The sequence below is a fragment of the Phaseolus vulgaris genome, chromosome 11 (genome assembly GCF_000499845.2).
Source record: "Phaseolus vulgaris cultivar G19833 chromosome 11, P. vulgaris v2.0, whole genome shotgun sequence".
NCBI classification, from domain to species: domain Eukaryota; kingdom Viridiplantae; phylum Streptophyta; class Magnoliopsida; order Fabales; family Fabaceae; genus Phaseolus; species Phaseolus vulgaris.
The window spans coordinates 6134854-6279032 of NC_023749.2; the positions used below are offsets into that span (position 1 = coordinate 6134854).

General features: G+C 30.0%; 10 protein-coding genes and 1 non-coding gene across 22 annotated transcripts; 6 read left to right on the plus strand and 5 right to left on the minus strand.

Annotated features, from left to right (window-relative positions):
• Positions 1–25908: 25908 nt before the first annotated feature.
• On the plus strand, positions 25909–27976 carry LOC137834106 (3-ketoacyl-CoA synthase 12). Its single transcript, XM_068642190.1, has one exon. It carries the CDS (start codon positions 26152–26154, stop codon positions 27559–27561), a length of 1410 nt encoding a protein of 469 aa, XP_068498291.1. The 5' UTR covers positions 25909–26151; the 3' UTR covers positions 27562–27976.
• A 13425-nt stretch (positions 27977–41401) lies between these two features.
• On the minus strand, positions 41402–44456 carry LOC137819910 (putative pentatricopeptide repeat-containing protein At1g02420). 2 transcript variants are annotated; one of them, XM_068623769.1, is made up of 4 exons: positions 42637–44456; positions 41876–42025; positions 41667–41780; positions 41402–41576 (listed from the first exon to the last, which is right to left on the minus strand). In XM_068623769.1, exon 1 carries the CDS (start codon positions 44454–44456, stop codon positions 42954–42956), a length of 1503 nt encoding a protein of 500 aa, XP_068479870.1. In that variant the 3' UTR covers positions 41402–41576; positions 41667–41780; positions 41876–42025; positions 42637–42953. The 2 variants fall into 2 exon arrangements, with proteins under 2 accessions (XP_068479870.1, XP_068479871.1); XM_068623770.1 differs by having other exon boundaries at positions 41667–41784.
• Positions 44457–44566: 110 nt separating this feature from the next.
• Positions 44567–50373, plus strand: LOC137819937 (nudix hydrolase 9). Its single transcript, XM_068623771.1, has 9 exons — positions 44567–44752; positions 44825–44899; positions 44977–45033; positions 45556–45638; positions 46157–46215; positions 48373–48521; positions 48828–48965; positions 49249–49407; positions 49841–50373. Exons 1-9 carry the CDS (start codon positions 44567–44569, stop codon positions 49934–49936), a joined length of 1002 nt encoding a protein of 333 aa, XP_068479872.1. The 3' UTR covers positions 49937–50373.
• A 13155-nt stretch (positions 50374–63528) lies between these two features.
• LOC137818394 (ankyrin repeat-containing protein At5g02620-like) lies at positions 63529–67474 on the plus strand. The gene is made up of 4 exons (XM_068621805.1): positions 63529–64061; positions 64275–64875; positions 65372–65781; positions 66562–67474. The coding sequence occupies exons 2-4, from the start codon at positions 64527–64529 to the stop codon at positions 67441–67443; spliced, it is 1641 nt and encodes a 546-aa protein (XP_068477906.1). The 5' UTR covers positions 63529–64061; positions 64275–64526; the 3' UTR covers positions 67444–67474.
• Positions 67475–69862: 2388 nt separating this feature from the next.
• Positions 69863–79230, plus strand: LOC137815721 (E3 UFM1-protein ligase 1 homolog). The gene is made up of 20 exons (XM_068618858.1): positions 69863–70216; positions 70389–70700; positions 70791–71057; positions 71731–71778; positions 72067–72132; positions 72270–72373; positions 72523–72616; positions 72693–72749; positions 73312–73750; positions 73836–73990; positions 74123–74188; positions 74266–74334; positions 74412–74504; positions 74667–74732; positions 75148–75194; positions 75300–75363; positions 77121–77198; positions 77270–77332; positions 78275–78367; positions 78900–79230. Exons 1-20 carry the CDS (start codon positions 70043–70045, stop codon positions 79002–79004), a joined length of 2460 nt encoding a protein of 819 aa, XP_068474959.1. The 5' UTR covers positions 69863–70042; the 3' UTR covers positions 79005–79230.
• Positions 79231–81208: 1978 nt separating this feature from the next.
• LOC137834164 (probable NOT transcription complex subunit VIP2) lies at positions 81209–91318 on the minus strand. 10 transcript variants are annotated; one of them, XM_068642440.1, is made up of 16 exons: positions 91082–91221; positions 90257–90357; positions 89376–89498; positions 88458–88566; positions 88205–88383; positions 88013–88061; positions 87689–87898; positions 83718–83927; positions 83532–83633; positions 82997–83085; positions 82689–82868; positions 82117–82533; positions 81993–82045; positions 81864–81905; positions 81499–81643; positions 81209–81367 (listed from the first exon to the last, which is right to left on the minus strand). In XM_068642440.1, the coding sequence occupies exons 3-16, from the start codon at positions 89391–89393 to the stop codon at positions 81308–81310; spliced, it is 1863 nt and encodes a 620-aa protein (XP_068498541.1). In that variant the 5' UTR covers positions 89394–89498; positions 90257–90357; positions 91082–91221; the 3' UTR covers positions 81209–81307. The 10 variants fall into 10 exon arrangements, with proteins under 10 accessions (XP_068498541.1, XP_068498629.1, XP_068498351.1 ...); XM_068642528.1 differs by having other exon boundaries at positions 88497–88566; positions 91082–91220; XM_068642250.1 differs by having other exon boundaries at positions 87689–88061; positions 91082–91318.
• On the plus strand, positions 88458–88538 carry LOC137811822 (small nucleolar RNA snoR35). Its single transcript, XR_011081163.1, has one exon. It is a non-coding gene; the product is annotated as a small nucleolar RNA snoR35 (small nucleolar RNA).
• A 5904-nt stretch (positions 91319–97222) lies between the features above and the next one.
• On the minus strand, positions 97223–98047 carry LOC137826703 (histone H4). The gene is made up of 2 exons (XM_068632795.1): positions 97911–98047; positions 97223–97824 (listed from the first exon to the last, which is right to left on the minus strand). Exon 2 carries the CDS (start codon positions 97784–97786, stop codon positions 97475–97477), a length of 312 nt encoding a protein of 103 aa, XP_068488896.1. The 5' UTR covers positions 97787–97824; positions 97911–98047; the 3' UTR covers positions 97223–97474.
• A 12730-nt stretch (positions 98048–110777) lies between these two features.
• On the plus strand, positions 110778–114318 carry LOC137838003 (receptor-like protein kinase HERK 1). 2 transcript variants are annotated; one of them, XM_068647314.1, is made up of 3 exons: positions 110778–110874; positions 111230–111378; positions 111497–114318. In XM_068647314.1, the coding sequence occupies exon 3, from the start codon at positions 111572–111574 to the stop codon at positions 114083–114085; it is 2514 nt and encodes an 837-aa protein (XP_068503415.1). In that variant the 5' UTR covers positions 110778–110874; positions 111230–111378; positions 111497–111571; the 3' UTR covers positions 114086–114318. The 2 variants fall into 2 exon arrangements, with proteins under 2 accessions (XP_068503415.1, XP_068503340.1); XM_068647239.1 differs by lacking the exon at positions 110778–110874 and adding an exon at positions 110895–111075.
• Positions 114319–114616: 298 nt separating this feature from the next.
• On the minus strand, positions 114617–115417 carry LOC137838145 (histone H4). The gene is made up of 2 exons (XM_068647425.1): positions 115289–115417; positions 114617–115205 (listed from the first exon to the last, which is right to left on the minus strand). Exon 2 carries the CDS (start codon positions 115165–115167, stop codon positions 114856–114858), a length of 312 nt encoding a protein of 103 aa, XP_068503526.1. The 5' UTR covers positions 115168–115205; positions 115289–115417; the 3' UTR covers positions 114617–114855.
• Positions 115418–121915: 6498 nt separating this feature from the next.
• On the minus strand, positions 121916–124465 carry LOC137831946 (uncharacterized). Its single transcript, XM_068639866.1, has 3 exons — positions 123966–124465; positions 123164–123337; positions 121916–122409 (listed from the first exon to the last, which is right to left on the minus strand). Exons 1-3 carry the CDS (start codon positions 124350–124352, stop codon positions 122182–122184), a joined length of 789 nt encoding a protein of 262 aa, XP_068495967.1. The 5' UTR covers positions 124353–124465; the 3' UTR covers positions 121916–122181.
• Positions 124466–144179: the final 19714 nt, after the last annotated feature.

The following is a 144179-nucleotide window of genomic DNA, read 5'->3' on the forward strand; positions in this document are numbered from 1 at the left end:
AAGTAAATTACAAATAAATTTGTATCATATTATGAAAGTCTTCGGTAGATCTTCTTACTCCTCCTGCTTCACATTTCATGCAGTTTAAATTACTAGATGCACTCACGTCTCTATTAATGTAATGAGATTTGGAGACATACGAATAAATGCATTTTTAAAGGTAAAGTAACTGATCATTATGAAATTTCTACTTGGTTGGTATAGTTAAATATTTGATTTTGGATTTCCTCAACAGTGTTTCGAGTGGGTTTTTCTTTCTGGGATAGGTGTCTAGAACCTCTGATTTGTATGTACTCAATTTTTTTTTTATTTATAGGTTGATCGGACTCGTTTTTAATATCTTTGATGGATGCTAACTTTTGTGATAGCTTTGAATGGTAGAAGGTTTTATTGGCTAATGTTGTTTGCACAGGTAATTGGTAGCAAAATTATTGTTTCTTATTTTGGTTTGGAGATTGAGGAATTTATCCTATTGTTGAAGGCTTAAAAACACTTAGCACGTATATAAATGCCAAAACCAAACACAAGTTGAGAGAAAGAGCGCAAAGATGCAGATTGATGTATACCTCTAACTAAACCACGCTTTCCACCATTGAAGACAGAAAAAGTCAATGAAAATTAAGTTGGGTCATGCATTTTGAAGTGTAAAGCCAAATATTTGCAACTTGTTCCTTATCCACTCGTGAACGATATATATATATATATATTAAAAAAAAATTCTATCTTCTTTAATGTGTTTTACTTTTATTACTTTATCACGTTTTTCACCTTTTGCCCCTTTTCATATCTGTCCCTTTTCGTTGTCTATATTTCTAATATTTTTTAATAAAAAAAAATTATCCCATCGAATTTGAAGAAATTCAAAAGAAATTTGAAAGGAGCACTTAGGTTGAGCAGGTAATATTAGATAAATAAAATTTTGTAAACTAAACAACAATAGTTAAATTCAGAAGGAGGATTACAATTTTGTAGGTATCCAATCTCACTAGAAAAGGATATTTTAATATTTATAAATTTAGAGATATATTTTAAATTTTATTTTGGTATAATATTTTTTTATATTAAAAGTTAGTAGTAAACTATATAAAGTTATAGTCCGTTATAAAAGTAATTATTAAAATTCCACACATGATTTTTTTTCCTAAAGATTAAGTATACTTATGTTATTTATTTAAAATTAGAGTATTTTTAAAAAAAATTAACTTGCAACTCAAATAACTTTTATATACATATATATATATATATAATTTAAATATTAAATTTAGGTTCTACTGAATTAGGTTAAATCAATTATAATCCAAGGGATCTTAGTCTAATCCTATGTTACATCGTGAATGCAATCAATTGAGTAGACATTTTGACATATTCATCGAATTCGATATAAGCTTATGAATACAGCCTTTGTAAATAATAATGCACTAATTTTGAAAACTACATACTAATATGTCACTATTGAGTATTGACAGATAGTTTGTAACCAAGTCTTCTAATATATTAATTTTAATATCATTCTTAACTATATATACACTAAAAAAAAGTGGAGCTCATATAGAGATAAAAGAAGATATATAGTAAGTTGTTTTAACAGTTTTTTTTTTTATATTTACACACAACAAAATCATCAAATTAAAACTAATTTTAAAAAATAAAATAATTAAATATTATTAAACTAAATTAGAGACTAAAATGTTATTATATATAAAATAGTTTCTATTATTAATAAAAATTTATAAATTAATTTTAAATTGATATCTAACTATTAGTTACTAAGTTTTTTATCTACTAATATTTTAGATTATAAATTTTTCAGATACTAATTTAGAATCTGGATAGTTAATGGTTAGATATCAATTTAAAACCTACTTTATAATTTTTTATTAATAATAGAAACTACTTTAAATACAAATAATTTTTAGTCTCTAAAATAATATCTAATTTAGTTAATATAATTATTTTTTTCATTAATTTTGATTGTTATATAATAAATTTCCTGTACTGATTCTTCACATTTTTTTAAAAAAAATTCAAATATATTTTAATGTGTTAAAATATTGAAGAAATAGTCGATTTAATATAATAAATATTAATATATTTTATTTTATTATAATAAAAAATAATCTTATTACAAAAATTATAATTTTCGTTAGTTCATCTGAACTCATTGAAATAATTGATTTTTTTTATCTTTAGTAGTTTTCACGTATATTTATTAAAAAAAATATTAACATTAAAAAGAGAATATTTTTTATTTTATAAATTTAAGATTCTTAATAATTTTTTAAGGTTAATCATATATTAACTTAGTTTTTATTTTGTCTTAAATTTTCAGTTATCTTGACCATTAAAAAAGTTCAACCAACCAAAAATAAATTTTTTTTTTATTTTTTTATTGAAACTATTTTTTTATTATACTAAAAATTAAATATGTTTTTCATACTAAAATGATTATTTATCTTAAAAATTTCTAGGTTGGTTAGAGCTTACTAGAAATAATATTTTAATAAATTAAAAACACAAATTGATTAATAAAGTAACTTACAAAGTCTTAGAATTTAAGATTGATGGATGCTAGAATCATGTTAACCAACCTTTTTTTATCAACAAAAATAAAATAAAATAATAAAAAAATAAATAAATAAAAAAATAAAAAAAAATAAAAAAATATATATATATATATATATATATATAAAAGAAAGTAGGGTATTTCAACCCTTATGCACAAAATAATTAGTATGTATTAGACACACGCACATGCACACACATAATTATATAAATTTACCCTTAGATAATTTATTATCTGGTTTTTTAGTTTATCATATGAATTATTCCCCTAACTCGAGACTTCTATATATATGCACGGTACTTAGTGAAGTGTTTCACATCTTAAGTTTCTTTCATTGTAGTCTTCTTTGTTTATAATTGTGAATTCCTTCATCCTCAGTTGGGTCAACATTGGAATGTTTTGCTCACTCCCCTATATTGATTATTATTTGATAAGTGCTAACTTTCAGTAATATTTCATATTAAAATATAGGAACTTATGAGTATTAATTGCTAAAATAACCCTTAATTTATGAATTTATATCTTTTTACATATTTTAGGATTTTAATTTGAATAAGAACGATTTATTCCCAAATTTGGTGTTAATTTCAACATTCTAGGAAAAAATGGAGATGATTGGGTAGAAGGACAATATACAAAACTTAAAAGGGAAAGTTGGAATGCATCAACACTCATCAAGCTGCCAAAATGCGCAAAAGAGTCATCTCACCACCATGGAAGCTCGCTTGAGCGAGATAGCACCAGTGAAGTTGGGTTGGACGTCATTATGCTAGCTCAAGAGAGCCATTCTCGCTTGAGTGAGAATCCACTTAATCCCTTGAAAATTAGGTTAAATTGGGGGCTTGAGACACAACCTAATGTGTAAGATTGAGAACCATTGAGTTACTTGTAACCCAATTGGGAGAATAAGAGGTGTGGGAAACATTAGAGGAGGCAACCGTCAAGGAAAAAACATCCTGGATCTTCTTTTCATGCCATACTTGTATGTAATAGTCATCATGAGTGGCTAATTCTACCCTTTGGGATTAAGAGTAATTTGTTTAGACTCTTATGTATTGAGGTGATATCTGAATATAATATTCTATTTTTGATTGATTATTGTTATTATTGTTTTGTTTCTAATTCTTGATCTAGAATCTTAAATTTGACTGCAAAGTATTTTTAGGGTTCTGACTTAATCAATAATACTTAACATATTTGAGTGCTAGGAATAGACTTTAAATGTTAATTGTTGTCAACGTCTGATATGAATACTAAGTTATTTTTATAAATATGCGAAGAATCGATATTTAAGAAGCATCTTAATAATTTTTATATGTGAGAAATCAATATAAATGAATTTTATACGGGCATCAATATCAATCAAAGGACATAATGTTACCATACTAATCAAAATACAAAATAGTGAGAAAGATGAAACCAAATCCCTATTTTTCTAACTCTAAGTAACAAATTTTTTGCCTTGTTTTCTAATTAATCATTGTCATCACAACAACTTTCAACACATTATTATTATTATGTTTTATATTTAGCGAATATTTTACTTAATTATTTAACTGTTCCTTATGAGTTTGATATTCGTCCTTAAGGACACATTATTACTTGTGACAAAACGATACACTTGTCGTAAAAAGTTATCACTATTGCAGATCCCTTGCTTCCACTTTCATTTAGCCAATAGAACAATGTTAAAAAAAACTTGAGGTCCTTAACCCCTAAACCCCATCTTCCTTAGATTTACATATGTCCTCCCATTTTAACTAAGCTATTTTTCTTCCCTATGCATCCTAACTTCACAAAAATTTCCTTTAAATTTTCCTAATTTCATTTCTTACTCATGTTTATATTTGTTAGAAGGATATGTAATAAAGGGGTAGTGGTATGATAACTTTTATCAAGCACACTTTACCTGCAAAAGATATAAATCTCCCTTTTCCACCTGCCTAATTTCTTCTTGATTTTGTTTAGTATTCTTTGCCACAAATATTGTTTTCTCTGGTTCCCACTTACCACCATTCCCAAATATGTAAATGGTACTTCCATATTGCTGCAATTTAGAAATTTTGAATATCTCTTCATGTTGCTTGTCTCACAATCCCTGTTAGTTCCTCTATAAGTATTAAAAACAAAAGGGGTGCAAGTGAATCCCATTGCCTGAGGTCTTTTGTAAGTTTGAACTCTAACATTGGACTCTAATTGACCAAAATCAATATTGTAGAGGATTGTAAGCACCCCTTCATCTACCTAATCCATTTATTATGAAATCCTAGTCTAACCAACATATATTCTATAAAATTTCATCTCATAAAGCCGCAGGTTTTCTCAAAGTCTACTTTCACTATAAGTACGTTTTATCTGACCCAACTTGCACTTTAGCTTTATCCCTAGGATCATGCATGTCTTCTCTTTCATCCTTATTCCTGTGTTTCATCTTATAATAAAGTCTTACGATATTTTTCCTACAATATTTAGAAACCCAATTAAATGGTAGTTAGACAAATACTTTCACAAAACTAGAAAGATTCACAAGAGACAAAATAGAAAATAGTACATATTTCAAAACCAAGGTGACTCCATTTTTTTAGCAGAGTATATATATACGATGTATCATTGTCAAGTGAAGGTACAGTGTTTAAATTTTCCCCTGAATTGGTTTTTCTTCTTCTGGCTGGGGCCTTTTTAAAGAGCAAGACCATAAAGTCTCACATGCAAACATACCTTGTATTAAAGCTTTTTCAGCACCAAGACATTATATATCTTCTTCACACCATCACCATGTATTTTTCGAATCAAACTAAGTGTCTGTCACCTTAACTAGGTCAATATGATCCATCATTTTCAGGTGCCTTCTCTCTTGTCTGACATCTCTGGGGTCTATTTCTCTGTTATGTGTTTTGTACATAAAAGTAAAAGAAGTTATCATGTTAATATTTTACAACCTTCATCATCATCATGCGTTCACAATTAAATATTGATGAGTGAATGCATGACTTTCTCCTTATATAACTCTTTCGTTAATATTAAACATTTCCATTAATTGAAAACTGAGAAACAAATTACATTTAATTTAAAACATTCGTGTTCATATATAGCATCTAAGTGCGTGAATGTTAGCACGTATCTTGTGAGTAATAAATGCTACTCATATAACTCTTTTTCTTTCTGTTATCGTGTAGCTAATCCATCGCTTACCCTAGTCTATTAATTATAAATTTTTAATCAAATTTATGTGGAACTATCTCCCTATATATCTAAATATACATTACACTATAATTATTAAATTAAAATTAATTTAAGAGATAAAGAATAACTAGTTTTTATATTAACTAAATTATATATTATTATGTAGATTAAAAAAATTATTAATATTTAAAGTAATTTTTATTATTAATAAAAATTTATAAACTAATTTTTAAATTGATATATAGTTAGTTATCAAAATTTTAGTAGTTAATTAAATATCAAAGTAGTTTATAAATTTATATTAATAATAAAAATTATTTTAGATATTAATAATTTTTTAATTTATAAAATATACCTAATTTAATTAATATATTAATTAATTTTTATACTGATAATTATGTATTAAAGTTGAACAATTAGGTATCAGCTAGTATAGTGAAATGGGTTAAATTGTTGATTAGTGCCCGATAAATTGTTATATGAGGTTTTGACAAATATAAATAAATAAATAAATATATATATATATATATAATGAGATGAATAGTTATGAATTTTAAAAAACAAAAAAAGCTGCCGATAAATTTTTGAGGGTCAAACTATTGATAATTTATGCAGTAGATTTTTAAGAGGAGACAGACTTTAGAAAATAAAGGGAAGTGACTATAAAAATAGTCAATAATATATGCAGTACATTTCATACCAATATATTTGTATATAGTTATATGTTCTAAAACTTAATTACATTAGTTATGTATCAAAATGTTGTCTCATTTATTTTATTTTATTTAAAAAAAAAATAATTAATATAAAATACGTTTAGACATAGCAAATCAAATATATTTTGTTCCAAAAAAAATATAAATATCAATCATTAATTTTTTATACAAAAATTTATGATGTATATATGATGAGATAGAGTCAATAGAAGGCACTCATACAAATGTTGATAATAGATAATGACTTTACAAGGTTAATATGTAAAATGTCTGTCTGAAACACCAACCAGATTTATGATTGGTGATCTGAGATGAGTGTTACTGTCTCTGTCAAACTAACTAAGTTCTGTGCAAAACCGAGGCTTTGATTGGATCATATTTACGTTGAATCTGAATCTCTAATTGTGGTTGTGAAGCTAATCTCAGAATTACGTCTTCGCTTTCATTGATTTATGCTTTTGCTTGCATTTCACTCTAACAGATATCTTACATTACTTAAAAATTTAGCTCAAGATATATTTATAAACATTTTATCGTAACGTTACAGACCGAGCGATCCTAGGTACCTAATACTTATAAACCTCGTAATGAATAATATATTAAAATAAAAATATATTAACATAAGTTGAATTTTAAAAAAAATTAGATAATACAATTTTGATTATAGTATGAATGTGAATCTCAATCTGGATTCAAAGTTTCATCAAAACTATATAATAAAAAAAAACAAATGTATGTTATTATTATATTATAATATTTATTGTATTCGTATATCGAACATTTATTGAAACGTTGAATAATATTTTATAAATATATTTTCAACTAAAAATCCCAAACACTAAGAAAAGAATTTGAAAAACACTAGAAAAAGAATTTGAATAACTTTTCACAGTTATACTTCCAACTAAAAACCGATATCCAAACACCGAACAGCAAGAGAAGAATTTAAATGAAAAAAAAATCACAACCAATAAAGATTTATTGTTTAACCAGTAGAAGTGATTCTCTCGGTCCCAAATAGTTATTGTGTATCTGAAATAGAAAGTTGAGCAGAAGATCGTTAACACATAGCATAGTACATGTTGTTTCTATGAATCAAAGTGAGTGGAGTGACCTTGAGTAAAGATGATCGATCATTTTCAGGTGACCGTGCAATGGACCTCTCTGTGGGGTCTTTTATAGAGAAAAACCGTGAAAACTGAGGAGGTAGTTGCGGATAAAACACTGATCACATTTACATAAATATTTTTACATAGATTACTCAACATTTTATGATTCTCTTATTTTCTAAATCTTATTATATACTATTCTCATATTTTCTGTAATCATATTATATTTCTTTCTATCAAAATGTAGCATTTTTCGTGAAATTGGTGTACTTTTTTTTCTGAATTTACAAAAATGGATAAACTTTAAAAAAATTATAAAAATAGATCAATCGTATTTAAGAAATATGACCAAAAAATAAGAAGTGGTGCTTTTAAAATGTGATTTTTGTATTAAAATAAAAGTCTATTTTTATCTTATTTATTTTTATAATGAACTCATGTGCAGAATGTATTTTTTTATTTTATTTTATTTTATTTTTTAAAAAATAATGGGCCCAATACATATATTTCATTTCACATGGTATGCTATGCTATATATACATGGAATCTGACATGGGATGACTTACAGGAGATTTTTAATATATTTTTTTTAGTCATACAATGAAATACTCAGCTTCAGCCAGTTTTATTATTATAATATGAAAAATGACAGTACCACAAACTTTAGAGTTAGTATATATTTTTTATATGATGAATATTGAAATAAATTTATATAATAAAAAATAAATTTAAAATTAAATAATATAAAAGATATTCAAATAATAATATTAAAAGTTGTAATGTGATTATATTAAAAATATAAGTTATCTATATATTATTATTCTTACTATTATAACTTTTCATTTTCCTTTATTCGCAAAAAAATACCTCAAATTGCTAAGTGAGTGTGGTTTGTTTTTGCAAGTAACTTTTTTGCAAATTAATATAGCTCGATACACATAACATGGACACACCCGTTCACTATAAATATTTGAACATATGTGCTTGGTAGGGGATAAAATATTCAACAAGTAACAATAAATAAAAAGAAAGAAACCATCATTTTAATGCACTACTTCTAAAAAACAATTAAAAAAAGTTGTATAGTACACATACGATTTTATTAAAAAAAATTGTGTAATTAAAATATATTTTTTATTCTAATGTAAAAATGGTGTTTTAAGAGTACGACTTTTTATTCTTAGTGTCTCTCAAACACATCTTTTCAAAATCTCTCCATTTGATAAATTAAAAAAAAAAAACTATATTAGTTTCATGACAAATTTTAAAATGTAAAATTTTAAAATAAAATAATAATATATTTGATTGTTAAATGAATGTGGATGTAGATATCAACCTATCATTGTTCTTTAATATCTCAAACGAGCACATACACTCGCAACTGCTCATGTTTGTTTTTGAAGTGATACACAAATTTATTTTATTGGTTCAACAAGAAACAATAAATAAATATGAATCACTTAATAGTGACTCAACTCTTATACAAAAACTAAGAAGAAAGATAAGATAGGACCTCATACCTCAACTTATTCCAAACTCCCAACAAAAGCTATCAGCTATTCCTTACCCCAAAACCAACCAAAGAAGTCTGCTCTTGACAACTGTCAGAAAATAACAACACATTAAACACGGAAATACATAAAAACATAAACAATCCACCAAACACTAACCTCCAAAAATATTAGAGTTTTTTTTTTTTTTTTTAAAAAAAACTCTTTTACAAAAAGTAAACACCTTAAAATACCACAAACACAACAAAAAGCCATACATAATCCTTTACACTACACTTTTGCTCCTTTTATAGAATCTTTTTCTTCTAATGTGAAAATCAGATACTTCTATTACATAATATCCCCTTACTCCAACCAGAAGTGATAATCAGAATATTCACTTGCACACCTATCAGACTAATATGGCACTGATATAAGAGTGTGATTGTGTTTTATTTATGACATTTCCTTAAATTGGGCAACTCTGTTTAACATGGTGTTAGACCCGAAGAAGTTGTAGAAGTGGAGGTTAGCAATGGTGTTAGACCCGACGACGACAATCTCGAGCCAGATGCGGTAGATGGAGTCAATGTCGTGCGAGGTTGGTGTAGACGATGCCGACGTGGGTGACGGTTGAGACATAGACGGTAGTGCACGTAGACATGGCAGAAGGACTAACGTTAATCAAATCGAGTTCGATGAAATTATAGATCTACTACGTAGTGTTTTATGTTTTGGCCATGAAGGGAAAGAAGATTAATGCATCGTTTGCTTCTATTGATTTCTTGTGCCTGCAAACAAATTGAAAGGCGATGATATAATACGTTTGTTTCTATAAATTTAAAGGGAAATGCGAGCGTGGATTCATGAAATTCACAAAAACAAATTTCTTTGCATATAAGAGTGTTGTGCGAAGAAATCCACATAATCACATACATATTTACATTAAAGTCCTTACTTAGTCATAATATTTAAAATAATATTATAAAACAATAATAAATTTATAAACAATATTTATAATAAGAAAATTAATAATTTTTTTAATTTTTTTTATCAACATTTAGTTAATTAATTTATAATTTTAATTTTATTTAACTAAAATCTACACAAAAATAACTCATATTTTAATATTACCTTTTATACTATTAAAAATAATTCAAAATACTTTCATAACCATCATATCACCCACAAACTTCAATAAACTTTCTTCACACATCTACTTTAGTATACCTCAATCCAAACACACTAACTTTCTTCTCAAATCTTCACACATACACTCCCTCAAATCTTCACACATACACTCCCTCAAATTTTCACACTTTCACTCCTCAATCTAAACAAACTATAAAAGAGAAAATTCTATTATAAATAAAAAAATTCATTTTTAATATATTTTATGAAAAATATATGATTATTATATATTAAAATTCACTCTTTCTATAATTTTTTAGAAGACAATTTAATGAAGTGTATTTTGATAATACAATTTTTTTATATATTATTATGTAATAATATCTTCTCAAGCGTGGCCTATACTTATTTTTTATTCATGATTTTTTAATTTATCCAATTATTTATTATAATATAATATTATTTATCCATTCCTATTTATATGTTCTTAACTTCGATTAAAACTTAAACATTTAATTACTTCTTAATCAAATTAGTTTATCTTAATATGGAGATGTGCTTTTATTTCTGAAATGGATATATGTACTAAATACTATACGCAGCACATGACATGTTGTTCACAATTAATGAAATTTCTAGCCCTATATTAATGATTCTAATAATTCATTCCAATTGTTAAAAAAAACATATTCTCATTTTTTTCAAAAAGCAAATGTTGTAACTTTTTATTAATGGCTTAAAAAGAAAATTAAGGTAAATTGAAGTTTGAAGTATTGTAATGTAAAATTATTTAAATATTATTATATATTGAATAAATTACTCTAATTTGTTGTTAGTATAATACTGTATATTTAAACAATTTTTTTTTAGTATAAATATATGTCTAAAAAGATAATCACTTAATCATATTATGGAAAATAATAATAAGGTAAATTGAATTTGCAAGCTCTGAAATATAAAATTACTTAAATACTAATATATACTAAATAAATCACTCTAATTTATATATTGCTAGTATACCACTATATATTTTTTTAGTAAAAATATTTATCATAAATATCCTTTATATTTAATTTCTTTAAAATTTTATATTTCAATAAATATTAACATATACTCGATGATACTTATAACATTCGTAACTACCTTATTAATGAGTAACCATTAGATGTGGACAAGTAACATGGGGAACTGTTTTATCATCCTTATTAAAACTAATGCTCCTTTTTTTATGATTGGTTTGTTTCTATTAATAATTTCTTTGAAGTAAAGCCTTATAGGTGAAATCTAAATATTTAAAGAGTTGTCCTTTTAAAAAGTTCAAGTTGGCTTGATTAGTCAATGTCTGATATAACTCTAACAAATTATAGGGTATAGGCAAAAAGAAAAATTAGACTTTGAAAACATAAAAAAAATAAAAAATCATTTAATTTCAATTTTATTTTTAATTCAAAATGTATATATTCGTCTCCACTATCCAATCTCTCTATAAATATAGGTTCAAAGATAAAATAATATTTATTATTTTTAACTATATACTGAGAATGACTTAGTCATTTGAAAAATCTTCTGTAAGTATTGTATTCTCTCCTTGACCGAATTCGAAGACTGAAACTTATCAAACAAACGACATCAAAGAGTATTTTCAATCAACAAGACAAGATCTTCCCCACCTATGCAAGAACACAAATTTCATCAATTTTAAAAATTTTGATTTAGAAATTTAGTCTTTCAAACAAGATAAGATTTGTAATAATATAATTAGGTTCTAAATAAGCGAATATATTTTTTAACTATTATTTTTACATTAAGTATAAAAAAAATACTTTTATTTTTATCTCTAATTTATAATTCTAATGTCTTAATTTTCAATTACTCACAATTTTTTCTCTCTAAATTTTTATGCAATTTTAACTTTTAATTTAAAAAATTTTAAGTCTGTAATTTTTTATTATCGATAACTTTTTATTATTTTAAACATACTATAATAAGATTGGAGAAAAAAGTATACTATTTTTTTATAGGATCTTAATTTAAATTTACTCTAACTACAATTTTGATAAGTCATAATTGATATCACTTTCTCATTGTATAGCACTCTTCGGTAGAGAGAAAGATGTGAATTAGCTCCGAAAAGTTAGAGACAAATCAGGTAAAAATTAGAAAAAAAATGGTTTAGTTAGATGATAAAAATTAAAAATGAATAACTAAATAATTAAAATATTAATTTATATGAGTTATTCTAACCTTTATTATTTTTTAAAACCATCTTTACTAAATAAAAAAGTTAATCTCATTATTTCCATTTTTTTATTATTTTTTTACAAGATTAAATATGTTTTTCGTTTAAGTACTTTTATGCGAAATTTATTTTTATTATTAGTCTAAATTTTAGATTTTATAGATACTTGTGTATTGTCTATGCCAAGAGGTTGACTCACAGGTGAATCGAAAAGTAAAAATCAAATAAATAAATAAAAAATGAATAAATAATTAGTGACTATAGCAAAATCCATTTAAAGGGTCCAAAATATGAAGGGTGTGTTAAAAAAATATTAGATACAAAGAGTAAAAGTCCAATTGGGTTTAAAGTCCATGCTATAAATAGGTGATCAATCTAAAAAGGTAGGTATAGTCAATTTATTTCATAATTAACTAATACCAATTCTGATTTTGGCATCGGAGACAGAGACAGAGACAAAGAATCGAGAGATCCAATTGACCTAGCATGTGAGAGTCTACAAGTCATATCCAAGTCCAAACCCAAAATAGAAGAGTAGGAAACCGAAAGCGAAAGACCAAATTGAGATAAAAGACCGAGAAATCAATCGCCTCAGAAGAAAAAAAATTGTTTCTAAATCCTTGCAAGAATAACTTGTAATAAGAAAACTATTGAAATTGGTCATTGATATGAATGTTAAAGTAATTCATATCAAGTCTTCATTGATTATAATATTATAATACAATATACAATTGAAAGTTTGTTTGTTAGTTAAAAAAAAACACTAATAAGCGTTAAAAAAGCACGCGAAATTAACCTCACGAACCATGTATTCATCTAGTCTTTAAGAGATCATATGAATCTCTATGTTTCATTTCAACTAATATGGAGCATATTAATAGTACTTATTTCATCCTTTATACTTTATACAAAATAAAAAGATTAGAAACCTTGATAATTAAAATAACATCCAACTGTAGTATTTATTAAATATATTTATTAAAAGATTTGTTACAATAGAGAATCATGTCCACATTTGTCATTCCAAATGGTCCTCAACCACTTCAATGGGAACACTACTTTATTCAAATCCATAACTCACTTCCACCAATAACTTTCACCATCCCAACTCAATCACCTAAACCAATTCAGTCTTTTGAACTTAGCAGGAAGACATTGATGAATATGAAGGACACACCTAAACCTAGAAGAAAAAAAATAAAAGACAAAATAAGATAACCTAATTATATAAAGGAAACAAAGATCACACGACCCCATTTATTATTATACACCTATTTTATATCAGCTTTTATGTATCTATATGCATCTCTCAAATTATCACCATTTTAATAATATCATCAACATCAATCTAACTAATTATGATAAATATTTAAATAAAAGAATTGGGTTAAACCAAGAGGCTATAGTTGAACTCAAATATTTTATTAACGTAATAAAATTTTTTCACTACATACACAATAAAGATGATCAAATATTTAAAATTTTAATAACTGCGAACTTTAAAAAAAAATCAAATTTCAATGCATCACTGATTTAAATTTTATGACAATACAATTTAAGCGTATAAATTACTCTCTAAATAAAATGAAATAGCAGTCTACCTCGTCCCAAAACGGAGGGCCATTTTGAAAGTGCAGATCAACCAAATTTATTCCAATTCCGTAATACTTTGTAAAAAAAACAAAATAATTCAGCACTTCTTATTACGGAAACCAATTATTAGATAACAACAACTCAAAAACCCGTCTCTTTACTTACGGATATGTATCTCTGGCTATATCCAAATCATGAGTATACTTGGAACTTAAATTTGCTAATCCAATTGCTCTATTCACGACAACCAAATTAATACCAATTTCGGAGTATGATTATGGTTGGACAGAATATTTTATAAATGAAAGCAATTTGTTAGTAACGGGACATGTAAAGTCAACATCTGAATCAAGTTGTAACATGCATGCGTAACTTCAAAAATAATAATATATTTTTAAAAGTGTATTGTAAATTTAACTTAATCTTATAAAATTGGTTTATAAAATGAGGTTTTGTACTATTTAGATATTCTAAATTTTTTATTTAACACACATATCTCACGTTGAGACCTTTAACTTGTGCGTGAGATTTTATATTATGCATTATCCGATAGCTCTACAACAGTAATTTGATAAGTCTAACAAACTATCGCTAAAATAGATTATATAGATGACTCTGATATTATATTAAGAAATCAATTTTAAACTTTGCATGAATAATCACCACATAAATCACACAATTGATTTTATTTATACTTCGAACTAATATTAGCTCCTTCAAAGACAATAATGTGCAACTGAAAACTAATTATTAAACTTTAACGCAGTATCAATATTAATATTTATTATTATTATTATTATTATTATTATTTTATAATTTACTATCTAAAGTTAAAATATCAAGTTTAAGAAGGTACTTTTTTTTTATCAGCAATAAAAAATCAATAAATGAGAACCACTTCAGGGGTGGTCCAACCCTTTTACAAGCATACATAAAATTCAACTCCTAACTCGACACCCAAAACCGTCGGTCAAATGACCAACCAAACCAAGCGCTAACTAGCTTTATCGAATCAGCCGTAGGCCAAAGGATCCAGAACCCAACAGGGGTAGGAAAAATAAACTTCGCGGGACTTTGCAGCAATCCAAGACCACACCTTTACTTGCGTCGAGGCAAAAACTTCTAACACATCTGCCACTCCTCCATTAAAGACGACCGAGTTCCTATGCTTCCAAATTTCACTCACAATTCCAACCTAAATTGCCCCCCAAACATCATTAACCAAAACTGATGTCTGACTCAACCTGAATTGGATAAAATTTTGCATAGGATCCAAATGGATTACGAACGACACTCCAAACCACTCAAAGCAAAGACACCAGACCCTCCAAGCAAAGTCACAAACGGCGAACAAGTGACTCGATGACTCGTCAACCTTCCCACACAAGCAGCATACATGGTTTTCAAAAGTTTATGCTAACATTGTGAAGAAATTATCATCATAAAAACGAGTTATGCAACCCACTTTTGTCATCCCCAACTTTAGAAGCCATACAGGTATTTAAAAATATTCTGCTATAATTTTTTTTCTATATATGTATATATAATAGTGTACAAATTTTATACACACGACTAATTAAAATTTGTTACTTTATCATCATACTTTTAATTAAAGGATATGACAATATGGTGATTTATTATTAAATATATGTAAAAAAAAATTATATGTGTGTATATCATTTTCAGTCTTATCCTTATTAAATTTTGCAAGTGGAATTCTTATCCATTATAGATTTGTGGGTATGCAAATGATCCACACGAAATTACTATCCTTATCAAAAGTGTTATTACTTTGATGAAATTATATCTTGAAGAATATGATTGGGTCACCACCTTTGAATACTAAACATACTCCAAAAATTAGGTAGATGAGAAAGATTGACCGAATCCAAGTCTTACTTATGGTTCTTATCAGTTTATGTCACATCTATTTTCAAGTTTAAAAGAAAATATCTTCATATAGTAAAATATGAAATTAGATAGCAGATGATATCAAATTGCACTTAATTTGTTTTTATATTAAAATGGTGTAATTTATTTATTTAATTTATTAAAATAGATCAATTTTAAAAAATGTAAAGAAGTATTTTGGAAACATGATTTTAGATAAAATAAGAAAAAAATGTATTTTTAAATAAAAAATTTATTAAATTATTTTTTTATCAGAGTTGTGTTTTAAGATATGATTTTTTTTAGAAATTCGAACTGGATGCTTGAAGTTGTTCCTTAATTTTATGAAATTGTATTCAATTAATATAATTATTTTAATTTATTAATCAAATTATATAAAAAGTAATATTTAAAAATAAAAATAAAACGTGGTTATCAAATAAGAAAATTTACAATACATAATAGCATATATAAAAATAATAATAAAAGGTAAGAAAAATATTATATATATTCAAATACAAACTAAAAAATATGCATGTTTTGAATCATTTCATTGGTATAATAGACTCCCAACTAGTCTGTTCTTAGAATTCTTTATGAATAGATATAATCTACCTATGTATCGTTTGTGTTAACATATGAGTTTTGGTCTAGTCCCCCCATATTTTTGTATTTTCTTTTTTTTTTAATAATATTTTTTTTTTCATGTGATGGCAGATGATTATTGTTACTTGAGGTGTCAGCTTAGCTGAGATGTCAAGTTGCATAATGATGTCTAACACGAAAACTTTAAAAAAAAACACGATTTTTACACAAATAGAAAATGGGAAAAAAAATCATGTTTTAAAACATGATAATCTCTTAACTTATCCAAAATCGTGCTTTAGTACAAAGCACAACTTTTTTATTTTTACTTTTAAGTTGCGAGTATGAATTACCCAATTTTCTTACAAGTTTTAAAACTTTTATATATATATATATATATATATATATTTTGATAAGTTTAGGAAAGAATTTGACAATTTTAGTAAAACAAAACTACTTATAACTTTTTAAGCCATAAAAGATCGAAGGGTATATAAAAAAAATTATTCAATCATAGCCGGTGAAAAATCTTAATGCAACATTCTTTTCGTGATTAAAACTATTTTTATTTTATTTTTATTGATAATTATTAAACACCTTATTTTTATTTTGTCACATTCTAAATATTGTATACTTATGATTTTAAAACATTATTCTTATATTTACTTGAAAATAAATGTAAGTACTCACAACAAAAGTACATTTTAAAAGCTAAGTCTAATATTTTTTACTTAAAAACACATTTTTAAAACATTCTCAACAAAAACTAGCTTTTTTATACTTATAAAGACTATTTAAAAGTGTCAAATTTACTCTTCATCCTAGAGCAACTCAGATTTATATATATTTATCCTCGACCTTTACTTTTTTTTTTCTTAACATAATAGTTATAAAGAGTTGCTTATTAGAATAATTATATTATTACGTAGAAAAATGAAAGGTGAAAAGTAAAAAAGTAATTTTCTCTGGATTATTTTAGAAAACGCTTTTTTCATTTATTTTTTAAATTTTACTCTACAAATTAATCTAATGGAGGATCATTAGCTAGGGTGCATATATAATTTAATCATTAATGTTTTTAAAAATTTAACAATAATAATAACATCTGATTTGATACTCTTTCTTATTTAATAGTATGTTCCTACCCTCTCCTTTCATTGTTGTTTACAGGTAACTGGATATATTAAAGGTATTAATTATGATCTGACCAGATTTGGTTAGGGATTTGATGGTCTTGACTTACAAGTCCTTTAGCATGTGGAAGTTGTATACTTGAAACAATAAACTTTCACAAGATTCAATTCATATTGTGTTATGTTTTGAAGGTTTCATGATAATTGAACTTGGCCCTCGATGTTTTGTTCTCATATATTTATTATTCTATTCGTAAGTGGCATTTTCTGGCAGTACTTGATACTCCATCTCCCACAAACCCTACACCGATGATGTTTTATAACCCTTCTTATTAGAGTTGCATCTCTTGTTTCTTCCATCCTCGGCTCTTGATGTTTGAGCCTGTCCATTATCATCCCAATAGTATTTACAGTCGTGCAGAAAAGCAAAACGAGTGCGATTATTTTACATTTATAAGAACGGTTATATAGCCGTATTTGATGAACACGTATTTGTAAATTGAAAAAATAAGAAGGCGGCTATATAGTCACATTCGTAAATTCTATTTATAAATGCAGTTATTTACATATATAATCACATTTATAAATTGCATTTACGAGAGACGTTTAGGGTTTCTTTTCTTTTTCGTTGTTGATTGGGTTTCTAATCATAGTTCGCAACTTTGATCTTTTTCGAAGAACAGAGTAATTATTTTAGCATTTCTTTTGATCTCTTGGTGCATCTATATCATACCTCTTCGTATTTCATCCCAATGGAAGTCCAAAAAATTTAAATAAAAATTCTCCAATGAAACACAAATATATGACAGAGCAAGGTGGCAACAACGACGAGGAAGGCACAACAGAAAGAAAACAAATACATTCCCAATGAAGCATGACCTTAGCAATAGCATAAGACAAAACATAAGAAAAACGCAAAACATACAAAAATCAATGGTAAGAAGAAGAGAGGAAGACAATGCTTACCAATGGTATGAAAACAATGCAAAGAAGAGAGGAACAAAAAAGGAAGCACAATTAATGGAGGAAGCACATAAGAGAAACGAAGCGCGAGAGAAAAAAAGGTATCAAAATGTAAGTGGCGTGTTTCTGAATTAAGGTTAAAAAGGTTTTAAGAAGGCGACTATTTGTAAAGCCGCATTCGTAAATCAAGCGTTTTGATTTACAAGGGCGGTTGTACAAATAGTCACCCTTGTAAATCCAAACGCTTGATTTACAAGTGCAACTTTACTAATAGCTGCACTTGTAAATGAACTTAATTACAAAAATGCCACTGTGTTTTTAACGAAAGCGTTTGAGCGCAAAGCCACACTAAATAAATCGTACTTGTTTATACATTTTGTACTAGTGTTATCGTCTCGATGGTAATCTAAACGTTGTTTGTCTCTGTCTTTTTCTTTTGGGAGAGATTAGGTTCTATTGTGTCGAACATTTTTAGGTGCCTGACCTATATTAGCTCCCCGATTTTATCTTTAAGTATCTGACATTCTCTGATTAAGTTACTAAAATTGTGATAATATCGACATTGCTTCCTTGTGTCAGTTTTTGAAGGGGTTGGTATTTTCCTCAATGTGGAAATGAGCTTAGCATTAAGGGTCTCTTTTAGGATACAACCCTGGTTTGCGATGAGGGACATGTATCTTGAAAATTTTAGTGGTTTGGAGTCCCTAATCTTTGGTATGCCCTATTGCTTCCCATACTTCTCAGTTTCTTTTTCTGTGTAGTCATCTTGGATCTTGCTTTGGTTTTTAAATTCTCACAACTTTTCGAGATGCATGAACTTTGTGGACCTTCGCCATAGTTCATCTAGGTCGGTCACTGGTTTCTTGCATAAGCTATCAGCAAACTGTCCTAGTCTCAGTGTCGTGACCATATGTTGCACTACCGCTTTTAGGCTTAAGTTGCAAATGTTGAGAGTCACCTTTCAAAATCTTTTCTATGAACACTAGAACCAACTCAACCTTTACATGAAGAATGTTGATCAGTGTGATGGATGTTAGGTGGTGAGGTCGGCTTGTTACAAACTAGATTCCTAAATTGGCTATCAGTGTGTTGACAGTGCTGGCAGGTGAGTGAACCAGTTAAGTGTCCTCCCTTTCAAAGATGTGGCAAAGGCTTTGCAAATGACGACATCGTCCATGGAGTATAAACTCATTTGTGTCGTTTAAACATCAATGTGCTCATTGTGGTCGGTCGGTCACTCGTATCTATCTATACTTAGTCCGTTCTAGGTTAGAGGTAATTGAGCTTCCATTATCCCATCAATGAAAGGGTGTCATCAAACTCCTCTCATTGTTCTAACTGGCGATTTCTAGGGGTCAGGTTATGGCATACGGGAAAGTTAGTGGGGTTCCCTTTGGGGAAAGATATTGGTCAAATTCGTTTTCGGGGGGTGCCTATGACCCCTCGGTGATCTTCCTTCTCATCTCCTCATTCTCTTACCAAAGAGCTTAGATTTCTTCCTCATTTTTTTTGCTTCATTTTGGTCATCTCTCTTTGAAGTGCTAAGAGTATGGCTACATAATCGTTCTCTATTGTTCTCTGCTCGCTAGTTTTGTTTATTGTAGTTACCATAAACTCTTTTGTGTCCTTCTTGACCCCACGTTGGATGCCAATTATTCTTGTATAGGTTGGGAATGTCTCGTCTCACTGGTTGTGCATACTCCTCAATGTCGATTTCTGGTATGTCTCCATCTTTGACTTCAGCTAGGAGTGGAGTACCTGCAAGAGGTCATTTGACGTTTAATTCATTACTCAATAGTGAATAATAATTGTTATGCATACCTTAGTTTGACATGATAAATTTTATAAAAATAAATTGGACCCTTGTGTTGGTGAACCTACAATAACATGAATTTTGTTATTAATCTCCATTTTAGTTTGACACAAAAATACAACTTATCTTCTTCTCTCCTACTTAAATCACTTTATCCTTGATATATTTGGCTAGATAATAGTTTAGTTATCTTCTTTAGGATGTTTATGGTCTTGTCTTGGAAGTCTAGACACTTATGTAATACACATAATATGAGAGAGAAAATGTGGAATTTTGAAAAAAGGAAAAAATATTTTTGAATTGTTATAAAAAAAAGTAATTAGACTGCCTAAACTTGGCTGTTTTATTAAAAACATTATACCTTCGCAAACAAGGGATGATTCATTGTGTTGAGAGTCTTCAGCTCACTCACATTATAACTTGGATTCAGTTTTTTTATAGACTTGTAAAAAAAATCACTTAAGATTGATAATTTTCTCTAATTTTATTAAAGCACGTGTAAGAAATTAACTCATATTTAATCTCTCAACACATGCATAAACACTAACATTTTTGTAATAATTATTCGCATAATTATATGAAAAAAAATAAAATTTACTGACACACGCTTCACTTTTATGGTTGCCGATTAAAAAAAACGCTTTACTTTTATGGCAGAAGAATTAGAGAGACTTATGATGTTGTTTGTGCGATTCAAAACCATAAATATCCCCAAAATATTAATACAAACTAAGAGTGTAAGTCAATTTATCAAATAAAGGTTTATAATTTTTTTCACAAGAGATTCAACCCTATTAAAAAGGGAAAAAAATAAAAAAAAATAAAAGATACAATTAATATATGTATATTGCAAATATCCTATTGATGTTTTTTTTATAATGTTAAAGGATGCATTTCCATATCAATTTCCATTTGTTTGTTGAAGTATACATGTTTAGAATAGTTTTGACAATTATTTTTGAAGAGATGAAAGAGAGATATACTTGAGTAAATTTATCAGAAAATAGAAAGAGGGTAATATAAATAATGTAAAAATGTCACGTCGTTCATTACCTCTTCCTTAAATGTCCATAACTATATTGGGTAAGGTACTTATTGTAGACTATACTTCTGGCTCTTCACTTTATTTTAAATTTTTTTTTATATAATTAAAAATCTTTTGAATTTACTACATTGCGGCTTCTTTTTTCGAATGTAAACCACCTTAAGATTTTTTGTTTTGTCTATTTCCAGAGACAACCACCTCTTAAAAATGATTATGATACTTCAACAAGTCTTTTCTATAATTGAGTAAAAGAAAAATATTTTCTGGAATCACATTTACAGGAAATAACTATGAAACACTATATATAAAATTTTACTTTAGCATCATAATTATTTTTTTATTAACTTTTTTATAATATACTATATCAACAGTTTTTGGAACATAATTATATAATAATATAAAATTAAATAACAGCATAAAAAACTGTGCAAATTTGGATTGAAATTTAAATCCTGTAATATTGAATATTTAGACCACATTGTTATCATAGTTAAGTGAGACGCTTGCTTTGCACGTCGGAGGACAAGTTTAATTTAGGTTTGTAATAATTTATATTGAATTGATGGTTGATTAAATAATCATTATTATTGTACTAATTTATTTTTGAAAAATACTTTTGTAACTCTATCATATCAAAAAATAATTGACAATTTCTAGTAAACCTTGTTACATTCTTCCTACGTCTCTATATTTTATTTTTAATTTTCACAATACTCTTCTGAATATGATGGAGAGTGTGTTATTTTCTTCTTCTTCATTCTCAAGTGGCTGATGATGAACATTAATGATTGATGTAAGTTTTGTTATATTTTAACGGGTGATACAAATCAGCAATGTATAAATTAAGTACAAAACTAAAAAAAAAACATTGAATACAAGTAATATTCTTGTCAACTCTCTCACACACCACTACACCAAAATCATGAAATAGAAACCAAGTTTTAGATACCAAAATAATTAGTTACAATAGGAACTAAAATAGAGACCATTTTAGAAACTAAAAAAAAATTGGTTTCTAAATTAGTTTCTATTATTTTCTATTATTGTTAAATAGTTTATAAATTGGTATTTAATTAGCAACTAAGGTTTTAACTACCAATTATTTAGTTTCTAAATTTGGTAGCAAAAACTTTGGTTGCTAATTAGATACCAATTTAGAAACTATTTAACAATAATAGAAACTAATTTAGAAACCAAATTTCTTTTAAGCTTCTAAAATGGTCTGTAATTTAGTTACTATTGCAACTAATTATTTTGGTTTCTACAAATTGATTTCTATTTCATGATTTTCTTGTAGTGCACACTCATCAAACGATGAAATTGTTCTATCAAACACTATATTTGAAAAAAAAAATGGAAGTGTTGCAATGGAATGATAGATATGGGATGCAGGATGTAATTGAAGTTATTTAAAAAGATGAAAGTATGCTGAGGATTTAGTATTTAGGATTTATTTAGGATTATTTAATTTTTTTTTAAAAGTTAACTTTTTACAATTAATATAAAAGTGTATGAAAATGTATGGAGGTGGAAAAAAAAATTACCAAATGATTTAATTTTTTAAAGTTAAAAATTGATTCATTTTCCTTAAAATCGGTCCACATGAAATCAAGTAAAAAGAAACTTAAGACTAATGAAATCAAGTCAAAAGAAACTTAAGACTAAAGAGTGTTTTTTCTACATAGTGAGATCACAAACTATCAATTTTATAAGATTTAGTCAAAAATCTATATTAAAAGCTATTTATAAAAAATCTATCATATATAAAGATTTTCTGCATACAATTAAACTCAACTTGACCAATCTTACTTTCATTTTACTAAATTATTTTGACTGGTTACGCGTTAGATTCAGTTTACTAAGACTTATACATTTGTGTTTAACTATATATGTATTTAATAAGGTAAAATATATAATAATATAATCATATATTTTTAAATAATTAGATTATACTATTTAGACACATAATTAATTTACAACTAAAACTGTAGATTCCAATATTCCTATTTTAGAGAGGTGGACTGGGAGTCGGGCCATTGGGTAACTCTTAAACAGCTAGACATTCCCAATGGGAAAGCACATGCTCTGACCCATTGTGACTAGGGTTGACATTGCAAAATCTGTTTTTGCCATTACTATTTTGAGTCATCCATAAATTATAAGTATGTCTTACCATCACTTTTATTTATCTTATTAAATACATATTCTCATGCCTGCTTATAGTAATTTTCTCAAATAAAATTGTATATAAAAAAAATTCTTCCATAGTATCCAAAGTTCCACATCATCCATACATGTTCTAGCATAATAATTTGGACAATTTAGACAATTTTAATAAATTTTGTAGTGTAATATTTAGACAATTTACACAACGACGCAAGTTCAGTTCATAAGATATTCTGAATGAATAAATCATTTATAAAGTGATTTTTTTATTAAAATGAATATTTGACTAAAATGAAAATTTGACCGAAATTAGACTTAAGAAGAATAAAAAGAAGTTTACAATTTGGATGTTAGGTAATTCAACCAAGGTCACATACCGTTAGACAATATGTGTTAGTACGAGTAACTACCAATAGAATTATATAAATATCTCTATAGACCATAAATTTTGGAAGTAACAAGTAAGGGAAGCAAGCGTTATCTCTTAATCTTCTAGCACCTTAGTCATTTTTTTCTACTAAAATCATAATATTGTAGTATATCTACTTTTATAATATTCACCACTAAAGGGACACTTGAATTCACTAGCTTAAAGTAACAACTTTGAACAAAAACAAATGGCTTCCACCGTGGCACGTAAATTTGTTCCTACATCCACAAGACAACACAATACAAAACAATGAGAAACAACATATAGACCATTCACCCCAAAGAAGATGGTCAAGCTTCAACCTTACATCAAACAAGACAACGTAGAGGTTAGAATAAGAGTAGAGGAGGCTCAAGCAGAACAAACTGATTATGCAAAGAAGTAGAGATGTCACACCATATGATGGAGGAGGCCTTGAGAGCACACAAAGAATTGCAAAACACCAACGAGGAATTGTAACAAGTCATGCATAGACAAATGACTTGCCAATAAAATGTTGACCCGTATCCGATCCACACTTGAGCAAACCCATTATGAAAAATTGTCGTCGTTTTGTCTCACACGATTCTAATGGAGCAAGCTCTTCAATTATTCATTCCCATTTGAGAAAATCTAGCTTAGTCACTGCAACAATTCTATATCCAAGACACCGTAAACTCATAGATCGAAGAAGAAAATGTTGAACATCCCCTTCCATAAACAAAAACCTTTAGTATAAGATTGTTGCTTAGCTAAAGGTAATTGATACGATAGGAGCCAACTAATAGCTAGCAGGCTGCACTTTCCTATAGTTAGTAAATAGTTATATGCATTAAAGTTTTTTTATAGTGATTTTTATACTTAAAAAAAGGTTATACCTCCTATTGACCCTCCTACAAATCGAAATAGAGAGAAAAAAGTTTTCATCATATATGTCTATAAGGCTAGAAGTTGACTATGATCAATATCGACCTCAACTTGGCTGAGGGTTTACCTTATTAGGAAGCATGAACCCTAACTGAGCTAGAGATTTTTAAATTAAATTTTCTTAAAATCTAACACTATGGAATAAGAACAACTTATATTGTAATTTATTTTCTAGGCAAGTAGGCAGTCATACAAGAGAATAACTACATTTTCATAACTTGGCAATCATCGAAAGGTAACTTAAAACTTGTTTTAATTAGTAAGAACAATCAAAAAAATGTTGAAAGCGAATGAGGCAAAGATGTGATGGTTGAAAAATCCCTTTCCAGATGAACTTTTTCTAGAAGTGTTTAGATATTTTTCTGGATAAACCTCTATGCCTACTCGACTCAAGACTGAGGGTTGTGTATCATTATAACATGTATGATGATCAATAACCAAGCTTGTTGGGTCATACTATAGTTTGAGGAAGTCGAATGCCTCAACTAAAATTATACTTCAGAAGAATATAAATAAGTTCAAGATTTAAACACCAGGTAACTCGTTCAAGATTTATTAAGCGATTAATATTAGTATGAGTAGTTACCTATTTGAATAACCCTAATCCTCGAAAATAACAACTAAGAGAGACGTAACCTTGTAGTCTTCCAACACTCAAGTCATTCATTTTCTTTATTTACCCGTATAAAAATCATTACTAACTTAACTAAAGAATAAGAGTCATTACTAACTTAACTAAATAAATATTTAAATGTACTTACTCATCACTACTTTAAACAAACCACTTAAACTATAATAGATGTTAAAAGATACTTTACAAATATCTTGTTTTATTCCTCTTAACTCATAAACATTTGCAAATTCACTAAATTTTAAAATAGGCAATTATTCAAATACTATAATTAAAAAAACATTTAGTTAGTTAATTAGTTAGCTAGTTAGCAGAATGGAAAAATGATGCTTGTAAATATTAGAGTGTGAGTTTGTTGGGCGTTGAGACACTGACATGACATGGTGTCTTAGGTCTCTCTTCACATGCCCATTGCCATTGCCCAACTCATTCACCCACTCCAACCCTTCGGACTTATAAAACATGCACAACCCTTCTAATTTTTAATCCACAATAATTCTCTAATCCAATCTTCACACTCTCTCGCTCTCTCCCTCTCCACAACACACACTACACAAACACTACCATGGAGTTCCTCTATCTACTCTACCTCGTCCCAACGTTGTACTCGTGTTTTCTCATCTGGAAAATGTTGGAGGAGAGACGCGACAGGGAGTGTTACATCCTGGACTACCAATGCTACAAGCCCCCCAACCACCGAATGTTGGGGACTGAGTTCTGTGGGAAACTCATCAAACGCACAGAAAATTTGGGTCCCAGCGAGTACCGTTTTCTGCTCAAGGCCATCGTCAGCTCCGGCATCGGCGAACAAACTTATGCGCCAAGAAACATCTTCGAGGGTCGCGAGGGAGCGCCCACATTGTTCGACGGAATCGAAGAGATGGAAGAGTTCTTCAACGACGCCATCGCCAAGCTCCTTGCGAAATCAAAAGTCTCCCCCTCCGAGATCGACATCCTCGTCGTCAACATCTCCATGCTCGCCGCCGTCCCCTCCCTCTCGTCTCGAATCATCAACCTCTACAAGCTCCGCCATGACGTCAAGGTCTACAACCTCACCGGCATGGGTTGCAGCGCCAGCCTGATCTCCATGGACATTGTCAAAAGCATCTTCAAGACGCAGAGGAACAAGCTGGCGTTGTTGATCACCTCCGAGTCCCTCAGCCCCAACTGGTACACCGGCAGCGACAGATCCATGATCCTCGCCAACTGCTTGTTCCGCACCGGCGGCTGCGCGATTCTCTTGACCAACAAACGGTCTATGAAGGACAGAGCCCTGCTGCGGTTGAAGTGCCTGGTGAGGACGCATCACGGCGCCAGAGAAGAGGCTTACGGTTGCTGTGTTCAGCGGGAAGACGAGCAGGGAAGGCTAGGATTTCACCTTGGGAAGACGCTTCCCAAGGCCGCAACCCGTGCCTTCGTTGATAATCTTCGAGTCATGGCACCCAAGATATTACCTGTCCGTGAGTTGCTGAGGTTTTTGTTCATGTCGCTGATTAAAAAAGTGAACAAAAACAACAGTCCTAAGTCTGCGATCACTGGAGCTACTAAATCTCCGTTGAACTTCAGAACAGGGGTGGATCATTTTTGCTTGCATACCGGAGGAAAAGCTGTGATCGACGGCATTGGATTGAGCTTGGATCTGAGCGAGTACGACCTGGAACCGGCTAGGATGACGCTGCACCGTTTCGGGAACACGTCAGCAAGTAGCTTGTGGTACGTGTTATCGTACATGGAAGCGAAGAAGAGGTTGAAGAAGGGTGACACGGTGTTCATGATAAGCTTTGGTGCAGGCTTTAAATGCAACAGCTGTTTGTGGGAGGTGATGAAGGACCTGGGAGACCCAAATGTGTGGGACGACTGCATTGATGACTACCCACCGGAGTCATTGGAGAACCCCTTCATGAAGACCTACGGTTGGATCAACGAGGTTGAGGACCCCTACACTTACGAAAATATCCCTGAATTTCTCAAGTGACCCTCTTCATTCTTTAGATCTCTCCTTACAGGTCAGTGATGTAATTGTGCATTCAATTTTTCTGTAAACTATACACTTATTATTGTTGAACCCAGGCCTCTCTTAGGGTTCATTACCCAATAATGTGTGCTGCTTCTAATACCACTCAAGAACTTAGGCCAAAAGGCTACTATGCTTTTCTTCCTTTTTACTTTCGTTTGCATTATTTCTTCCAAATCTGTCATAATAACCACTTTCTTTCTTTTTTACAACAAATGTAATAGCTTTTCTTAGCTTTTGTTTACTTAGATTATCATCAGTTTTATCTACTTTGCATTATTATGTATTGTTCACTTCTTCAAGTACATTATTTATTTTTTCTACCAAATAATGGTCAACTATGAATTCAATTCCAGTTATACCCTTTTGGGGTAAATTCCTAGTGTTTCTTGTTTCTTCCAAGGACTAATTCTTAGAATTGAAACTTCGTAACATATATAAGGGGGGAAAAACCCGTTTATATATCCATTATATCGCAAACATTCGTATGGCTTATAGTCTTTTCACAGACAATTAAATTGTACGAACAGAAGGTTTAATAGCAGTGGTTGCAAGTAAATGAAGGGCAAAAATGTAGGGTAGTCCTAGATTTTGCTTCTTTGTCTGTATACAGAAGATTTGCAGTGAACGCAGGAAAGGCATCGGTAATGGTTGATTAGGGTGTTTGAGGCTGGGGCGTTTAATACTGTGTGTTTTTTTTATCAGCAAAAACTGTGTTTAAGACTGTGTTGATGACGCTGTTTGGGTCTGAGGGGGTGTTAAGACTGTGTTTGGTTCTAAGTAAGTACTGTTGTTGACATGAATAAAAAATAAAAGTCACATTTTGGTTTTGATAAACTAATTTAAAGGGAATTAGGAAAATATGCACTGCTCCTTACAAGGATGTGAAGAAATAAAAATAAAAAAACAGTTGATAATGCTTCAGACAATGAAATTACCCTAATCTTCTAGTACCATTTGTAATGTGAAATTACCAGTATGGAAAAAAAACCTGTAATTTCGTAATAATACTTTCATTGTGATAATTTAATCGAAATTAATAAAAAAATCAAATACATTTTTTAAATATGTCAATAAAAATATTAAAATTATTATTATTGTTCTGTTTCAAGGTTTAAACTATATCATTTAAGTTAAGTTTACTTAGACATTTATTTTATAAACACTAATTACTTTTCAATCTTAACTCATAATATTTAATTTTAAAAACTTTAAGTACCAAAAATAGATGTGTTTGCTTGTGGATAGGGGTAGTAAAAGTGCAACTCTTGTTCGACTTGTCATTGACCTGTCAAAAATGGGATGAGACGGGATGACCCGCTAAGCTTATACGGACTGAAATTGGTAACACTTCCCGTTATATGATGAGTTGGTAGAGTGGCGAACTGACCGTTACTTTTAAACAAATATCATTTTTTCTCTTTTTGTAATTTTTTTTATTTTGGATCTATTTATTTTGTTGTAATCATTTATATCACTTTTTGAACAATAAAAATACAAGGAAGAACAATAAAATTGTATCAAACTTTAATATTCTAATCAAATAAAGGTTTAATACTTAACAAAATAAAGTAATTAAATATACAACATTTACCACCACCACTTTTAATTTCAAAAAATAAAGAACGGCAGGTCGACGGGCTAGCTCGCCTCATCTTGTTTGTGGCACGTTGTGTTGGCGAGTTCGGCAGGCCGGGGCAATACAGACTATTGGGTTCGAAAGGTTCATCCGTCCCGCTTAAATGATAGGTTTGGCGGGCTAGTCCATCATACTCAACTCACTTTGTCATCCTTACTTTTGGATAGTTCTATTGAATTTGTTTATTAATAATTAGTAGGTCAAATAACTTATTTTATATGAGTTACAGTCCCTCTTGATAGGAGAGTAGACTAATTACCAGTACTATTATAATTAAAAGTAATTATATATTATTATTAATATTAATAATAAAAATAAGAATATTTATAAAATAGTAATGAAAAATTTATAAAATACTAATAATATTAATGTTAAGAATATTAATAATTATAAAACTAAACTAATTTTTTTTATAAAATAAGTATTTATAAATAATTATATTAATAAAATTAAAAAATGATAATATATTTATAAAATAATAATAAATATAAATTAATATTTAATTAAAATTAATTCATAATATTAAAGATAATTTAGTCAAAAAGTTTATATTATAATTATTTTATTCAAATTTTAATTTATTGTTAATTTTATTTTATGATAATATTTTCTACATTTTTACCACCGTAAACAATGTAAGATAATTCATATTTTTTTTAGTAGAGTTCATATCTTATCAAGAATACTTTAATCGAATACAGGTAAAATTGTAAAATTTATTATCATTTATTTCAAATTATTTTAAACACAAAGATAAAATAGTAATCCTATAAATTTAATAAATAAAAAATATTTTTTATCTATCATATTAATAAAATTATTCACAAACTCTTTTTTCATATTTTATTTTAAATTAATTTAATCATAAGGACAAAGTTTTAATCTACAAATTTATAATTAATTTTTTTTATATATTTATCACATTACTTACTAATTTTCATAAAGAATCATTTCATTTCTCTTCACTCTTTTTTTAAATAAAAGTTTTTATGGTAAGCATCACTACGCAACTTAAGATCTTAGCTAAACTGACATCTCAAGTAACAACAATCATTTTTCATCACATGAAAAAAAATATTATTTTATTCATTTCTCTTCACTCTTTACTCTCTTTTTCTTAATCCAAACAATTTTACATCTTTCTACTCATTTCTATCATTTTTCTCTTTCCCAAATCCACTTTTTTGAATGGCAAACATACCCTAACACTATATTAGTATCCAAGAGAGTAGTGGAGACTGTTCACCCATACATATAAAAAAAAAAACAAAGATAACATACATTTAGATCCACATCTAAATAGAACAAATAAATGCATGAAGAATAGATGTAAACTTCCTCACATTGGTATTAAAAAAAGCAAGAAATACAACTTTATAACCACCCAAACAAGATAAAAATTTCTTGTTCCCTTATCAAGGCACACTATTCCTAAAAAAGCAAAAAGTTTTACAAGTTTGAGGGCTAGTGTATTGTCAGTATATATACCAATACTCCCATGTACTCTCAAATAATATGCTTAACATAATCAATGTACGAAATACATGTCTAATACTAAGATTAACTCGGTAAATCAAAACCAACTATAAAGGCTCATGTTGACATTGTAAATATACTCTCCAAGACAAGGTAAATGTATGCATTCTAATAACATTTATTACTTCAACCACCAATAATCAAGCATTGACTTGAGTGTTAAAGTACCTTTTGTAGGTACCTCACCCCACACTTTGACCAAGGACGTGACTAAGACTTAGAAGAAACCGAAGACCAAAACTTAGGAAAAAAAATTGAAGACTGAAGACCGAATTCATATAGAAGACACGTATTAGAGCATATTCACACCACAATCGACCTTCCCAACTCATATAAGAGCATATAATGTATAATTAATTAACATACATAATATATTATATTTTATACACTACAAAAAAATCATGAAATAGAAACCAATTTTTAGAGACCATAATAATTAATTGCAATAGTAACTAAATTAGAGACCATTTTAGAAACTAAAAAAAAAAATTGGTTTCTAAATTTGGTAGCAAAAACCTTGGTTGCTAATTAGATACCAATTTAGAAAATATTTGAATATAATAAAACATATTTTAGAAACCAATTTTCTTTTTAATTTCTAAAATGGTTTCTAATTTAGTTACTATTGTAACTAATTATTCTGGTCTCTAAAAATTGGTTTTTGGTCTCTAAAAATTGGTTTCTATTTCATGATTTTCTTGTAATGATAAATATAACATAATCATGATAATATGATAATGTTATAGATTATCACGATTATGTAATACAAAAATCAAATATTAATAAAAATATTAAAACAATTATATTATTATTAATAATTATAATAAAATTATAAAAATAATACTACTTAAAAATAATTAATTTATAAAAACTAATAATATTAATGTTAAAAACTAAATTAATAATATTTTAAAATAATAATACTTAAATTTACAAAAAATAATAATATGTATAAATAATAATAAAATCATAAGTAATAATTATAATAATAAAAATATAAAATATTAATAAAAGTACTAATAATTATGATAAAATGAAAACTAGAAATAATAATTAAATAGTATAAAATTAAATATCAATAAAAATATTTAAAAAATTATTGGAAATAAAAATAATTATATTATTATTAATATTTACAATAAAATTATAAGAATAATATAATTATTTTTATTTAATAAATTTATAAAATATATATTAATGTTAAAAACTAAAAATAATAATAAAATTTTAAATTAATAATAATAAAATTTATAAAATAATAATTATAATAAAAGTAATAATAAAAAAAATTATAAGATGCTAATATAATTTTAATTTTATTTTATAATTTTTTTAATATATTTTTAGATGTATTGGTAGTATTAAATAATTTGTAATTTTTTTCAGTCGAGTTCAAGAGTGTATTAGAATAATATTTTTACCAAATGTGGGTAGTGAGTATAAATAAATTTTAATTTTTATTCTATGTTTAATATTTATTTTTAACAATTTTGCATGTATATATATGCAATATCAAATCATTCATATTTATTTTATTGAGTTAATGAACCATAGTAGAAATAATTTTTAATCGAACGTGAGTTTTATGCATAATAGGTAATCATATTTTATTTTAAATTAATTTTAATCATAAGAACAAATTAAAATATTATAATTTCATTAATTAAAATTTGTTTTATCAATCATAACCATCATATCATTCATAAACTCTAATAATAAAAAAATAATTTCTTTTACTCTTTTTCCACTAAACAAAATATAAGTCTTTTATAAATGAAGTTTCCTTTTACTTTTACTTTTCTATACAATGGTTGATAGATAATATAAAATGTTACTAGATAATAAAAACTTATTACAAAAATTATAGTAACAACCCATATAATAAGCAACTAATATCCTATATTTTACTATTATATCTTCATAACTTGAATTCGCTTGCACACTCTAATTTATAATTCTTTATTATTTTAAATTATCGTTTCTCTCCTTTTTAGGTTTTGAGATTTAAGACATTATAGATATGAGAAGTTTATTATTGTGACAATTCTTTTAGGTCTAGAGAGTTTAATTATTATTAACATTTTTTCATATCTAGATATCAAGTTTATCAACATGATTCTTCATTTGATGGGGGAATTTCAAGAATACTATATTTATTTAAAAAGCCATCACATTTTATATCCATTAAATAACGTTACAATAGTTGTAAAAAGTGACTCATTCAACATTAGTTACCTTTACAAATAATTATAAACTTACATTTTACATTAGTTATATGTTGAAATTCTCCTACTTTCTACATTAAAAACATCTATTTCAATGTATTAACCGATATAAAATAGTTAAAATAACCGATATAAAAGTTATAGTTAATTTACAGTACATCATATATTGTAAATTTGTTCTTGGAGTTAATTCTATCGGGTTTAGGTACATTCTCTATCTTACTCGTTAAAATTTCAATTATTCAAAGTTTTAACAATGAGTAAGATATTTTAATAATTTTTATTTTATATATTACTATTTGAAAAATTTATTATAATAATATAAATATTTGATATTGTTATTATGTAATTATTAATTTGTTATAGAGGAGCTATCAAAATATTAGTTTATATCAAAAGAAGAGTTTAAATTAAAAGAGAGAGAAAATCAAAAGTCAAAACAATAATTATTCCATCTAAATTTTCGGCTATATAGCTTACCTAGAAGGATCTTGCATAATGCATGGAAACAATAATACGGTTGTTAGAGCTCAATGTAGCCAAATATCCAAGATATAAATGGTATAATGAAAACTTTAAATTCGTCCCATTAAAATTTTTAAAAACTTGTATTATATGAAAGAAAAAATTCATTTTGATAATTATACACTATTTTGACAACCAATTAAAGATATTATAAATAATGATTGTATGTGATTATATGTAATTAATTTAATAATGATAAAATTCTATGATTAAGTATTTTATAATTGGGAGAGAGAAAATCTCCATACACTTTTATATATTTTTTAAATTATATAAATAAATTAAAAAATATATTTTCATTCTTTTTATCATTTTCTTATATAGTTTTCTTATACTAAGAAGGTTTTTTATTCAGAAACACAATAAATTGGAATATAAAAAAACAGGAGCCCAGTCTGTGGGCTGTCACTGAAGCAAAAATTAACCTTAATAATAGACATTCAATAATTTTCTAGAAGCATCCATCCCATAATTTCATACTTGAAACTCACAACTACAAGTGTTAGGTTTTCAATTTTCCAAACACCATGGCTTCATCAAGTTCCAACCGTTTTAATTAACTTCATCAAACTACTATGTGCTTTGGAGAGTTATTATATATATATATATATATATATATATATATATATATATATACATTGCCTGTTATATCTGCATGCATTTTATATAATTTGACCTTCTCTAGTTCTTTGTTAAGCTGTGCCAAAAAAATTATCAAATTCATTATCTGTTAACAAAATAGTGTATAGACTTGAAATTTTTTTTCGTAATGAGATGAATATGGCCCTGCTGCATACAAGAATGTTTCTGTCGTTAAGGAAGAAATTGAAGTGTCATATTTAGGGTAGAAAGAAAAAGTGTTGTCGAAAGTTAGGTGCATGTTTTCTGTGGTCCTTCTTAAAAGAAAAAATAAATTACGATATGCATAGCAGAGGACAGCTAGCTATATAGTATATAAAATGGTAACTTTCAGTGTGGTCCATTTTTTTTTGGTTGAGTTCATGCTCTCTCGGTCTTCCTCTTAGGATATGCAGCAACAGTGACACAACAACCATAAATGCTGATTGAAAGTCATAGCATCATCATACTCTATGTTTGCATGACAAAAATAATATATTTTATTCTCAATTTGTAACTAAGATAACGATTGTATTTTTATCGGTCGGTTTATTTTTTTTTCTCTTTCTTGAAATGATGTTTGCATTTTTTTTAACTTTTTTGTTTCTTATCCTTGTGAACTTAAAAGACATTTTAACGTTTTTTTCAATTTTTTTTTAAATTTATATTTATTTATATGATTATCATGAAACTTTTATTATTAGATCGGATTAAAATTTAAATCATAATTAAAATGTTATTTTATCAATCACCTCTAATGGGATGCTGAAACTTCCAAAACTTCCAACTGTATATATTTAAAATCATAACAATCTCACACACATATACCAAAGAATAATATAGGCACATGATATTTTTTTAAAAATGGTTGTTTTTTACAATAAAACAACTGATGCAGGCACATTATAAGTTTTGCTGAGTTTGTTGGTGCAACAAGACAAAATGTTACATAAAGGGTTGAACAGTAGTAGGGTGTCCAATCAATAGGGGTTTGAAGAAGCCACCCAGAGTGACCCAACAAGACAATAAATGTTTGAGTAAATGTTCGCAAAAAGGAACACAAACGTGAAGCTAATTAAGAATAATGGGACACAGTGAGTTCTGGTAAAAGATTCAAAGTCCAGAAAAAATTACATATTTTGTTCTGAATCAGTGACTAATGACAATCATAATGCTACAAAGAAAATTAGTTTCTGATGTAATCTGTGTTGGATAAAAAAACTTGAACCCTAGAAAATGATTTTGTTAGTTATTGGTATAGAAGTAAAAGGTCTTTTTCATTGAAGCAAAAAGGGGAAACTCTAGAAATTAATACATCACATGATTTGTGTCAACTAAATGCCACTTGTTGATCTCATGAGGTCCAGAACACTACAGATGGCTGGTTCTTCTCTGTGCTTTCAGATTTTTCACTAGACAAGAGTGGATATATATGTCTCCAATGCTTCAAGTTAAAATGATGTATACTTAAATTAATGCACTGATGAGAACTAATCTTTTGTCCAAAAACAGAAATATTCTATCACTACAATACAATCATTAAATAAAAATAAATTAAACTTTTTAAAAGAATTAATTATTATATTAATTAAATTAAATATTATTTTAAAACTTAAAAAATTATTAATATCTAAATTAGTTTCTATTATTAGTAAATAATTTTTGAATTAATATCTAATTAAATATCATAATTTTAACTACCAATATATTTAAATAATTGATAATTAAAACATTGATAACTAATTATATATTAATTTATAAATTATTTATTAATAATAGAAACTAATATATTAATAATTTTTTTAATTTTAAAAATAATATTTAATTTTCAATATAATAATTATAAATTATTTTATATTTAGTTTTTATTTAATGATTTTGTCACTTATCAACTTTATTTACATCTATATATTCATAGTGTTGGAAGATTTTTTTTTTTATCAGTGTGTAATATATGTTTGTTAATTTTTATAATAGTTTTTAATCATTTAATTTCATTGGTGATGCATTATGTGGAAATTATTATTTTTTTATTTACATGTTTTTTTCTTTTTTACTTTGGAGATAAATGAAAGGAAAGGAACATGTTACTCAATAAGAGAGTTAACATGACGAAAATAAATTGAGTAATGAAAAATTGTAAGATTTTTTTCCTTGTATAAATCTTTGCATTTTTTGAACTCGAAGTCAAGTAAAATTAAAGGATGTTTATCACATAAAATTATAATTTAGATCCATGTGGGTTAGATTCATGACCCAATCCCACTAAAAATGTTTATGTCTATATAATTTAAACTTAAAAGCTTGGTGTGCAATAGCTTCACATTTTATTAGATAGACTCATGTTAACATAACTATAACTTCACTCATTATGTCACCTCTATAGTTAGTATAGGAACATAAGTGGGGAAACAATACATTTTAGGCAAAGCAAAGTAAAACCACTTATTTCATATTAAAAATAGTATCAAATGTAACTTAATTAGTCCAACAATATGAATAGGTCTATAAATCTTACTATATAAATATGAGAAACTTATGTTTTTTTCACATTTATTGTAATGTGTAAATGAATCATTCTTACTTTACAAGTAATCTAGTTTTGAAAAGTAAGGTGTGACAATATTGGTGTTTGGTTAACCAAGCTAAGTTAATAATTTGTTGCGTTGTAGAATTGTATGTAAGCTAGTTAAATTTTTTTTTATAAAGATTGAAGTACCTTAAAATATTTTTTTAATTGATTTAATTCTTTGTTGATAGAAAAAAATGAGAAATGTTTGTGTTTGGTAGAATTCAAACATAAAACTGCTGATTCAAAATAAATGAATAATTATAAAACATTTAGGTTAAATAGGTTGCGAGTGAGTTAGATTATGACCGAACTTCTTTTTATCATTAAAAAAACAAATATTTTAATAGTCAAAATATTTACACGATTGATAACACGATTTTTACAATTTCTAATTTCCTACACCCAATTACGTTCAACTATGTAAGTGGAGGTATAAGTAGTTTTCTTAGTACAAAATAATAAAAAACACAATAGGATTTTAAATAAATTTTCTTTACTATTTGGTGGATTTTGGATACCAATGGTTTATTTATTTTTCTAATATGAATACAAAATCTCAATTATCAACACTCAAAATTTACCCTATCAAACCCATCCACTCGTCCTTTTCTTCTCATTTTGTCGAGATAATAATTTTAGAAAAAAGAAACAAAATTGGAAACAAATGAAGCCTAATTAAAGACAACCTAAACCCTAATTAAAGACAACCTAGCCATAACAATATTAGAAATATTAAGGGAATGTGCCCCCATATCATATATCCGTAAATTAAATTCTCTATGATATAAGATCTTAAAATCTTCTTTATATTGTTGGTTCAAATTAGATTCATGGTATTGCTATTTGAATTTATCAACATAATCCGTTTAGATCAAACTTTCTTAATTTAGATCTTAAATCTGAACTCAACTAGTCTTATTAATTATGATGTGACTAGTTAGTATCAAATAATCAAATTCATTATTAAAATAATAAAAATAATTAATTAATTAGAAATTGGTTTATGAATTTTTACTTTAGATGATGAAAAAAAGGTTGAGTTAAAATATAATAACTAAATCCCTAAAATTTACAAGTTAATAAAGTAAATAAAATAAAACTTCAAGTCATCAAATTTATATATTTTTTATTTTTACTTGAACTAATATTATTTGTTTGTTTGAATTATTTCAGACTTTTTAACTACCATATTGATCTAAGTTCGTGGCAACCCAACTTAAAATAATGTCACGCGTTTAAAATTATAAAATTTAATGAATCCAAAAAATCCTTTAAGTTATAAAAATAATAATGTCCTATAAATTACATATGATATTTATTTTTTTAACCATTTGAATGAATAGAGAGAGAAAAATAGTGAGATAAATTTGTTAAAAAGATATACTATATAAACAACTTAAAAAACTTATTCGATAATGAATTTTGTTTTTTTGTCTTTATCAATTTTTTCTTGACTTATTTATTTATTTTTATCTTAGGAACATTATCTAAATTAATTACTTTATTTTATTTTTTAAAGTGTTATTTAAAATGTCTTCAGGACTAAAAATAAATAAAATTATTCGACACAAAATTCTTGATTTTCAAGAAAAAAGTTGTTAATTAAGAAATGCGTTTATTTCCAACGCTTTCTAAAATACTTTTTAAATAAAAATAGTTAATTTTTCAGCCAGTATCCTTGTGAAACTTATGGTAATAGAAGAAACATTTTATATAACATTAATCAATTATTGTGTAAAAAAAGTTTTAAAATAATCAGGATAAGAAGTTTTAAAATCATTATTGAAGGTTATATTTTATTGTATTTTTTGAATAGCTAAAAAATCATTTCTTCAATTCTTAAATATATAAAATATTCCTAAATATGTCTGTATTTCCTATCAAATTAGTAAGTTTAATTTTATTTTTTACAACTTTTTTATTTGTTTCCACTTGTATAAAATTTCGAATAAATATTTAATATAGATGAATTTTGATTTTAGTCTTTATAAAATATTTCACTTTAATTTTCATTAACCCAAAAATTCAAGTCCCTAATATTTATTTAAAAATAAATAAATAATATTTATTTTATTGATCATAATTTTCTTAGGAAAACACATAATCACTATATTGCAATACCGGTATGCATAAGTTCGAATGATCATTTAACTTTTTATCCTTAACAATAAAAAAGTGATAATTTTCAAATTTAGAGAAATAGAAAAGAAATAGTTTTTTTTATAAGAATCAAAACCAAATTTGATTTCTTTTAAAGAATACAATAATATCTAAGAGTATTAAATATTGATGATTGGGTTGTTACAAATTAGAGAAGAGGAAAGAGATTATTTAAATGCATATGCATGAAATTAAAAGTTCTTTAGCAAGTTGAAGTGTAAGGTATATATTAAGCAAAAATCCATATGTAAGGTCATTTACATCAATACACATCTTCATAACTCCGGAAAATGAAAGGGAACGTGATATTCAAACACATTCTTAGCTATTCAATACAAGGATGAAAATGACATTAAAATTATCTATCTTATTCATATTTTTCATCTCATTAAAATGAAGGTAAGTTTAGAAAAAAATTATAGTTAAAATAATTTCAAATGTTTCACTGTATAAAATATTTCTATTTATAAGTAAATTTTCAAAAAGTTAGTGATATCCACACCTAATGTTTCTCTGTATTTTATTTTTTATCTTTTTTTTATAATTTTTTTTATTTTATATATCATTATACTATTTGACATCTCAATTAGATTGACATTTCAAATATGGGATATTCTAAATTCAATTGAAAGAAAAATGAATGAGGAGTGTAAAAAATAAATAAACCATATGAAAAGAATATAATTAAATAATCGTTATTCAATTTTATATATTTTATGTTATATATGTATATATTTAAGAATTTTATCTTTAAAGGTGAATTCTGTCTTAAAATTATTTATTAAAAAGTGAATTTAAAGTAGTTTTCATTTATATCGATATAAATTAACCATTCTTTATACTACACGCAAATAAGTTTTGATTATGGTAGCGTTTCTGAAAGAGAGAAGAAAAAGAGATAGTGTTTTGGGAAAAAAATACTTAATTTGTACCTCATGAAGCGATTTCAAAGTTATGGTCTTTTTTAATTTTTTTTTATAAAATCTTTGATAGTGGTATTTTAAATTTCTGGTCTTTCTTTACTCTATTAAGTGAAAAAATATATTATTATTAAAAAAAAAATGGGACGATTTTTCTTTACTTTTAAAACAACAGTAACAATTTAATATCTCACGGCAAAATTTGTTAGGAAAAATTTCTTTTGAGACCAATATTTAAAAAAATACAACCATGTTAAATAATTTTTTATTTAATTTACATAAGTAATATAACGTCATTTTTTTCCAAATACATGAGTTTTACAATATAACATTATTATGCACAAAATAATAATAAAACTAAGATTCCTTATTCTATTTATAACAGTTAAACCGCACATGTAATAATTTATACTTTCATATAGGATCATAATACAAAATATAGAATAAGGCAGTTAATTCACAATTATATAAATATAAAATAATATTACATAACTATGAAAAAATAACTTTATTTTATTAGTCTCATTTATTCACAACCAATTGTCATATTTTATTTTTAAAGTCTATTTTTATATGATATAATAATTTATTATTTCTTCCAACCAAGAACAAAAGAATTTATAAATCCGGTCTAAAATATACATAAAAGTATACAAATAAATGACTTATCATAAATTGTATGATTCTATGTAGTTATCAAGACAGTCTATAACTTTGATAAACAACAAATAATAGTAAGTTTTGATTATCTAATCCCATCTTCCTTAAATTAAGTGTTTGTATAAAGAGCAAGATCATGAAGCTCTCAAGAGATCATAATACTATCCAAAATGTCCAAAGTGACTAAGCACATAGTGACTAGATGATATGCAAAACATACAAGACATACAATGTCTATATCACGTCAACGTTATAGCAGTAAACACTGAGACCACACATATAACACAATGAAAGATATTAATTAACTATGTAATTACGAGTTTCAAATTATTAATCATAAGAAACAACAAGTATATCAATGTGCAACAAATCAAAAGGCTTTAAGGCATGTGAATACTCAAGGTAAAAGTAAGTTTTCTCAGATTGGCTTGATGAAAGGTATCACAAATGTAGATTTTATTAGAAAAAATGTAAGGATAATATTTTTCAAAGTGTTCAATCTCTTGGTCAATGGTGACGCATTCGGAAATGCCAAAGATCAATATTTTTAAGGTTATAACTTGGTTTAACAACAACAAAATGAATAATAGAGTGACGTGCAGAAAGTTTATCAAGAATTTACAGTCCAAGCATGTTAATTAAACAAATATTCTCTTTTGTTTTTGTTTCAGTCCTATACATAAGGCAATAAGTTGAAGAAAAAATCAGTTCAAAATGAAGATAAGACGTGAGTTTAGATGCAGAAATAAGATTGAAAGAAAATAATGGGTATGTAAAAAACATCAGTGAGATAAAGTTTATTTATCATTGAAACAAACCTGATGAATCGTTAGTTCATGCAAGACGACATTATAGTAGATTTTGCACTAATTTGACATAAACAAAGAAAAATCCAATAAAGTTTTCCTCTAAATAAACTAAACTGTAGAAAGTAGTGCAAGAAAAGGAAAAGAAAAATATCAAACAATAGTGCAAGAAAATTGACCATTCTATTCGTTTACATACAACTTTAAGTAACAATAGTTAAAGATATTACACAATGTATAAACAAAAGCGGTTCTCTTGCTTTATGAATGGGGACCGTTGCCAACAAGATATTTTTAGTTCTGGGTCTTGCTCACCTGAAAATAAGAAGCCAGATATTAAACATAATTCAAAAGCCTATACATTTAGTAAAGGAAGAACTGATTAATATAAATGAAGGTACCAACCTAAACTGTCCAAGCTCTTGGAAACAAAGCATGATATGAGGTGGCGAAACTTAATAGGGGCAAGGAGAGCTTCTACCTCCCAACTCTGTGGTCAGATCATCACCTTCAACGTTTCTTCCTCCAAAAGCAGAAACAAGGTTATATTGAAACGTTTGAAAAATGAACTCTATTAACTTTATATGAAAATTACATATTAAAAGTACGTTTACTTTGAATATATTTTATTTTATTCCTTCCAGGTCAAGATTTGTTAATTATAAGTTGAGTGCTGCCCTTGTAATGCAGCAGTGCAATGCTGTGGTGTTGAATGGATGTCATTGATAACTCAGAATGAGCCTCCATTAGGATCTTCACCATATCTGCAAGAGGGAAAATTGTTATTCCAAACACGAAAATAATAATAAAAAACCAAGAAAAGATCAATATGACCAACATTCACAGACAGAAGAGAGATTAAAATTTCTTTTAGATAACAACAGATACAAAGAGTCTTAATCAAAATGATTCAATGAAATCCCGTTATTTTACCCCAAAGGCCTAAACTAAATTGCAGTCCAATAAACTGACTCACATTCCAAAAAGCAGTAAAAATAAAAAAGCGATTCTTCAGATTTTGAATCCATCTGAAGAATTATTAGTTACATCTAAGAATTATTAATTGGTTTGGCTATAGTCCCAGACTGTAGAACAAAAGGGTATCCAAAACCTAGTAACTACACTTATTTAGCATGGATTACAGGGCGGGTTACAATCCAGGGTTACCCGTTTACCAAAAATTCAAGGAATCTCAAAAGAAACACAATTGAGATTCCCTCTGAAGATCACACACCACAGAAGAACAAGTATAGAAAGTCATATTGAAGGCATAACTAAATCGCCTTGTTTGGCAGCAGTGTGGAGTGCATTAAAACCATTCCTTGCCTTAATTCCAACACCAGCAAGATCCATATTATTGAATCATCTCCCTTACCATATCAAAATAACCATATTCAGCAGCAACATAAAGCATCGTTTCTCCAGCATGGTTCTGCTTTGTCAACAACGCACGCAGTTCACTCCTTTCAGTGTCACTAAGCGTGCCTTTCAGAATGCTCCATGGAGCGAATTACCTCCCGGTACATAGAATGTGTAATCTTTGCTATACTGACTCCCACCTTAATAACTGTTAAACTCTCTTATCTTTGCACACGTCTCGAACTAATTCTAAAAGTCATATCCGGATGTTCCTACAGCTTCTGTAACAGATTTAAGACCCCCGATCTTCCTTTCATTTTGCCACAATCAGTTCTAACTATTAGTAAAGAGAGAATCCGGTGTCTCGGTTTGGCTCACTGAACTTTGATGCAATTGGAGTGGTCGCCCAAATATGGACATTTTCTGCGTCAAGCTCTCAAGGGCCTCATGTCTATTCGCTAGTTCCATTAGAACCTTAATTCTTCTAAACGACACATTACTCGGCTTCTGCCCCTTCTCGATCATCTCCAAGAAGCACTTCTCTGCTTCTTCCAACTTCCCCATATCACAAAGCAAGTCAAACAGCACGTCAGAAACCAAGGTATACGACCCAAAACCCTTTTCCACCATGTTCTCCCATAACTGCAGCGCCATCTCCACCTTCTCATGCTTCCTAAACAACCTTATCAAGAACATACAAGACTGCGTATTCGGAAGGCACCCCTCAACCATCATCCTCTTGTACATGATCCAAGAGCTATGCAAATCATTGGACCAGTAAAATACCCGAAAGAACAAATTGTAAGTAGTTGCATTCGGACACAAACCCATGCTCACCATCTCCTTCACCAAACCATGAGCATCACCAAGCCTCTTTGCAATGCAGAAATTCCTGATGGCAGCATTGTAGGCTGCAGCATCAGGGTAACACCCATACTCCTTCATCTCCTTCAAAACACCTCTAGCTTTATCAGGCTGCCCAATCAACCCCAATCCACCAATGATACATGTATACGTGATCACATCCGGCGACAAATCCCGGTCACGCATTTCATCAAGCACCTTATAAGCCTTCTCAATTTCCCTCCCCTTGCAGTATACATCCACCAAACTATTGTATGTAACAACATCAGGTGTCACTCCCATTTCCTTCATCTCCTTAAAGAACCCATCAGCATCCTCAGGGGTCTTCCACCCGGAAAGAAGAATGTTAAAAGTCTGTAAATTTGGGCGAAACCGATGCTTCAAACTATGGTAAACGTTTCTTGCATCCGTCATGCTCTTCTCCTGACACAGCGTTCTCAACAGAGCATTGAAACAATTAGTATCAAACTCAGCCACCAGCTTCCTGAACTTTCTAAACGAGTCCACCGTTTGTCGAACGGAACACACTTTGGCAACTCTGCCCAACACGACCATAACGGTGCGAGCCGTTATGGCCGTTTGGTCTTTTCGACGGCATTCGATTAAGAGGTCCCAAACGTGACCAAACATGCGGCTTCTACCGAGAATGTAGAGCATGGTATCGAGGGAAAACGCAGTGTGGTAAAACCCTTTCCTTCTTCCGGTGTAACGGAAAAACTCAAGGGTTTGGGAGGGGTTCCCGTGGCTGAAGCGAACCCTCTTGAGAACTTGATCGATCAATTCATTGGAGAGGAAAACACCGCTTGCTTTGAGGGATTGTTTCAGCTGCTCCGGCGTGGAGGTGCTGCTCAGTATGCCGAACACTTTCCGCACGTCATCGTTTTCATTGGAGCTTGAGAAACAGTGCCGGATTACGGTTGAGGAAAGAGCGCAATTCAACGGCGATTTACCTGAGAAACGCCTCACCAACATTTTTAAATTTGTGAAGGGAAATGGTTTTTCTGGAAAACAAGAACTGAATCACAGGTTCGGGTCGCTTCATGTAATAAGTTTAAGGCTTTGCAATTGGGCTTTACTCTTACATGGATTACAACCCAACAGTGGCCCAAATTAAAACCCAATGTTACCTCTCAGTAGGCCCTTTAGCTCTGGACCAAGCCCTTCGGCAAGGCATCGTCGACGTTGCGATGGAGAAAGATGCAACCACCGTGGACCCTTCTTCCTTCTCGCTGCTTGTGTCGACTCCTTCAGGCCTTTCACCTTCACAGGCTAGCTCCGCTCTCAATCCTCATCATTCCCCTCAAACGCCTCTCACTAACCAACATTTTCTGTTTTTGCAGGTTTCCGTGGCATTCAGCGACGCTTACGACCGCATCCCCCGCTCTGACGTCAGCTTGGAAGACACGATTTCCGAGGTGGATCGCATTTGTTTATGTTCGTTTTCTTCTGCTATCGTTTCCTCTTGCGCTTATCTTCTGTTTCCGTTGTGCAGATATGGGAACAGAGAAGTCTGAAGAATAATTCACTGTTCAATGGAAAGAAGTTCAGGGTAATGAGATACTCTTACCTTCTCTCAAATTAGTTCACCGAAATTGAAGTCATAACACTTGGCATTGGTAATTAATAACCTTACATGCAAGTGATACTAAGAATATTTTAGTTGGATTCCGGTTGCTGAAGTTCTGAAGATATTAACTAAGAATAATTTTTTTTTGTTCTTGTTCTTGTTCATGTGTGTTTGCCTGGTTGATGCCCCGTATTTGGTGTCTTGATACTGTTATGGTGTGAATCGGATGAACAATACAGGCTTTAATGTTTAATAATCGATAATGCTATATGAAGGAACATGTGGCTCTTGGGGTGATGGCATGTTTATCAATCCATGTTTATATTGCACGATTACTTCAATCTCTTTCACTTTAGTCCTTTATTGTTTTCACGTAATGTTATGTATCTGAGAGGTGATCTTGTAGCTAGAGTGAAGTTTGAGGCCCTGTCGATTGACTTTGTCAAGGACTGTCCCTTACAGAGCGTGTCTATCCTTTTTTTTTTTTTGTTGCAATTATTACAGTATGGAGGGTGTGTTCTGGACGCAGGAGATGGATCCGACCGAGAACCACGTTTATGCCTCCACCTAGGTTTGACGGATTATAGGTGTGACCTCAGCCTCTTTTAAATGTATGTTTTCTGTTTAGCATGGGTAGTGATATTGATAGGATGATAATTATTCTATAATCTTGAATTAAAAATTAATTAGTTTCAGTTTTCATTTGGATATTTTAATGATCTTTATTTGTATCTTTCTCATTGTTCATATTCATGACCTCTAATATGCCTTTATCCCTTTATAGCTGGTAGGTTGAGAATAGTTTATCATATTTGGTAAATTAGTCAGAAACTTGTGTATTTTCAAATTAAATTTCTATGTATTGGTGGTCTTGGCTGAGAAAACATACTGATGTATTAAACAATTTCATAGTGTATATTGTATCCGTTGACATGTTATTGCTTGGACAGTCAGTTATCTTTAGTGTTTGTTTGAAACCATTGGAGGATATCTCTGCAATGCATCCTTTAAGCACAGTTAATTCTTATTGCTGTTCTCTCCTGTATTTTTGCCTATCAGTTTTAGTTCCCTCTATTTATTAATTATTGGTTAAACTTGCTTCCAGGACTTTTGTGGGGACAAATTTAAGTCCTTTGTGGGAAAGGTTCTTGGTTCAATCGGAAGGTAAAATTATTACAATTTTCCACCTTGTTAACTCCCATACTATTATTTTTTCTTATCCTATGAGCTTACACTGTTAGCACCTGAACATAGGGCAATGTGTATGTGACACATGTCTTTCAAAATGAAGCTGCTCTGATGTCCCATAAAATTATCTGGATGGGAGCAAGGGGAAGTAGATCAATGCTGAGTTAATGAAAATCTAAGACAGCAGTAGGGGTGGTCATGGATTGGATTTTTCAAAATCCAATCTAGATCCAATAAATGGATTGGATTTAAAATTGATATCCATTTTAACTAGATCAATTTTTTTTAGATTTTTTCAAATCCATTTAAAATATATTAAATCTAGATTAAATTCACTTTGTCGATTAGATTAAATCCACTTTGTCAATTAGATTAAATTCATCTCGATCTGGATCCTGACCGACAAAGCTTGACATGGGCCTGGGCCCACTCGTCTCGACATGGACTTTGGCCCACTCGACTCGACATAGGTTCGGGTCGACTCGACTTGACATCGACAGGGCCAACTTTGCTCGACACGGCCCGAGCCGACTTAGCTCGAGATCGACTCGGGCTGACTCGGCTCAACATCGGCCTGTGTCGACTCGGCTACACATGGGCCCGAGCCGACTTGTCTTGACTTCGATCTTGACTGACTCAACTCGACATCGGCCTGGGCTGAATCGGATCGATATGGCCTGGGCTGAATCGGATCGATATGGCCTGGGCCGACTCGGATCAATATGGTCCCAGAGCGATTCGGATCGACATGGGCCCGGGCCAATTTGGCTCGACATGAACGCGGGTCGTCTTGGATCGACATGGGCCTGGGGCAACTCGACTCAACATTTGCTCGGACCGACTTGGCTCGACATGAACCCGGGTCAACTCGACTCGACATGGGCTTGGGTCGACTTGACCTTGTCCAAGTGCCGACTCGACTTGGGCTCTGGCCCACTCAGGTCGACTTGGGCTCGTGTTGACTCGGCTCGACTTGGGTCTTGACCATCTCGGCTCGACTTTGGCCCGAACCGACTCGGCTCGACTTGGGCCTGAGTTGACTCAACATGGGTTGGGGCAGTCTTAGCTCAATCTTAGCCTGGATTGTCTCAACTCAACCTGGGTCCGGGTTAAGTCAAAATCCAACCCAAAATCCATTTTGGATAATCCAAAAATGTATATAATCTATAATTAATCCATATCCAATTAAATAGATTAGACTTAAAATCCAAAAATGTGTATTTGGATTTGAAATAAATTCATTTAAATGAATTAAAAGTAATATGGATTTGGATAATTATGAATTGGATTTGGCAATTTGGATTTTTTGCCCACCTTAGGCAGCAGTTGGGCATCTCTCTTCTGTTTTTCAGTTTGGATACAGTGGAGTTTCCCTTTATGTCTGAAAATATGATTATCACCACTCTTCTATGTATTCCCAAGTAGGGGACATATAGCTAGATCCTTTAATCATTTCTCATTTGGAACTTGAGCATATCATCACCATATAGCTATCCCCAGAACATTGGACTCCTGTAGGAAGCACAATCTTCATCCAAATCATAACTGTTATAGGTCCTTCCTTCCTCCTTTGTGCCTTGTTTGCATTTGTTGTGTTCCATTTTTAATTGGAAAAGGGTAGAGGATGTAATATTTTTTTTTACCTCGATTGTCATGTCATTCCATAGATTTTGCGAACCATGAGAATAATAAAGAAGGGGCAATATCACGTATTACTTGTTTCATGAGTTCATTGTGTTCATTAAGAAATAACTTGCTAGTCACTGACGGAAGATAGAGAAGTTCATTTATGATTAGTTGTAGGAAGAAAATGTACTTATGTCAGAGGTCAGATGCTTTGTATATTTGTATTTTATCCATGGGTTTTCAGGGTCAAAGTCACAAAGTATACACAGCTTTTATCAAACACTGTTCAAACATGTTAATTCCATCCTAGGTTTGGATGCATTGATTGTTTGATTTTATCTCTTTGATTAAATATTATTAAACAATAATTGATGGAATTATATAGACCAAAATTGCTAAGCTTTTATGTTCCTTCTGGTTCTGCCTCCTCCTCTTCCATCATTTCTTTGCTGTTGAATTGGTATTGATTTATTTGTCATAATCTTTTACCTACATCCTTCTCCCCAGATGATTCCGTTCTTTGTCAGAACACCTCCAGCCCTCTAGGAAATGGTGCAGTGGTGGAAACAAAAGACAACAAAATACTTGTATTACAACGAAGTAATAATGTTGGTGAATTTCCTGGACATTTTGTTTTCCCTGGAGGCCATCCTGAGGTATTAAATGGTGAAACCTTTTTGTTGCAACAATCTAGTGTTGCAATAGTACATTTTTTTTCTACAATAAATCTGGAACGCACAGTTCTAAAATAAGTCTTTAATTTGGTTTTTCTGTGTGATGCATTTATTTGTCATGATATGTGTTCCTTATTTTCTACCATCTTGTTTTCTGCACTTTTTTACTTTACCGTATTATCTTCTATTCAATGATTAATTTATTACTGAATAAAAGCACGTAATTTTTTCCTGTTGATATGTGTAGACTTGGCTATACATTTATTTTTCTTTATTGATGATTGACAGCCTCAAGAAATTGGTATAACATCACATCAATATATCAAGGAGTTAGCAGAATCTATTAACATCAAGGTTTCGCAGGAGATGTTTGACAGCATAGTTCGCGAAGTAGTTGAAGAAATTGGAGTGCCAGCTTCATCCCTTGTAAGTTTAATAATTCCTACTTTAAGATGACTGAGAGGACACAATATACATGGCTTTTACCTTTATAAGTGACTGAACTAAAGAGACACCTAATATGCTAGCTTTAGTAGACTTTGTGATTTATATGTTTTGGTTTTTGTGATACACCTTTTCTGTGTGCATTGATTGCAGATAAAATTTCAGTATGCTTTGCTAATCTTAATCTCGTGCTTCCTTTTCCTTTTAAAATGGGATTGAATATGCTCAAAGATTCAGTATCTAATTTTGAGCGTTTGTCGTGTAGAGCATCCCTACTTTCATTGGTATATCTCGCAGGAATTTGAATGTGAGACCGGCTGCATTTTTCTTTATCAACTGTAGTCTTGATTCAAAGGAAGTTCAGCAGTTTTATTCTAGCGCACAAGATGGCTATGAATCGACTCAGCTATATGCCGTTCCAATGGTGAATCTAAAACTTGTTCTTATTTTGTTGGCATGAAATCCATTCTTAATAATAATTGTGATTATTTACACTTTATTTTTTGGATGTTTCCATTTAAGGACATTGCATTTTTTTGTTAGTGGCATTAGTAAGAGATATGAGCATGGTCATTTTTTTTTTCTTATGCGACAGAAGGCCCATTAAAATGATTGTGGGTTCAGATTTCAGAGGAAGCCCCCTGATAGGTGATATGATGATAATGACATATCTCTAATTATTTAGAACTAAACGCTTAGTGATATTTCTTCCTCTGGGTTATAATAGAATCTGTTGGAACATAAATACCTGATATTTTATCCATAGTAGCTAGTCTACGTTTCTAAATTTAATGCCTATATTGACATCGACCAACCTTTTAGTCTTTGAAGCATGACTCTGATTTTCTATCTTTCAGGATGAAGTAGAAAACATGACTTCTAGGATGCCTGGCTGCCATCGAGGGGGATTTGCTCTCTATAAACTGATGGTAGACACCAGAAAGATTACTTGATGGAAGTTTGTAGCGCTCACAGTTGACAAGCATGGTGTTGCACAGTTGTACTACATGTCTTGTAAGATTTTTCACTAGTGATGTAGTTTGATGCTGACATTGTCTTTCTGCTTCTCCACCCAATGAAAGAAATATGATTTAACCGAGCTCAAATCTTGCAACGGAATGATACACGGATGATATACGTAACTACTACTCCTATTCAATTCATACCCAAATAAAATAAACTGGCAAATCTGATGCTATTTATATTTCATAGCATATCAAGTATAATGAATGGCATTACTTCACTGACCACTTTGTAATATATTATTTATGAGTGGCCTCTTCCCAATGCCACCCTCCGCGAAAAGTCTCACTCTGCTTATTGATCTCCGTTGAACGTGTGTAATTTTCTGATTGGACGTATATGTGATACTTCATGGTGATTCTTTTTATCTGATACTTTGCTTTTATTTAGAAAATGCTGCAATTTTATTGTTGAATAATTTAATATATCTGTAAAGTCGAGCCCTTTTAAGATTGAGATTTTTTTACTCGATCAATTTTTTGCTTTTCTTAAAACCTGTTTCTTTTTCTCTGATTCTTCATCGTGAAGTGCCAACTCTGATTCTTCATGCCTATCCATCAGATGGCACCGTGACCTTAGCTGATCGTTAAAAATAGTTGTAGAACTGACGATTTATCTCTTTCTTCTAACTATTGCATATTCATGGTTAGGTCGAATTGTTCCAATTCGCACATACAATACAAAAAGTTCATTTGGCTTAAAGTTTCACTAGGTATGGTAGGTACTAATATAGGGAGAAAACTACCGTAACATCTCTACTTTTTACCCATATATCCATATATAATAAAATAAAAGTAAAACAAGTAATATCTAACTTATATATGAACATATATTATTATCTAATATTCTATCTCAAAATATATCATTTTTCTTGGAAATTTTAATATATACACAAAAGAATACAAACAAAACATTTAGAATAAGGACATTTGTTCTTTTGGCTGCTAATTGAGAAGCTCTATTACTTGCAATTTCATCGGTTCTAGTGTAAATTAACACGATCATCACAGATTAGAGAAAACAAATACAAAACAAAACAAAGGGTAAGTTAGCTATATAAAGATTTCTATATAATTTCAATTTCAAATTAATAAACATAATTCAAGTCTCATACAATTTCTCAAACCATAAGTGTCAATTAAAATTCATAATTCATCTTTTACATGTCAGACTTCTACTGACTCACAACACATAAACACTTTACTTCTGGAAGACTCGTGTATTGACTTAAACTCAGATATATGCACTTGTCATACTATATCACTGGGAAATTCAAACAGCTATGTGCATGAATAATCTCAATATCATTTCTCTCCTAGTATGACAAGGTTAACTCGTATAACAGGTCAAGTTAGTTATCTTTCAAACAACTTACTCATTCATATGATCTTTTTTCGACTCTCAACACCTAAATAACTTCATCTATATGATTTCATTATCTCAGGAGAGTCAGGATATCTCATTCTACATGAATCCATAGTCAATGCACATCCTAAAAATCTTAACACGGTATTTTCTTTCCTGAAAATACTATGTCTTGAATAAAATTCATATTCTGAATCTCACAATATCCAACATCAAACAATTAAAAAATACCAAAGTTTAGAATTTCGAAAACACACAACAATTCATTTACTAATCATATAAATATATAATTAAAAAAATCAATTAAATATACATAAAATAAAAGTTTTAGAAAATTTATAAGTAAAACTATACAGAAATAAATAAACCAACATTTTAAAAACAAATATAAAAAGTTTAGTTTTCTTTTACAGAGAGTCTAGCTTGAGCGAGAATTTGCTCGCTTGAGGTCTCTCTTAAGCAAATATTCTCTCACTTGAGCGAGATTCAACCTGAAAGCACCCAAAATTTTATCCTAGGTCTCGCTTGGGCGAGAATGGACCCGATAGCATCCTATCTTTCCATTTTATTCTCGTTTGAGCGAGATATGCAGAAAATTTCTGCATAAACCTGCTTAAATTCAAAACCAACATTTTATTCAATTCATAAATTTATAAACTTACACATTACATTGATAGTTCCTACTCATATTAGCTTTCTAAATCAAACATGACATCTTAATTACTTCAATAGACTATTCAAATACAATTCAACTCATTTATATTACCATTCAAACACTTTCAATTCTCAATCACAACATTTTCATTAACTTATTCACCTTAAAAATCACTATATTATATTCAAAATCAACCCTTTCGATCAATATATTACTTTACTCTTAAAATAAACAATCCTGCAAGAAAATTTGAAACTGGTGACAACGTCACCCCCATATTCAGATCTTTTAGCCTAAGGTTCTATTGGAAATTTAAAACTAGCTTCTCTTACCTAAACTTGAGCATATACTTAATAAGAGCTCCAAATCTACCACAAGCTTAAAGGTCACTTAACCTGAAGAGTCCTGATCATAAATCTAACTATACCACTAGGATCCTAAGCTAACATAGACTACTTCTGAAAATAAAAGCATCACATGCAAGATTAAACTAAAGACAAACCTAACTAGATCAAAACTAACTCAAGAAAAAGAGCCAAGAATGAACTTACTCTATCTAAGATTTTGATTGGACAATCTTGTAGAGTTCACTGATAGAAGTCCAATAGTGGATTCCGATCGTCAAACTAATGAGCGAGAAGGTCAAAATTATAAAAAAAAAGGCAAAAGAAATGAAAAATGACTTTTTAGAAAAATAATAGTTCTTTTAAAATGAAACTTAATAACTGAAATTCTATTTATATCCTCTTTTAACTTTAACAATAAAATATTTAAATATCATTTTAATAATATTAATTCTATTCTAAAACTATTTTTCTCATCTTTACAATGATCACTCAGCCAAAAGTTTCCTTTATATACTTAATGTAATTATTCTGGTAGATTTTCATAAAGTTAAAATTTGTCCAGCTTGAATGTGTATGTAATCTCACCTAATACTTTGTAATTATCCCTACCAATCTAGTAAATTTTCCTCGTGACATGGCACCACCACAGTTTCTGACTCATACAGCCAGAAGTTGTTATGCTGTCTGTATTAATGGTGAGTGCATGATGCTGATATGAACAGATTCTAAGCGTTATCTTCACTTTAAAACTCAGATAAAACCTAATCATCATCTTATATACCACGAAGAGTTCTATAATGGAACGATTTTACAGATGCTATACTTTAAAAAATACCCTATGGATTATTCTGGCATATTGGCAGAGTAGAATAAACTGGTATGTCAGGTCATGCTCAATATTTGTTTGAGTCAATGGTCAACGACCCCGAATATAAAATTGGGTCAACTTTCATTTCACGTCAAACCAAAACTTTAATGTGATCTTTAGACAATACTACAAGAAGGAAATACCAAAACCCACTATGTGAATAAAGTCATAAATTTTTACCCCTAAGAATTGATGATGATGGTTATAGTAACAGGGTCCTACTACCATTTAATATTCAAGAAATGAGAGAAACTGAACTCTTCACACACCCATCATACAGAAACCTATTATCAAAACACCTACTCTCCATATACTGTTTTCTAGAAGAGATTTACTACAATTCTAACAACCTAATTCAACACTGTTTTGAATATTGAATTAATGTAACTAAATAACAATCGTGTTTAATAATTTTGCTGTTCTGATGCACATCAAAGAGAACCATTAAATTAATACATCTCTCGGTTTTGTTTTCTTGCTATATTTGATGCAATTTCCAACTACCAAATGGAGTGGACTTGCAATTATAAAGTTCTTCATTCACGCGCCACTTTCACTTACCACCATTTTGTAATATTTGATCGTTTGTCTTGTTGAACATTTTAGATCGACCAAATTTATAATATATAAATAAAGTTAATTTATAATATATAAATAAGTGTAATTTAAATTAGATTCACGAATTAATTAGTTTTAATATGAAATTTTTTAAAGTTATTTAGGCTTAACTTTTTAATACATTTTATATTTATTTATTAAATGATATTTTTGAATCTGTAGAATGATGAGCCTGGATCCAACGTATGGTATATGAATAGTGATCCGATTTTTAATGACAGAGGACATTCGTACATTAAGTATCATGTGTTAATTAAACTTAATCACCTTTAATGGTTCAATAAAGATCAAATCGGACTATGTTACGTAGAATATGACCAATATATATTAGAGGAAATATCAATAAGGAGATCTATCTTTTACACAGTGTTACATGATACACTTATCTTATATCACTTGGAGAGGTTATAAGACTAGGTTACAACTCGGTCTATATATACCAGATTACACTCTACATACAGGATGATCTAATACACAATACAGGGAGTACTCTCAATTCATATTTTATCATATACTCATTATATTTTGTGTCTTACTAACTTGAGCGTCGGAGTATCATCACCACGGGAAGAGTCTCTCGTTTCCTAAAAGTTGAATCACTAAAATTTGAAGGGAGACCACTAGGAGTTCATTCAGATTTCAACAAACCTCGAACTAACAAGAACAGAAGTAAAGAAAAATAAATAAATTAAAAAAAAAAAATCTGGGAAAAATTAACTTATGAAACTAAAAATTCATAATTTTAATTTTATTTGTATGATTCAAAATTTAAACTTTTCTCTTTCTCGTTTTCCACCAACCCTTCTAAACAGAACATGCTTGTTTTGTCTTGGTGTTGTTATGTTCCCTCCTGATCCATTAGTGTTTTATACATTCATTTCATTCTTACTTAGATTCCACTTCCACCAAGAACATGAACACTAACATAGTCATAAAACAGATCCTTGGTTTTCTTTGGATTTTCCTGGGATGCTTTCTTGCGACACTGTGGATGCGAGGTTTTATCTTCTCTCATTTGTTTTTGGTTGTTGTTTTATTTAACCTTTAATTAAATGCATGTTAGTCTTTAAAAATGTCAACTCTTTTAGTTTTATGAAATTTTTTAATCCTTGTATTGAACAAAACTAACGTAGTTTTGTTTCATGCTAAAGATTGGACCGTGATTCACGTTTTTACGTACTCCGTGTGTGAAACTGAACGGTGTTGGCATAATATAAATGCACTTCCTGTAGAAATTTGCATTTCAAATGTCAACCTTAATAATTTTTACGTTGAAGTTTTTTAAAAGAGGACATCGATGATCAATATCAGCAAAAGTGCCCAACTTCTTCACTGAAAATGACACACTATTTTATTCATATAATTAATTATGTAATAAGAAAAAATATTAGTAAAAATATTTTTTTAGGATATTTAGAAACATTTAATCATATAATATACTTTTTTTTCCTTCAGTAGACTATTTTTTTATACTTTCATAGTACTTTTTTTCAAAAATTTATTAATTATGGGAAGACCAAAATAAATCTCAATTTTATAGTATTAGTTTATCAATACAACTACCAACAATCACGCGCACAATACAATACTTCAAAAATATGATTAATACGGTATCTTATTGGTGTACTAGTACGACTTTTTTTAAATTTGATAGATTATTTTTATTTTCAATAGATATTTTTAATTATATTTTTTTATTTGAAATCTTTAAATCCAAAACTTTGGTTGAGAAAATAAATGTATCACTACTCAAATTAATAATGTATTGTTGACAAACATTTATACTTTATAATAAGAAAATTTGAGATTTTTTTCATTTTAATGAGAAAAATAAAATAAAAAGTGATATATGATTAATGAATTAAAATCCACATTAAATCGTTCTAAAGTGCTTTTTTAATGAAAATAATTATTTGTTAAATTTTACTTTTCTTCCAAGACGAAATTTTTAGAATACTTTTGAATAATGTATAAAATAGTACTATAATATTGTGATCCACATATATAAAGATAATGCAGCAATCCATGTGCAATAGACATATGGGGCTGATAAATATAACATAATTTGGATTCTCCTTAGGCAACAAATAATAATGCTTTTGTTAAAAGTAAAGTGCTTGACATGACATAATTCGTCTCATAAAGTTTATTAGTGATTAAAAAAATTGAAACTCTTTATTTATTAATCCCTGCATATACTTGTAAAAAAAGGGGGGTTCTACAGAATTTTGAGGGTATTTTTCTAACAATTATAAAAGATATTTCTTCTATCATGATAATTATTTAGAATTACTAGCTATATTTTACTTTTAGTTATACACATTTACAAATAAAATAAGTAAATTGAAAAAGGAAGGGGTTTAAAGTAAAAAATATTGTAATTTAAAATTATTATTATTAATTTAGGTAAAAAAAAACTTTTTTTATCGATTTGGATTAACTCATTTGAACTCGTAAGCGAAATTGCTCATAAAGACGAAGTTGTGGTCGTGATACACGAATTTGTGTTGAAATCGTGTGACATTTGCACAATTGTGTTTAACTATGTTAATCAACTGCACTCTCGTGCACAACTTTAGTTTTGGTTATTTATTTATGTTTTTTTTTTAAAATTCAAGAATTAGGTTAAGTTTTTTATAAAAAAAAATCAAGAATTTGTTTTAAGTTATTGGTTTATAAAATTTTTGGTTGAATAATTTGATGACACAAAGCGATTAGGTTTTCTAAAATATATATTACTTGTGAAGTTTATTATTTGTGTAATTATGTCGTCTTTTTTTATTGTTTGAATTAGAGAAATTTGTATGATTAAATTTAATAAAACAAAAATAATGAAATAACATAAAATAATGAACATTCATGTAAATAGTGAGATTGTTTTGATTACATAAATTAAAATGGACTATCTATGGGAAGAGGTGTCATATGGTAGTCTTCTTCTCTATCTTTGTGGTTGTCGTGGAGGCATAAGTTTGGTTTGTTATTGACTATCGTTAGTAGGTTCCGGTTGGTTTTGATCCGGTGGTGGATTATCAAACCCTTATAAAGACATTGATGGTTGATAACAATGTGATGGTGAAAGTGGGCGATATGGTGATGGAGGTGTCATGGTGGAAGTAACAAATATGTTGGATGTCGCAAAAAATATGTTTTCATGTGATGCATAACAAAATGGATGACCCGGATGAAAACAAACAAAATAAGTGCTCTTACCATAAAAATATAGTCACAATATGAATAATTGCTCGTATTGACAATAGTGTGTCATCATTTATAAATAAAATTTTCTACTAAAAAAAATACATTTCGTTTTCTTATATTCTCATTTACCATACTTACATATCATTTAACTAACTCGTACAAATTTACATATAGTAATCTGCCAACAATTACAATTAACATATTATTATAAATATAAATTTTTTCACTCTCTTTAAAATAATATACACACAAAAATATTTTTTTTTAAATTTATAAATATGCAACAATATAAAAAATATTAAAATCTTTCATGCATTAAACTTATTTTCTTTCATTACCAAACTGAAGTTGTATAAATGTAAAATACTGCAAGTAAAATTATGTACAATTATATTATTTTACATTACAGAACTTCAATTCATTAACATAATTTCAATTAATTAACCTAATTAAACAAAAGTGTGTAAATATCACCATTTTGTCGTATACCCATAACTTGTCATTTAAAATTATAATGATTTTAAATTGCAACATTTTCCTACTTTATCCGATTTCCAACAAGTGTGAATAAAATAAATTATGTTGTTTGATTATATTGAGAAACACAAGATAAGACACATGTGAGTTGATAATAAGGGTTGAAAGATAGATTATTGAAGGAATTAATTTTTGGGGGACACAATAATTATGGGAGATTTTATGTATACATGTGATGCCTCCTTATCCTGTGTGCAAATCCTCTGAATAGATGTTATTTGCAAAAATTAAGGCAATATTCTCTCAGACGGAATCCAGACAACCGACGGTTATTTATTTATTTATTTTTTATTTTTTTTGTCTGTTGGGCAGGCAAGGATATACAGTTACAATCTCACATCAACACTGCATTTTTTCAGTCTTTGCCGGTTCAAATAATCTGTTATATATATATATATATATATATATATATATATATATTAAAGTATATGTTAAAGACAGATAAATTGGATTGGGTTTCCTATACACATATTTTAGTTTAGTGAGTGAACTTAATTATTGTGTCATCTATATAATTTCTATTTCAGAAATATTTATATTTATAATAAAATTATAATAAATAGAATGAAAACATAATTAGTTATTCGTGGGAGTAGGTTGTAATTTAGTGACCGAACCACGTTAAATTTTGTGTTGTTTATTTTTTACAGTTGATTTGTGTTGCTTTCGCGTGTTTTTTCCATCGGTACAGATATAAACCTAATACTTTTTTAAAGATTTTTTTAAGGTTGGGCCATGAATGTTAAGAAAATATGAATATCAGTTATGTTAAAATATGAAATTTCTACTGGATATTGTTATATATTTTTTTTAATAATTTTAAAAGGAATAATCTCTATTATATATTGTAATAGATGAATAGATGGAAAGGTTTATTAATGTTACAGTAAAGAGAATAAAAGAGATGAAAAATATTTGTTATTACATGTTTTTAATGTTACATGATAGTTATCGTGAATCAATAAGTTATTATTGATGTTGAATAACTTGAAAGTTACATTTATTCTGATATTATACCTCTAACCACTTGTTACTTCTTGATAGCATTAATTTACTTTATTAGGTTCAAAGAAATATAGTATATATTCTTTTCTTAACGAGTAACACTTAAAGGTTGTAATATTTTTTTTTTTATCATCACCACATTTACTTTTTTAATGAATCTTATGTTTAATAGTAGACTAATATACTTGGATATTTTCATCACAATGTTCTTAAAAAGAATAAAACACTCACAAGAAGGTCACACAAAAAAAAAACATCACTTATAAAAGGAAAATATAAGCAACTTATATCAATTTAATATTAACATTTATGTGTATATAAATCATATATCACAAAAAAATATCATCTAACTATCTCTTATACAACATAAAAACATTACTTAAGTGATAATCATCATCTTGTAGGTGATGATCACCATCGCTTGAGTGACAATATGATATTTAAGTGAAAACAACATCGAAAATCTCATTTTGATTTTGGATTTTTTGAGAACTCTTCATTTGAGCAATAATCTTTCAAATGAAATAGATTCATTTTGCTTTGATTTTTATTTGTGCAAAAATTCTCATAAAGAAAAGAGACTTACTCACTTTCACTTTTGATCTAGTGAAAACTTTTAACTTCAACAAAAATACTAAAAAATTCAAAATTCAACAACTAAAAACATTATTTATAACACAATAAAATAAGTTTACAAAATACTAACCAACTCAACTTCAAACAAATTTCTATATATACTTGTTTTCCATATCAAACTATTAAGAAATATTTCTAACTCATTTTGAATGCTCAAAACTCAATTTCAACACCTAACCAAAATAGTTCATACATAAACACCAAATTAATTTCATACTTAGAGATACTTATACACTCCATTTTCAAACACCAACATTCCAAATTAACTTGAAGTGAAGTAATTCAATTAACTTCCCTTATCTTCGATAATGTGTTCATAATAGAAAACAAAAGCCAAACAATTGAGAGAGCAAAATCCTAACTTGCTTCAAAAAACCTCCAATTCACAAACAAAACACATTATTATAAACCTAAACTCTCATAAATAATTCTAACAAGCCTCAAGTAGTAGAAGCTCATGCATACAAAAAAAATGAGAGAAACTAAATATACGAGAAAAATAAAAACTTACTCATATTATTCTAATTTGTGTTATCTTCTAAACTACATTTTTTATAGGAGAAAAAAAATGTGAAAATACATTACAATCCTAGAAATTAACTAAAGAGATAACTTAAGAACTTTTTGTAAAGAGATGTCGAAGTTTTCTAAATAAACTTGAATACTTGAAATTCTAATTAGTGTGTGTATATAATATTTAAAATTTAAATCCATATTACTTTTTAAAGAATCCCTATTAAATATTAAAAATAAGTTTTACAATTCGATTTATTTAATTTCTGGGATAGTATGCAATGTGGAGCCATATATCATAGTTAGATTAAAATTTTTAAAGCAAACTTCAAATTTGTTCTTTAAATAAAAAATATTAAAGAAAATAATTCACTAAAAAAATGAGTGGGATTTTAAAAATTAATCACCTGTGTTAGGGTGATTATAGTTTTGCCTGCATTGCACGCTGAACGAGTTCCACCATGTGCTTCAGTACCTGAAAATTTATAAAGGAATATTGCGATGCCCATTATTGACCTAATTTTTAAATGGCTGAATTATTATTAATTATATAATAAGAGTTAGCATGGGTCATAGCTCTCTCCCCACTTTCCACGTCCCTCCAAAAATACTTACTCCTGTGGACCCCCTCTTAAGTCAACTTAATCTAATCCTTGATCACTAATCACGGCTTATACAACAAATTAATAAGCTAATTAAATTTAAGCGAAAATCTCATTTCTTCATTTCTTATTTAGTATTGATTTATTATAAAACCGACTCTAGGATTAACATTAACTGAAAATAATTATGAAATAGAAATTAATTTTAGAAAAAAAATAATTAATTGTTATAGTGATTAAATTAGAGACTATTTTAAAAATTAAAAAAAATAGTTTCTAAATTAGTTTTTATTATTGTTAAATAGTTTCTAAATTGATATCTAATTAGGTTTTAACTATCAATTATTTAGATTCTAAATTTGATAGCAAAAATTTTGGTCGCTAATTGGATACCAATTTAAAAATCATTTAATAATAATGAAAACTAATTTAAAAAAATAAATTAGTATTTAAAATGATATCTAATTTAGTCACTATAACAACTAATTTTTTTTTTCTAAAGTTAGTTTTTATTTCATGATTTTCTTGTGATGATTCATTTATATATTATAAAAAATATTTATTTTTAAGTTGATGTGAAATTTTTAATACCTTACTTATAAAGTTTTTATTTATAATCGAGGTAAAATATTCACGTGTAAATTTAAAAACATAACAACTTATAATATTTCTATTTTGTAATACCTTAATTCAAAACAACATTTCTTTATCCTAAAACACCTTTTGCCAACAAAATCTTTGACTATATTGAGAGCTAGAAAATTGAAATCAGTTAATAAAGGAAAGACATTGATTCATGATGAATTGTGCAACTCTCTTCCTAACTCTTCTTTGTCCTCTTTCAAGCTCTATGACACATGTTTATACAATATAAAATATTACCTCCTTTTTAATGTTTACCACTTTATGATTATTTAATATTTTTTGTTTTCAATTTAAATTATTAATCACTTTAAAAGTATTATTTTCTTCTTAAATATCAACTACTTGTACTTTTCATTATTTTATTTTATTGTCTACATTTTAGTTTTCTTCTTCCTCCAAAAATTCAATATACTTATAATATGAAGTTGGCTATTTGATTTTTTTTATCTTAAAAAACATATTTCTAAATTTCATATACTCCACCTCTATATATTAAATTAAAAATAAACCATCATGAAAACATCTTAATCATTTATTCTATTATTAAATGAAAAATACATATTTAATTTTTAAGATTTTTTTAATCTAAATTTATCATTACAAAAAAATATTAAATAAAAACTACAAAAAATAACTAGCCACTATATTTACTAACTTAGATACTATTTTTATAAACTAAAAATTATTGATATTTAAAGTAGTTTATTTTATTAATGAAAATTAATTTTTAAATTGATATTAAGATTAATTTCAAATTTTAATTACTAACTAAATCAGATGCTAGAACTACTAATATTAAGATTAATTTAAAATTTACAATAGTTTGTAGCTAAAACGTTGATAATATTAAATATTAGATATCAATTTAAAAATTAGTTTATACATTTTTATTAATAATATAAATTATTTTAAATATTCATAATTTTTTAATTTATAAAATAATATTTAATTTAACTAATATAATAGCTAATTATTTGTATCCATAAAATTAATCTTTATTTAATAATTTTTTTATAGTATATATTAGTTTGAATTAACCATGCACTAATTGAGTAAAATATGTTTTCAAAATTTCATTTAAATAAATTATAAGCATGTATTATGATGTGATTTTAAAACAAATTCAATTGATTAACGCAATTTAAGAACACCACAATATAAACACTGCAAAAAATTTGATTTATGCAACACTTGGTATAGTTATATGAATAGTTGTTTAAATTATCTGGTGTCACAATCAATCTGGTATAGTTGTTTAAATTAAATGCATGCACCTTGGTTACTTGTAATTGGAGTGTGCCAAAATTAAAACTAATGAGGTGACATTAGAAAGCCAAGTTTCTTGTTAAACTTGAGAGTATCTATTGGATTTAATATTTTCAACAGTCTTAAACAATATTTTAACCTTTTCATTTCATAAAAAAATAGTTTCTAAGTGAAAAGAACCCTTTTTTTAGTTTCAATGAATTAATAGGAAAAGTCATCTTAAAAAGGTAATAGAAAAAAATTATCTTAAAAGATTAACATAGCAATATTTTATGATAGAAACTGAAAAGTGTACCGAAATACGCTAAGAAAAGTTTAATGATTAAAATTGATTTTTTTATTAATGATTAAATTAAAACTCAATTAATGTTTTTAAAAAAGTAAAGAAGCACTAACTTGTCAAAATTAAAAACTTTAATAATGACTTGTGCTTTACACTCTAGTTAATCATCATGGAACGAATCACACCACAGTTTCTTAAGAATTAAGAATATTATTCTCAATTTTTATTTTATTTTATATAATTAACACAGAAGTATGGTAAAGATAATGGCAGAGACACTAATACGACACGGGCACAGATACGAAAATATGTATAATATCTAGAATGTAGGATACGGAAACATACATCTATACATTATATAATTATGAATTATATAAATTGACAATAAAGATTTATGTGTACAAGTATGTTCCAAATTATTTTTTGGAGTAGAAAAATGTTTTTCATGACGGGTTCAAAATGATTTGTTTCTTATTTTTATAATCATAATAAAATTTATACAATAAGTTTGAGTTTTTTAAAAATTAATGTATTTTTTCTTTTTAAAATTGTGTTAGAACCGTACTAGAATTGTCAAAAATTCAAGAAATACTTTTTGAATTGGACAGTTCACGAATACTTGTCCTACAAATGTGATACGAGTGTCAGTGTTACCGATACGTTATTTAAGAGAAGTGTATCAGCTTGATAGATTAGGGCATATATATATATATATATATAAAGTATTACTTTAAGATTGTGCAAATTTTGATTAAGCCCAAGATTTAAGACAAACTTTTAAAAAAAAATGCTGGGAGCAAAAAATATTTTAAAAAAAATTCAAATTAACTTAAAACACTTATTTATATAAGTTATTTCAAAAAATATTTTTAAATTATTTTTAATTCCTTTAAAAACGTGTTGAATTGATACAAAAATTAATTTTCTTAAAATTGAAAAAGAAAAAAGTGGATAATTTTATTGAGGACATAAATGAGAGATGGAGGAGTCAACTGGGCAAAACTATAGCGCGTGAAGAAAAAGCGTGGCGCACTCGCGGCAGTGGGAATCTAAGTGCGCGTGGTTCTGTTAATTCCGTTTTCATTCATTGGACTCTTTCGATTTTGGTCTCGTGCTTCTCTTTCACCGCATTAGCCACCGCCGTTGCTGTTTGCCACTCTTTTTCTTTTTTTAATTCTTCTCTTTATAATTTTTTTTTTCCATCAAACAGTTTCGTTTTTTATTCCCATCATTTCATTCATATCATTCGCAACGCTTTCTCCTCCTTCCATCGTCACTACTATGTTATGTTGGAAGCTATCTTTGCCTCTGATTTAGATTCGCGTAAAGTTGTTGCTTACATGTGACTTTTGTCACTTATTGCCATCACCTTCTAAATATTCATCGCCTTCAACCCAATCACTTTCTCCTTTTTTTTTTGTTTTTCCGTCTCCAAAGTTCGTTTCTTTGCATTACAGGGTGTCCAACCAAAGCTACCCTCTAATCTCAATGCTTTCTTTGAAGCCCAACACAAGGTGAGACTGAGACTCTTCCTTCAAACTCACCCATCATATTTTTTTAATAATTTTCTTTCATCAAATTTGCACCTTTCTGATTGCTTCTTATGAAACTGCACTCCCCACATGAAGGAAATGCAATTAAAAAAAGCATAGCTTGATGCTGTGGCTTTTTTGTTTTTTAACTTTTTTTTTAAAGTTTTAACTCGTTTTTTTTTTCTGGGTGACCAGTGCAGTGATTCTGGAGGCTTCCAGGAGGATGGAGTAGAAAGTTTCTGATGTTTTGATTTTGTTTTTGGGTATTGATTTGGATGATACTCTCCTTTGAGTTGCTTCAAGGAGAGAGAATTGTTTGGGATGAAAGATGCTGGTGTTGATCTGGGTTTTTGCTGGAAGGAAGAAAAGAAGGTTCTGAATTCTTATATATAGTAGTTGGAGTCAAAACTGAGAGATTGATTAGGGTGGTGTGTGAATCCAAATCCAATGGAGTCACCAACTGTGCAGCCGCAAGCTGCATCGGCAAGCACGCCAAGGAAAAAAATGACAAAACAATTGACAGGTAAAAGGGATGATACCTCTTTGCATTCTGCAGCAAGAGCAGGGAATCTGAGCGTTCTGAAGGACACAGTTAGTGGCACTGAAGGGGGTGAACTGCGTGCGTTGTTGACAAAGCAGAACCATGCTGGAGAAACGGTGCTTTATGTTGCTGCTGAATATGGTTATGTTGATATGGTTAGGGAGATGATTCAATATTATGATCTTGCTGGTGCTGGAATTAAGGCAAGGAATGGTTTTGATGCACTCCACATTGCTGCCAAACAAGGCGATTTAGGTATGTCTTCAATATGACTTTATACGCTTGTTCTTTTGTGGTGTGTGATCTTCGGAGGGAATCTCAATTGTGTTTCTGTTTAGATTCCTTGATTTTTTTGTTAATTTTGTAACCCACCTTGTAATCACTACTCGATAAGTGTAAATTTTGGATACCCTTTTGTTCTACAGTCTAGGACTATTTAAGCCAACCAATAATAATTCTTAGATGTACTAATGCTAAGAATAACTAGTACATCTTTGATGGATTCAAAATCTGAACCGCTTTTTTATTTTAACTTTCTTTTGGTAATGTGAATCAGTTTATTGGATTGCAGTTAGGCCTCTGGGGTAAAATAACGAGTTTTTTCATTGAATCATTGATTGAGACTCTTTGTATCTGTTATCTAATAAGAATTTGAATCTCTCTTCTGCCTGTGAATGTTGGTCACTTGGTTTTTTCTTAGTTTTTTTTATTATTTTTGTACTTTCTTGGTTAACATTTTTCCCTGTTACAGATATTGTGAAGATCCTTATGGAGACTCATTCTGAATTGTCAATGACAGTGGATCTATCCAACACCACAGCCCTGCACACTGCTGCATTACAAGGGCACACTGAGATAGTGAAATTTTTATTGGAAGCAGGTAGTAGTCTGGCAACCATTGCTAGAAGTAATGGGAAAACGGCTTTGCATTCTGCAGCAAGAAATGGACATGTAGAGGTTGTGAAAGCACTTCTGGAGAAGGAGCCTGCTGTCGCAACGCGGACTGATAAGAAGGGACAGACAGCACTTCACATGGCTGTGAAGGGACAGAATCTTGCGGTGGTGGAGGAGTTGATAAAAGCTGATCCCTCGACAATAAACATGGTTGATAACAAGGGTAACACGCCATTGCATATAACAACCCGGAAGAGCAGGGCTCAGGTAAATTAAACTATCCCTGTCATAATGAAGCTAATATTTACATAAAAACTTCATATGCAAGGTTATGATGATAAGAAATGTATTGCGATTTAGATCATTCATGTGGATAAATGTGTTATTTTCTTTTCCATGTTGTATCCTGCATTGAGAACAAGAATACCATTTGAGCTGATAGTACTCTATTAGGAATTCATGGTAGTAGCAATCAGCTTGAATGATATTTTCCTGATCACGAAAGTTGTTTCATTGTTGTGTTCTTTTAATTTAAAACGACTCCATAACTGTTACTACAATATGATGACGAAGGAAGTGATAGTCCAGAATATTTAGGTAATCATTTTGGTGACAGTCATTCTGAGTTACACTTTTAATACCTATTGTGCAATTGTTCCTGGGACAGATGAAAGATGAAGCAATAGATTTGGCTATCATTTGGTTGAAATTTACTTTATGATTGCTGTTGTGATATTCACTAGATTGTTCAAGTTCAGATCTTTAGCTAAGACCTAGGTCTCATGGTAGAATTCTTTTGAATATTGGCCCTTAGCTTCTACTTTCTAAAGGTGTCTGCGTTAGCATATCATTTTTAAATTATATCTGTATTTAACATGTTTGGCCATTGAAAAGAATGAAAGAAATACAAGGGAATTTTGAGAACATGATCTTATTTTCATGCTTAGATTTTCGAGTCGAAGGTCTTGATACAGAAAAAAGTTAATTTAATAGTTGTTGTTATTGGATCAATGATAGTGTCTGAACTCTTGATTTCTGTTTGTGCAGATTGTTAAGTTGCTTCTTGGACAGACAGAAACAGATTCCTTGGCAGTTAATAGGGCTGGCGAAACTGCGCTAGACACTGCTGAAAAAACTGGGAACTCTGAAGTTAAAGATATTCTGCTGGAACACGGTGTTCGAAGCGCCAAAGCCTTAAAGGCTCAGCCAACAACAGCCCGTGAGTTGAAACAAACTGTGAGTGACATAAAACATGAAGTTCACTACCAGTTGGAACACACCCGCCAAACTAGACGAGGTGTTCAAGGCATAGCCAAACGTATCAACAAAATGCATGCTGAAGGACTCAACAATGCAATAAACTCCACCACTGTGGTTGCAGTCCTTATTGCCACAGTTGCCTTTGCAGCTATTTTCACAGTCCCTGGCCAATTTGCTGATGATCCAAAAGACATTTCTCCAGGTTCAGGGATGACCATTGGTGAAGCAAACATAGCCCCACAAGCTGCATTTCTCATTTTCTTTGTTTTCGATTCCATTGCCCTCTTCATTTCTCTGGCTGTGGTGGTGGTGCAAACCTCGGTTGTGATCATAGAAAGCAAGGCAAAGAAGCAGATGATGGCCATCATTAACAAGCTGATGTGGTTGGCTTGTGTGCTTATTTCTGTGGCCTTCTTGGCACTGACATTTGTAGTAGTGGGGAAGGATCAGAAGTGGCTAGCAATTGGAGTCACTATCATAGGGACAACTATAATGGCCACAACTTTGGGCACCATGTGTTACTGGGTTATTAGGCATCGCATTGAGGCCTCAAATTTAAGAAGCATTCGGAAATCCTCAATGGGAAGCAGGTCAAGGTCTTTTTCAGTATCAGTTATGTCAGATTCTGAGCTACTAAACAATGACCGCAAGATACTTTATGCCATATAGAATCACTAATAAAGCTTTGGTTGCACTTTCATTCACTCTCTTCTTTCCTGGGCCTCATGGATTTATATCCAACTTCACTCAGTATCATCACACTTCCTTGATGTTTTCCCCACCTCTTGTTGCATCAGAAATCACTAAAAATTTCACTTTACTTCTAGATAATGATTCCACTACAAATTTTCATGATTAATCAGCTTTTTAACAAAAGTAAGTTCCAGACAATATTTGGTCAAACAATCAATCTCCTTAAGTTTATTACCCAATATAAAAATCATGTAAAATTTTCAGTACATACATAACACGTTTGCTTTTCCAAAAAAGTACAGTCTCAGTGTCCCACTATAAAAAGGATAAAAAGAAAACATAATTTTTCTTTCCATTCATTGAACCAAGCGAGACAGTTTTCTAGTATCTTTGGTACAATGAAGTTGCAACAAAAAAATAAATGAGAAAACGACAAAATGCAGAAAAGAGCTGTCCCAATAATTGTCACAGTGGACATTTGTGTTTAATTTTTTCTGCTATCCGACAAAATGTATAAAGACATCTAAAAGACTAAAACATGGTCGATCAGTGAATTCAAGTAAGAGGTTTGTTTTTATTGGGCCTAATGTATGTTTTGGAATGTGAAGTTCATATTTGCAGGACTGAATGAATGGCCTGATGAGGACTGTGTTTGGTACTTTGTAGGTTGAATCAGTGTTGTATTTTTGTTTCAGTTAAATCCTTTTTCAATGTTTGTGCTGACAAAAAGAGAATTAACAGCAAAAAGTAAAGTGGTGTATTTTTGTTTCTCTTCTTCACCAGTTTCTTCTTCTATCCTCTGCATGCAACAAAAATACACTTTACTTTTTGTTATTAATTCTCAGCGCAAACATTGAAAAAGGATTTAACTGAAACTGCCATTTTTTAGATTTTCAGAAGTGAGTACAAGATATATGCTCTAATAGTACAAAAATAAATTTGTATTGTAATTTAATTATAAATTATCAGTGTATAAAGTTTTTTTAACTTTTAGAATAATTATCTTAAAATTTATATCAATGATTATTTTTAATTAATTAATTAAATGTCTATATTTTCTATATAGTTAATATGGAATCATTAGACTCTTAATAATTATATATTGTTAGTGTAAAATTTTGGATTTAGGATAATAATTATTAAAGCCAATAAACTTACCAACATGATAGGTTTTTATTAATTTATTTAATTTTATTTTTTATGCTAAATAAGTTTTATAAATAAATAAAAAATGTCAAAAAAATTATAAAGTTGTTTTTTACTAATTCGTAGCTTTTTTGGACCTAGTCTGTCCATCAACTTAAAGCCCATGGGCCCTTCTATTTAGAAACTTACAGACCCAGAATGATCCCACAACCTCAGCTTCACTAATTCCGTAATAATGCAACACTTTTTAAGTGAAAAAAAATTATTAACCAATTGAAAATATTATAAATTTTTTTTTTATAAGTTATGTAAAAAAAAACCATTTTCAATCATTTTACTGTTATTATTTGTCAATAATATCAAAATGTTTGCACATTTATGAGAATTTTTTATTAAAAATGTTTTTCTTATTTATACACAATTATGACATATAGTGTGTTGTCATTATTATTTAATGTTGTTTATGTGAAATTAACAAAATAGAACCAATTAAATATTTTTTTTAAAAATTATGATAATTTTTAAAAAAAATTATTAATCCAAAATTACTATTAGGACAAAAAGATAATTATATATATAATAAACAACTTTGTCTGTTCACCAATAATTATATTAAAAAACAAGAATGGATAGATCTTTGTAAAAAAGCTAAATACATTTGTTCTTCTTAATTTTAGTTTTGATTCCGTAAACATTTGGTTCCATTTTTTTTACAATTTAAAATTTCTAAAAAGTAGCTTCTAGTATAACCCCTAAATTAAAACGTTGAGAAAGATGACTTATAGGGTTACTCGACCAAATTACAAGTAAAAAAAAGTACAAAATTGTTAATAAATTATAAATATTAAAAGTATAGAAAATAAAGTCTTACATTTTGAGTAAACAATCATGGATTCATAATATTAAAAGATTTTGTATTTTAATTTAATATTATAACTTTTTTGACTTATACTAATTATCTCAAAAATCAAATTACTAATTTTTTTATACAATAAAAAATATAAAAACCAAGCGAAAATCTTTATATATTTATTTCAATATTTTCCCTAAACAGACCACTATTTTAATTGTTAATTGTTAATTGTGTACAATATTATAAATATTTATGCTGTTTTTATTTATATTTAAATTTTCACTTTAACAACATATAAACTATATAAAACTTGAAATTTAATTGAAGAACGAATTGATATAATTTAAAAAAAAATTATTATACATATAAATTAAATTTTATATTTTAAACCTATACAATAACCAATAGCACTAGGAAACTATTTTGTTCCTTGATAGAAATTATTTCTTCAACAAAAGGGTGTAACTGAACACAATTCACACTTTCAGTCATCACTACAAAATACAGACAATAACATTTCAGTGATCTTTCAAAGGGCGAAAGAGAATCGCATTCGGAGTGTCTGAAGATCGAACCATGGACGACGAACTGCTCGAGCTGCAGCGACAATTCGAGTTCGCGCAGCAAGCCAAGTCGAGCATTCGATTATCGGAGCGAAACGTTGTCGAATTGGTCCAAAAATTGCAGCAACTCCAAATCATCGATTTCGAACTTCTCCACACTGTCTCCGGCAAAGAATACATCACTCTAGTACGCTCTCTCTGCTTCTTCGTTTACCGATTCGGTTTCATCGCTCGCAATTTTCATTTTCAATGGATTAAGTAACCGATTATCCATTATATTTCCTTGCTTCCGTTCACAAAGTTGTGCTTATGCTTAATCTTAATCAAACGTTTATTAAAGAGATTGCGCATGTTGTTAGGATCAACTGAGGAATGAGATGGTGGAGGAGGTGAAGAGATTAGGGCGGGTTTCTTTGATCGATCTGGCTGACGCTACTGGAGTTGACTTGTACTACGTGGAGAAGCAGGCGCAGAGCGTTGTAACGGCACACCAAGAACTCATGTTGACACAGGGAGAAATCATGTCTGGCTCTTACTGGGACTCAATCGCGGAAGAGATTAACGAGAGGCTTCAGGAGTGTAGTCAGATTGCGCTGACGGAAATCGCGGCGCAGTTGAACGTCGGTTTGGACTTGGTTGCCTCCGTGTTGGAGCCGCGCCTTGGAACGATTGTGAGTTTGTGTGTGTTGGTTTGAATGTGCTTGGTTGAATTGCAAGGAGTGTGGAATTGTGTTTTGATGAGTGCTGGATTTTAAAAATAGGTGAAAGGAAGGCTTGAAGGTGGCCAGCTGTATACTCCTGCCTATGTGGCTCGTGTTGGTGCCATGGTTCGGGGCGCTGTGCGGGGCACCACTGTTCCGACCAATTTGACTGTGGTATGGAGTTCGTTGCAGCAGTTGCTGCAAGAAATTGACGGAACCAGCGGCTTGGCTGTTGAAGGATCTTTCTTCCAGTCATTGTTTAACGGACTTGTGAAGGAAGGGGAAGTTCTAGGGTCACTTCGTGCAGGAGTACATTGGACACCAGCTGTAAGTGGCATGTTCTGAAATCCTCTGTATATTGCTAGAGTGATACCTGGATTGTGGTTCTCATATTTGTTCTGGGCCTGTGGAGTGGATCACCTCTGGTTTCATGCCCACTGAATGCTTAATTGACAGTAATTGGGAGGATTTTTGTATTCTTTTGATGTAATTATATTTCCAGTTCGTCAATTGATAAAGAATGACATTGAACACTGAAATCACGAACAATGCAGCAATACACTTAGTGCTCTGCAGACAAAACTCTGCTACAGAGAGTGCTCTCTGTTCACAAACTGCAAATAACAGCGCCCCCCTCCCCCTCCTCCTAATTACACAATCTACATTCAAATACCTGCTATTGTGTCAATTCAATTTTTGTATGTGTGCCTGCTATTGTGTCAATTTAATTTTGTATGTATACCTGCTATTGTGTAGTTTCTGATACAGAATCAATTGTTCTCTAAGCACATATCGTAATAATTAACTACCTTCAACCCATTAATAGATGCTTCCCTAACTAGGATCTTAGTTTGCATCAATAATTCTCTGATGGTCTGACCATTAATGACATGGGTTGAAGTAAACTTCTATAGCTTTTATGCCATGGTGAAATAAACTTAGTTCCTAGATCTTTTAGAAAGTATTTGTTATGACTTCCACTACTTTTGTCACACAACAGGTATTTGCCGTTGCTCAAAGGGAGTTTGTGGAGTCATTCTTTTCTCAGGTATGGACTGTCACTTCTTTGATCTTTCCCTTTAGTTGAAGCTACCAAAATTTTTGCCTATTTCTAGAATATGATCCGTTGATCAGAGCTATATAAACTTTCTTTACAAGTTCCCTAGATTGGATTTGAATAATGTAATGACTTACTTCTACCCATTTATTCTTTTATATTGTACTTTTACCTGTATATTCTTTGTAAATTGCATTTGTAACCTTCTCATTCTCTTCTGGTAAAAAAAATTCTGAACTTCTGCATTCATTTTATGCCATCTTTTTTTGTATTCTATAGAATTCTTTTATCACCTATGAGGCGCTGCACAAACTTGGAATTCCCCAGCCAATTCAATTTTTGCAGGTAGCTAATTTGTTCCTATGTTGATTTTTTTCCAAATGATAGCTATTAGGGTCATAGATATTTGTGAAATAAATACTTTGAACTACTTGTTTCCCTAGCTTAGTTAATGAAGCCTAAGTTTGCGCAATCCAATTTAGTCCAGATACCCTGAAGGCAAACCTTTAGTTACAACATTTGTTCACCCATCTGTGATTGAGATGCTAGATGCTGCAACTGAGGACGCTATCGACCGTGGTAGCTGGTAAGTGCTTGATAATTTCTTTCCACTATCCCCACTTTATGTCTTCATTGGGCAGAACTGGATAACTCCATATGTTTCTAGCAAGTTATATTTACTCTTTGGAACACAATTATTTCAAAGCATTGTATTCTAAAATAGCAATGTTGCAGGAGTGATTCTCTTTCCTTATTACCTTCATCTTTTACACCTCAAGATGCTTCTAGAATGTTGTCCTTCTGTCAATCTGTGCAAAATGCTCTTAAGGTAATACTAAACTATATTGTAGATTTATGCTCAGTACTGTTGATTCATGTGTTGATAAACTTCAATTTCTTTGCAGTCTAACAAAGCACACATTTTTGGGGATTTTTATGTGTTGAGCAGCAGTTTTATAAAGGTTTGTTCTGGCATTTGATATAGTATTGTAGATGTCAACTTAATTATTTAATTTTACAAACCACGATGCCTATTTAGTTGTTCAAACACGCCCTACTACTAGTGTGCAGTTTGAAGATTGGTTTAACAGATTAAATATTGCAATGAGAGTTTAGATGCTAGTTGTTTGTTATGTAATTTGCTTACAACAGGTTCAGCACTGCTATGAATAAACAGTTCATCAAATTACAACTACAAAAAGTGTCATATGCTATCAATTAGCCTACAAAAAGTGTTTATATAAACTGCCTGCATTGTCATATGCTGTTCAGAACTGACTTAGATGATAGGTTATATGTACTACCCTTTCTTTAATGACCATATGTATGACCCTTTTGGGCTTTATTTTCCTTTCTGTGATTAATTTCCTTTACAATATGCAGATTTTGTTTTGTATCTTCTCCTTTCTTGCTTAAGAACTGAGAATCAAGTGTAGAAGTTACTGTTGATAAAAATATCTATCTGCAACTACTTTTTATTGTTGGTTTCCTAATCCCTGTATGTTTCTCTCCATCATCTACTAGGACATCTGTGATCGTGTTGTGAAAGAGTTGGAGATATTAGGTGTTTCAAGGTCTGTTGGCACTACGATGCCTGGTGATGTTAAAGTACCCAATGAAGCTAAAGTAGGGCGTGAGTTGAGCAGGTTGAATGAGTCCAATGAGATGGCAAGTGATGGTGGTGCCAACAGGCAAGCTGATAAGGGATCAAAGAAGAAAAAGGGGAAAGCCACAGGGAATGCAGTAGTAAATATATCTGAAAGTGGTGCAGATAACCAGGAACAGACATTAACAAAATCTAAGAGAGGCCAGAAAAAAGGTAAGGATACATCTGCACAAACGGCTGATTCGAAGACAGGTTCTAGGAAAGAATTGCTTAAAATAAAAGAGGAAGATCTCAGTCCCTCAGAAGAATGGATCATGCAGAAAATTACAGCATTGGTTTCTGATTTTGAAGAACAAGGTCTGTTGACTTAGCTATCAATTTTGTTCTTTCTCACATATATATTTTACCCATTGTTCTTAAATGTAGTGATATAAATTGATAGGTATAGATGATCCTGAAATAATTCTCAGGCCTTTGGCTAACCAATTAAGGCCTACAATAATCAGTTCTTGGATGGAGAAAAAGAAGTCACTGCTTACAAACAATGCAGACAGAATAAAACGTTTGCTTGATAATCTGCAGAAGAAACTTGATGAGGTTTGACTGCTAAAATTTCTTTTTTGTTTTTTGTTTTTACTGCTTCCACTATTGTCTTGTCACTCTTCTAGACATGTAAAATTAAAATTAGTATGTACAATTCTCAATGTTGATTGTTTTCTTTTTTGGCAGTCTTTCTTAAACATGCAGCTGTATGAAAAAGCCTTAGAGTTGTTTGAAGATGATCAATCAACTTCTGTAAGTTTGATTCAGTTATTTGGAATTTTGTGGTGTCATTGATGACCAAAATAAGTTAATTCTTATTTGATGGCCAGGTTGTTTTGCATAGGCATTTACTAAGAACAGTAGCAGCTCCTATGGTGGATTTGCTTCTTCGTAACCTGGTATTATATCCAACCCTTTGTTAATGTTTCATGAGGTTTAATAAGATCTAAATCTTACTCTGGATTATCATCTGCAGGATGAGCACAACAAATTAAAGAATGGACTAGATGTGCAGGAAGCTCCAAATTCTGAATTTGTTTCACTCAGTCCTGCAGACAGAACTGCAATTGTAAGAACAAGGCTCTAAATAGTATTTGGCAATATTATATGCATCACATTTCTTTTTTTTAGCGAACAAATTTTGTATCAGTCTCATATTTTTGTTGAAGATCACTATTTTGAAGGAGCACATAGAATGACATCATCTTTTATTTATTATTTTCTTTTGCAGTCTAAGAGTTTTCCAGGAGCTCTTGCAAACAAGGCTCTTTCTGTTGTTGAATCATTGGAAGGAAAGGTTAGCATTTTTATTCCGAAACACTTCTCATTTTAAGGTTTTTTGTATAGGTTTAACTGACTTTTCAGTTCTCAACAAAGACTGCTTGTTGGCTGGAATTGGGTCTATTTGGAAAAATATAAAATTTTCTGTGAGAAGAATAAGAAGAAAATGAAGAAATTAACTTGTCCATAACCTAAAATTAGCTTATGCACAAGTTAGAATAAGAAATTTAGAAAAACTGTATGAGAAAGTTTTTACAAATTAACTCATGCATGAACTAAATCTTAGCATATAGAGAAACTAATTTCAATTATTCCTCTTATTTTTCTTCTCTTTTAAAATTAGCTTATAGAGGGAAGCTTGTCCAATCAGGCATATTGTTTTGTATTATTTCATAAAAGTATAACTCATATTTGAATATTCAATACAACAGAGTATGGAGACATTCATGGCTGCGTTTAGAATGGTTACAGAAGAGAGGTAATGAGTCTATATTTGTCTGTAGAACTTTATCATTGATTTTACGTCCAGCTCTTCTGTCCTGATGTGAACCCTAATACATAGTTTGATCACTAATTTTTCCAGTGGGCTGCCTTTGAAAAAGCTTGACAAGAAACTAGAAAGAACACTCTTACATTCATATCGTAAGGTATATGTTTACATTTATTAAAAAATTTACTAGAATTTAGTGAGGCTAGATTCTTATTCAAATATTGTTGATGCTGGTTATGGCATTAACACGGAATGGTTCAAAGAGAATTTGAGAAGAAATATATGATATTATCTGTGCACTAAATCAAAGTGTGAAAGAGGTATTTATAGTACAGCTGTCATAGTGGCATAGTGACATCGAGTTAACTACCCACTAATTTACCTGAGAGTCAGGCAAAGAACTGCTCTCTTATACAATTCTCCACCCCTAGCCCACAAACTCAAGGTGGATGAGACTTAGAATAAGGCTAATGTATCTTGAGTTTGTCTTAAGATGCTTCAGCCTTACTCTGAGCTGGGATGTGCTGAACAGCCAGTTGCTTGGCAGGAAAATGACAAAGAACAGGTCAATCTTTTTGAGCTTAGTGAGTATGGAGAATCGGGTTTTGATCAAGTGAGATAACACTCTTCTGTCGCAGTAGACAATAGTTGAAAAGGACACTCCAAGCATAGGTAGTAATGTTTCAAGCCACAATTTCTGCTGTCACTTGGACAAGGCTGCGATGTGGCTACCACTTAATGCTTACTGGACGGGACCACCGGCCCAAAGTTTTAGTGCAAACATTAAAGGTTTACACCTTGTTGTATAATATAATTTGGTGATATATCTAGTCAACTTGGAATTTCTAACACACCTCCCATATTGAGAACTACAGATCTCGAGCATGAATAGATATTTATAGAAGGTCCACTAATGACCCAATAGTGGGTAGGACCTTGTAAAATAAAATTTGTATTCGCTTATATACTTTAACTTAGTCATTTCTCTAATCAGTGTGGGTCTGAGAACAATTACAATGATTCTTACAATGATTCAATCCTAATTATTAAATGAATAAAAATCCTAAGTTAACTCCTAAAATTGCTCCTAATTTTATTTTGCCATACGTACATGTATGCTATCCACCCCTATATTATGAATTCGAGTTCTCACTCTTAGAGAGACATTCTCTTCTCTTCCTCATTCACTCATTTAGCTTCTTTTATAATTGTTTATTCCTTTCAAATATTATTTCTTAAAGTTGTTTATTTTCAATTTGATTAAAATTTTAAAATTTGCATCTTTATACTTGATATCAAATTGGTGATAACTTCTTTAGATCAAACCATGAGTTTAATGTTTGTTATAATCTTTGTTAATCTTAATTTTAGTTTAATTTTTAAAATATAAATTGACACACCATATCAATTGGGATATGTATTCATTTACATAATTTATTTTCAAAGTTTTCTAGCGAATTTTAAATTCTTATGTATTTAATATTTCCTGTCTAATAAAATAAAATATTCTTTGTTAATAGTGAAATAATCCATTGGTCATTTTAATTTCTTTTACTCGTAAATAGTTTTTCTCTGATTTAAACATACATGTGCAATGGATGAGAAATTTGCTAGCTGCCACTACGAACATCTAAGATATTCCAACAAGAAAACATTAAGTCAGTTGCAATTTATAGTTAACTGATCCTTTCTGGTTTAGTTTATCCTTATAATTAATTGTTATTTCAACATGATTTGCTATTCTTTCAGTTAATTTCCCTTATATTAGATATATTTTTTTATACTTCTTAATTGAAAGTCTCCCTAATATTAGTTAGTGAAGCAATTCCACATAAAACTCAGTCAATTTTGCAGCGATACCCTACAATTTGGTTGTTCTTAAACTGTGTGCCTTCTATCATTGTTATTAAACAGGAATTGACATCTCAAGTTTCTGCTGAAACTGACCCTGTATCACTTCTAGCAAAAGTTGTTTCTTTACTTTATATCCAGGTAACTAAAGCTTTTTTTTTCGTTCCCACCTTCCTTTGTCTATTAATAAACATGAATACCTGTATGAATAGGTTTACCACAAAGCTCTTCAAGCTCCTGGAAGGGCCATTTCCGTTGCCATTTCTCATTTAAGGGTATGTTCTTTCTGTCAATTGATTTAGTTGTGCATCAAATCTCAACTACTAAGTGATATAAAATCAAATATATGTCAGGCGGTTGCACAAATCAGACTAAAGATAATAATGATAAATGGGCGCCAACCTAGGAATTAGTTTTTTTTTATACTACTTCCAGTAAATAATAATTTTCTATTTCTTGGTTCCTGTGAAAGCACTGGCGACACTTTGATCCTTAAAAAGCGGGACACTTCAATCCTAAGCGTTCCATAAAAATAATATTTAGGTACTGTTTATTGATTTTTTTTCTTCAGGGACTAATTTGGGTTGAATTAACTCTTTCAAGACTCGATGATTGACTGTCTACTCTGTTTTGGGGGGTCGGGGGGCTAGCTTTATTATTTTTTTCATAATTGTGACCTCATGGTCTACCAGCTGCTGCAGTGTGACATCCCAGTTTAACTTTCTTCTAGGTTTGGTCGAGGAATAGGAATAGGTTCAAATTTGATACAGTATTAACGTTAAGTAGTAAATGTTATAACATTTTTTACACATTTTTGTTAAAAATAATTTGCAACACCTGTGTTGCTTAACACCACATACAATTAATGTTGTAGGCACATTTAGCTTTGACAATAATGTGGAATGAGAGAACCAAAAAAAGAAAAGGAATCCTCAAGATTCTAATAAAAACAATGGTTACTTGTAATTGAAAAACACTCAAATAATATATTTTTATTTACTCACTATCTAAAGCTGAATAGCCTAGGACACCCTAAAGGGCTAAAGGAGTGTTCAAAAGTGATGAGGGGAAGTAATCTAAATAAACCCTACTTATTTCCATTCTGCATACAGTTAGTTTGTGAGGTTGACTGCAACCCAGTCCTTGTAATTGTAACTAACAATTTTTCGGAACTTCTCCATCTTTTAACTAACAATTTAATATGTATTAATTGTCAGGACAAGGTAGACGAGTCGGCATGCAAGATTTTAACTGATTATCAAACTGCCACAGTCACTCTTTTGACACTATTGGCAGCTTCACCCGGTGACGTGAGTAACTACTAATCGTGCATTCTTTTCACATTCATGTCATATCAAGTTTCATTTATGTCTCTCGTTGAAGTAAAAAATTAAAGTAGTTCTATTTTTCGAAATGGTATTTTATTGCTTATGCTATCAAGTTAATTTTTCTTCTGCTGCTGATTTTTTTAATAGCTAGATTATAAAGCTCTATACATACTCTTTTATAAGATTATAAAAAAGATGTAGCAGCTGAAAACACTTTATTCAGTTTTTTTATTTATTAATTAAAAACTTATCCATAATGCAAATAATCATTGAAAGCAATATTTGAAGGACGACTTTCTCATTTTTTAGGGTGTTTGGTCTAATTTTTTTAAAAGAAATGATCACTTGTTTTTATTAATTTCTGTAGTTTTTGAAAGAACAATTGATTGTTTTCTTAAGAATAATTGATCATTTTCTTAAAAAAAATGTTTCCAAACATGCATTATTTAGATTATTTTGAATAATTGGAATAATGCAAATTGTTCATTACTTTTTTTCTTATAATTTTCTATAGGACGAGGATTGTGCATCTGATAGGATTTTGAGTAAAAGGGAGCTTCTAGAGAGCCAAATGCAGGACCTCAAAAGCTTGGTTTTGAGCACGACCCAAACTTCATAATAGTTTTTAAGCCGTATTGACTACTGAGTCAAGTTTTATCCTTATGATGCACTGATTGTAGTGACCATCTGCAAAAATCTGATACGCTGCAATTTTCTAAAGTAGACAGTGCTTGGAAATTAGATTATTGTGGATATTCATTTTACTCTAATTCACATTTGCAGGAAAACTCAAACAAATATATTGTAACTTTTTTATAACTCAAAAGGTATACTGGTTTTCAGAAGTTGTGTAGACTAAACCAATTTGCAAAATGACATTTAATCATTTCATTATTAATAATTACATAAATTTGTGTCAGTTATTTGAAATTTAAAGCAATGGCATGTTAGTTTTTTAATTAACTCAACTTGTGTAACAATTCTTTAATTTCCCACCTGCATTCGTTTTTTATTTTATTTTGAACCGATTAATTTTGCTTTGCGACATTATTTGCCGTATTTCAACTAACCATATTCGATCATTTCTAATATTATATTTTCGTTTACTCAATTTTCATAGAAATTTAAAAACTAAATGCTAATGAACAATAATTACAATCGAAGCGTCTTTAACATGAAAATAATAAAATCCATTTCAGGAAATGACATAATTTGAAAGGATCTCAATACGGATTATATAACTCGGAAAACCGATTTTTATTCCTTTTGAATTTCATATTTGAGAATGAGGGGGCGGGAATATTAGATGGTACGCAAGGGTAATATCGAAATTTAAAAGATAATAGAGATGTAATTTGATATTTATAGGGTGTATGAAGATAAAACCTTCAATAATAGTTACAATATCCCAATCCAGCAGTTCTTGGTAATAATACTCAATAATACCTGAACAACAGCCCTTATGAAATTGCAAAACTGGAGATCTGTTTAGTTTCTTTTAAGGTTAGAATTATTTATCCCAATCCAGCTGTATCTCGCTTTTCGAAACAATTGTAACTGAGGCTATTCGCATCTCACCGGTTTCCGAAGTTTACTTCTACTTCACGACACTTACCTCCCGCAAACTTAAACTAATATTATTATCTTCTCAACAATCTTAAGATGTCATTCAGGCGAGTACATTCCCTAAAATAAAAAAAGGAATTTCAAATATAATAAGGTTAAATTTTAGCTAAAGTGCGAGTTATTATACTTAAATCAATGGCTGGAGTCCAATCTTAATAGTTGGAACCAACCCTTAATCCACTATTAAGATCAAACTAAGAGTGCTGGTTTACCCTCCATTTAGAGCCACAAAAATACCGGTTGGATCATTTATCTTTGATTTAATGTTACAGAACCGAGATGCGCAATAACAGAACCAACAACCATATGCTGAACGGAAGAAATTTCAAAATGCAATCACAAATGCTTGGCCTATTTGTCTCCCAATTACATTCAGCAATTTAAAATTTATATTAAAACCAATTCGACTTAAAACAAAGCATATCCCTACGTCTAATAAATTAAAAGTAATGTCGTCCTCCACCTCCTCTCTATACAGCATAATTTTTAGGGTATTCAAAGTGGCCAATGAGTTTTGCATTAAATCTGGCATACTAGCATGTAATGCGTAATACACCAGCTTTACAGAAGGTACTGTTACACCCTCACCTAAATGCAATATACAAATTCACCCCAGTGAGAGAGGATGGCATAATCTGCAGATACTTCTAAAAGGTGAAAAATACCTTCTATTCAAATGCTTTATCAGAAGGCTGTGAAAAATATACAATATTTTTTAAATAAACTTATTCAAAATCTGTCACGCATAGACAACCATTTTTAAATTCAAACTTTAATAATAATAAAAATAATAAAGATACATTTTTCATTAATTCAACCATATTTTAGTCAAATAATTATTTCATGCAAGAATATTCATTTATTTTTCAAAAAATTGAATAACTAGAACTTTATAAAATATCAGTTCAAAACCTTTTTTCAGCTACTGATTTTTACTCCCCACCAGTCAAATTTTAAGATATCTGATTCTAACAGATTAAGATAAATTATTTCGGAGATATAACTCCCAGACAGTACATCCATTTCGGATTCAGGTTTTTTCCTATGTTCACTTAGCTAATGGGCAGAAAACCATGTTTGTCAGACAGCTAGGTTATCCTATGTATTCTAATTATTGTCCGTTTTAAGCCAAAGAAAATAATAATAATAATAGTAATAATAATAATAATAATAGCTTGGATCACTAAAGCGACAGGATTGGAAGAGACGCCAAACTGAAGAATACTAATGCTGCAAAATGACTCCAAGGCATTAAATCCGTAATTGAAACTTTACAATAAAGTTTTTGTTTCCTCCTCAATGTTGAGGCAGATGGGGTCTGTTTTCCAACATTTCATAATGAAGAACAAAATTATCCTGCAAGGAGGTTGTACATTAGAGCCTAAAAATAGAACAATACTTATTGGGGAATTAAAAAATGTATCTTGGGAACAGGAGGAGCAGTTCACGAGCACCACCGACAGAGTATAATATTTACAAAAACTAACCTTGCGGACGGTTTCAAATATGCTTGGTTCGAAACAGTGATAAGATCCTCTCTCGTATGTGTTTGTTTTAACCAGCGGCTCCATGTTGGAAACTCTTATGAACCACAAACGATGTTCTTTGTGATAAAACCAACCTCTGTTGTAACTGCGAGCAACAACCCCTATTTAGTTAAAGTTCGAATTGGGAAAACCATTTCAGAATATCAAAACCTAAGAATTTGTAAAAAATATTTTTAATTTAGGAACACTGGAACTAGATAACTGGTTAATGTACAAATCATGCATTATTTAATTTACCACTCGTCTAATTGTTCCCAAAAAACAACAAAATAAACAAAAGGACAGATTGGGGGAGATGTGCGTACAGCTCATTGGAGGCATATAACTGTGCTTCATCTTTGGGCATGCTGCAAAAAAGATTATTTTTATATATCGGATTATAAAATACCAGGCAAGTATATGAAAAAGTAAGTGCATTCAGATTTTAGAGGCACCTGTAAAATATGTAAAACAATGTTTCCACCGAAAACTTTGAAAAGTATCCTTGCTGCATCATGCAATAGCAAAAATTAGCCCAAAGAAATGGTTTGAAAGTTAAACCTAATGTAAAAATCTCACATGTAGATCGGGTGGCTGTTTAGCAAAATAACATTGTGGCACATTAAACTCTGGATCACCCTTAGCAGGTTCATCAGACCATGGAGAACCAAAGGTCTTGTGAAGATTTTCTGATGAATTCAAATTTAACCCCAGTGTAGTAAGATCAATTCCAAGAGCAAGAGATGTAAGGTCAGGATCACTCATCCTGATCACACTTAACAAGCCAAGCAAACCAAATGGATCTGGTTGTGTGGTTTGAATAGACTTCATGCCCTGATCCCTAAAAGATTGATTTACAGCTGACATTTGTAGGCGGAACTGCGACTGGTTTTGATGCTGTTGATATTGCTGGATAAGCTGGTCGTATGAACCCATACCAGAAACTGTATTTGGAGAATTTAAAGGCCTTAATCCAATACCAGGAGGTCCACTGGTCTAAACCAAAATACAAAAGCAATAAGAATGTCAGCACTTGGCAATAACTGCTTCAGTGGGAAACATGTCATCTCAAGAGATAAACAAAAGAGAGGAGGGAATAGGGGCTTATTCATTATGAAACAAGCTCCCCCATTGATGAATAAAACTTGCACCTGTGAATGATAGGTTGAATGTGAAGATGGGAAAATATCTGATCCATGCAAATGGAGAATATCCTGGTTAACAGATGAAAAAGAGACATTGCCACTACTGACTGAAGGAGCATGCTGTTGCTGTTGTGCTCGATGTGACGAATATGTACCCCCTAAGCTGAAACCAGCCGACCTTCCCATCTGCATATAGAAAGCATGGGAAGTTCAGAGAAATGTATATAGATGTCTAAATCTTTTTAAACAGTTCTTAGATCAATCAATGTTGTACAAAAGACAAGATTTCTAAATCTTTTAAACATGTAGCTCACAGAGAAATGTTGAGATTGCATCATTGGTACAGCATTGTCATGAAGTTGTTCTTTCTGGTGAATATCCATAGCATAATCTGCATTACCGCCTGCCCAAAGGTAAGAAACAAATATTGAAATCAATTAAGCAACTTTGACTCAAGTATAACTCAGTAAACAACATATGTAACCAAAAATAATTAGAAAAACACAGCTCCCATTTCCAGCTAGGCAATAAAAAATTCTTCAGTGCAAACCCTAAAAGTAGTTAATTCCCTTGAAAAATTAAGAGAGAAGAAAGCATACTCACTAAATATATAATAGATAATACAGATGCTTATCTTGAAACAGAAAGCATGGGTGCATACAAATATCAAAACTAAGTAATGAAACAACACTGAGAATGATAAAAGTACAGAGAGCAATAAAGCTAACACTGAAAGTAAACATGCATCAAATCCAGAAGACCTTCCTAATAAATAGTATAAATTTCATTGAACAACCTCTCTGCTTAAGAAGACACTCTTTAACCTTCAAAATACAAGACATACTACACCTTTGAATCCTGGTAAAGCTGGGAAATCTTCATTCTGAATGCTAAACTCTTGGTTTTGTTGAACAATGGGACTGACACCAAGACCCTGTTTTCTTAAAGAACCTGAAATATTTTTGCTTATACCATTATTTATTGTTTAAGGTGCACAAATAAACCAAGCATAAAACACCATTTATCTTTTCTTACCCAACTGTCCTTGAGGCCCTCCAGCAGAACTAGGACGAGTTGTCAGTTGAGGGAAGTCGTTGAGGTCAAAAGGGGAACTGTCATTGGTATTCACATCATTCAACATTCCCATAGAGTTCAAGTTACTTACTGCTTGAACATGGCTTTGGGAAAGTGGACCTCCAGCGCTGGGATAAGAATTTCCTAGCATTGAAATTACCTGTGGAGACCCTGGATCAAGAAAATTGTTAGGTAACAGTCTTCTCTATTAAAGGGGAAATTTACATACTCAACATGGAGAAACATCCAAACAATTTGATCATGCAATTCATATATAACTCAATAAGCATGGGAGACATCTGATGGCAATCGATAGGAAATCTTCAAAATGAATTACAATAAAAGATACCAACAATTAAAAATCTATAAATATGTTTGCATTCATAATAATTTCATGTCGTAACAGCCACAATCTATAAATCCCAGAAATATTTAATTATAGTGAAACTAACATACTCCAAGTACCGAAGACTCCTTGTAATGTAAGGAGGCTGTTTCTGGATTTAAACCCAATACATGGTTTGCCCTCTTTTGGAAATATTGTAAACAGGGAAGGTTATATGCTCATAATTATGTTGACTATAATAGCCGTATAGTCTTGAATTTATTACTCTTCTACAAATATATGCTCCGCTTTGTAATTCAACACACATAATTCACTATATTATCTTGATCTATCTAATTTTCAAATATAAATTGCAATTGAAAGAAAACCCTAAAATGCTCAAAATCTTACCACTAGGAATCTCAACAAGGAAAATAGTTGATGAACCTACTATATAAAATTAGGAGTTTCTATTGTTTGGTGGGCTGCCTTGCTCAAAGCAACAGCTGCAATGCCATCCACATCGCAACCTAAGGAGTCAACCCCAGACGAAATCGGAGTGGCCACCCCCAAAATATATGCTCCAACCCCAAAATATATGCTCCGCTTTGTAATTCAACACACATAATTCACTATATTATCTTGATCTATCTAATTTTCAAATATAAATTGCAATTGAAAGAAAACCCTAAAATGCTCAAAATCTTACCACAGGAGTCTCAACAAGGAAATAGTTGATGAACCTACTATATAAAATTAGGAGTTTCTATTGTTTGGTGGCTGCCTTGCTCAAAGCAACAGCTGCAATGACATCCACATCGCAACCTAAGGAGTCAATCCCAGCGGAATCGGAGTGGCCACCCCCAAAATATATGCTCTGCTTTGTAATTCAACACACATAATTCACTATATTATCTTGATCTATCTAATTTTCAAATATAAATTGCAATTGAAAGAAAACCCTAAAATGCTCAAAATCTTACCACTATGAATCTCAACAAGGAAAATAGTTGATGAACCTACTCTAAAAAATTAGGAGTTTTTATTGTTTGTTGGCTGCCTTGCTCAAAGCAACAACTGCAATGCCATCCACATCGCAACCTAAGGAGTCAACCCCGGACGGAATCGGAGTAGCCACCCCCAAAAAGGCCAGATGGCCTCTATTGCAAACTCTAGAAAACAATAAAGTGAAGAACCACAAAAACATAGAATAAAGGGGAACCTGAAGTCTTCGCGTTCTCACGATCTCGTACAAAGGAGGAACATAGTAGCGGGGACATAAAAATGTTATGTTCTAGTAAAAAGGTAGGGAATTAAAGAGGGAATAAATAAGCATTATTAGGGGCAATTTTGTAAAACTGTTACACTAGGAAAAATGTAACTGAAAATAATTAGCAAGGGGCTTAATTGAAAAGACTTAAAATATTAAAGAACTGGATAAGAAAAAGACAAAAACATAATAGGATTGGGCTGAATTGAATGTTACATTTTATCTCAACAAATTTTCATGAAGTGAAGTTCCTCAACAAAACATAGCACCCCAAGGATTGACCAAGCGATGTGGGGCATCCCAACACCCACCACCACACCATCAGATATCTTCTTGAACAGGCTAGCCTACCAGAATAGGCAATTTATCATGATGGAGTCCAAACTTTGATATCATGATAGGAATTAAGCACAAGAGAAGAGTCCAACCTAAAAGACTAGATCATTAAATGGGGGACTGTCATGGCTTAAGTACCAAATCATGTAGCTCATCCCACTCAATTAAGACTCCTAAAATTGTCACCCCCTTTGAGGGCTAATATCCACGACGGATTTCACTCTATTGGCATTGACCAAGTGGTAATTTTGAAACAGTTTCCTCATCTATTAGCGTTGATTTTGCATCTTAATCTAAAAAATTATATTAGAATTAGCGACAAGCGTGATTCTTTTATCCCACAGAAACCAGGTATGATTCAGGGCCCAAATGAGCTTTATGGTCCCACGTTGAAGACACTCCTACTTGCACAAAAAATTGCCACTCTCACCACAATAAGTGGTCGTACCTGCCACAATCATAAATGACAAAACCCACTCCAGCTATCCAATCTTCGATTTGTCAACGTCTGGGCGGTGGGTCACTAGTTCAACGAGTGAGTAACTTATTGAACCACACGAACCAGTATATATTAAATATTAAATTAGATACACAAGATGATATATTTAAGCTATACTTTCCAAATATTAAGTTAATTAATTTGGCTTAGTGGTTTTCCCTTATCTCACAAGAGGGGCATGGGTTCGATCACCCTCAAGACCAAAATCTTTAAATCCTTTACTTTGGACACGCTCAGCTGCACTGGTCATCAACCACAATATGAAAGGTTTGGGACAAAGCAGTTCAGCTTTGGCAGCATGTGCATGTGTAGATCACCGTTGTGAAAGGACAGTTCAATTACAGAAAATGTAAAAATAATTGATCTGGCTAGTTTATTATGTACGGTTCGGTCAAGTCACCCATTCTATATACTGCTCGAACTGGTCATATGGACCAGTTCAATCCAAGCCGACTGAAAAGATACTTAAATTGCAGCACGGCAGTTTTGGCACTTGTAGCTTCACTGAGTTTGGGGAGATAAGGGTTTACCTCTTGTTTAAGTTTTATACCAGTAAAGAAATTTATCAAGTGATAGAATAAGTTATTCTGAAATGTTGCATAGAATATAAATAAAAAAGTTACTGCTTATTGTAAGGAATCCCAAGTCAATCATTAAAAAGTCAAAAATAGAATGGCATTAGAAAAACAAATCTGACTCTAAAAAAAACACGTGAGTTTTAAATAATATATGGCAACATGTGAGATTTGAGTGCGTCTCCCAATTCTAAACACAATCTTCCCAATAAGGCCCAATTCAAACAGGACCCACACGTCCAAACCACAACCATCTCTGTAATTTTCATTTCAAGAGATGCAAACCCAACCCACACCTGGGACTCCTAAGACACAATATCCATGACACACAAGGTAGCCAAAACAATGTTTCTTGCGGATTTCACAATGTGATGCCATTACAATTGCCTTTCTGTCGCAGCCAATATTTAACAACAGTAACCAGGACCTCGGCTAAGAAAGCAGATTATGTTGAGACATCCCCGATGTAACTTATGAGACTAAACTAACCTACCCTGGTGCATGAAGGCTCCACGTTGCGTAAGGTATGGGGGAGGGTCATTCTATGCAGCTTTAACCCTTGTGCAAAGAGACTTTACAGATTCAAACAAATTACCGAACATGTCACAACCAGTAACTTGTAAAACCAATACATTTGCCAATTGATGCTGCAAAGAAGGCATCATAAAACAGCATCCAAGAATTGAACTAGAAAGAAAGGAAAAGCCATCCCTAAAAAGAAATGTAGTAGTAAATCTTGCTGCACAAAATTTTATATGTAGTCAAAGTAAGAAGGGACATCATTAAGTCAAAATTTGCAACAAATTAATATATAAATCTCTTTATATGAAATTGACACTAAATATGAAGAATAATCTCACTATTAATCCCTTGGGAAAAAAAAAAATTTCACACCATTAATGCTCTCGTAACAATAAAAATGCATACCTTGTGGGAGCACACCACTCATTAATCGATTCTGTCCTTGCATGCCTAAACCACTGGATCCACTGTTTGCACCCAAATTTAGACGAGATGCAAGAGCAGGCACAGACAATCCTCCACCAGTCCTTCCAATATTCCCTCCACCAACCATGTTTCCCACAGAACTAGTGATTCGAGGACCTGCATTTCCCAAAATCGGGGACACTCCCAACCCTGGAACAGCATTTCGGTTACCAATTGCACCAGATGTAGGAAGAATCCCAGGAATAGAACCACCAACTCCATTTGTGCTACTACTAAATCCAGGGTTTCCTACAACACTTATACCTCCTCTATTGGTGACTCCTGAATGTCCATGAGAGCTTCCATGAGATAGCTGCAAATATAATGGGAACAGATGAAAAACCAGCAAATCGCATAATAAAAAACTAGAATGACAGAATGAGGTGAGAATACACACAAACATTCAATTGTTACACTGAAACTGTCTAAAACCAAGAACATGACACAAACACATACCTGAGACAATGCAACTGGTAGATTGTTGGATGTAAATCTTCCACTAGAAAGGCTTCCAGTGGGTTGTTGAACGCCGCCTGATGGTACATTATTTATAGTTGAATTTCTCGACGTTAGTGAACCGGGCATGTTGGGAACATTAAAGCTCCCATGAATATTGTGCAATCCTTGAATAGCTCCTGCAGCAAGAGCCTATCAATAATACAACTAGACAGAAAGATAAAATGAAGTAAATCCAGTAAAAGCTCCCCACCAGTGTGATGAAAAATTGGGGAGGCTGCACCAGACTGACCAGAAAACGATGTCGCAAAAGATCGACCGGCCCCATCTGGAAGATTTGAAGCAGATCCATTCAGAGAAGACTGCAAGGAAAACTCTGCTGGGATTAAAAATTAAGATAGGCATGCTAAAAAAAATAAAACATATAAGTAGCAAAGGGAATTCAACATCTTATGATATGTATAATACTATAGAAAAGACTGAAATTTTAAAAATTATTGTAATTTGCTAACCATGCATAGAGGAAAGTGCCAGTAGTAAACAAGCATATAAAAAGATTTCGTAAAATATATTTTAGATAAAATGATAAAGAGTGTTTGAATAGTAAAGATGAGGACTCCTGATGGTCCTATTATGCTCCAATCATATAACAGTCTTCGAATAGATGTCACTGTCCTTTTGTTTGTCAGGCAGTTTAAATCTCCAAAAACTCTTTATTCAAAATTTTGGCAAACATTCTACAAAAGGTATGTACTAAAATCCTTAAACACCACAAAAGTCTTGTAACAAATGGTTGTTGACGAGTGGAGACACATTTTAACCGTGTATCCTTTTAAAAAAATCAAAAGCACCATGCTACCATGCCTGTATGCAAAGCATCATGCACCAAACAGAGCAATTAGTAGAAATGTGAATGAGTTGAACATGAGTGAAATGAAAATATATCAAGATGAAATGTGTCACTCAACTGAGAACAGAAATCGTATAAACCCCAATATAAGTCATCTACTTCAATTTAGCAAGAGAAAGGTCAAAGTTCATCCTTAAAAAAATCAAAATACAACATTACAACAGTTTAGTAGGCATGGCCAAGGAAAAGATTGAAGGGAAATATCAAGTACTGAAACAAAAGATGGGAAAGGGAGAAGCTTTTTGGGACATAAGGGAATACATTAAGTAACCCCGACATGGCATGAATTTCAAAAGGTCAAGCCAAAAATCATCCCTTGCTGAAAATGGTCCTCCTTTGTATTCAAAGTCCTCAGAACAATATGAGAAGTGTTTCCTTAACAACCTAAAATAACATGACGTAAAAGACAATATTAGACACAATACAATACAGTAACTTCTAAGTAACCAACAATAAAAAAAAAACTAAACCAAACTAGTGAAAATTAAAAAGGAAGTCACATTTGACAAGTTCTCCCATTAGAATCCCGTTTCCTTCTCCAAACTAACATGAAAGTCATCCATGTTTGTTTTTCAGTTGAAACAGCCCACAAACCTCACCTGAACTCAACTGACCAAGACACAAATTGAGTTCAACTAGAGTTTGGGTTATTTCAAATGAAAAACCACAGGGCAAATCCCTAGTAACTAAACATGCTACTCTATAAATGCAGGTTATTTCTCCAAACAATTAACATGAAAACGTCCACAAACTTCAAGAAAAACAAAGAGGTAAAACTTGCAAAACGTACTAACATTATGAGTTTAACAGGCATGCGATATTAGGGTAAAAGTTGAATATTCATTGTCCAATCAAACATCATCTTAAGTATGGCTTTTATGGTTATTATTAAAAACACTAACAAATTTATCACTAATGACGGTTTGTGATATTATTATTGTTAGAGGATATAATACTTATTCTAAACAATTAATATTGTTAGTGGATATAATACTTATTCTAAACAATATCTTAAATTGCAGCTGTAATTTCGTCTCAATTCTTGATATCTTGTGAAATTGCAGGCAAAATAAAACCTTTATTAGATCTTGATTCTACATTGTATTTACTATCTGGCATCAAGGTATAAACTGCAGTTTCACCTAGAATAGACCGGTATTAGAGTTGCAGCATTGTCCACAGCCACACCAATCCACAATTGTGATGTGATTCCTATTGATGCAAAAAAAAAAGCCACAAACAACTGCAGTGCAACCACAACATTCCAAATGTGTCAGATTTTGTTTTAAAAATACAAAACCGCAGATAGATTCATCACAACTCATGTTTCAATAGTCCCAGCACCCGCACTCACATCAACCACAATTTGCAGTTAACAGAAAAACTTCGACTCCAGACTCAGTTTAAAAACAGGGAAGAAACAACCAACGCATATTTCAACTCCCCCGTTCACTAATTTCAAAAGGACGCACTACGCTAAGCTTATCTGTAGTAACGATATGCAAACCCTAAATCTAAATTAATCTCCAACTATGTATCTCATTACTTGACAAAGATACCAAGGCGGGAAAAGAATAAATTCGAAGCAGAAACCATTGCGGACAGAGTGATAATCATGAGCAACAACAAGTTACAGAAAGAAAGTTAACCGCGTTAAACAAATTTCGCAATTGCGTATTCCTCAGTCCTTTCACATCGTAGAGCAAACAGCATGTAACATTACACAGAGAAACACGGCACACTACGAACCATTGGCAACAGAGAGAGAGGTTTGAGTTGAGAGAATGAAATTAGGAATAATAACCTACGCCGAAATTGGAAGCTGAAGAAGTTGAATAAAAGCGTGCAGTGTGAGGAGTGAGGAAAAAGTGTTAGGAGGATCTAAAGGAAGAGAATGATGAAGTGGAAAGCATAGTAGATCGAAGTTAGGAGGAGCCGGGATCAAGTCGGAGAGGAAGAGAGAGTACCTGAGAAGCAGATCAGAGCTAGTTCTGAGTCAAAGACCAAGCTCGGGTGCCCTAAATCGGAACCAGAGAAAAAGAAAGTGAAAGATAGAAAAGAAGAGAGAGAGAAAGGGTTGGGTTTGAAACTACAAGAGAAGGTTTATAAAATTATAACATCTGCATGTTGTTACAAATATAGGGTTCCCCAATTGAAATCACCATGGGCCTAATTTCTAATCTACAGCAACATTTTTTTGCACTGTAAGCTTCGTATTATTTATACATATTTCTAAACAAGATTCCTCTTTATTACTATTTTGTTCTTACACATTTTTTTTTATTTTACCCAATTTAATATAATTTATTTTATTAATACAATGAAATATTTTATATAAATTAATAATTTTTATATACAAAATAACTCTATTGCTGATAAAATATTCTCACTTTGTTCTCCCATCAAATTTTACTTATCAAATAAAATAATTTTCATTTTCAATCACTTTTTTTCACTCCATTTCAAATAATTCCATTTTTTGGTAAAACTATTATTCTTTTGTATCTATCATAAGTAAATTTTAACCTTAACATCAACTACCAATGGAAGAATATAAAAAGTTTGAAGAAAAAAAAAATCAAACCAAAGAAGAAGAAAAAAAATTGATTAATCAATATATCATTTTTTTTCACATGTATTTTTTATTTTTTAATTTCGACTCATCCAAAATTATTTTGTATGGACATTAAAATTTCTATCACCCTAAAAGTTTAAAGTTTAAAATATTTTCTTTTCACTAGTTTTCAATAATGTTCTTAAGAAAAACTAGATACAAATTTAGAGTAAATTTTACAATTAGTATGGATTATCATTAAGCTTTTGGATACTATTATGCTCTGAAGTTATTAATTAACTAATTCAAAATAAGATATAATATGCATAGCCATAACGTTCTCAATTAAACAAAGCTGAAACATTATTTGGATATGTAGTTAAAGCCAATACAATTATATATTTGTTCATTTGCATTTCTCAAAAAATAAACTATTTATAGTTTTTTAATAGACATTATATACACAATATTCCAAATATGACAATTAAAATTTTGTACTTTTTAGGATGTGATTTCCCCTCATTTAATATTGTGAATCAATAGTTATATATCTTTATTTAATCGCTTATATTATATTATCACTTAATAATTATAAAAAAAAAAACTGTATACTACACTCTATTACAAAATTACATTATATATGCGCATTATTATAAAAGAAATATTATAAATAATGTAACCATTCGTAATCAAATATTAATATATAAATTAGTCAAATACGATTAAATTAATTTTACATTTTTTAGAAGACAAATAAAGTTAACGTCGTAGTCTATACACCTTATTTTGGCATGTGTTTGTTTTTAGTATTTTAGCATGTGTATGACATAAGGTAATTTTTTTAATGATTAAAATTTATGATATATAATTTTTTATTGAAATTTTAATTATATATAATTTAATTTATATAATTATTTTCAAAATGTTGTATTACTTTCTCAATATTTACCATATACGAAACAAAAAAAATATTGGAAGCAAATAGAAAGAACTGTTATTAATTAATAATTTGTAATAGATGACAAAAAGTAATGGACAATTTTTATTTTTTTTTCTTTCTCAATTCTTCATGTTCCTTGATCGTAAATTTTGTAGATTTTCTTTTTATTATATTATGAGGAAAATACATTTTTTAACATTAACACTCCTGATGTTTTTCTCAATTATGATAATATTTTAAAATAAAAAATTAAAGGTATGAATAGTCAGATTTTGTTCTATTACAAGTTACTAAAAAAACTTGTAGTAGGGAGAGAAAATACTAAAAAATGAGTTATTTAGAGTTAGGTTTTTATTTCTAATTAAAAATAATTTTTTAAAATTTTACAGAATATTATTTTTAATATTGGGATTAGATGGTACGAATGAAGTTGATGATATAGGTCTAATTGATTCACATGATTATTATTTTTTTAAGTCTATTAAAGACTTTAATACTTATTCTTCAAACTATTTTTTTTATGTTTTAGTTATCTAGTTTTTTTTGTGAGATATTATTTTAGATATATGAGATTATATACCATTAATAATGACTTATTTATATAATTATTATTTGAAATTCTAATCTACATATACAAATATCTCATAATACTATTTTTTTTTTTTACTTTAGTTTAATGTTGCAAAGTTATACTCAAAGACACCATAATTTTGAATCAAACTGGTAAGATTGAGAAAAAACAAAACAAGAAATATAATCTTACCTTTATATCTATTGTGAATTTATGGATTTTGATGATCAATTACAACTAGGGGATCTTATAGAAAGTGTTTAAAATCTCCTTTAATTCTACGTCTTTTTATTACTCCTAAATTTTTTAAAATGTTTAAATTTCCATTTGTTTACAAGTTCTTCATTGTTTATCACCAACACATAAAAGATAGTTTCATCATCTAGCCAAAAACATTTAAAGAAAACAGTAGTAAAGAACAGGGGAAAATTTCGTTATAACTGATGTTGTCACATATCTTGTTATCAATCTCTCCAAGAAATCATGGAGATTAAAATATTAATGTTCATAAATATAAATGTCTCGATTTAGAATGATTTAAGAAAAATATTTCACTTTTTAATAATTATTGAAAGATCAAAGTCTTGAAGATAAAAGGTAAATTTTAGTTTAAATTGGTGTTATGCACCAAGTGCCTAAACATACACAATAACAATGAAAAAGTAATGAAAATCACATTCATTGAAGACAAATTACAAAAAACACACAAACACGTAAATAAAAAAAATCATTTTGTGTATTGAGAAGAATAGTCGTTAAGTCACTTCCAAAAGTGTTCACTTAATTGCATATTCCAATGAGTCGCTTAATTGTCCTTATATAAGAACACCAATAGTTACAATTTTAAAATTAGAATAAAAAACTAACTAACTCAAAGCAATGTATATACACAATTATTGCTTCTCCAGACGATATAACTATGAATCACCAAATAACCTTATTACATAAAGTTTACAACTACATACTACATAGTACATATCCTAGAAAAGAGCTTAATACACCAATATCTACACTTCATAAGAGGTTTGTTTGCAAATATTAAGTTATGAAGTTTGTTTGCAAATATTAAGTTGATTCATGGAGTCATACATTCCAAAATACAAGTTATAAAGATTACCTTGGAAGATGGTATTTGAAAAGATGTGACAAATTTAAATACAAGAAGAACTAATATCACAAGATCACAAGAGTATAAATCTTTAATAGAAAAAATACGAGAGCATAAACCTTTAATAAAAAAACGTGAATATTAAGCTTAATCTTTGCTGCAATATAAATTCGTATTCTAGAGAAAATAATTGCGTTTAAATATTTATTGATATGTTGATTATTTATGTTTTCAAAAATTATATTTATGTCTAAATTACATTTATGTTCACCCTTTATTTGATTCCACATTATGTACTATTTTTTTAGGTTTTTATTCACAATAAGTTTGGTGTAACATATGACATGTCTACAATATTGTTCAATTCAAACAATATGAACAAAAGTGTCTTGATCACATGGAGCTAATTAAAATTAAGTAAGGTGATCAAATTGTGTTTAAGGATTGTTTATCTAAAGTGAAATTAAATTTAAAGAACTAACACTAAAAATAAACTTTTATCTCCATTTGAAATAGTTCAAAAAATAACACAAAAATTATAACTAGATAGTTGAGAAAAAATAACACTATGATACGTAATAATATTGACAAAAAGTTATCAAAAATTTAGATATGTTTAAACACAAATTGATGGATGATCTAAATCATAAAATGAAAGGTGGTAAAGTTGGTTCTAGTATATTTTTTCTTTACTTAATGTATTTGTGGATTTTATGGTTATCATTTTCTTTCTCTAGTTTCTTTGTTTGAACTTAGTTTTTATGTTTGTTATTCTTTCACTATTGTATGTATCATTTCATAAATCATTATATGTAAGTTAAACAAATATTAATGAATATACATTTGTTTTATATTTATTTTCTATACCTTTCTTGTTTTTTTTTCCTGTGAGCTCAAATGAGGATAAAATGTATATCTTGTTTATGCAAATCACACAACATGAAAGCTAAAGAAAAGTAAAAGGGAGAAAACTATCAAAGTTTTGATAATTGAAGTTATAATTTATACTGATGTGTTCTAATGATGAACATTTTATGTTTGAATGAGTATGCATCATGCGTTTATAAAATGATTAAGCTAATAATTTGAATCAAATTCATCATTAACTATAATTTAAACTTAACAAATTTTCAAAAACTGATTTAAACATAAAATAATTTATTATAACTTACAATAATTGATTAGTTGAGCGTGTCATTTTACAATACTTAGATACATTTTTCCATAACAATTTTTAGGAGGAAAAAATAAAAACAAAATACAATACAATTTCTCACAACTTAAAAATTATTTTATACACAGATTAAATATTAAAAAAATAGATAAATTATACCAGAGAACTTCTACTATTTAATTTAGGTATAACTTAATTTTAATTTTAGAAAATAGATCTTCCCGTTAATTAATTTTTTTATTATGCATTAAATCAAACTTATTCAAAACTTTAAGAACTATATAGGGAAACACATAACCCTTTGAAATTTTGAAAACAAGTTAGAGATAAAATTCACCTGGATTAATACCCTAATTGAGAAAAATGGCATTCGACTTACATTTCACTAAATTATCTTAAATATAGTTTTAATTTTGTATCAATGATAAAAATGATACAACTATAACTTTATATAATAAAAAAACTAAAAAATCATTTTATTATTTATCTAAATATTAATTCCGTAAACTATCCCGAAATAAGATAAAATAAATTACCTAACAAAAATTAATTCATGGAAACGTTGTTTATAAAATTGAAGACCAATTTAAAAATAATGCACTTTAAATTAATTTTAGACAAGACTGTTTTAATAGTTTTAATTGTAATATTTTCAGAATCTTCTTTCCCATTCGTAGTATAATTATTTAACTTTATTTTAAATTAATTTAATATTTTAAAAAATAATTTTTCAAAAGAACTTAAATAACAAAATAATTTGTATTATAAGTATGAAGTAAAACTAAATCCTCAAAAAAAATCCAAATGATGCGATAATATTACAAATTAGTTTTATTTTTTTTAAAAACTGAAGCCAGACTTCCAAACATTTTTAAAGAAAACTTGTAACTATAGATGTCAGTTTATTGAAACGGTAGTTCTCAGCCTCGTTGCAGAAGATAGAGTCACCTCATACACTTGAAAAGAAAGGTAAAGCTAACTATACAGTGTGCTTAATCCTAACAAAACAATAGATTTCCCTGCTGGAAGTATGATAGTGATGTTTTAGTTGGGCTATCTTCAACAATGAATGCAAATTCTCTTAATAGGTTTCTATAATGAACTTATCTACAATGTGTCCCACACAATTCAGAATCGCCAAGATTTTATACCAAACAGATACAAAGATAAGCATCTCTGTTAAAAGAGATGAATGGGACGAAGTTGATCCTTCACCCATTGATTAGATTGCACTTCAAAACAAATGGACGATCAATGTACACTATCTATCAAACTTCATTCATTATTTGTAATGTTTATACAGATGGTAAATAAAAAATTATACCTTACAAAAATTGAAGACAAAGTTCAACAAAAGAACAGCATGATCAATGTACATCATCTATCAAACTTCATTCATTATTTGTAATGTTTATGCAAATGGATACAAAAATAATTCTACCTTACAAAAATTGAAGACAAAGTTCAAGAAAACAACACAAATTTAAACCTGTCAATTGGATGAGCCCTTAACACATTTTCTTACAGAGGTAAAACTTCTGCAGAAAAAAATAAATAGTATCGAATGTCGAGCATCTAATCAGTTCAAGAAAGTTCAAAACATGCCAAAATCTGAAAACTACGTTACCCATAGTAAATTAAACCCAATTTGAACAACTTTTGCACAAGCTTCTTTCCCTCATTCAACTTCACAATTCTTGACTCAAAAATCAGGTTTGAGACATGAAAACCAAGCAAAACTAATAAAGAAACAAGCGCAAAGAAAAGGAAGATGGCGAAATTCAACATACAAAGATTAAATTACAATTTCGCGGCAATAGAAGGAATGATACATCAGTTCAATTCATGATATTGCAGACATCATTCCTAAAACACCACCGGAATTTTTAACAAATACAACCTTTCAAATTTGTACTTTATCACTAAATTTCCTAATGCCATAGCTTCAAGCAGTCCCATAGCCTCTAAACCAACCAAACAGAACCTAACAAGAAAGCAAGAAAAGAAAAAAACCTAGCCCCCAAATCCGTACAGGGTTCTTCCCTGTCTCTTGAGTGCATAGACCACATCCATTGCCGTAACGGTCTTTCTCCTGGCGTGCTCAGTGTAAGTAACGGCGTCGCGAATCACGTTCTCAAGAAAGATCTTGAGAACCCCGCGAGTCTCTTCGTAGATGAGACCACTGATACGCTTCACGCCACCCCTACGCGCCAAACGCCGAATGGCAGGCTTCGTAATTCCCTGGATGTTGTCGCGCAACACCTTACGGTGTCGTTTTGCTCCTCCCTTTCCCAAACCCTTGCCTCCCTTTCCACGCCCAGACATCTTGCTTGCAAAATCGCGTCAACAACAACAATCACAATCTGCGCCAAACAGAGCACAAAATTATAACAACAATTTAATCCGAAGTGAACACAATTTATGCGCAGAGAGTAAAAATGATACTTACCGGAAGAGAAGATCGATGAGGAGATTGGCGTCTGAAGTGTTTGCGAAATTCTCTTTGTATTTATATGTGGTGTTGGGGATGGGGTGATGTGTTTGTGGATCCGTGGGAGGCTTGCAGCGAATCGTTTGGGAGCGTCGATGCCTTCTTGGTGGACGATTCAGATTTGAGATAACGTTGTGCACGGATCGATGACGTAGATGAGAGTGAGTGGCTCTTCCTTTTGGCGCCACTGGAATTATCTGAAATTTTGTCCAAAATTTGTAAATGCAGCTAAATATCAAAACATTAATTTCAAACCACAAATTTGGAACTCAAATTATCTCGGTTATAGAAATAATTGTATAATCTGATAAAATATTAATGGAGTTACTACTTTTTTTAAAAAAAAATATATCTTGAGTATTTTGATATAAATTATAGGAACCAAGTTTTTTTCTCTTCTAATAGTTTATATTTTGTGAGTTAACTTACAAGTGATCTTTCATACTTCTTATCCTATAAAACACTAACACATTTTTTTTCAATTTTTGTATTATTTTATTTTTTAATTAATAAAATTTATTCTAACAATGCATTGTTAAATCCTAATAATTTATTATCAGCGTCTATATCTTGTTTAATAATGAAAAAAAGTTAGTCAATCATAATAATTTTATAAATATTGAGATAATTATAATTTCTTTTAAAATAATTTTTTTAAGTTAAGTATGATTTTGCAACTTTAAATTTTAATTATATTAATACCGCAAGATAACTGTGATTTACTACCAAAGATATTATTAGAATGTTTTAATTATCTTTATACTTTTCAAATTTTAATTAGCCATCAACTTATCATACAAGAGATAACTTACTATACTTTATGATAATTAAATAGCTTGTTACTTGATATATTACTTATTTAATTAAAGTTGTCAGAATGAGTGCACAAAATTGTATTAGATAAAAAGTATGGTGAGAAAGAATTAGCAAAAGAGATAATTTTCTTATCTAACCCTACATAAAAACAAAACATAAAATAAACTAATAATAACAAAAACTACTTCACTAGTATAAAAAAAAACTACATGTTTACTTTTTACTTTGAAAATCACATTACATACTTAATTAATAAACTAAAAATAAACATTTTTTATTTTATGAATGAATAAACTCATTATTAATACTTGCTAATGTTAATATTATATATATATATATATGTATATTAATAAATTAAACTTACTTCCTGTTTTTTCATATATTATCATGTATTAATTAGGTTGAGTTTTAAGTTAGTAATAAGTAATTATGATAAAAGTGGATACAAACTTAAGTTAACCTTATTGTTGATTTAAGTAAGCGTAGGAACAAAATATGTATAAAAATGGATAAGTTTGATAAAATGTGACTTGTTGTTGAATTAAGCAACTTCTAAAACAAAGTTTTCTCAATTAAGTTAAAATCAAACAAAGACCATAATACTTTTTTTATTATGACCCATGAATGCATAAATAGTTTTATAACAAAAAAAATAACTTCTAGTTTTGAGATAAAAGATTAAAAAATCAAAGACTAATGTTAGAAAAGTGTTCATCCAGGGATTATTTGCAATCAACACTTTTCTTATAAATTTCTATTTTATAATAAACTTTTGTAGCATATTTTTAATATAATGAGAGTGACAATGTTTATTATGATCTGGTTGGACGAAATGGGAACTTTCAAAGAACTTGGTATGAGTTTAGTGATTAAAGCTTATTTTTTTATTGATGGTGTCCAAATGAGTGTAGTGAGCAAATCACAAACGTCTAAATTCACATTATCATTAGTTATAGTTTTTTTTTGCACTCTTTGTTGAGATGAGGTCGGCCAAAATCTAGTAGGCTCCGAGTGGTCTCTCTTCAAATTCTAGTTATTCAACTTTCAAGGAATAAGAGAAACTCCACCTGCAGAAAATACTCTGACGCTCAAGTCATTAAGAACATCAAATTTTGGGTACATAGTGAATATAGTGCTAAAATTCGAGTTGAGATTACTCATTGTGAGTAGTCATTTGTTTATAAGTCTTTATGAGCTTAGATTTTTTACACTAATTTTTCTAGATTTTAATGTGGCATACCACAATATTCTTTCATAAAATGTGAATATCGTGTATATAAATAGGAGTATTCTGGAACATAATCAACGCATTTATGTAGTATAAGAAAGGTTTTTGTGCAAGTAAATCAGAGAGCATTCAAAGAGGTCAAGATATTGTGCATTAAAAATTGTTAATGGTTTTGCTAATATTGCATTAATCGTGCTATATCGAGATTTATTCCCTGATATTATTTTTAACGAAACTTTAATTGACCTTTACAATAGATGTCATACGAGAGATTTAATAGTATTTTATTGATTCTCCTTCTTTCTTGGTTAATTTGGCAAATTGGGTTTAGGCCCATCTTACCTTAGATCTCGATTGGGAAACTTGTTTCGGTACTATCAATATAGTCTCACATCGCTCAAGAGTCGAGACCAATGGCAGTTTATATATTCCTTCCTCTTCCAATCCACCAAGGCATCTTTTAAGGACAAAACTATGACAAAACACCTACCTCCAAAGTGGACAATACCTAGAATGTGGTGATTAACCCTAGTAATGTTATCTCTTGGACTTGAGGTCGGAACAATGTAGAAATTTAGAAACCATAGTTGAGATCGTTGCTTTATGTTAATCAGAGAAAGTGGCATGCATTTTCGAGGGGAACAAGTCAAGTTATGGTGTTGTGGAAGATTTTGGAATGGAGAAAAGTAGTGACGAGGAACGGGTTTTGCCTGTGTTACCACCCTCAATGCATGGTCCATTGAAGATTGCACGGAGTGAATAAGATTTTTTAAAGAATGCAACGAGCGGAGTGGAATTTGGGAATAGTCTAGAGAAACATAATGTTTTTTATGTGCTCAAAGTTCTCTCAAAGATTGGTAACGAAAATAAGGAAAAATAATTGATGATATTAGTTTGCCTAAAGTCCCCGAAGCTTGTGGGATCACTTTCGTCGACCAATATGGCGGCGGGAAGGGGAAAACTATTTGGATATTGTTTCCCACTAAACGATCCGTTTTTTTTTGGAAAAACATAGTTGTGACCATTTAGTATAGCGAGAATTGACCTTAACGATGCTTTCCTTCGGACTTGAGGTCAGAACAGTGACGTCGTCTGTGGGAACGAAAATGTGTCCCAAGCCCTTCAGCTAGTCGGGAATCCACTCCCCTTAAACCTAGATTGGGGCTTGTTCCGGTAGCGCCAATATAATCCTGCATGGCTCAGGAGTCGAGGCGAAAGACAATTTATATACTATTTTCTCCTCCAATCCACTGAGGCGCCTTTTATGGGCAAAATTGTGATGGAACACCGACCTCCAAAGCGGACAATACATCGTGGTAATTGACGCTAGTGATGCTATATCTCAGAGTTAAGGTCGAAACAAAGTAGAAAATTTAGAAACCTTTGTTGGGAACGTTGGTTTATGTGAATCCGAGAAAGTGACATGCATTGTCGAGGGGAGCAAGTCAAGTTATGGTGTTGTGGAAGATTCTGGAATAGATAAAAGTAGTGACGAGGAACGAGTGTTGTCTGTGTTGCCATCCTTAATGAGTGGTCCATTGAAGATCGCAACAATTGTATCAAATTGAAGAATGCAATGAGTGGTATGGAATATAGGAAAAGTCAAGACAAAAAGAATGTGTTTGATGTGTTCGATGGTCTCTCAGAGATTATTAACAAAAAGTAGGAAAATCTTGAGGATATTAGTTTGTCTGAAGTCGCCGAAGTTGTTGGGATAACTTTTCCTCAGCCAGGGAGGTGGTCAGAAGGGGAAAACTGTGAAAACTATTCGGATCTTGTTTCCCACTAAACGATCCAATTCTTTTTGGAAAAACATAGTTATGACCATTTAGTATAGCGAGAATTGACCTCAGCGATACTTTATTTCGGACTTGAGGTCGAAACAGTGGCGTCGTCTGTGGGAACGAAAATGTGTCCCAAGCCCTTCAGCTAGTGGGCAATCCAATCCCCTTAGACCTAGATTGGGGCTTGTTCCGGTAGCGCCAATATAGTCGCTTAGTAGTCGATGCCAAGGGCAATTTTGTATACTTTTTCCTCTTCCAATCTACTGAGGCGCTTTTTATGAACAAAATTGTGATGGAACACCGACCTCCAAAGCGGAAAATACATCGTGGTAATTGACCATAGTGATGTTATATCTCATATTTGAGGTCGAAACAATGTAGAAAATTTATAAATCTTTGTTGCAAACGTTGGTTTATGTGAATCTGAGAAAGTGATATGCATTGTCGAGGGGAGCAAGTCAAGTTATGGTGTTCTGGAAGATTCTGGAATCGAGAAAAGCAGTGACAAGGAACATGTGTTGCTAAGAATGTGTTTGATGTGTTCAGAGGTCTCTCAGATATTAGTAACAAAAAGGAGTAAAATCTTGAGGATATTAGTTTGTCTGAAGTCACTGAAGCTGTTGGGATCACTTTTCCTCAGCCAAGGAGGTGGCCGGAAAGGGAAAACTGTGAAAACTATTCGGATCTTGTTTTCCACTAAACGATCTGATTTTTTTGGGAAAAACATAGTTATGACCATTTAGTATAGCGAGAATTGACCTTAGCGATGTTTTCTTTCGGACTTGAGGTCGGAACAGTGACGCTGTCTGTGGGAACGAAAATGTGTCCCAAGCCCTTCAGCTAGTGGGGAATCCATTCCCCTTAGACCTAGACTGAGACTTGTTCCGGTAGCGCCAATATAGTCACACATCACTCAGGATTCGAGGCCAAGGGCAATTTATATACTCTTCCTCTTCCAATCCACTGAGGCGCCTTTTATGGACAAAACTGTGATGGAACACCGACTTCCAAAACGGACAATACATCGGATGTGGTAATTGACCCTAGTGATGCTACATCTCATAGTTGAGGTCGAAACATTGTAGAAAAATTAGAAACCATAGTTGGGAACGTTAGTTTATGTGAATCCGAGAAAGTGGCATGCATTGTCGAGGGGAGCAAGTCAAGTTATGGTGTTGTGGAAGATTTTAGAATCGAGAAAAGCAGTGACGAGGAAAGGGTGTTGCCTGTGTTGTCATCCTCAATGTGTGCTCCATTGAAGATTGCAACAATTGTATGAGATTAAGGATGCAGCGAGTTGTTTGGAATTTAGGAAAAGTCAAAACAAAAAGAATGTGTTTGATGTGCTCATAGGTCTATGAGAGATTAGTAACAAAGACGAGGAAAATCTTGAGGATATTAGTTTGTCTGAAGTCGCCGAAGTTGTTCCTCAGCCAAGGAGGTGGTCGAAATGAAAAAATTGTGAAAACTATTTGAATCTTGTTTCCCACTGAATGATAAGATTTTTTGGAAAAACATAGTTTTAACTATTTAGTATAGCAAAATTGACCATAGCGATGTTATCTGTCGGACTTGAGGTTGGAACAGTGGCGTTGTTTGTGGGAATGAAAATGTGTACCAAGCCCTTTAGCTAGTGAGAAATCCACTCCCCTTAAACCTCGAATGGGGGGCTTGGTTCGATACTGCCAATATAGTCCCACATCGCTCATGAGTCGACGCCAAGGGCAATTTATATACTCATTCCTCCTTTAACCCACAAAGGCACCTTTTAAGGACAAAATTGTGACGAAGCACTGACATCCAAAGCGGACAATAACTCGGATGTGGTTATTGACCTTAGTGATGCTATCTCTCGAACTTGAGGTAAAAAAGTGTAGAAAATTTAGAAACCTTAGTTGGAAACGTTGTTTATGTGAATCCGAGAAAGTGGCATGCATTGTCGAGGTGAGCAAGTGAATTTATGGTGTTGTAGAAGATTATGGAATGGAGAAGAGTAGTGGCGAGGAACGAGTGTTGCCATTATAGATTGCAGCGAGTGAATCAGAATGTTTGAAGAATGTAGCAAGTGGAGTGGAATTTGGGAATAGTCGGGAGAAAAAGAATGTGTTTTATGTGTTGAGAGTTCTCTCATAGATTAGTAACAAAGATGAGAAAATCTTAACGATATTAGTTTTTTTGAAGTCGTCGAAGCTTGTGGGATCACTTTTCCTTGGCCAAGGTGGTGGCCGAGAGGGAAAAACTGTGAAAAGAATTATGATCTTGTTTCCCACTAAAGGATCTATTTTTTTTTTGGAAAAACATAGTTTTGACCATTTAGCATAGCAGAAATTGATCTTAGCAATGTTATCTCTCGGACTTGAGGTCAGAACAGTGCCACCATCTGTGGGAACGAAAATGTGTCCCAAGTCCTTCATCTAATGGGGAATCCACTCGCCTTAGACCATGATTGGGAGGCTTATTTTGGTACTGCCAATATTGTCCCACATTGCTCAGGAGTTGAGGCCAATGACAGTTTATATACTCCTTCCTTTTCCAACCCACTGAGACGCCTTTTAAGGATAAAACCATGATGGAGCATCGACCTCCAAAGCGGACAATACCTCGGATGCGGTGATTGACTCTAGCGATGTTATCTCTCGGATTTGAGGTCAGAACAGTAACCATGCGGTAATGTGTGACTTTTAAGTTCAATATTTTATGTGCAATGTCATCTTAACAATTATTTTGATGAAGATTTTTAATGATTCTTCCTTCTCTTGCTCGATATAAACAAAAAATATTAAAGTAAAATTACGTGGTCGACTTATCATAAATTGCAAATTGAATTTGTTCATGGATGTGCCGAAGCAGTTGATGGAATGGGGAGGAAGTCTCATAAACCAACTGAGGGTTTCCCCTTTAAGAGGTGTGGGGTATACTCGACAAAATATGTGGCATATAGGCTTAATTGAGTCACTTAGACATTTATATGCTCGTGAATGTTAATGGTGAGACTTTTTCATCTAGTAAACAAAATAGTCTATATGATTCCTTAAAGAATATGATGTATGTGATGTTGGTACAAAATCTTGAAGTTTAAAAATTCGATTATTAGAAGTTTGAAAATTCGATGATTTCAATCACAATATGCTACATGGATGATGATGGAAGTGTTAAAGATGTTGATGTTGAGTTTGTATTGTAACTTGTGGCATAATTATGTTGGGAGTGACTTATGCATCATTGGTCTTATTTTGTTAAATCCACAATTCCCTTCGAAGTGTTTTAACCCTGTTTAAAATGTTAATTTTTGTTTTAATGAATAATCTTGTAATCTCTTAAAATATTTGTAGACTTGGTGAGTTCAAAGAACGCTTTAATCAATTAAAATTATTTATTACAAGTAACATTAATGTCATGTAACAGATATCAGGTGAGATAAATTGTATTCAAATCATTATATTTAACAACAAGATACATTACACAACAATATCTCACATCTTGTTATAAATATTATTTAAAATAGTTATATAATTTTATAAATGTTTCTCATATCCATGACATGTGTAATTGAAACTTGTTGAGATTTATAAAAGTAAACAAAAGTTCATGTCATTAAGAAACTGACAATCCTAAATAAATCACCACAATATACACACATTATATGCATAATTGATTGAAGTATTTGACAAAAAACCATGCCTAATAATACATTTAACAAGTGCATCTTAGTATACCTAAACAAACGGGCTAACAACGTGTTGTCTAGTTTGGCCTTGGCCCATAAGAACATTAGGACCAACTAGACTAGGTCAAAAAACTCATTTTTGTATAAGGTACTACTTTTTAAACCTCGTATGACCTAAATCATAAACAATGTGAGTTGATATGTTGGGCTAGACTTATTTTGATGAATATAGTAATTTAATTTGTTGTTGAAACAAATAATTGACCAACTATAGATTTTAAAGAGTTATGATAATCTATATATTTTAAGAAAGGTTAAACGAAATGGAAAAAATTAATTAGTGTTGGATAGAGCGTTTACCACTGAACCAAAAGTTAAAACTGTTGGTGAGAGCACAATTTCTTCTACTTAACAATGTAGCAATCAAAACGTCACGATTTGATTGTGACTAAACCAATGCAAGTTTTTCAATTTGTAAACTAAATATTATTCTATAAAGAGTAATTTCTCTAGGGTCATGGGCCTGATTTTCCCCTTCCCACGAAAAACAACGAAGCTTTTATAATGGAAATTATTGGATCCTTTAGGATAAAAATCCCACATCCTTTGTATGATTGAAGTTTTAATAGTTGGAATTCGGTTTGCTAGTGTCAACAACATCGTTTGAAGCCCTCAACTTTTTGTTCAATCGTTGTGCCCTCTTTAGAGAATAATGCTTTGAGCCACTTATGACTAGGACAAGTCAAAGATTGAGGTGAGTTGCAATATGAGCTTTACTTCTCCTTAAAATAAAATAAAAAAATATCAAACTAAGAATACAATCACATTAATACCATAAATGTAACAATGATAAATAAGAGACACATTAACTAATTTTGAATAAATTTGAGATCAAATTAAGAATTTTAAATAAATTGAAGATAAATTAAGAATGTTAAAAATTACGAGATTATATTAAAAATAAATAAATATAAGAACTAAAAACTAATTTAACTCAAAAAGAAAAATACAACTATAAGTTAGGAATATTATTTAATTATGATCAAATTATTATTTTCGTAAACTATCTCGAATTAAGATAGAATGACTATTTAACAAATATTAATTTATCGAAATGGACTGTTTTCTATATAAATTAAAAGAAAAAATTCAAATAAAATATTTTTGAATTATTTTTCAACAAGATAGTTTTTAATTGGAATATTTTGAGTTATTTTTTTTAAATATTCTGCTCTTTTAATAGATTGTTGATCTTGATTTAAAATTTACATTAATATATTGAAAGAAATTCCGAATAATTAAAAACGCTTTAATTACAGTATAATATTGATTACAAGTCTAAAGTATATTTTACATCTCCAAAAAACTATTCCATTGATATAACACTGACTAATTTTGTTTTTAAAAATATAGACATAATTTATAACTTTATTAAACTACTAACGATAATTCTCAACACACTATTTAAATAACCAAATACTATTTTTAATTATATATATATGTATACTTTAAATAAATATATTTGGTTTAAAATTTGATCACAATTAAAAGAAATGACATGTAACTAAATATTATACCAAAATTATGAAAAAAAGTAGGAAAGGCGAAAATTCATTCACAATCAAAGAGACACCAGAATTGTAAATTAGTTTTAACTTTAATTTTTTAGTACAATTTCGTATGGTTTCTGTACTGTCTAGGCCGAAAGGTCAACTGAAAGTCTTGACCGACCGAAAGGTTGTATGGCCGAAAGGTCAACCGAAAGTCTCGACGCCGAAAGGTCAACTGAAAGTCTCGACCGACCTAAAGGTTGTGCGGCCGAAAGGTCAACCGAAAGTCTCGACCGACCGAAAGGTTGTGCGTAAAATTAAATTAGTGATTATAGTAAAGCCCATAAGATGGGCCCAAATATACAGGTGTGTGTTTTCAAAATGTTAGGTGCAAAAAGAAAAGACCTAAGTAACTCTTAAGCCCAATAAGAGAGCCTTATAAATAGAGGTTAAACTCAAAAGGTAAGGGGAATTTCAATTGATCTGATAAGCAAAAAACTATATCTGACTTTGGCATCGGAGCGCCTTGCAGGTACACACACCCACCTGTGAGGAGAAGAAGCCGAGAGCCCAACCCGAGAAGAAGCCGAGATCACCTAGCTGAAGGAAAAGCCGAGAGCACCTAGGTGAAGGAGAAGCCGAGAGCACCTAGCTGAAGGAGAAGCCGAGAGCTCTTAGCCGAAGGAGAAGCCGAGAGCACTTAGCCGAAAGAGAAGCCGAGAGCATCTACCTTGAGGAGAAGTCTAGAGCACCCAATGTGAGAAGAGACCGAGAGAGTCCAGCCCAAAGTTCGGAAGATTTGTATAAGAGTTAATCTTGTCAACCTAATTTTAGTGTTCTTGGTCCTTGTTGTAAGAACAGTTTCTAATAAAAAAAGGTTTCCTTTTAAATTTTTAAACCAAAATTAACACTAATTACAAATTATTTTAAATAAACAAAACTTATAATACTAATTCTGTTTTTACGGTTTTTTTTTTTTAAAAAAAAATAACAAAGACAGAAGATGAAAAAAATGAGAGATATAACGTAGATACTACAAATAATGTAGAATATTTTTTTTTTAAGGAAGACAAATCAAAATGCATATACTTTCTAATATTAAAAAATATAAAGTACACAATGATTAATTAAATATTATCCAGATCCACTGTCTTCCTTAATACAGTCGTGATTAAATACTAGGGTGACAAAGTGGGACAAGCCGTGTGGGCCGGTCGCGGTCCGTTAAAAAAAATGCAGGGCAGATTATTTTTTTCAATCTGTTGGTCCGTTTAGGCCCGTTCTACATAATCCACAGTGTGTACAGGTCAAGGGTGGGACGGGGCAGTTGACCCGCATAACTTATAAAATATAGAATTTTTTTTTTTCTATACCTCCATGTTTTTTTCACGCAGCTTCATATTTCTTATTTTAAAATTTTTAATAACATTTACTACGCATGTATTGTGAAAATAGTATTATGAGACTATTTATCTAATGCATCTAAATAATAAAAATTCAAAATTTGTATTCAAAAAATTATTATTTTTTTAAATATTTCTTATGCGGAATGACCCACAAACCCACGGACCAACTCTTATGTTAGACGGACTACAAAAATTAATCCGCAGATTCTATATAGGACGAGCCAACCCAACCCGCTTTTTATATACCAAGTACGAGACGGACCTATGCAAGAAGGGACCGTGCACGTTGCCACCCTACAAAAATATGTATTTTATGTAAAAATATTAGTGAATATCATGAATTTTTGTTTATAAAAAATATTTAAAAATATGAATACAATGTGGATGTTAAAAACTATTAAAAGTGATAAGGGTTAGTTTATTCTTATATGAATGATAAGGAGAAGTCACTTTCATTTCTTGTTTTGTCAATTCAACAAATTTTATTTCTTGTTGGGTATTGAATCAATGGATTGCTCACTCTTTTTTCTTCTCCTTCACTTTAAACATTTTTCTTGAATGAGTAATTGATTCCACGTGACCTTGTCCACCTTCCAACACACTTCTCATAAATACTATTTAGGTAAGTTATAAGTTTAAAAACTCAATTTTATAGGAAGTTTTTATTCAAATATGCTAAAATGTCGTAAAATTTAAAATATTAAATTCTTAAATAAAGTATGAATTACAAAAATAAAAAAATATTTGTCTATTTTAAATGTCTTTTTTCAAGTCTATAATATCATTCAAATAAAAAAATTAAATCAATTTTTAAAACTTTAAAACAAATAATAATAATTCAAGATAAAAAACAATAAAATAAAATAAATAAATGTAAAGCAAAACATTATTAATACATGAATATTAGTTTATTTGACATTAATTGTTCAGTTTAATATTTAATTTAATGCACGAAGCTTACCTACACTAGTACTATTAATACTTTTAATATTTCTTTAATTATATTTATAATTTTATTATAGTAATATACATCTTATCTTATTTATGCATGCTGTCAAATTAAAACTCTATAAACATTTGAAAATAATACCTATAATGGTGTAAATTGCTACAAAAAAGTTATCCTTAATATATACTTTTAGAATAAAAAAAATAGAGTAATTTATACTCGTATTTTTTAACCAAAAATAACTTAATATAAAATATTAGTTTTTTAACATGAAAGAAGTATTTTTTAAATTGACTTTCCATAAATCGACACAATAATTACTCTATTATCTATAAGTCCTCTGTAAATATCGTATTTAATTGCGTTGAAAATTTAAAATTTATTAATGCAACACATGACACATACAAGTGACATTATGCATTTAATTAATATATTTAAAGCAAGATAAGATAATTTTTTTTGATAAGAGAGATATTTTAATTCTAATTTATATATAGAGAATTTTTCATTATAATTGTTTTTTTATACAAATTTTTTATTCTATTTTTATTTAATATATTCCATTTTATTAATACAATGTAATATTTTATATGAATTATTTAAAAAGTAAAATTTAAAAAGCAAAATTATTTTTTAATTTTTTAAATTAATATTAATATACAATTTTTATAAGTAAAGTGACTTTCTAATTTTTTCTTAATTTCTTATTTTAAAACACCAACAAAAAAAATATACTTTTGCACGTTCCCATCAAATTTCACATATCAAATAAAATAATTTTTACTTTTAATTTTTTTATTCAAGTTTTTCAATTTGACTCATCTAAAATTATATATGGAATATTAAATTTTTATCATAGTAAAAATAATTTATTTTCTTATGCCGAAAGCCATTTTGATAAAAGATTTAAGAAATTATAAGAAATTAAAATTATATATGGAATATTAAATTTTTATCATAGTAAAAATAATTTATTTTCTTATGCCGAAAGCCATTTTGATAAAAGATTTAAGAAATGTATTTGTTAATGTTGATTACGGAAACATCAATTTGACGATATTTTGATTACATTTTATATTATTTCATTGCTCGTTTCTCACTGTTACGCTCTTCCACTTCACGCTTTTCATTTTCTGGCATTTATTAAACATTAATTCCGTATGGATTTGTAGTCTCTGAGATGCAGTTTTCAATGTGGGACTTAAATTCTTCTTTTTGTGTTGCCTAGAGTAAATTCTTCTGAATTTTTTTTACTAAACCTAATAATGTTACTTTGAAATTACAGATATACATTTATTGTGGTATGATAGTAAGATAACCCATTTTGTGGTTACTTATTTTGTTCGTTGTTAGAAGTTAATGGTAAGTTGAGTGTGAGATTGAAATAGGTGAATATATTAATTGAGAGATGGTGTAAGATTGTTGATATGGTATGATAAAAGAGGCACTATACTTTACCAACTTTTTTCGGTTCATTGATGGTCACTGCCAGCAAAAGCGAGCCCACAAGCATATGCTGATGGTAATGGCAATCACAATGCCATAAGCATTCATCTAATCTTCTCTGTTACTCCGCTTGCCAATATCATTACATCACACTCTCATTAACTCCTTTTTTTTTATATATATATAAAAGCCATTAACAACCCAACAATCTTGATTTGTTTATCATTATTACTTTTATTCCATCAGAGACATGGGATTTGGCAACCTCAAAAACCAGGTTGTTCAAAACCCTTTTGAATTCCAATCTTTTTGTTCAAACCCTTTTTGAGTTCTCTCTCTGTATTTTTTTTTTTGTTAAAATAAATAAAGTGGTGCTCAAAAGAATCTAGGACTATATATTAATTACAAACGTTGTCGTCATTTTGTACCAGCTTGTCGTGAGCTAGATGCGTGTTGAACATGCGTTTAATCCTTTTCTTCCATCACTTGCATTGAATGTCCTTCGGTACAACAAAAGGGTATTCAGATTTGTGTTCTGCTCTATGGTTCTGGTGGAGCTCCAGAGGTGTTGTGTTTGAAGGTACGAGATAGTCGGTCTATGTTTTTTGCTGTTCTTTGTTTGTGTTTTTAGCCCCTATTGTTCGGTGATAGACTAGTAGAAATTCATTGCTTTCTTTTCCTTTTCTTGCATGTACCAGTGTTCTTCCTTTCATAAAATCGCAGGGTTGAAAAGAGAAAAAATTGAGGGGAAAGGGAAAGATACTGTTGGAAACATGTGGGATTGCAGAGAAATTTGTTTATTTGTCTGTGCTTTAACAATCTTGCCCTTGGTATGTTTTTCTGCCAACTTTGTTCCTCTGGATAATTACCTTATAGACTGTGGAGCATCAACCGATACTTCTATAGATAGCCGCAATTTCACCGCGGATAGTTTCTACAAGAATTTCCTTTCCACCCAACAAGATATTCTTGCGAGTACCTCCTTAAAATCAATAACTTCCTCCAGTGAATCGCCTCTTTATGCAACCGCAAGAATTTTCACAGCACCCTCAAAGTACACATTTCCGATTAAAAAAAGGGGGAGACATTGGATCCGGCTTTATTTCTTTCCATTTGCATATGAGAAGTACGATTTGAGTGCAGCAAATTTCGTTGTTTCCACCCAGGACTATAATCTTCTGAGTGATTTTAGTGTGCAGAAAAACCCTGTTATGAAGGAGTACTCTTTAGATGTAAATTCAGACACCCTAGTTATCACCTTTGCCCCATCTGAAAATTCCATTGCTTTCGTGAATGCCATTGAAGTTGTTTCGGTCCCTGATGACCTCATTATTGATGAGGGTTTCGCCCTATATCCAGCAGGATCCTACTCTGGCTTACTTACACAGGCACTGGAGACAGTTTTCAGGGTTAACATGGGTGGTCCAACTGTCTCCTCTGGCAATGACACGCTTCAACGAACTTGGGTTACTGACGAAAAATTCCTTATACAACCTAACCTGGCCACTAATTTTTCAAATATAGGTGCTGTGAAATATGTAAATGGTGGACCAACAGCAAATACTGCTCCACCTTCTGTCTATGGCACTCTAACAGAGATGAATTCAGCAGGTGATCCCCGAAGTAATTTCAATGTGACTTGGCAGTTTGATGTGGAGCCTCAATTTCCGTACCTTGTTCGACTTCACTTTTGTGACATACTCAGCAAAGGCCTCAATGAGCTCTACTTTAATGTTTACATTAACTCCTTGTTGGCTGCTAAGGATCTTGATCTGAGTTCGACAAATAATAATGTTTTGGCTACTCCATTTTTCAAGGACATGGTTACAACCCCAACTGCCAGCACCAAAATGCTTGTAAGCATTGGCCCTTCTGCTGTGAATAGAGATTATCCTAATGCTATTTTGAATGGGCTGGAGATAATGAAAATGAACAATTCTGTGAGAAGTTTCAGCTCATCGACAGCGCCTCAGACTAGTTCTTCTGGTTCAGGTTCTAAAAAGGTTGGCTTGATAGTAGGTGTGAGTCTTGGGGCATTTTTTGCAGTGGTCATGGTTCTTGTTTTCTTTCTACTATGCCGGAAAAGAAGACGTTTGGAAAAAGAAAAACAAGCGCATTCAAAGACGTGGATTCCTTTATCAATCAATGATGGAACTTCTCACACCATGGGAAGTAAATATTCTAATGCCACAACAGGAAGTGCTGCTTCAAACTTCGGGTACCGCTTCCCTTTTGTGACAGTTCAGGAGGCTACAAATAATTTTGATGAGAGTTGGGTTATTGGCATTGGTGGTTTTGGTAAAGTATACAAGGGTGAGTTAAATGATGGTACTAAAGTTGCAGTTAAGAGGGGGAATCCTCGGTCGCAGCAGGGGCTTGCGGAATTCCGAACTGAAATTGAGATGCTGTCACAGTTCCGCCACCGCCATCTAGTATCATTGATTGGATATTGTGATGAAAAGAACGAAATGATATTGATATATGAATATATGGAAAAGGGAACTCTCAAAAGTCATCTGTATGGTTCAGGTCTTCCAAGCTTAAGTTGGAAGGAGAGGCTTGAGATTTGCATTGGAGCAGCTAGAGGACTGCATTACCTTCACACTGGATATGCTAAAGCAGTTATTCACCGTGATGTGAAGTCTGCAAATATCCTGCTTGATGACAGCCTCATGGCCAAAGTTGCTGATTTTGGGCTATCGAAGACAGGGCCTGAAATTGATCAGACACATGTGAGCACCGCTGTCAAAGGGAGTTTTGGGTACCTTGATCCTGAGTATTTCAGGAGGCAACAACTTACAGAAAAGTCAGATGTGTATTCGTTTGGAGTAGTTCTGTTTGAGGTTCTTTGTGCTAGACCTGTTATAGATCCAACTCTTCCCAGAGAAATGGTGAACTTGGCAGAATGGACTATGAAATGGCAGAAAAGAGGGCAATTGGAGCAAATAATAGATCCAACACTTAATGGAAAAATCAGACCAGATTCTCTTAGGAAGTTTGGAGAAACTGCTGAAAAATGTTTGGCTGACTTTGGTGTTGACAGGCCTTCCATGGGGGATGTCTTGTGGAATTTGGAGTATGCTCTCCAACTTCAAGAGGCTATTGTTCGAGGTGACCCTGAAGAAAACAGTACTAATATGATCGGAGAACTGTCACCCCAGGTCAACAATTTCGACCATGAAGAAAGTGTTTCCGCTACACAATTTGAAGCTTCAAGTCTGGATGATCTGTCTGGAGTTTCCATGAGTAGGGTATTCTCACAGCTGGTGAAATCTGAAGGGAGGTGATTTACAGTATTATATCTTCTAAATTCTGCAGAACATTGGCTCTTTTACTGTTTTATTAGTGGTTTGTCTTCAGAACGGTGGTTCTCACCCTCCTTGCAGAGGAATGAGACACTTTATAGACTTGTAAAGGACAAGCTCATGAAACAAGCTTGCTTAATCGTAACGCAACAGTAGGTTTCACTGTTAGATATCTGATTAGAGATGTTTCAATATAGATTCTCTTGAAAACTGAACGCAAATTGTCTTAATACGTTCGTTAACCATCTTACCTATCATCAGCGATAATCTCAGATACACCAACTACTTGTATCAAACTGATAGAGGGGTTCCTTTTTCTTATTAAGAAACGTTTAAGTTTTGTGCATATGTCCTAGTTACAAATATTTTGTGCATATGTGCTAATTCACCTTGCCAAAATAAAGACAAATTTCACATTAATAAAGGTTGTTTCTTGGTAAAGGCTTATTTGGCTAAGATGGCTGCAAACGATTAAAACGCTGAACATCGAATGTAGAGTACATATTCCCAAAATTGAAGCAATGAACAGAAGAACACTTTAATATTCAAGAAAAAAAAGATTAAATTACAGAATAGGCAGCAACAACAAGATACATCAGTGCAATTCATGATACTGTAGCCACCATTCCTAAAACACCACCGGAACCCTAACAAAGCCAACCTTACAAATTTGTACTTCATCACTAAATTTCCTAATGCCAAGGGCTTCAAGCAGTCCCATAGCCTAACAAGAAAGCAAGAAACTAAAAAACCTAGCCCCCAAATCCATACAGGGTTCTTCCCTGTCTCTTGAGTGCATAAACCACATCCATTGCCGTAACTGTCTTTCTCCTGGCGTGCTCAGTGTAAGTAACGGCGTCGCGAATCACATTCTCAAGAAAGATCTTGAGGACGCCGCGAGTCTCTTCATATATGAGACCACTGATACGCTTCACACCACCCCTACGCGCCAAACGCCGAATGGCAGGCTTCGTAATTCCCTGGATGTTATCGCGCAGCACCTTACGGTGTCGTTTGGCTCCTCCCTTTCCCAAACCCTTGCCTCCCTTTCCACGCCCAGACATCTTGTTGGCAAAATCGCGTTAACAACAACAATCACAGTCTGCACCAAACATACCACAACATTATAACAACAAATTAATCCGAAAACTCGATTTATGTGCAGACAGTGAAATTGATACTTACCGGAGGAGAAAGCTGATGAGAAGAATTGCATCTGAGATGAAGGTGAAATTCTCTTTATATTTATATGTGGTGTTGGGGTTGGGGTAATGTGTTTGTGAATCCGTGCAAGGCTTGCACCGAAGTTTTTTGGAGCGTCGATGGCCTCTTAGTGGACGGTTCAGATTTGAGATAACGTTGTGCACGGATCGATGACGTAGATGAGCGGGAGTGACTCTTCCTTTTGGCGCCACTGGCATTATCTGAAATTTTGTCCAAAATTTGTAAATGCAACTAATCGTTTTGGGTAATGTCATTAACAAAATTTTCATCTAAAATATGAGTCTTTCCCAAAAAAACAAGAATTTACAATGAGTAAAATAAATTTAAAGAATTAATAGAAAATTTCAAGATTAAGAAAATTTTGTTTAATGTAAAAAAATAAATAAAACATACTGCTACAGACAATTACTGATAATTCATAATATATAATATTATAGCTCGATCACTAAAATTATATATGGATTGATCAAACTTTCAAATTAATTTTGAAATAATCAATAAATGGTATACTGATATGATATTTACAAAACAATGAATAAAAACATCCAGTTATAAGTTTAGTACACAAATATATATCAATGAATAATTAAAAAATAAATACTTATGTAGGTTGGAGATTTTTTTAAAAAACATTTGGCATGTCTCAACTTACTATTATTTTTCTTCTTGCATTTGTTTTTTGTGAAGTGCTTTAAATATTTGTTTTATTGTTTATCTCTAGCTTATAATTAGTGGTGCAGTTCTAATTCGAGAAATAGACAGCTTTATTTTTTATACTTCATTATATTGTAACCTAGTTTAGAAATTGTGATTTTTCATTCTTGTTTATTTTATGGAATTAAGTAACACAAGTTTCTTTCTAGTTTTTTGCGTTCTTGATTTTTTTTTATTGTGAGTTGTGTTACAATTGAAAAAAAAATATTATTTTGAAAAGCTTAATTTGAAAAATACCTAATATGTTTTGGAAAGTTTATTCCAGAATATTTATCCTGAAATACTTGTTTTGAAAAACTTGTTCTCAAAAAATTATCCAATAGACAATCTTGAAGTCACAATATACTTGTCACATACTTTCATTTACTTTTGTTTTCTTATGGAAAATGAAGTAGTGCATATTATAGTTATTTAAAAAAAAAAGAGTGATAGTTAAATGTAATAATTAAAATACCGAATTTTTTTTTGTTGATTTTCTTGATATAAATAAAGTTAATGATTAAATTAAAGGTGAAACTGAAAACTCAATATTATTAGTCAATTCAAGAAAGTAACGTTTACATGTTTGCAACAATACAAGACATCAAATAAGCATGTTTTGAAACTGACAAAGTGGTTGAAAATTACATGTTTAGTCAATAAGCAAAAAAAAAATAGAGATTACATAACTAAAATAATTAACTTTATTGATAATTCATTCGCATGCAAAGTCAATTTGTGAGGAAATAACACTTAATATAAACATTTAATCCGAGGAGGAAATTGAATACAACTCTTATGAGTATATAATCACTACACCAACAATGTTGGGTGGAAAATTTAAACTATATTTGTAATATTATTTAATAAAAGGTATTTTGAAATACCTCATTATGTTGTGTTTATGGAGTCCAATTTTTTTTTATACAGGTTTCGAACCTAAGTGCTTTAAATTGATAAGGAGTGATCCAACCATCAAGCTACTTAAGTGACCTGTAATAGCATTGGATTGTACTAATTATAGTTTCTTTATTATGCTTAAATAGATTGTTAAATTTTTTATTTCAAATTTAAGATTATATATTTGTTTATTTCCAGTACTACTCAAGTTTTTGTTGAAGTGTTCAATGTTTGATACATTCAAATGTATATATTTTTTTACTTTGACGGTTGATAATTACACTTCAAACGAAGTTATGATTGAACACATTTTAGATAAAATTTCACGTGTCTATTCTTTTTTAGACGATCACTTGTTTTCAGTGACATTGTTGTGCACGTGTATTGAATTTAATTTAGATGAATGATTTATTCGTGATTTCTGATGTTATTGAAATTTTGAAAGGAAGTGTTAATTTTGTAACAAGACTTTAAAGAAAAGAAAAAAAAAATATTTATAAGGATATGTGGTTGATTGAGTATTCCATCTAGTAGAAATTATGTTTATGTGCTTGATTGAGTATTCCATTTAGTAGAAATTATGTTAATGAGTGCAAGAAAGAAATTCCACTTATATATATATATATGTGTTTGACCAATTGTCCCAATGAGAGACTCAATGGAAAACATTACCCAATGCATACTAAAAAAGTGAAAAATGAAAAATAAATTTTTCCAAAAATAATATATTTTATTATGACAAAAAAGGTAATTAAGTCAACACTTTAAACTATATATGTATACTTCGATATGATTAATTTAATTAATGGATTAGATGAAACTTAATACAATATTAAGAAATAATATATAGTTCATTTTAATTTTATCAGTAATATTACCATGTTAGTCGTTGATTAATTTTACTTACATGTTAATTAAGTTGTGAAAGTGAGGATAGCAATGATGAAAGTATCAACGTTAGAGATTGATTTTATTGAGTTATGTATTTTTATTTAGACTTTTCTATCAAAATTATTCGAGTGATTAATTTTATCGAAACTTTACTTTTAAGTATTTTTATCTATATTTATTTTTACAGTGCAATTTTATTTATATTTGTGCTTTTAAAATATAATTCATTTTTTAATTTATGCATTGAAAAAAAAAAACTGTGAAAATACATTTTTTTATGTTCCATGACATCATATTGAGCTATTGTAAATGTTTGGGAGTATAGTGTTTATTGTAATTTTTTGTCGACGAAGAAGCTGAAGTAACAAATCTTAATAACATGGATTTCAATAAACAATGATACTTACAAGAAAAAACTTTGTAAAAAGTGAAATTTTAAATTCTATATTCATCAAAAAGTTTAGATAATAATATTTATATGATTAACTATTTTTTATTAAATATTTATATGATTAACTTTATATATTTTGTATGGATATTATACTATTTTTTTTCTCTACTTTTATATCATAGACGTTGAACATGATAAAATGATACTTTTTAATATTTTAACAAGGAAACCGTGGAGAGTGCGAGGAGAAATGAAGAAAATTTTAGTTAAAATGAAATTATTTAACCACTTTTTTTCTAGTAAATTGTTAAAACCTTTTTAGTGTAGTTGTTGTATTAATACTGTGAGTATGTAAATTAATTGCCTAAATAATCTCATTACACTTTCGGAGTTTTTTTTTTTATGTGTTAATGAAGTATGAGTTGGTCGCTTACAAAATATGTTACAACAATTTTTTATTTCTAGATTAGGTCATGTAAATATAATATAAAACTCCTTCCGTTTTTTTTCAAAATTGTTGGTTTTTTAATTTAAATTTAGTTTCTATTTATCTTTGGTCTGTAAATTAAAGGTTTATTAGTTATATTATTATTTTTTGTAAAGAGAAAAAACACTTATTATTTTTAGTGATTTTTTTTAAAAAAATTACTAGTACAAGAGTATATTGAAAAAATATAAAATTATTAAAAATTATAATATATGGTTGAGATATGCTCGAATACACAAACTTAAGATATGTTCGAATACACAGACTTATGATGTCATCCTCACATAGTTAAACATATCCCGATATCCTAAAAAACACGTACCTAACCATTAAGATTAATACGCTTAATTAACTAATATATCAGACTAATATGAAATTTTAACGATAGTATCTGTGTTAATCAGGTCCAATATCTTGCAGATCCAACTCAAATATGTAAATAGGTTGAGCATATATAAATCAAATACACATTTAATAATATTTATTAACTGTAACTACTGAATATCGAACACATCGAAAGATCTTTTACAATTATTATATCATATGTCAATTATCGAAATTTATTCGAGAGGATACAAGTGACAAAGATTTTTTTTTATGTATATAAGAACAAAAATTATAAAGATTAATTAATTAATTTATTGTGGAGTCCAACTTTAAGCACACATGTTAAAAAAAAAAAAACTATTCAATAATATATGTATGTAATAGTATTTAATTATTATTTTTGTTTCTTAGCTAGGATCGTGTTTAGCAAGAAGCTTTGTTTATAGCTGCTACTACATATCAGTTTGATGGCTCTATCGGAGTGTGCTTTCACTAGTGCTATAAATAATAATAGTTGTGGAATTGCTTTTGGAAGGGGCAATATCTTTTCATGCTCTATTTTGAGTTTATCACTTGAATAATGAGATGATTAAGAAAAGCTTTTGCCAATTTAAAGTTCCAACATTGTAGACATTGCATTCATAGCTTCTAGCTCACTGTTGTGGATTCAAAAATTCATTTGCTAAGTGTTTAATGGAGTGGGTTCCCATCACTCATCACCTACACATAAAAGAATTCAGATTCATATTCTCATCAATCTTTCACCTTTTTGCAATTTCCACATTTTTTATGTATGTCTCTTTTAGTTTCAAAATATGAATTCCATTAGTTTGCATACATTTTTTTCGATCATTATCAAATACATGTCAATTATATTTTTTTTTTATATATTTTTTTTTATATTAAGCATCACTATCCAACAATTTGATAATGATAATTTATTTTTCAACTATGAAAATATCACTGGCTATTCTCATTCTTAATTCTTATGATTGTTTGATTTTTAATTACACCAAATTTTATAAACAATGAAATACAATATTTCATTGCTTAATTTTAATTAGATATTTTTAAGGAAATTTAAAATTATATATGGACTGGTTGATTTTTTATCTATATCACTATATCTTGACTTAATGGTTTATGAACCGAACATATGCAACAAAGTTAATTTTTTGGAATCTCAACTCACTTAAATAACAATACATTGCTTGTAATTAATGACTAAAGTCAATAAAGTAAAGTTAAAGTCAAACATTATAACTTAATAACAATATTAATTAATTATTAGTATTTACAAGTGAGATTAAATGGTAAAGACAATAAGTTTAATCTATAGTAAAATTGTGATGTTGAGTCAAATAGGCCAAATTACTTGTTAGTATAAAGAGAAATGCATTTAATTTACTAGTTAATTTACTAGGTAGAGATATTTATGAAATGTTAAATTGACTGAAACATTGAAAATCTTTGTAAATATATCCACCCTCTCTTTATCTAACTGTGAATTCTTAACCCTATAGTCCCGTCAATTATAATATCGAGAAATCAGAAAGATTTAATAAAAAATAAAAGATCGAAAAAATTATAAATTAATTTTACTTATACTACAGTCTTGTAAAGTAAAGGCAAATACCTATAATTTATAAGAAGATTTTGCTCCAATGTTTTTTACAAATTTAGTTTGAACCTATTTAGATAATTTGTGTGTTGTCTTTCCTAAACTCCGATTTTTAATTGGATAGTTTTTATTTTATTTAAAACTATAAAATTAGGTTTGGTTCAAAGTATAATTCAAAATTTATATTCTGAACGCATCTAGTATAATTTATTCATTAATGTCAAAAGTCTTTTCAAATGACGTTGATAAGTCACTGAAGATGAGTAATGATTGTTTATTGGTTTCCTTACGAATAATTTTGTAGCAGAGTGTCAACATAAAATGTACCATGTTCAATGTAACACATTAAATTTGTAGGAGTTCAATGTTGATACGTCCATGCAAGCAAGTAGCCCCCCAAAAACCCAATGCTGGTTGATTGAAGTAGAATATTTTAGTTGTTCTGAGATGTTTTTGAGAATCTGCTTTGTGGTCAGTGGTAATCCAAGACATGATTGAACCTTGAAGGTGCTTGATAGGTTAATAATGACCTTGGACTTTTGGTACTTCATTGCAGAAAAGTGAAAGGTAGCAGAGGTATATAGCCTCACTTCGCATAATAATGTTTATCTTCTTGTGATTGCTGCGGCCGTTTTAAGTATAATCCCACTGAAGTTCTTGCATTTCTGATGAGAATCTGCCGTCATTGACCCCAATCAACTCCAACTATTATCACGACAAGACTTGATTTGACTCTACCCTTGATTGCTTCAGTGAAAGTGCATTATCATATTCATAAGCTCAAACTTGCTTACTTGGGGGGGACCTGGTTTGTGCTCCTCTATTTTCATGCTTTTTGACATTTTTTTGTCAATTCTGATAGCATCCCACAAAAGAAAAAATGTTCAATGTGTAGCGAAGAGGTCACTCTTCATTCTTCAATGCCGATATGGCAATGTATGCAAATGTAACAATGGCTGAAAAGTAAATTGCTTACCCTTTTGCTCTGCTTTCACCCTGCTTTAATCCAAGGGTGACATGTTTCTGTAAAGTGGAAAAAGGGCTTCTTGATTGAGCTTAAAGACAAATTCGGAGCACTCCATTTCTGTCCAAAATCACACTGTAAAGAAGTGATAGGTACATCACACCAGGGAAAGTGAAGGTCACCACCACTCACCAACAATTTTTTTAATCATCGATACCTCTCTTATCTTTTTAGGTATCCACTTTTTAATTTAATTTACTGCTTCTTTCTTCTTCCTTACTCCCTCCCCACATAAACGTATCAATAAAAAGGACTTTAGTATAAAAATATATAATTTATAAAATACATCATATAGGAATCCCAAGTACAATTTGTAAAAGTTGTTAACCAAACAATACAATGCTGCTGCTGCTGCTGAGGCCTAGTCTAGAAAAACATAAAGGGCACTAAACACAACTGCACATGGTCACATCCATGATTCAAATAAGTACCATATATTTACATTGCCACTACAAAACTCAAAACATTGAAAGCATACAAATTAATCATCTAGCCATGCTGATTTAAGCATGCAATTATTTTAATAGAACGCACCAAAGGAAGAACTACTCCCATGAGGCCCCTGAGCAAGATTTGCAGGAACTAATGAATCAAAGAAATTTGCCCAATTCTCTTCTTCCTCATCCTCTTCCTCTCCAGTACCCATGTGGCTCCACTGAACTGGAGGGTTAATTGCAATTTCGTCATTCTTTGCAAATCGCCCTCTGATTCGTGGCCTGCTATCTGCCAATGTCTTCCTGCAAGCATACTGATTGCCAGAAGAAAACAAATTAATATTTATGTTGTGGTTGCATCATGACTAAACACTAAACAGTCTTCTGGTGGACCAATATAGCTATATACAGTACACTGTGTTGGAGAGAAGTATAACATGTCTTATTTGTTTCTTTCCTCCTAGACGTTACAGTAATGGGGCTACTAGCTAGTTACCCTATAGAATGAGACAAATATGTGAGAAGATTTTTCTTGCTTCACAAATCAGGCATTTCAGGTCCGGTTGCAACACACTAACACTAACATACACATGAAGTCACTATTGTGTATAGTCTTTAATTAATATCTCCTGTGCGGGCAACAGGTCTTTATCGTGCAAAGATTATGAGCGAATCCTTGTGTGGAAAGAATCACTTTCTCGATCAGGATTTGTCAAACTTTTTACTATTTCCCTTAACTTTCTACCCTCAATATGATTTTAACATGATATGATGCATCCTTCTATAGGGCAGCATGTTTTTTCAGCAGCAACTTTCCTCTTCATCTGTCCATGATATTGCAGTTTATTTCAAATTCGTCCACGTTTCACTTTCACTCTTCTTCTAATATAAAAAAAAAATAATATTCACATATTTCGATGGAACATACAAGTTTTAAGAGGTACTTTTACAAAGGAGAAAATTTCTGACTATTTCAAGTATTGTAGTGAGATCACAGCTGCAATACAAAAGTTTAATTGGCTCAACATAAATTTTATTATAAAACTGTATCTGAAAAAAAAACTATACCTTAATTTTCTTGCCGAAGTTCCTCTGGTTTCTCTTGCTCCTATATCTCTCAATCCTCACCTTCTTCTCCTCTGGGCTATAAGGACTGGTTCTGCTCATTTCTTCTATGATCAAGCTACTCTCACTCGACAATGGACTATCTGAATGATGATAATATTGCATTCCATGAAATCTCTGTATGTACAAAAGATTACCCAAGAATCAATTTGCATTACAACAACATCATTTACACAGGTATTAAGAGTTTAGTTAGAATATATTAAAAAAAATTAACCAAACAGGGAACATATTAAAGGTTGTGAGAGTACACCAAGAAACTCCATGGGGTGCCAAGTACGTATATACAGTGAACCAAACAGGAAACAACTTCAAGTTTGCTGTCATGGAGTTGATCATTGTTGTTTAAGTGGTGTCTTTTTTTCATTAGGTTATAAGATAAAACAAATCATATATTTATTCATAGACATACATCTTGAGAGTTTAAAATTCAAATTTGAAAATACTAAATTCATATAAATAAAAATGAGATTAAACCTCCACCCACTAGGTTAAAAGTCATATAATTGATATGCATAATGATTGAGATGTGTTTATCTATAATTACAAGCGTCGTTTATGTTGTTTCTGAATTAGAAATGAAGTTTTGTCTCCATAATCCACATATTACTTTATTGTCAAATGCTAATGTACGAATTGAAAGTGCAATTTCAAGTATAATTAAAAAAGTGCATAATGTATATACTGTATTAGTGTAGTTAAGAAGATGAGTGTTTATAATTAGCGAGTCAAAAGAGGAAGGAACCTGAAGGTCACCGGTACTGCAAGCTCTCCGTACGGGACCGTTTTGGGAGTCAAGCAACTGAGCGAAGAGAGGAGAAAAGGGGTGATGGGGCCCACCGCTGTTCTTCTGCAGCGAGTGGCTGCTGACGCTCCTCTGCACTCGCCGACTCTCGTAACTCGCCAGGGAACTAGGCGACCCCATGTAGCTGGTGCAGCCGCTGCCGCAGCTGTTGTACGTGTTATTCGAACTCGCCTCCGAATCGAACTCCCCAAGGGCCACTTGGTGGTGCTGCGGATGAGGAGCGGCGGCGTACTGCATTGGCGACGCCGTGGATGCGTCCTGCGGAGAGAGAAAATTGGCGAGGGACTCGGCGGCGCGTGAGAGGGAGGCGTTGCGGTGTGTGTACATGGCGCGTGCGTGGAAGGAAAAATATTACAAGAAAATTCTACTAGGATTTGTAGAAGAGAAGCGTTGAAGCTGAAGAGTGAGTAAGTGAGTGAGTGCATTAGAAATGTGGAGTGGTGAGTATTTAATATTTTTCCGTGTGGGCTCTGCGAAACAGAGCAAAACAGAAAAGCCAATAGGTATTTTGGAAAATATTAGTGTGTGGCTGAGACTAACGTTGCGATGATGTCACTATTTCAACCAAGAGTTGACTTCTTTCATTCTACAATTTTTCAACTATTTTTAAATAAACAAAACACCCATCTTAATTAGTGCCTCCAAGTTAATTAATTACACTTTTTAATAAAGTTTTCTTAGTCAATTAAGAGACTTTGTTTATGTGTTTATTTAGTTTCAATCTTCAAAGCCCTTTTACACTCCATTTTGTCACTCTTTTTTTACCTTATTTTAGGTCAACATTAATTTGAATCGAGATTATAGAGTTTTTCTTTTTCCTTAGTAATCCATTGTCATAGAGTGTGCATGAAATCGTTTAAAATTCGAAGGATATGACAAGTGTGTGCTAGTTAATTTGGTCTCTCTCTAATCTATGGCAAATACTTGTGATATTTTTCATCCACCACCTTTTCATAAAAAGGACATGGTAGATATGCATAATAGGTGCCACGTTTCCTCATCCAAAACTAACCTAGGGTTCCTCCTACTTACACAACAACTTTTTCTTATAGGTACAATTGAAGTATTTTTTTTGTTAAAATAAGAATGAAGTTGAAAACCAACATTGCATACATTATTGCATAATTTATGACCATTTTCAAGTCAAGTCACCATGCTAAGAAAATATATGATAGTAATTTTATAAATAAATTAAACTTTTTAAAAAGTGATAATATAGACGAAAGTTGTTGTCAATATATATTGTGATGTAGACTACAAATTTAATATGAATAGTTGTTTATGTTGTGATTTTTTTAATTTAATTTGATTATCTTATTTTTTCCTCTTTGTTAACTTGTATTAATTAAACCCTAAACCTCAGTCAGTAACATAAAAACATACGGATACATATAAATACTCATAAAATAATAGAAAATTAACCATATCAAATGAAGTTATAAATTAATTATGTAAAGTAAAATTTAAATTTGTAGACTATAATTATCATCTCTTATATTTCACAAAACTTAGACAAAATTTCGAATTGTTCTTTAACTAACACAAAATGAAAGTGGTGATACGAAATCTCGACAATTAAATATACAAAGTGCAATTAAACAAAAATACGTTAAATGTATATTACAAGTTATATACTAATAAAATGTCATTATCCCTCTCAAATTGTACATTTTGGACAATTCAATACATTTACGGTTGATACAATCTTCTATGTTTTTTATAAATTTTTTGAAAACACATTAATAATTGGAAAAAAATATTATACAAATAAATATACTAAATCTCAAATAGAAAACTAAGGATGAAAATTTACTAAATTTTGAGAGTATAATGTTTAAAAAATAAAGTTTCCAAAATTTAACAATATTTGTTGGGTTAGACACCCCAACCCAATAATAATTATAATTATACATCCAATTCAAACATTAATAAATTCAAACTTTACCATTACAACTAATAATCTAAGTAATATTTAAATAATAATCTAACTAATTAATCAGTTATAATTTTACAAATACAACTAATAATGTAACTACTAATTTAAATAATATTCTTTTTTTATGAACAATAATAATCTAACTACTGATTTAAATAATAATCTAACTAATTATCTAACTAAAATATTATCTAATTAATAAATATTATCTAACATATATTACATTCATTAAAAATAACAATGAGAAAAATTAAAATTAAAATTACACTAAAAAACCTAAAACACTAAGTAACCTTGGTGGAGGTGCAAAGAGCTTTGGAGGGTTGCGGAGGCACGACGCAGGTGTAGGGAGCTCTGTCACTCAAAATGCAAAACACACAATGAAGTGTGTTTATAAGTTCCGTTTATATATATATATATATATATATATATATATATATATATATATATAACGGTTCTCATTATAACTTTTGTCTATATATTAACTTAATTCATAAAATTAATTAGAATATGCTCTAACTAGCCTAATTTGGTAAGAGAAATTATGTTGGAATTCATATACCTGAATATGTTTTTTTTATAAATATTATTGAAAAGTGAACTTTAATCTTAATTTAACTTTATAAAATTGGTTTGATATAATTTTGTTTTGTTTTTAATTGAAGTAAAATATTCAATCTACTCCTCATGTTTAAGATTGAATATTTATGGATAATTTGATAATAATTGATACAATGATTTTAGCAAAATCTTGTATTATAATTTACTTTTTTTAATTAATAGGAAATGTTATAAATGTTTTAGTACACTAATAGTTCCATATCTTTTAGGAGTTTAACTCAATAACAAAATTTAAATACATCACAAGAGAATACTTCAAATGTATTGATTAATTCTAAGAATAGTATCTCAACAAATTTTGAAGAGACGAAACATTAAGTATAGATAAATTATAAAGTACAAAAAAATTGCATAAATAAAAAAATGTAAAATATGTATTATTATATCTCATATAGTTAGTGATTGATTATATTATTTAAGTAAGAAGTATTGTTTCTAAGCTATTAGTGGTTATCATTGATGGATAAAACATAACATATAATCCCATCATTGTAAAAAAAAATAAAAATTACAATTAAGTTCAAAGTACTAGTGATAATCAGTGACAATGGGAGATTGAATGAAGAAGAGAGTGATCTTAATGGGAAAATGATAGTTTGGTTATGTTTATCAAAATGAATTATAAATTGTACCTATTGACATTAGTAAGGAAGATGCATGGATTTGGAGTGGAAATGCATCTAAATCATACACTGTAAAATCAACATATCTTAATCTAATGCCTAACACAAACCAACTGTTGCAATTTAATTTTGACATGTTATCGAAAACAAAGACACTTCCATCAACACAATTTTTTGCATGGAGGGTCATTAATAGGAGAATAGCAACATGTGATAACTTAATGTCTAGAGATATTGTGATTGGTAATGGAACATGTGTGATGTGTGATTCTCAAGAGGATAATGTTGAGAATATAAATAATCTTTTTTCACGTGTAAGGTGACCTCCAAGTTATGGTATATGTGTGATTTGTGAGCAAGAAGATAAATTGTACATAGTAAAAGGTCAAACAACACTTTGTTCATAATGATATTATAAGACTGAATTATAATGGAAATAGCATGTGGAGATGTATGTTGGTAGTAGTCATTTCGGAAATTTGGAACCACATAACAATGTGATTTTTAATGGTAAAGTGGTGGACTTGATTAAATTGTTTATTGTGGTACAAATTAAAGCTTGGGCATGGGTGAATCATAAATTCCGTAATACAAATTTTTCTTATTCAGATTAATGTTTAAATTTGATTGCATATTTAAAATCCTTTAATTGAACCTCTTTTTTATGCACCTTTACTGACCGAATGAGTGTCATATGGAAGGATTGAACTTTGATTTTGGAACAAGTTACTGACTTATGTTCTTTTTGTGTTGTTGTAGAAAAGGAAAATCTTTGTTAATTTATCTACCTGGATGAAGGAAAATATCAAAAAAATGGTTAGGCATATCATAATATACATTATTTATTTATCTTGTATGTTAACTAGTATTCTGATCATAAATCAATTATTGTAACATTAAGAGTATTTGACAGGTGGTTATATCTTGTTTTTTTTGGAATTTTTTGGCTAGTACCATGTAGTTATATGATGTGATACCATTATTTATATATCGTGTGAGGTTTTAGTATGAGTTTGAGTATGTCTAATACTCTCATTTTATTTTATTTTTTATTGTTAAGAGAAAAAACTTCAAAATTATTAGTACATTTTCATCTTCAATTTTTAAATCCTTAACGTTTAATTGCATTGCATTTTTATATTTATTTTAAATTTATTCATTGTTTATATATATATATAAATATAAATAAATAGAGATTTTTTTTCAAACTTTTATGTACAAGAAATATAAAAAGTAATTATGATTTTTGTAATAAAATAAAATAAAAATCAATTAGACGTTCCTGATTATAAGTTATTAGTCAACCAATTGGTAGACTTTAAATTATGGCTCACTAAATAATTTAAAAGTTTGTTTAAAAAAGTTTATAGAACTAGAACCTCAATAAGTCTTACAAACTTTTAAAATATAATTGTTTATCAAATATAATTAAGAATATTATATATATATATATATAAAAGTAGGATTAAACAATTTTTTTAACTAGTAAAATATATTACTTGCATGCCGCACCACTTACTCCACAGAAAAAACAAATTTCTACATCACTCACGTGAGAAGATAGAAACACAGGAGCAGCTCATGTTAATTAATAGCTTAATTAAGTCTAATAAATTTCAATTCTTAACAAATATCATTACTTTGAGACAAAGGCATGTTTGGTATATGTGTAGGATTGTTAAAAAATCTCAATTAAATTGATATTAAACTGAATTTAATGGTATAAAAAACATAATTGTTATTTTTTTTTAAATAATTTGAATTACTATAATAATTTTTTAGAATTCAAGTTACTTTTAAATAGAATTGATTTAATTAATTTGAGATTCTTAAACCATTTTTAAAATTTAATTTAGGTTTGTAATAGTTTAATTTAATTTATAAATTTTGTGTATCCTTAATCATAGCTAATGTACATGTTACTTCTGGGCAACCCACCACACTAAAATTCTAAATAAATAGCTCAAACACATACTTGATTTTGTTCATGTTATACACAAGACGCATGCGGATAAAAAAAACACACAAGACGCATGCGGATAAAAAAACATAAAACGTATAATACGAGTATATTTGGACAGTTTTATTTCTTCTTAAAGTCCTTAAAAAAAGGAACTTTTCAGTATACGTATAAATTAAGTATCATAATAAGTGACTTCATATAGCTTTTCTATTTTTTTAAAAAAAATTGTGTGAAAATTAATTTTAATTTATAAAAAAAGTTCATTCCAGTTTTTATTTTTATTTTTCCTGAGATAACAATTTACAAATAAATATATTTTACGGTTAAACAACATAACTTCTTCAAAGTCCTCTTTATGTAAAAGTAATTTCTAAATAATTAAACACAATTGTCTGTGATGACAAACTATTAAGGTGAATAGTTCCACTCCTTCAATGTTCTAAATTTATTATTAACTATACAAAATTTTCATTTGACACCTATTAAATTTATACACTGTTCATCATTAAATTAAATGACATATTTTTTTTATCAATAATAAAAAACAAATAACTTAAACTATTTAACAAATACTTCAATCTTTATATAATAAATAACTGAAAATAATTTATCGGATATCAATCCTACTACATATACTTCTATATGGGTCAATATAATCCAAATAAAAATTAGTCCAAAAAACTAAAGAATTCCACAAAATTTTACCTTAAAAGAGACTAAACACTAGTCAAAACTATAAATAAAATTATTAAATGACACACTCATAAATATATACAAATTGATATAAGTTTAAATAAATCAGTACATAAAGTTCTTTTGGTTGTGTTTTCTTATGTTCTTCTGAGTTTGATTAAGAAGGTGTATATGCAAAGTAGCATCTTCAAGGTAGGTCCAATAGAATCGTCTATGTCAACTCAAAAGTTAGCATGCGTATCATTTAAATAAATAAAAAAGCAGAAAAAAGTGACAAAATTATTTGCCACCAAGACTCGGAAAATGAATGCAAATATATAAAGATCTTAATTAGAAGTTGGTCATGAAATTTGATGATGTCTCTAAGTGAGCCAATTGCTAAAACCCAAGACAGTGTAAAATCTCTTTTTCTTGTAAGAATCTTGTTGATTATTGCATTTTCGTAGGTTCCATGTTACACCAACTTTCATACTTTGTTGTCCCCACATACGTAATCATTTTTTTTTTCTTGGTTACTTTCGCAAAGCACATGCAACACCTGAAACTCACACAGACTTGGTTTTGCATGTGAAGATGACACTAACCAATAATTTGGATCTTTTGATTGTAAAGTGATGGATGTTATTAGAAATTGATTGAAAAGAAGTTGCTCCATGCAAGATCAATGGCCTTCAAAAATCAATGGACGCGAGGATTACGGAATTAGGGTAACTTCCACAAGTTCCTAGCTTCTTATCATTTTTATTACACTTGTTTCTAGCTTGGACTCAGAACAAGGTTTTTTAACTTTTTGATATATTTGTTTTCTGGTGGTCTTATAAATATCATAACTGGTTAAAATGTGTCACTTTCTGAAAGATAATACTAAGTTACTGTAATTTAGATTTTTCCTACAGGTTATTGGAATGTTTATATTGGTATGGATTGTGTTTTGTGGGTTCTGATGTAACATTTCTTTAGTGATTTATGTTATGAAGAGTTATGTCAGGTAACCTTTCTATATAAAGATTGGAATATCATTTAGATATTTTTATTTATTTAATTTATTTTTTATTAATAAAAAAAGTACACATCAAAATGAAAGAAAATAATAAATGATCAAAATTGTTTCATCTTAAATTCATTCAAATAACATTATTAGAATTAATTGTGATACTTAATTTTTTTTAAAGACATCACAAAATATTAATAAAAAAATGTATTTAAATTATTTATGTAATGTCGGATCATTAGACATAACAAAATTCATGCCAAAAGAAGCACTATTGCAAAAAAGTTTTTATACAACTATTTTTAAAATTCTTGTACAACAGTTTGAAATTGTAATCTATCAACACATCGTCTATACTTTTGACTTATAGACGATGACTCACAATCGTAGTCTATAAAGCACGTCTAGACGATGACTCACGATCATAGTATAACTTACAACAAATAAGATCAAATTATACCCAGATAAGAGTATAAACTGTGGTTGTTGTAACTATAGTCTATACGATACTATAGTATAAGAAAATCATGAAATAGAAACCAATTTTTAGAGACAAAAATAATTAGTCGCTATAATGACTAAATTAGAGACCATTTTAGATACTAAAAATTTTTGGTTTCTAAATTATAGTTTCTATTATTGTTAAATGGTTTCTAAATTGATGTCTAATTAGCAACCAAGGTTTTTGCTATAATTTAGTCACTATAACAACTAATTATTTTTTGTCTCTAAAAATTGATTTCTATTTCATGATTTTCTTGTAGTGTGAAGAGACCAAAACACAATCAAGAATACGTCCTAGACAAAGAAGAACCAAAAAACATCAAATATGAGCAATGGAGGAACAACATACAATCAATAGAGCAATAAATTAAGAACTTACAAAGAGCAATGGAAGCAATGTGCAAGGAGAGCAAGGCTTGAGGGAGACGAGAGTACAAGAGAGAACAAAAACGAAAGTGATTAAAGTGTAAGTATGACATACTTTGGTTAGGGTAAAATAAAAAACGACAGTTATTAGTAAAATCCGTCATCTATGCTAAAATTTGAAAAAATAGATTGTAGTTTTATGATAACTCCAATCTATATGAGGCTCATAGACGACGGTGTTGATAGGAATCAATGTCTATATGCTTGGTCATAACTGTAAACGATTTTACAATGAAGTACCAACTATAAATTCAAAACTGTCGTTGAATAACTTTTATGCACTACAAAACTTGTTAAGAAAAAAGTCCAAAACAACAATTTTCAATGCTAATGGCTAACAAATTTTTTAAATGAAAACACAAAAATCATAAATTGTAAAAAATCATTTCCTCACACTTCTTGGAATCAAATTGTAAGGGTTTGACTATTTTTTTTCTATAAAATTAATCTAAAATATTTCTGGTTAGTTTTCTTCTCTTTGGTAAAATTCTCAATTATGATTTATTTTTTCAGATTTTAAAAACAATTAGAATCACTACAAGAATTATTATTGATAATTATTATATATGCTACAAGAATCACTACAACGATTTTAATTATTATTTGAATCTTTTCTTTTTTTCAATTACTATTTACTAATATTATTTTTTACCAATTTTTATGATTATTATTGATAATTATTATATATGCTATGACAATGAGAATTAATGTTAGAACTAAACTGCAATAAGTTTTTTGAGAAATGTCCATAGAAGCTTCAACCATTACACCAGTCAAATTTTGTTGTTATGTTATGATTATTATTATATTTATGAGTATGATTATCAATATTAATATAATTAATAAAATAAAAATTAATAACATTCTTCATATATTTAATATCATCATTATTATTAATATTATTAATATTGTTAAATATTTTTAATATTATTAATATTGTTAAATATTATTAATATTGTTAAATATTATTAATATTATTAAGATTATTAAATATTATTAATATTATTAAATATTATTAAGATTATTAAATATTATTAATATTATAAATATTATTAATATTATTATTATTAATAAATATTATAAATATTATTAATATTATTATTTTTAATAAATATTATAAATATTATTAATATTATTAATATTATTATTATTATTATTAAATATTATTAATATTATTAAATATTATTAATATTATTATATATTATTAATATTATTATATATTATTAATATTATTATATATTATTAATATTATTATATATTATTAATATTATTATATATTATTAATATTATTATATATTATTAATATTATTATATATTATTAATATTATTATATATTATTAATATTATTAACTATTATTAATATTATTAACTATTATTAATATTATTAACTATTATTAATATTATTAACTATTATTAATATTATTAAATATTATTAATATTATTTAATACGATTAATATTATAAATATTTATTAATATTTTAAATATTTACTAATATTAATAAATATTATAAATAGTGTTAATATTATTAATATTATAAATAATGTTAATTTTATATATATTTTATTAATAGTATTTATATTATTACTGATATTATTAATTTTGTTATATTACTAATTTCATTAATACTATTATTATTATTATTATTATTATTATTTATATTATTAATATAATACTAATTATATTATTTAAATTATTATATTAATATTAATAATATGTATAAATTAGTTATGATTATTATTATTTATGAATATGAATTATGATTTTATAATTTTTTATATTATATTAATATTTTTAATATTATGTATATAATTATTATGATAATAGTTGGTAGGTAATAGAGATCAGTTATCATAGGTAATAGAGATTCGTGAGTAATAGTTGGTAGGTAATAGAGATCCGTAGATAAAAGTTAGTAGGTAATAAGATCCGTAGGTAATAGTTGGTAGGTAATGTTGAATTTACCTACGGATTCAAAATTCGTGGGTAATAGTTGGTAGGTAATGCTGAATTTACCTACGGATTAAGAATATGTGGATAATGTCCGTAGGTAATGTTGTTCGTAGGTAATATCCGTATATAATGCTGAATTTACCTACGGACTCAGATCCGTGGGTAAAAATCCATAGATAATAGTGATTTTTTTTGTAGTGAATTTTTATAATTGTTAGGAATATCTTATTAGAGTCAAATCTACCCTGATATTATATTTATAATGTATGTAAGTACGACTAAAAATAGCCAATTTTTTTTTATTGTAATAATTGGATGTAAAATAAACTAAATTGTCTAATAGAGTGTCTAAGGATTTAGTTTTTTTATGGGTTTGGTGTCTATGTTGGCTTTTTTGGTTTAGGTGGCTTCTCCTAGTGTTTTTGAATTAGTTATTAGTTGTTAGTTTCTAGATAGGTTTGAGTTTTTTTTAACTTTGACTGTTTGGAGTCTCTATAAAGATTAAATTATTCTTGAAGTGATTTCTATTTATTTATTATTTTCGGATGATTAAAAAAAAACTCTATATCAAAATAACTTTGTATTGTATAATGATTAGAAAAAAAAATCTTATTTCTATCACCACATTTATAGCCAATAAATGTATGACAAAAGATTAAAATAATCAGGACTGAAATTACTTAAAAAAGAATAAAAATATATATTGTTAATATTAGGAATAAATTTAAAAAGCATATAATTCAAAATGAATTTGATATGATTAGCTAAATTAACATTTTTCTTGCTAACTTAGTTAACACTTTTTTAATCTTGATAACTTAATTAACATGGTTTTCATTCTAATATCTTGACTAACATTTTTTTTTCATCTTAGTAACTTAATAAACAATTTTTAATCTGAATAACTTAATTAAATTAGTTCTAACATTACAAGAAAAATATTAAATAAAAATTATTTTAGAAAAAAATAATAATTAGTTACTATTTACTAAATTAGATACTATTTTAGAGATTAAAAAAATATTGATACGTTAAATAATTTTTATTATTAATAAAATTTATAAACTAGTTTCTAAATTGATATTTAAGGATCTACTAATTTCAGAATATAAACTAATTAGTAGCTAATTAGGTATCAATATATAAACTAATTTATTTATTTTATTAATAAATATAAACTACCTTAAATAGTAATAATTTTTTTAGTAATATCTAACTAAATTAATATAGTAACTAATTATTTTTTATTTATAAAATTCATCTTTATTTAATAATTTATAGAAGTGTAATATATAATACAAACACAAACATATTTAGGTAATAATAATATTGAAGGGATATTAAAATCTTAAATCTTTGGTCTTGTATATAGTTTCGTGAGTCAACATGAAAAGACTTGCATGCAATTATATCAACAATGAATAACTTCAAATAATATAGAATAACTAGTTTATGTGAAATTAAGAATTTCTATGCATCATTATACATGAACAACATAATTATAGACTGGTCTATTTTTGACTTATATAGCTTAACCTTCCCAAAAGTTCTACAATTTGAGACAAGTTGACCTAATTAAACACTTTTAGAATCTAATTAGTCACTGAAAAATCCAGTACTGACATATTTTTTAACGACAAACTGCTAAAAAGATTAAAACAAGTGGAAATGCTTTAGATGTATATATTTTAATATTTGTTTTACGATGAACAAAGAAAGCAAGACACGCCCACAAAAGATGACAAAGACAAGAAACATGATTTGAAGAAGTAAATGACAACCACAATTGCTTTAAATAACCTATTACATCCGTTTTTAATAATAAAATACTATATTTAAATATCTTTTGAAGAATTGAAATGAGTATTTATTATATTAATGTGTTTGCATAATCAAAAGAATGAAGTAGATATTATAATTTTAGTTTTCCTTACTCATGTGTTATCTATTTTTTTTTTAATATAATTCACTCGAAATACAAGAAAATCATGAATAATTAGTTGCTATAGTGACTAAATTAGAAAATATTTTAAAGACTAAAAAAAATTGGTTTATAAATTAGTTTCTATTATTGTTAAATAGTTTCTAAATTAGTATCTAATTAGCTACCAAAGTTTTAACTACCAATTAATTAGATACCAATTTAGAAATCATTTAACAATAATAAAAACTAATTTAGAAACCAAAAGTTTTTTTAGTTTTTAAAATGATCTTTATTCACTATAACAACTAATTATTTTTTGTCTCTAAAATTGATTTCTATTTCATGATTTTCTTATAGTAGAATAGATATTAAGAAACTAACTAGATAATAAAAAACACTAATTTACAAGTATGTCCTAATTTGTTTACAACTATGACCTAACACAATACAATTTTAAAAATATTTTATTTTAATAAAATATTTTAATTTAATAAAATATTATTTTTATTTTTATAGTACATGTTGTGAATGTTACCAACATATCAAACATATGATTTTTATTTTTTTTATCATCAAAATTAATTAATTAAAAAAAAATCGGATATCTCAATTCTTATACAAATTTTCTAACCATCTTACTTACTAAACTAAAAACATAACAATCTTGATTTAACAACACCAAAACTTACGAATGCCCTACATTTACTGCATAATTATGCAGCAAATTAAAATGATACTCATAAGTCTATTTATATTAGAATTAGAATAATCCTAAAGTCGTCTTCTAATTGTTGTACTATGTAGAATGAATGTTAAAGAGTATGAAAGGAATAGAGATGTTACTGTGTAATAATATTTTCCACTTTTCTAGCATGCAATCATGTGGTATGTTTCAGTAGAGGAAGTGGAGTGGGGTTATGCTTATATGGAAAGTTGAACTTTTGCAACCATGAAATGCAGTGGGGTCTCTGCTTACGTGGAAAGTTTAACTCTTGCTAATATGGAGAAGACAACGAAACTGGTTATGGCCCGACGAGACTCTTTGCAGAGGTTTGTGCATTCTTTTCAACAAGACACAATTTCTCCACTACTATCATTCATTCTTTGACATTCTTTGCACTATAATACTATCTCACCACTTTTAATTCACTAATTAATCACCCTCTCATATAGTTTAACTACGACTAGTGTGTTTAGATACCTCTTCAACGTAAATTTCTGGTGCTACTAACCATTCCTTTTTATGTGATCAATTCAACACTAAACCTTCAAACACTAGAAAGAAAGGAAAAAACTAGTCAAAACAAATGCAGTAATTGTTTTAACAGTTTCTTGATTCAACCTAGTAATATATAGTTTGTAAAATACAAGGTCAACTCTTCTTAGGATGACTTCTTCTCTCTTAGTTTCTGCTCTTCTCGGCTTTTCAATAGTATGGTCTTTTCGTCTTTTAGTTCTTTCTACTTCTACATGAAGAAACTTGTAAGAATACTTTGACGCTGAAGAATAAAATACAAAGATATGAGAGTTTTAAAAATTTCAGTCTCTCGAGTATCTCTCATATTTATACTTTTTTTTATTGTATTTTTGTTGTCACAGATTCATGTTTAGAATACAAAACAGGAAATCAATCACCTCTTAATCATACTTTACAGATAATCTGACATATTATTGATTAATGATATTTTAAATTCTCAGTAATTCAGAATAACTATGTCGACTGGTTGTTAATATTTAATGTTTAAAATTTATGATTTAGGGTTTACGGTGGTTGTTAATACGGTAAAACAAATTACTTTTGAATTATATAGTTATTACTCGAAAGTTTGAATATTGTTGAGTGCGTAGTGCATAATATTATGAGCCACATCAGCTCACACCAGAGAGAATGAAGTAAACAGAATTAGAGTGTTAATACGAGACCAACAACAATTAGATGACAAGAACGGTATAAATGTGGGGTATAATGCGTGCATAAAGCATGCGTCAGTAACATTTTTTTTTTCATTTTTTTGCGGAAGACGACTTAGAATCTGAAGTGGCGAGTGTCTGGTTGAACAAAATGGAGAAGGAAAAATAATCTCTACTTTTTCGAAAGAGAAAAAAAGAAAAAGGGGGTAAGGGTCGGCAGTGTTGTTATGATTTTCTAATCATGATAGGATCGATAATTTTATGGATCTGTCATTAGTGACACTCCTTTTGATGGACACGTATTTGGCATTTTAATGCATACTACATGGAATTACTTCTATGCAACAGTACTATCAAATCTTCTTTGGTAAACATGGAGGAAGTGAAACAAACAACCTTAAAAGGTGCTAGGAAATGGAAGAAATAGCATTGCATAGATATAATGGCGTGCACTGTGCACATGCAGGCTGCATCATTGTTAATAAACATCTTCGCATTGTTCCCCATCTCTGGAGTCTCTGTGTTCTGAAACGTGTCATGGATGCAGTTGTACCAAGAGGAATGTGCTTTGAAGGAAAAAGTGAGGGATGAATAAGGTTAGTGATGGATCCAACTCTGCTCTTTAGTCAGTACATAGGAAGTACTACATATATCCTGAATTTAGCTCATGGGGTTCATACTTCACACACCAATTAAGTAAACAAAACCCTTTTGTTTCAACCTTCAACAACAAACCATCAAACCATCGAAACAACAAACAACAAATTCTTATTAGAATACATTACAATTATAAATCACTCTGATAACATATTAAAGAACATATTAAAGAGTAAACTTAAATTTAACTAAAACTAATTGTAGTTTAAGATAGAAGAGTAACATGAATTAGATAGTGATGAAAGGTTTTTTTTTTGTTAACAGGAAAATTAAAAGGGATCATTACCGTCAAGGGTGATCCAACTCTTATACAACAAAAATATGTTTATAAAGTACCTTTCCATCTACGTATCAACTAAAAAAGACACAAAAAGATGTTTATAAAGTACCTTACATATCAACTAAAAAAGACATCCAAGTGTCTATCCCATCTCTACCAATAATAAAAAAGAATAACAAGGATAAACCCTTATAAAAGACTAAATTGAATACATACATATCAAGGGTTCTAGACACCAATTAGAAAATGAGAAATTAGCTGACGGTATCTTTGATGAGATTCAAGACCAAACCTTAATCTATGCTAAAGAGAACACTTCAGTATCATCAACCACTTTACTTTTAAATAAACAGTTATTCCTATGCATCCATATCTCGCTAACCAACGCAATCTACATGTTGTCCATAATAAGATTAACTTAAGTGGGTACATCCAGAATCTTAAAATGTTCAAAATGAGACACAGAATCCATAAAATCGACTGATTTTGCTCCTAACTAACTAGTGATAACAAAGAAGATTTGAAAGAGTAAGATGGTTTGAGAGAAGGGAAATAGTTGAGAAATGGGGATGTGTGATTAAGACAGTATTTTTTGTTTGGTTTTGGAAGCATTGATTGAAGTGGGAAGCAAGAGGGTATAATATTGGGTGGACGGTTGAGAAATGATTACAATTGGCAAAGTGGTATATGATAGCAATGGAGTGACAAGCATAACGTCGTTTTCATGTGGTAAGTGCATATTCATGATTCATTCATTCATTCATGGAAACAAACAAACAAACAAAAGGCCTAAAACCTGCCCAAATTAATAGGCTTTTTGGCTAATGAAATGGGGGTTAGTGTGGGTCAACTCAATCTTCTCAACAAGTCAGTTAGGCAGTGGTTAACCACTCATACGACACCGTTGTGGAATGTTGAGTCAAAAAGGACCTTGGCTGACACGGAACCCTAATATCACCATTCACAAGCACACTTTGCTGCTGCTACGGATCGCTGCGTGCACCGTCTACGTGCTTCTTAACTTCCTAGTGCTGTCATTCTCCCAAACAACCACCCTATTCATGTCTCACGATTCACAGCTACCATTCATAATAACGACAAACAAAACTTCCCACCATTATAACTTCACTTCAATCTTTTCTTTTATTACAATCTTGTATGCTTCTTAACTCACTTTTTCTGAATTCTCTACCTTAATCACAATTAAAATAATACCAATTTGTTTTTATCCTTACTAGCAGAAACACAGTCACTATGTGTATCTGCATTTTCTTATTCTATTCAACTTCTGCGATAATAAAAATTTAACATACATATATACATACAAAAATAATTTTGGATTATTTGAAATTAAAAAACAAAAAATAACATGTAAAAGAAAAATGATAATTTGATTAATCAACTTTTTTTTCTCTCTTATGGTTTGAGTTTCTCTTCTTCAAGCTTTTTCTTTTCTTCCATTTGTGATTGTGGTGGTTTTGGGATCAAAGAGTATGATGATGTTTACGTAAAGGTTTGGTGTGGGAATGAGGAAGTGAGGGTGAGACTATGCTCTCTTTATTTCCATTGTTACCTTAAGAAGTAAAGGAAGAGGGGGGAATTAGTTTACATCACATAACATTAATTAAAAAATTAAAAAGAGTAAGAAGTTAGTTTTCATTACATAACATTAATTTTAAAAAATTAAAAAATAATTTTATTTTTTAAATAATTTATGAAATGACAAAATAGTCTATTGTACTAATAAGATAATATATATTTAATAATGGTAGAATCGAAAAAAAAAAATTATATAGACATAGTTATAATAAAAAATCTTCTTTATATGTATAGATATAGATATTAAATTTTCTCAATTATGGCAACAAGTTCCTGAGTAAAACTCTCACATAAACCATATTTGAGGTGAAACAATATCCCGTGTTTTGTTGTATTGATCCCAATGATTATAATGACAGATCGTTAATTAGATACTAAAGAAGCAAGATTCCTCACATTTTTGTGCTCTCTCCCAAATGATAATAGGTATAAAAGATGCTATTTGTAGGTAGATTCGTTGACTTTTACATGGTAAATGGTGGCCATATTTTTTTTATGCCCCGAGGATAAAAGAATCTCCCCCTTAAATTCATAGGTCAACACTTCACTAGATGGTGAAACATCGTATGAGGAAAAAAAAATTAGACTATCTAAATAAAACATTAGATACATTATATGAGTAAAAAGATATTTAAACGATCAATCTTTCTAAAAGAAAAATAAGCTTAAAAAATTAAATATCTTCAAATATTTAATGTCTAGGATAAGTGAAACTCTATCATTATGTCACATTAGTCTCCACCACATCATCTCAACCTTTACAATTGAAACTTATAATAATCAAGATCTAGTTAATGGGGAAGTACAAGTCGAATATGATAACCTCTTTGTGGATTTTTGGAAGTTAAAGAATTTACCTTTGACGTAAGTTACAACATGGAGGGGTTTAGGTAGAGAGATCTGAAGGGGGTTTGGGGTAGGAGGAGTGGGGAAGGAATTTTAAGGACCGCTTTGAGTGGGGAGTTGGAAACGAGAAGAAAGTCAAATTTTGGGAAGATATCTAGGTGGGTAATGAAGACTTGAAGAGCAAAATTTCGAGACTGTTTTCCTTGTGCAATTATAAAGACGCTAAATTAGATTCTTTTGGGGAGTGGTTTAATGGTAGTTGGGAGTGGAAGTTAGTTTGGAGAAGGCGCCTGTTTGAATGAGAGAATAATCTGGAATTTCAGCTTCTACAAGTGATGCAAGGAATGAATCTAGTCTTGGATAATGACGATAGATGAGTTTGGAAGGACGACAAGCTTAGTGGGTACTCGGTAAATCCAACTTATAGTATTTTAAGGGGTGTTATTGAGGGGAAAAGTTCGTCTATGTCCGAATTCTTGTGAAAGATTAAAGCTTTGTCCTCGACTCAAATCACAGCTTGGAGGTGTTGGTTAATTTGATTGCTTCTAAGGCCAACTTGGAAAGACGAGGGGGTGCAATCGATAACAACCTATATATTTTTTTGTGGGGTGGAAGTATTTGTTTTGTGATTGTAGAATTGCTTAACTAGTTTGGAACCAATGTTATGCTTGGTTAGGGATGGCGTTGGTAAATCATCACAATTATAATTCACATTTCTTGCATTTTAAACTATTTAATGTACTTGTATATGTCGTCAACGTTGTTTGAGAAAATGTTTGGATTGCAATTGTTGGTGAGATATGGAGACATAAGAATAAACACATTTTTAAAGGTGGAGTGATTGATCATTCTAACATTTTCACTTTGGTTCAAGTAAAGGTATGGTCTTGGGTTACTTCTAAAATTGTCTCTGTATGTTTTTCTTATTTTGATTAGTGCCTTAATCCTCTCGCTTGTATGTATTTATCAATAGACATTGAATCTTTAGGCCTTTTGTTTTAGAAGGTTGGGGTTGAGGTGTTAGTTTGTTTCTGAGGTGTCTTTAGTTTGTTAATAGTTGGCTTGTTTTTCGTTGGCAAGCTTTTTGGGGGACGTGTTGTTCATTTTTTTTACTGTTTTGTATAAGGGTTTGACCACTCCTTAAGTGATTCATATTTTTTTTTCTTACTGGTAAAAAAAATCAGTATGGAGGATGTTGACTAATACAATAGCTATTAAGGACAATCTCCTGAGACATGACATTGTTATGGTATGCAACCTTTGTTTCTTGTGCGGTGAGGAAGAGGAGACGATAAATCATCTCTTCTTCGAGTGCAAGGTATCTTGGAGAATTTGGGGTCTATATTTTGTGGTTGTGGTTCTCTTCGGTCTATTATAGGGGGGGGGGGATTTGGGTAGCAATTATAGGTGAAATTTGGAATCATAAGAATAAGTATATCTTTAAGAATGAGATAGTAGATCATTTAAAGGTTTTTACTGTGGTACAAAGAAAAACTTGGTCTTGGATTACGATTAAGGAAAGATTGACAGACTTTTCTTACTTAGACTGATGCCTGGAACTCATGTTTTGTACGAAGTATTTGAAAAATTATGTCGGTGGACCTTATATCTAACTTCTTGTCCAGGATTAGAAGATTTGTTGTGTTTCTCTATGCAGGTTTGTGGTTGTGTAGACTTCTGTTGTTTGTAAAGAGTATTTTGTCTTCCGGTTGGCTTAATTTGTTTCTAGAAAAGATTTTTATTTTGAAGAAGGAGAAGGTTGCAAGGTGGTCTTTGGATGGGGTTGTTTTCTTTTGTGCAGTTACTTTGTCTTGCCAACTTGGATGGAGGTTATTTGTGGGTTTTCAGATATTATTTATGGGTGTTTTTTTTTTACATGTGCTGGAAGATTGTTAGGGTCCTTCTGAGGGATGATGCATATTTGTTTTTATGAGTTCTTTTCTATCTCTTTTATGTCAATTCCTATGAGGTTCGGTTTGTTGACTTACCGTGCTTGACCTCTGTTGGTTACATGTCAAACAGTTTGGCCTTAACATTTTTTTGTATAGGAGTGAGATGCCCCTAAAGTGTCTAATTATATTTTATATATTCCTTAATGATAAAAGAAAATCAATATCTAGTTAAATTTCAAAATAAACTGTTCAAATAGAACCATGTAATTAATTTAATAATTTATTTATAAATTAAACTAGTTAGTAATGTTATATCATCAATTCAAATGGTACCTTTTTTATAAAATATTATCTAACTGAATTAATATAAAAATTAATTATTTTTTAAAAAATTGGTTATTATTTAATGATTCTTAATTTCTATACTATATAATTACCGAAAGCCTTTAAAATTTTACACCATATTTTTTTATATAATCGTACACATCCGAGTTCAACAATAATAGTATAATGACAATTGTAGTGTATATTACGGTTTGAATACCTAGATGTTAAATTATGTTTGTTACAAAAGAATTTATAATTAGAGAGAGTTGTTGCGTTACGTTAATGATCTTTTAGTGATAACTAAGTTAAGTTCAAGATAAAAGTGAAAAAACCCATCAAATATATTTATATATTTCAATCGTCATTACTTAAACTTAATTTGTATGAATATTTCTCTAAGATACGTAATTTCTTAATTTTTATATCTTTTTAAAATTAGTCTCTCAAATTATTACAATAATGTTTTCCTTCTCTCTTAATAAAATTCCAAATCCATATTTTTTTACTCAAATAATTTGGAGTATAAGATTTATCTCTAATACAAAACGATTAAAAGGATAAAAGTTTATGTGACTTAAAGTTTTGAAGAGAGTAAAAATTATGATTCAAAACACAAATTGAAGTCTGATTTTTTTATGTAGTAGATTTTAGGAAACATTTAGTTGGTTTACAAGTTCAACTTAGGATTTTTTAGGAAAATAATTGTTTGAAATATTTTATTAAAAAATTACCAATATGATCATTATATATAATTAATATTTAATGGTACTTTTAAACATATGATTAGAGATTTGACGCTAAGTCTATCTATATGAAAACACATATGCATAGTGAAGACAAAATACTTTGACCACACCTTTTTCAAATTAGTTATGGTAATTATAAACTTAAATAAATTAAATTCATTAGTTACCCTGGAAGATTAAAATAACACGTTAATCATACTAGAAGAAATAAAAATAGAAGAATAATTGAGTCTATAATATATACAAAAATTGGGCCTATTTTCT

Excerpts from the sequence above, each read along its gene's own strand:
- LOC137815721 (XM_068618858.1), top strand. The coding sequence starts at position 70,043 with ATGGACGACGAACTGCTCGAGCTGCAGCGACAATTCGAGTTCGCGCAG. Across the intron at positions 73,991-74,122 it reads TGCAGAAGAAACTTGATGAG|TCTTTCTTAAACATGCAGCT; the intron begins GTTTGACTGCTA and ends CTTTTTTGGCAG. Across the intron at positions 74,189-74,265 it reads AAGATGATCAATCAACTTCT|GTTGTTTTGCATAGGCATTT; the intron begins GTAAGTTTGATT and ends TTTGATGGCCAG.
- LOC137834164 (XM_068642250.1), bottom strand. Across the intron at positions 88,384-88,457 it reads CCCAATTTTTCATCACACTG|GAGCTATTCAAGGATTGCAC; the intron begins GTGGGGAGCTTT and ends CTCTTGCTGCAG. Across the intron at positions 82,869-82,996 it reads TGCAATCTCAACATTTCTCT|ATGGGAAGGTCGGCTGGTTT; the intron begins GTGAGCTACATG and ends TTCTATATGCAG.
- LOC137818394 (XM_068621805.1), top strand. The coding sequence starts at position 64,527 with ATGGAGTCACCAACTGTGCAGCCGCAAGCTGCATCGGCAAGCACGCCA. Across the intron at positions 64,876-65,371 it reads TGCCAAACAAGGCGATTTAG|ATATTGTGAAGATCCTTATG; the intron begins GTATGTCTTCAA and ends TCCCTGTTACAG. Across the intron at positions 65,782-66,561 it reads CCCGGAAGAGCAGGGCTCAG|ATTGTTAAGTTGCTTCTTGG; the intron begins GTAAATTAAACT and ends CTGTTTGTGCAG.
- LOC137834106 (XM_068642190.1), top strand. The coding sequence starts at position 26,152 with ATGGAGTTCCTCTATCTACTCTACCTCGTCCCAACGTTGTACTCGTGT.
- LOC137819910 (XM_068623769.1), bottom strand. The coding sequence starts at position 44,456 with ATGTTGGTGAGGCGTTTCTCAGGTAAATCGCCGTTGAATTGCGCTCTT.
- LOC137838003 (XM_068647314.1), top strand. The coding sequence starts at position 111,572 with ATGTGGGATTGCAGAGAAATTTGTTTATTTGTCTGTGCTTTAACAATC.
- LOC137826703 (XM_068632795.1), bottom strand. The coding sequence starts at position 97,786 with ATGTCTGGGCGTGGAAAGGGAGGCAAGGGTTTGGGAAAGGGAGGAGCA.
- LOC137819937 (XM_068623771.1), top strand. The coding sequence starts at position 44,567 with ATGGATTACAACCCAACAGTGGCCCAAATTAAAACCCAATGTTACCTC. Across the intron at positions 46,216-48,372 it reads GTTCTTGGTTCAATCGGAAG|ATGATTCCGTTCTTTGTCAG; the intron begins GTAAAATTATTA and ends CCTTCTCCCCAG. Across the intron at positions 48,522-48,827 it reads TCCCTGGAGGCCATCCTGAG|CCTCAAGAAATTGGTATAAC; the intron begins GTATTAAATGGT and ends GATGATTGACAG.
- LOC137831946 (XM_068639866.1), bottom strand. The coding sequence starts at position 124,352 with ATGTACACACACCGCAACGCCTCCCTCTCACGCGCCGCCGAGTCCCTC. Across the intron at positions 123,338-123,965 it reads GCAGTACCGGTGACCTTCAG|AGATTTCATGGAATGCAATA; the intron begins GTTCCTTCCTCT and ends TTGTACATACAG. Across the intron at positions 122,410-123,163 it reads ACTTCGGCAAGAAAATTAAG|TATGCTTGCAGGAAGACATT; the intron begins GTATAGTTTTTT and ends TCTGGCAATCAG.
- LOC137838145 (XM_068647425.1), bottom strand. The coding sequence starts at position 115,167 with ATGTCTGGGCGTGGAAAGGGAGGCAAGGGTTTGGGAAAGGGAGGAGCC.